This window comes from Musca vetustissima, unplaced genomic scaffold (genome assembly GCF_032173495.1).
Source record: "Musca vetustissima isolate MV318-11 ecotype Yass unplaced genomic scaffold, APGP_CSIRO_Mvet_v1 utg19304, whole genome shotgun sequence".
Classification (NCBI taxonomy): Eukaryota; Metazoa; Arthropoda; class Insecta; order Diptera; family Muscidae; genus Musca; species Musca vetustissima.
The window spans coordinates 19,367-155,697 of NW_026873964.1; the positions used below are offsets into that span (position 1 = coordinate 19,367).

The 136,331-nt window shown below is 33.8% G+C and overlaps 6 protein-coding genes and 1 pseudogene across 6 annotated transcripts; 1 reads left to right on the forward strand and 6 right to left on the reverse strand.

The window, feature by feature from the left end:
- Nucleotides 1-51,825: 51,825 nt before the first annotated feature.
- On the reverse strand, nt 51,826-56,296 carry LOC133329580 (protein lin-54 homolog). The gene is made up of 5 exons (XM_061538055.1): nt 56,290-56,296; nt 53,903-56,213; nt 53,474-53,698; nt 52,322-52,464; nt 51,826-52,247 (listed from the first exon to the last, which is right to left on the reverse strand). Exons 1-5 carry the CDS (start codon nt 56,294-56,296, stop codon nt 51,826-51,828), a joined length of 3,108 nt encoding a protein of 1,035 aa, XP_061394039.1.
- A 1,356-nt stretch (nt 56,297-57,652) lies between these two features.
- LOC133329568 (elongation factor Tu) lies at nt 57,653-59,152 on the reverse strand. Its single transcript, XM_061538045.1, has one exon. It carries the CDS (start codon nt 59,122-59,124, stop codon nt 57,658-57,660), a length of 1,467 nt encoding a protein of 488 aa, XP_061394029.1. The 5' UTR covers nt 59,125-59,152; the 3' UTR covers nt 57,653-57,657.
- A 3,697-nt stretch (nt 59,153-62,849) lies between these two features.
- LOC133329591 (guanylate kinase-associated protein mars) lies at nt 62,850-66,285 on the reverse strand. Its single transcript, XM_061538065.1, has 3 exons — nt 65,716-66,285; nt 63,028-65,653; nt 62,850-62,920 (listed from the first exon to the last, which is right to left on the reverse strand). The coding sequence occupies exons 1-3, from the start codon at nt 66,283-66,285 to the stop codon at nt 62,850-62,852; spliced, it is 3,267 nt and encodes a 1,088-aa protein (XP_061394049.1).
- A 1,639-nt stretch (nt 66,286-67,924) lies between these two features.
- On the reverse strand, nt 67,925-68,337 carry LOC133329630 (cytochrome c oxidase assembly factor 5). The gene is made up of 3 exons (XM_061538109.1): nt 68,213-68,337; nt 68,052-68,147; nt 67,925-67,972 (listed from the first exon to the last, which is right to left on the reverse strand). The coding sequence occupies exons 1-3, from the start codon at nt 68,315-68,317 to the stop codon at nt 67,931-67,933; spliced, it is 243 nt and encodes an 80-aa protein (XP_061394093.1). The 5' UTR covers nt 68,318-68,337; the 3' UTR covers nt 67,925-67,930.
- A 388-nt stretch (nt 68,338-68,725) lies between these two features.
- On the forward strand, nt 68,726-74,049 carry LOC133329600 (cysteine--tRNA ligase, mitochondrial). Its single transcript, XM_061538075.1, has 5 exons — nt 68,726-70,319; nt 72,074-72,358; nt 72,419-72,654; nt 72,714-73,272; nt 73,813-74,049. The coding sequence occupies exons 1-5, from the start codon at nt 68,763-68,765 to the stop codon at nt 74,047-74,049; spliced, it is 2,874 nt and encodes a 957-aa protein (XP_061394059.1). The 5' UTR covers nt 68,726-68,762.
- A 223-nt stretch (nt 74,050-74,272) lies between these two features.
- Nucleotides 74,273-80,575, reverse strand: LOC133329610 (sodium-dependent nutrient amino acid transporter 1-like; annotated as a pseudogene).
- Nucleotides 80,576-89,903: 9,328 nt separating this feature from the next.
- Nucleotides 89,904-117,628, reverse strand: LOC133329621 (low-density lipoprotein receptor-related protein 6). The gene is made up of 7 exons (XM_061538098.1): nt 117,529-117,628; nt 117,281-117,384; nt 92,260-95,241; nt 92,040-92,200; nt 91,513-91,782; nt 90,812-91,442; nt 89,904-90,742 (listed from the first exon to the last, which is right to left on the reverse strand). Exons 1-7 carry the CDS (start codon nt 117,626-117,628, stop codon nt 89,933-89,935), a joined length of 5,058 nt encoding a protein of 1,685 aa, XP_061394082.1. The 3' UTR covers nt 89,904-89,932.
- Between the last annotated feature and the right edge of the window lie 18,703 nt (nt 117,629-136,331).

Sequence of the window (136,331 nt, forward strand, 5' to 3'; positions counted from 1 at the left end):
TTTTTTCAGAGAGTATGGATTGTTAAATCGCTATTACTTTCATACCGACCAATAGGCGTATAATATATGACATTAATGATACTCTAGGTGTTCATGAAAGGAATACTCATACTCTGTCTTCTATCCAGCATAATTATTGGGATGGAACAGATTGGTGATGGAACAAAGGGTAGTACCGTGTCTAGGTATTTTATGACATTATCACTAAATATTTCTGAATTTTTAGAAACGAAAAAAATATATCAACTTAGTTCAAGCGGAAATAAGTTCCTACAGTTTGTGAGGATTTACTTTGTTAAAATCTAAAATTTTGCACTTCATTTCCTCGTCATATACTAAAAAACAAAATGGTGGTAATTTAACTCCAAATTCAATTGAGGATTCATATGAAATAGTTGGCGTATGGTGTACGACAACACGTATACGTAAAGTGCTATCGTCGATATTGGTGGGCTCGAAGTACACTTCGAACAATAATTCTCACCGTGTAATGATAAATTAGATCAGGCGATGTATGATATTACTTATACGCAAAGTGATCGTGGATTAACTTAGATAAGATATTAGGCGTATGATATACAATATCACGTATACACAAAGTGTTCTTGAAGATATCAGTGGCCCAAACACACTGTAAAACAGGTCTTCAAAATTTCTATTGAAAGTACAATGTTTTTTTTTTTAGAAAAATGGTGGAGCATGAAAATTATTTCGTCATCAACTAGACAATCATTGGTTGATATAAATGCATATTTATATACAATTCGGACAATTTAATTCTTAATTAGATTAGTGGACGTATGATGTATGGCATTACTTATACGCAAAGTGTTAATGGATTGCCGACAGTGGCCTTAAAGTATGTTTTTTTTTCAACTGAACTGTGAATATGTTTTTTAATATTCCAAAATGCGGTGAAATAAATAATTTCCATGTCTAACTCTTCATTGAAGTCGTCATTTGGACTTTTTCTTAAACATTTCCTTTCATTATAAGCAATTTTTATTGGAATAATTCTATTTTTAAAACTTTAAAAATCAATCATTCAATCAAATTTGTATAATGATAATTAGAGATTCTTCTACTGATCATTATAAAAAATGTTTAACCATAATTGGTTAACTAGAAAAACTATCGCTAATCTGAAAGTGTTGGAGATTTACAATAGAGGTGGCGTATGATGACTGACATTACTTATATGTTAAAGTTTTGAAAATTGCCTAAAAATATGCTATATTTTTAAATTAATTTTTATAACACAAAATAACACTGAGTTTGTGTAAAAGTCCCGGGAGCAAGGGCGTCCATTAACACACAAGATGTCTACATTTTATTGTCTTTTTATTACATGAAGCATGATGCTGTATAACTTTTCTTGACATTAGGATAATACATTATAGTCTTAAGGATTACTTTATATTGTTTTTAATTCTAATCTTATTGATAAAAAAAAGACTCAATAAAATATAACTTATAACTTATAACACTGAGTTTGTATTCCTGTATACAAAAATTTGCTAAACGTATCAAATTTATAAAGGAAAATAAAAAAAATCATTCTTGCAGGTCCTGGAACAGAATAACTATAAACACGATACACAATTTTTGCAATACTCCATGAAGAATTAAGTTTGGGACTATCTTGTCTAATACATTTAGCACTTCAGTAAGTATTTTTGAACCCCTATTCACATCCTTACATAAAAAATGGAATTTATTTTATTTTTATAAAGTTTGAATATTTTTTGTCTTCAAAATGTCTGAGAGTTTTAATGAAGTGTGAAACCCTTTTTATAATCACTTAATAATTGTAGTAAAGTTGTAGAGTATCATCGCCAAATATATTCACTTTTTAATTGTTGTTTTTTGTTTGCATTGTTTTCATAGCTGAATTACATTAAATGACGTGTTACGATAATTGAGTGTAAACAAAATTAAATATTCTTATCGTCAACATTAAATTAGTAAACAACAAATAAACAAAAAAACTACATACATCGTAGTCTATAAGTCTGTTTGACATCTCGACGAGATGGGAAAAATTTCCCCCAAAACACGTGAATGCTGAAAACAATGTTGTAAATTCTTGTTTTTTTCGTACTCTCCATTAAAACATATGTTATAAAAAATGCTGCAATTATATTTATACAACTTACTGGAAAAAAGTGAGAAAAAAATAAATTTTTACAGATTTTTATAACTAATAACTGGTTTTGGAATAAACAGTAATTCAAGGAAACGAACTTGAAGGACAAACTAAGGAAAACAACATTCGGAAAACAACATTCGTATATTTGATAGGCTTAAAAAGATGCGGGACTCATAAAATTCGTTTTCCACAGACCAGGAAATTATTTTTAAATAATTCACATTTTTTAAAGACATAATTATAAATACGCTTAAATGTATGATTTTTGAAGTTCCATTTACATTTCCTCTATTTTTTTAATTTTTAAGGTTATTAAAAATATATGTTATTGCATATTTATATATTTTATTAATAACGTTGTTTTATTTAATAATTTTTTAACATCTTCTAAGCAATCTTCTTTTTTCTATTTTCATTAATGGGACTCACAATTTTATTACTTTTCAAAAAAAAAAAAAATATCACGCCTGATCCGCAAATACCGTTTGCACTTAGTTCCGCGTAAATATAAACAACACTAGAAATATGAAACATTTCTATTGAATGACAGCAGGTCTAAAAAAAATACACACAAAATGTCAATATTTGTAGTTTTGTTCTTCTTGATTTGTGGACATTTTTTTACTGATCTGCAAAATTTTTATCATTTGAGTTGACAAAACAAAAATTAAGTGATATATTTACCTATTGGATATATGAGGTATATATGAGAATTATTGGCTGATCGACGGGATTTGAGAAGAAATAATATTAAAATTTGTGTATACTTTCTCAAATTATTTACATGTATCTCCAAACAACTAGAATATTTTTCCTACGGACCATATGGCGTATGACTTATGTCATTACTTATACGTTAAGTGTTCTGAAATACGTCAAAGACGTAAGAAACATTTCTGAGGGGAAATATACAAAGATTTCTATAATTGTAGAAGAAGGCATTAAATGTATATGCAGAATATATTAGGTTGGGGAAAATTAAATCCATTATTTTTATACCCTACACAACTATGTTGTCAGGGTATTATAGCTTTGTGCAGCGCCGCGAAATATTGGTCCTAGACCCACCTTTAAGTATACCGATCGTCATATCTCGACTAGCTGAGTCGATCTAGACATGTGTGTCCGTCTGTCCATTATAATTTGTAAACCCGATACAGGCCACAGTTATGGACCAATCTTCACGAAATTTTGCATGTAGGATGGGTTCGGCCCAATGAAGACCCCTATTGTTTTTGGTAAATATCGGTTAATATTTAGGGGATGAAATGGAATTTTGAAATTTTTTCGGTTTTTCTGGTCGATCCAGAGGCCGCAATTATTGCCCAAACATCGCGAATTTTTACATGGAGAAGGGGATTGGGTCAATATTTAGAGGGTCAAATGGACCCTGAAAAATGAAAAAAATTGTATTCTCTAGCGTATATATTTACTCCTGAAGGACATAGGGCCGAGAAAATGATAGTATATCCAAGAGGAGTGGTTGGACTTTAAATTGATACCAATTATATTGTCGTATGTACTCGGATGTGGGAGTTAAACTTAAATATTTACAGGTGCTTACGTATTCATACCACACTAGGTTCCAGTTATGGTCAAGTACAACGCCTATAATTTTCGGTGATGATCAGATAATAATTTTGGGATAAAGTGGACCGAAAACTTATTTTTTGTGTCTTTTCGATTCGATCTATAGGCCACATTGAAAGCCGAACATCACTACACAACACACTGCCTGACTGAAATTTTCGATGACCGGCCTAACTGTGGTGCATCTTTAACATCAAAAAATCCTGAACGGAAGGTTAACAAAATGAATATTTTATTATTCGAAATTAATTTCGATTTCCTCAGTATAAATTTGAAAAGTTTTGCCACTTTTTGGGTACAGAAACGTAATATTAATGAATTACAAAACTTTATTATATGGAAGACAGGTGACGTATATGTTTTGACATAACTTATAGGACAATGGGGAACAGGAGGCGTATACGTTTTGTCATAACTCATACAACAATAGGTTCTATTGAAATTTAGAATACTATAAAATCGAACATTAGTGCCATTCTTTATTTTATTATACCACCCTCGTGTCTTCAATTGTTGTTTATATTACCGCACATTGTTTGGCATTGTATTAGATTGTTTTGTTGTTGTTTATTACGTGTCATGCCACTTGAATTTTTCTCAGATCTTTAAAGAAAATAAAAAACTAAGTGAAAATATATATTTTTTTTTTTTTTTTTGTATATAAATTTCAGATATACCTCTCTCTCTAAATGAGATACTATAATTAGTTTCCATAATCCTCAGTTTATTTTTTTCAATAGGAAAATGGTCACGTTTCTATTGAAAATTTGTTGGTGAGTATTTTCCCATGAGAGAATTAAAAAGTCTATCAGTTCTCAAAAAAATGTTGAGCGACATTTTCTCAATACCTTTTGACAAGCCTTTTTTGTGACGTGACAATTTTTTTCTTTTAGATATTCGTATACATGGGATATGATCAATTTGTTGTTCTTTGCGGAACAAATATCCACAATTGATTGATAAATGTGTATGGATCTACATCAGTTTGTTATACGGAAATGATTGATTGATTTAGCATCTCTAGTATCTATTTTTCCCTGTAATTGATAACAAAAAATTATCAATTCAAAATCAAGGTTAGTTACATTATTTAATTTTGAAAATAACGAGTCGAAATTAAATTGTCTATGCTGGCGTATGAGTTATGACACAACGTATTCGTCGGAGATTTTTCTCAAAGGTAATAAGAACTATAATTTTGTCTTTTAAAGGTATGCGAATCTGCACAATGTATACCTTACAAGTTACCTCTTTCTCTTCTATAGTGAATTTGTCATATTTATTTCGAAAGTGTATAGATGGAAAATAAGAATGAGCAAAATAAATCATATTTTGTGTCCCCTTAAGAAAATATGGGTCAATGATGCTTTGACTTATAAATGTGCAAAATTTAAAATTTTTTTTCCATAAGGGGAACTCAATCTGATTGTTATTATTATTCAATTTTTTTTTTCAAAAGGTTTCATATCATTAAAATATAAGACCACAGTTCTGATTATCTTCGATATAATATTAAAAAAATCCGTGACGTATACGTTGTGTCATAACTCATACGACACTATAGCCTATATGATTTTCCCTCATATTTGTATGACCTTAATTATTAAGACTATCCTTTTTATAGTCGCAGAAGAGTATACCTATTTGCTTTTATAAAATTATTAATACAGAAATAATTTTCAAAAAAAAAAATAATAATAATATTAAAACCACAGCTGGAAATTTTTAAAGAAGTACCTCATTTATTTATTTTGAACACTGCTGTTACATTGTTTCTCAAACATAAACATTGTAAGCTGTCTAGTTCAATTTGTAAAAAAAATTATTATTAACATTAATTGGTGTCCACCACCACCGACATCATCGTCATCAACAACCCCAGTAATCGCCTGAGCTTATAACTTATGAAAAAAACTAACTCTTCTTATCATTTGCCTTAATCAAATGTACATCTTAATCGTCGTCGAATCTCTCTCGCGGTACTAATCACAGTAAATATTATCCGCATTCATTAGTTCGGTTGGATGCGCGGTTGATCTTCTTGTGTTATTGTCTCGGTCATTGTGCACATAAATATGTGTAGTATGACACGCTCAGCGGATGACTTGCTGAGTCGAGTGACGACTACCTAGTTGAATGATCGTTGACAATTCATTTGTTCGACAAATTAAAACTTAAACTTGACACTGTACACACGACAAGTGTAAACAAATTAAACAAGACACACAGATGTACACAAAGTAAATTTGCTTTGTTGTTGACAAGATGAAGCGGGGGCAAATACAAAAAAAAAATTAAAAATATTTAAAGAGGTATTATTTTCAGTTCTTTGGGGAAATAAAAAAATCTGAATTTTTTATATTTAGAAAATAAATGTTCAATACATAAACAAAAATGTTATTGCCTTGGTAACGTATACGTTATGTTATAAGTTATACGCCACCCAAGCCAAAAATATTTTAATATTACAATATTTTAAAACTGAACTAATTATATTCTTGTTCAAAATCATAAATTTCTATATTCCAATATTTCAGTTCCTATTTTCTTTTAACTAACAGTGAAATATCGGTGACGTATACGCTGTGTCACAAATCATACGACTCTATTTTCTTAAATAACGTATAGTTTAGTTACTAGAAAAAATGTTACAATCCTGTAGAAATGTGTTCGATAAAAGTCATTGGAAATGATGAAACACAATAAAAGATCTAAGAATTCTACAAAAAATATTAAGGTCAAGCCAATTTTTTTTTATATTTAATATTAAAGGGAAACATTTGTGGCGTATACGTTGTGTCATAAATCATACGACACCCTAGCATATTGAAAATACTTTAAGTTCCAATTGTTTTAAATATTTACAAACAATTTGAATATACCTCAGGTGAGCCTTAAACAAATTACTCAAAATATACTTCAAAAAATTACTCAAACTACAGTTTTTATTGGTTTAAAATACAAGACTATAGCTATTTTTATTTTCGATATTACAGGTTAAAATCCTTGACGCATACATTGTGCTACTAATTATAAATTATGAACAGATCGTATACCAAACTGATTTTCTCCCTGACAAACAAGCGATATATTTTTTTAAATATCTTAACTCTAAAATATCTTCTTAAAAAACCCCAATAAACTTCAAAAATACTCTACTCTCTCTTTCTAAAATCATGAGAAGATTTTTTTAAATCTTCAATTATTACCAGGAGAAATTTTATTTAAAAATTAAGCATCCTAACTTTGCATTTCACGATTAAGGCTCAGGAAGTATTCTCGAAAAATATTCCAGAAAACGTTTACAAATTATTTTTTAAGCAATTCACGATTTTATTTCAGGAAATCCTTCAAAGTTTTTATACGCTACACAACTACGTTGTCTAGGTATTATAACTTTGTGCAGCCCCAAGAGTTCGTAACGCCGCGAAATATTGGTCCTAGACCCACCTTTAAGTATCTAGACATGTGTGTCCGTCCGTCTGTCCATTATAATTTGTAAACACGATACAGGCCACAGTTATGGACCAATCTTCACGAAATTTTGCATGTAGGATGGGTTCTGGCCTATGAAGACCTGAAATGGACCAAAAACTTATTTTTGTCTTATTTTCTGGTCGATCCAGAGGCCGCAATTATGGTCCAAACATCACGAATTTTTACATAGAGCAGGGGTTTTGATAAAGATCGGACAATATTTAGGGGGTCAAATGGGCCCTGACTTTTGTGTGAAAAATGAAAAAAATTGTATTCTGTAGCATATATATTTACCCCTGAAGGACATAGACCCGAGTTGTTGGTAGTATATTCAAGAGGAGTAGTTGAACTAGGATAAAACCAATCGGTGAAGATCTTCCTTATTTTTCCCTTAAAATACATGAATGTAAAACAGCAAACCCTTTAAGAGATCTTCTTTAAAAATTCACGAATATAGACTCTACTGAAGTTTCTCTGTCCCTGATTATAATTCAGAAAGTCTTATTTTTTGCAATGTTTTTAAAAAAATCTTCTTAATTTTTTTTATTTATTTATTTGAAAATCTCCCTTTAAAATATATTAATAATATATATTTTTTAATATTATTCAACTACTACTTACTTAAAATTATAATAAAAAACTGGTATTTAATTATCCTTGCAAGGATATGATTTTTGGTACAGCTGTTTTTTTTTTTTTTTGGGATCCACTTAGGTATTATCACAAAAATAGTAGTCTTAAAAACTACAAATCTCATCAAGGAAATACCCCCTTATATTTTTAATAAATATTTTGATTTGATATTATTTATTTATTTCCTCATATATCCTTATCTACAACACAAATTACAAAATTATTAACACTTCTATATTTTATTTTATTTTTTTCGGAATTATTTTTTTTATCTTCACAACTTTCTTTTAAACCGTAATTAAATTAGCCTTTCAATTAATCTGGTGTTTAAAACACGATTTTTTGTTTCGTTTTTGTTGTATTTTTTATTATTTTTGTTAATTAAAGTTTCACAACGCGATTATTTTTAAAAAATCTGGATGATGCTGTTCGTGTCAAGTATTTGTAGTGTTTTTATTTGGCGAGTGCTGGTTGTGATAGTCGTTGTTGCTCGGAAAGTGACAGCTTAAACGCAACTGAAAAGATTTCATTACAATTCTGCAGTTAATAAATGAGAAAATGAAACAAAAACAACAGCAGCAACAACAACAACATCGACGAGCGGAACAAATCTAACTTACTAACTAACTGTGATTGTGGTAGTTGTGGTGTACACTCACACCACAAACACTCTCAGGCTCTCCACCTCAAGTTAGGCACACGTTTCAACACTTTTTTTGCACAATTCGATTTAGATTTATATTTAAAATAGAAAATTTTTTAAAATGGTTTTTTTTTTTTTTTTTTTTTTTTTGTGTTACTATTCCCAACTCCCAACAGATGTTGAGTATGACTTTTTCTTTTCCCCAGATATAGTTTTTTTTATTTCATTTCAGGGCCATTAATATTAAAATAAGGGGTTATTTGTTTTCTCTCTCCGCTGTTCTTAATTTTAATGTGCTAATGAGAAATATGGACTTTTTTCCATTAGCCTTAATTTCCTTGATTTGTAATTCCGATTAGTTTTTTTTTTAATGTCTCAGTCTGCCATTTTTTCTTCTAATTATTTATTAATTATTCCATGATTATTGTATTTTAATATTTATTTATTTATATTTATTGTGAATTCCCATCTATCCCGTTTCTATTATGGGAATGTGATTCTGATTAGATTCTCGCTTGATGGTGTTATGAGATTATTGTTACAGTTTTGTGGAGACCAATTTTTTGTGGATCCGCATAATAAAAATTAAGACGTAATAGAAACATTGTAGGAAAATTACAATTTAATATTTTAATTATTTTTTTAGTTTGGGAAAACTGTGAAATTGTGTGTCACTAAAAAAATATTGAAGTCCCAGGAAAAATTACGATAAATAAGCACCATATTAAAAAAATAATCTAAATTCACGATTATGCCAAGGACAACCCTAATTTTTTTTTAATAAATCCAGGATTATAGTCGGGTATCCTCTAAGGTTTATAGCGGGCGAAGTATAGTTTAAAAATCGACGATTACATTTTTTTTTGGAGTATATTTGAAAATCTACGCTAATAGATCGGGAGGTCTTCTTACAAATATACGATTTTAGCTCAGGATTTTTTTTTCTTTTTTATTTCACGATATATATGAGCTATATCAAAATCTAAACCGATTAACACACATCATTCTAGACTTAATTTAGTACGCCATGCCAAATTTCGTGAAAATCGAAGAATATATAGGGTCTTTGGTGCACTATTTACATAAAATCGGACGAATATATATATGGGAGCTATATCTGAATCTGAACCGATTTTCACGAAACATAACATATGTAATTCTAGACTCAATTCAATGCGCTGTACCAAATTTCGTGCAAATCGAAAGATACATGGGGACTTTGGTGGCCCATTTTCCTTAAATCGGACGAAAATATATAGGTGAGTTATATCTAAATCTGACTCGATTTTCTCGAGACTTAACGCATATCATTCCAGGCCTAAATTAGAACGACATGCTAAATTTCGTGCAAATCGAAAGATATATACGGACTTTGGTGCACCATTTGCATAAAATTGGACGAAAATATATATGGGAGCTATATCTATATCTGAACCGATTTTCACGAAATGTAGCACACATCATTCTGTACCTAATTCAGTACCCTATGTAAAATTTCGTATACATCAAAAGATATATAGGGGCTTTAGTGCCTACATCGGTCGAAAATATATATGGGAGCTATATCTAAATATGAACCGATTTTTTTGACTTGTGCCAAATTTCATCTAAATCGGATCACAAATGCGACCTGTACTTTGTTTAAAATTCAACATCTACAGACGGACGGACGGACATGCATAAATCGACTCAGAAAGTGATTCTATGCATATTCTCAAAAGGAACCATGTGTCTATCTCGTTTCCTTTTGCCTGTTACAAGCATATGCACAAAGACATAATACCCTGTAACACAATATCGTGAAGGGTATAAAAATCCTATAAAATCCTCTAAGAAATCTGGAATTTCAGAATTCATAAATGAAGCGACGCACTTAGATTTAATCTATACATCTTTTTTTTTTAATTTTGGAACTATTTTCAACAGTATAACAGTTGTATGACAGTTTAAAAAAATTTCTTCAAATTCAATGAAAATTCCGAACATGACATTTTTCATTATTTTTTAATATATTTTATGGGGTATAACAGTTGAATAACAATTTCAAAAAACTGTTATACTCGGAAAAAATTTTTTGCATTTTAATGAGAACACCGAATATAAAATATTAAATTAAAAAAATATTAATTTTTTATTCAATTTACATGTTTTATAAATATTTCAAAACTGTTATAATTCAGCATTGACCCGATTTTTTCCTTCAGAAAAACAAAGTCCCATTGCATTTTTATAATTTGTCCGTAATTTTCACAATTTATCTTCCAATTGCTTAACAAAATTCATTTTGGGTTCAATCAGCTGTTTATCTGTCTTTGTAATTCGATAATGAAACAAACTGAATTGTCACACCTACAGATCCCTAATTTCAGTTATTTTAATCAGCTGATTTGATCTTAAAACCACATTAACACAATTTTCATGCATATAAATGTTTCAAAACTGTTCCAATTCAACATTGATCCGATTTTTTCTCCATAACAGAAACAAATCTAATAACGTTGTATATTTGAAATTATTCAACTTATATTTCCCTCTATAACCTTGACCCCACAATGCAAATCAACTTTTATATATTTATTTGCTTCTATTGTTCCCCAGTGTAATTATGTAATAAATATTACAACAAACTATATTGCATGCTACCCAATTATCCCACCGCAATTGCTATTCATTCAATATTTGTATCAATGATAAATTTATAAAAAAAAAAACAAAGTGTAAAATTATATATTTTTGCACGTGGTTTTACTTCGTCACTTAGCTTCGGCTTCCCAATTGAAGTCGTTGCAATATTCAATTAGCGCCGTGGACGCTTAGAAGGCAACATTTTAAAATAATTAGAATTGTCTATCTCTGTATATACATAGGGTTATTAAATGGTAATTAAGAAAAATGCTTTATTAGCAGCGTAATTAGTTGTTAATGTATTAGTTTTTACTTTATTATTAAATTGTTATTGCGAGAAAAACGTGTGGTGATTTCTTTAAAAAATATTACAGAAGGTGTTTTTTGGGATGTATTTGGAAAAGTCTGAGGAAATTGGAGAGCTATTGTGGATTCAAGGGAAATTAAGGGAAATAGTCATGGGAACCCATTCACTCTGAATGTTCCTCTTTACAAATACACAATTCAAAATCCATGATTATACCTCTGGAAATACTCTAAGATATAGTCCAGGAAATACTCTTTAAGAATCCGCGATTATAGCTCAGAAAGTCTTCTATTTAAAAAATCCACGATTATAGCCATAGAAATCCACTAAATTTTGTTTAATAAATTCAGGATTATAGTCCAAGGAACTCCTCTTTGAAAATTCACGATTGTAGCTCAAAAAGTCTACTTAAAAAATCCATGATTATAACTGAGGACATACTCTTAAAATATCCAAGAATGCCCACGATTATGACTCAGAAATTTTCTTTAAAATATACACGATAAGATTTTCTCTTTAAATATCCGGAATTATAGCACTCAAAGTCTCTAAATTCATTCTTATAATTTTTCCTACATACTACAATTCATTTTCCAATTCCTCCAAATGTTATTATTGCTTCAATCAGCTGTTCATTACAAAGTAATTTATAAATAGGTAGTTCATTTAGCCCAGCTGACGTTTCTATTAACTGTCAAAGTAGGTAATTTCTACTTGAATTCAATGTGCAATGTTGCCAATTATGTGAAATATTATAAGGAGAAATTTGACAGATGGTCGAGACAAAACAAAGGTTTTGATCAAAAATTCCTTAGGACAATGACTGATGCCAACTGTCCAATGTTGTCTAGTAATATTTCTCACGGTTGGCAACATTACATGTCAAATTCAAGTACAAAAATATACACTTTGACAGTTAATCGGATAATCAGCTGCACTAAATGGAGCATGGCACATTAAAAAGTTAGTTCATTTAGCGCAGCTGATGTCTCAATGAACTGTCAAAGTGAGTAATTTCTACTTGAATTCGTTGGGCAATTTTGCCAACCATGTGAAATATTATAAAGAAAAATTTGACAAATAGTCGAGACAAAAACAAATGTTTTTGTTTTGATACATCACCATATTATTGCATCATGTTCCATGGGAGTGCCCATGATGCAATAATAAGGTAATGTATCAAAACAAAAACCTTTTTTTGTCTCGACCCTCTGTCAAATTTGTTCCATAAAAATTTTCACATGGTTGGCAACATTGCACATCGAATTCTAGTAGATATTACCTATTTTGACAGTTAATCGAGACATCAGCTACTCTAAATGGACTACCTATTCACTGTGCCATGGAAGTACCTAAGAATTGTGCCATGGCTATGAATTAGGCTGAATTTTAACACCTATCGATCCCTAATTTTAGTTATTTTAATCAGCTGATTGGGAAATCTTACAAAACATTCAATTGAAATTTAAAAGAATTTTATCCCATAAAATCTTTAAAATCTGATATTAACTCTGTAATTCTATGTTAGTATATACAATATAAGCTCTTTAAATAGTTTATTTTAAATATTTTATCAAATTATCCCTGAGTTCTCCTCAATACTTTACCGCACAGCAAATACAAAACATCTGTTTGCTTAACCTATAATAGAGTCATTACAATATTTATACCAATGTAACAATTTAATTATGTCCGACTTTGAGTTATGGGAATTGGAATAGGTATTTATAACATACCCACAAACAACAGTAGCAACAACAACATCGACAACCCTCAGAACATTTAACTACATTTTAAAACCGTTTCATATTGAAAACACAAACTTGATTGAGTTTAAAAAAATTAATTACAAATAACCTCTCTTCGCAACACAACAGACAGATGTTCGTTGGGAATATAAAGTAATAACAATTAGAAGGTAATATAATTTTCGATTACAGTGGGATTCTGGATTCAAGATCAATGTAAAAAAAATTAATTCAACATTAATTAAAATAATAATAATAATGAGGAATAAATTAATTAATTACTCATGTTGCTGCATTAACTGAGTATGATCGCTGCATGTTAGCTGCAATCTTCATTTTTTTGGAACACTGATCAGCTGTAAAAAAATAATATGCTGTTGTTTGGAATTCATATTAACATCGCTCATGTTGAGATTTAAATATAATTAAATAGTATAGAATTTTATTTTGTTGATTTGGTAGTTCATATCTCAATCTGCCATAACATGCGAATACAAAACATAATGTATATTTTTTAATTAATGAATGATAGCGTGACAAGTATTGCATTTTTTTAGTTCGCTCACTTTTTTATTCGAAGTAATAAATTGCTTTAATATAGAAGATTTATAATTATTAACACCGAGTACTGAGATCGAAAGATGCTTTCGTGATAAGCAAGAAAGTTTAAAAGTATAACACAGAATTCGAAAAATATGTCAAAATTATTATTGAGATTGGAAACCTACCCTTTACTTATATGTAATAAATATGACATATTTTGTATATCCAATACAAATTACATGTTTTAACTTATTTGATGTAAACGAAGCTTTATTGACATCTTGACATCACTGCAATTTATTTATAATTCCTGAATTAAGGCAGTATAAAATGCCTACTAAATCGACTCAATTTCTAAATAAATTTTTCAAATACTAGCTGTTTAGACTAGTATTAAAATTATATAAAGCCAATCAGCTGATATTTGTTTACATGTATACATACACATTTCCATGGTACAATAAATAGATACCCTATTTGGCGCAGCTGACTATCCCATTAACTGTAAAAGTAAATAGCTTCTACTTCAAATCGACGAGCAATGTTGCCAACCATAAGAAATATTACAAGTTGACAGATGGTCGAATAAAAGCCAGCTGATCAGTATTTTTCTTTAATTCTAATAGGTGAAATTGTTGTTTTAAACTTTTTATAATATTCATAATATTTTTTAACAAATATTATGGATTTAAAAAGAAATTTTCATTTATTGAACCCCAAAAATAGTCATGGGAACCTCTCACTCTTAATGCATTCTTATTATTATTGTTTCAATCAGCTGTTCATCACAAAGTAATTTAGATTTCTATTCATGATTCAATAATAAGGTAATGTATCACAACAAAAACCTTTGTTTTTGTCCCGACCAACTGTCAAATTTTTCCTTATCATAATTCACATGGTTGGCAACATTGTACATTGAATTCAAGTAGAAATTATGCACTTTGACAGTAAATCGAGTCATCAGCTGCGCTAAATGAACTACCTATTTATTGTGCCATGGATAGAACTATAAGGAAAAATATGTAAAAAATAAATACAGTACAAATGACATTAGCATCTAGAGATCCCTATTCTATGTGGCTTTGATCAGCTGATTTAACATAAAACGGTTGAATTGTTTTGAAGATTAGAATTATATTTAATAAAATCGTGTAACAATAAATTATGTTAATTGTTTCCTTAATTATACGTGAACTAAATAAAGATGTTTTGTAAATGGAGTGATTTACTAGGTTTACATCAGAAAAAGCCTGAAATATGATCATAGAGATTTAAGAAAAAACTACAATTGGGAAAATCGGATTGAATCTTCGGATTGTAAAGAAAAAGAAATATTGGTGAACACTGAAATGGCGGTATAGGACTTTTTCAGATAAATATCAAATTTACAGACATTCAAGTTGGCTAATCTCGTTCCTGAAGCGGTTCGATGCAATTCAGTTCGCAACGTAAAGGAAAATTGGTCACTCATTTTAGTGCAATGGATTCATTGGCACATGACACTTAATTCAGTCATGAAAAACTATAAGAACGAGAGCAAAAATATACGATTGTAGCAAAATGAATTAGATGAACGAAGGAACGGGAACTAATACCGATCGTTCCTTTTGCAGAATTGTTCCTTTGAACTAGTTTGTTCCGGAATTACCCATGAAATGCTAAAATTAATTGCATCAGTGGTGAAATGATGATTGATGTTTAAAATTCTATTGCATCTAAGATTATTTGGTAAAGTTGGAAAATATCGTTCCTGATGCCGTTCAATTTTAATTTTTTTTGCTCCGCAAAAGGATCTCGGTCTTTAATTTAGTTCCATAGCTCGTTTTAGTGCAATCGTTCATTGGTTTAGTCAATGAACGAAACGATATATATGAACGATTGGATCTAGATGAACTAGGTGAACGAACACAAAAAAGAACGACTGGAGCAAAAAGAACTAGCCGAAACTAGTTCCAATCGTTGCTTTTAAGGAACAGAAAAATGATTTGGAGGAGACAGGAAAAGGTGTAAATAGTGATGTCATATTTGGAACCCCGTAGAATATAGGACATTAATTTAGTTCCATAGTTCCTTTTCAGTTCATTTGTTTTGTCAGTTAAATCGGTCAATGAACTGAACGATTATATTAAAATAAACTAATTGAACGAAAACAAAAAGGATTTACTGGTGTAAAAATAAAGAGCCGAACATAGTGCCGAGAAGCTGTAAATAGTTATACAAACTTTAGAACCCTGTCGACTAGTCATGAAGTTCAACGTTTGCTAGAAGATGTGAAAAAATAGGTTCTGATATACCATATGAGGTGTATGATCCAAAAGTTAAAAGAAATCTCGAAAAACACAACTTAGCCAATGATCGGGGAGAAGAGAACATTTAAGTTTAGGAGGAAACAAGGCGGTCCAGCATTATCAAATCACCCTTTTATCTTTTTTAGCCGATGGCTATTTTATTAATTCTAATCTTACATTTAATACAGATGGCAATATAGTTGATACTATTAGAGAATATGTTAGGGTTCATTGGTGCTGCGTTCACTGTAGAAAACTTTCTGCCGATTTTTATAATTTTGTAAAAGACTTGCAATCGGAGCTTGTATCCATTAAGAAGACCTTGATAATGATGTATCAAGTAGTTTTGACATTTTTTCCAATCTGTTTGATAAGTACCAGCAACTCGATTAACTTATATCGTCGCCGTCCGTTTCTGGGCAGAAACGAAAGAGGTCTTCGAAGATGACACCAACTAAAACGATGCCTATTCGTACAGCCTCTGTTTCTGCTGGGAATACTGCGACACGAACATCGCCAGATAATATTGATAAAACTGATGATGTTAATGATCAGACTTATGCCAGTGTCGCGTCTCATGCAACCACGGAAGGGAGCAAGGATTTAATGGAAGTGCTAATACCTCATAACGCTATGAGTATTGATAAACATAGTCTGGAGAAGACCACTAAATCTACTCATAGTACACAGGAGTTATCAATTCATTTATCTGGTACGTCTACCTACCCAAAGACTATATCAATGGCCCCTGCCATGAAAATGGTCTTTGTGGCTAGGTTTGCGCCTGATGATATAAATTACTATATCAAATAAATAGTAAGCTACAAGCTTCGATCGTCATACTGTGAAAGAGATCATCATTTAAAATATTAGTTCATGATGATATATTTCTAAGTTTGATATCGAAAGATTTTTGGTGTGCTATTTTAGATAATTTAGCTGATTTACCTCAGAGATCTGAACCAGTATCAAAAAACTATATAACCTATTTACCATTTGATATCAGAATGTAAGGAAGTTAAACACTAAATTACTTTAAATTATTTTCCCCAAATTAAATTCCGACTTCCAAACTCTACGTACCAGGAAGCAGAAAAATATATTTTCCACATTCTTCACACAACACATGTCACAAAAATTAATTAAAAAATATATCTCCCACCACCTACTCCATAACATCCATATAAATACTTAACGAAAATATATGAATTAATTGCTATCCTTATAAAAAAATCTCCTCCTTCATCTCGTTCCTAGATTTAAATGAATTTTAATGATTTCAATAATAATTGTCAGACACCTGTTGCCTCACACAAAAAAGTATTCTTTCCCCAAAAAGAAAAACTCCACTTATCCAAATATTTTATTTTACACCAAGGACCACGACAGATGATAGCAAGGATTTTTTCCTTCCTTACATTGTGATTCCTGTCTGTAATTCCCATGGGCGAATGTGGTATTTACAATTGCATGTACGACAAATCAAATGGATATTAAGAGACTTGACGAGAGATAGTCCGACCGACAGACAGACAGCCTGACAATTTAAAGGTAAATATGTATAGAGTCTGGGAATCGTATTTCCCACCTTGGTGACTTACCTTGTTTGAGATGTTGTTGATTTCGTGTTCGTTGCTTTGGCCTTGGATGGTTGGTTTCACTGTTCAATATTGGCTTAAGGATGTGAAAGTCAGACAAGCACGAAAATAATTCCTGGCGCCTGATGATGAAAATGATGATGATGCGGGGCTATTGAGGTATGTACGGGTGGATAGGTGTGTGTTTCAGAATAAAGAAGATGTGAATATGCTTGACAAATATGCTGGAATGCTGGAAAACGTTTAAGGTTTGCTGCTGTCTGAATTGTGTCTGCGAAGAAAAATTGTTGAAGTCTGCCGTGCAGTTTTTGTTGTTGTTGTTAATGGTTATTGGAGCAAAAAATCCTCAAGGATATTCAACTGGTCCCTTTGGTTTTTCTGGTTGTTGCTTGTCTCTGCGGTATTATTTGTGGTTATGGTTAAGGAATTTTTTTATTTTTGTATTTATTGTTGTGGCTGCTGTGCTGTTGTTGTTACTATTGCTTGTTGTATTTTATTGAGTGCAATATTTCAATCAGTGAATTCCTGTGGGAGATTATCACCAAAGGGATAAAAATGGAGAAAAAGAAAAGTAGATTGTTATTAGTATGACCCACCACAACTGAGGAGATGCTTGAGGTTTATAATTTGTTAATGAATGTAAATGATAAATGGTTGTGAATTATAGAAAATAATTATGAAAGGATTATCTGGATAATATCCTTATGAAAGAATTAAGAAATTAAAAATTTGTGGAGAGATTAAAAATTAAGTCATTTCAAAGGGGGCGAAAAGGATGACACCACCAGTAATAAGAAGCTCAATGGACCCAGCCAACAATATTTGTAATTAATTGTTTCAAATTAAAAAATTACAATAGCAATTAGGTGGAAAGGGCTCAAGAATTTTTGGATTTTTTTGTCCTTGATATGAACCGATTTTAATTTCCCAAAAAGCTATGGACTGCCAAAGTAAAAGAAAATGTGCTATATGCAATGAAGATCGCCATCAGTAGCTTATGATAAACAAAACACCGTGATCGTCTCAATTAAAAAAATACTACAGCAATTTGGATGTAAGGGCTCAATAATTATAAGATATTTTCTGGAATGTACGATTTTAAGTATCCCACCATTCTAAGGCCTGTCAAAGTAAAAGAAAATGCGTTGTATGCAATTAAGATAACCATATTTTTTATTATGAAAATATCATCGTGGTAGGACCACACAATAATAATCGTCGTCGTCCGCATAATGATTATAGAAACCGTCCGAGACCAAATCCGTATAGTCGTCTGACAAAAAAAGTGTCAAGCACACAATTAAGTCTCTGGTATAAGTCTCATGTCCTTCAGACTGGAATAATTTTATCTCCAACAATGATTATCAAACTGACTCAGCCCGGCCTTCCCAATGCCTTACGGGCGTTATTGGACCGGTTAGTAGGCAGAGTCAGATATTTGCCTGTCGCACTTTTTCATGATGAAAAGAAAACAATAATCGTCGGCGTCGTCCACATAATGATTATAGAAATCGTCCAATACCACATCCGTAAAGTCATCCTTCTGAAAATGTGTCTTAGATGCAACTAGGTTTCTGGTAGGATATATGTGCCTTCAGACTGGAAAAAGTTTATCCCCAAGAATGATTGTCAAACTGGCTTCGTCCGGCCAACTCACTGCCGTAGGGATGATATTAGACCAGTGGAGTAGGAAGAGTCAGATTTGTACCTCTCTGGTTCGTAGTGTAGTCGGCCTCACCAACCTTAGGACTGTCAAAGTAAAAAATGCGCTGTATCCCAGAAGATCGCCAAATAATTGTTTATGATCAAAAGAAAGTAATAATCTTCGGCGTCGTCCACATAATGATTATAGAAACCGTCTGAAACCAATTCCGTATAGTCGTCGGATTAAAAATATGTTTTCCACATAGCTAGGCTTTATGGCTCTTCAGGCTGAAATCATTTTATCCCTGATCATGTTTGACAAACTGGCATAGTCCGGTTAACGCACTGTCGTGCGGGTGATATTGGTCCGGTGTAATAGGCAGAGCCATATTTGTACCTCTCTGGCTCGTAGTCTAGTCGTTTCCACCAATGTAAGGACTGTCAAAGTTAAAGAATGGAAAATGTTAGTCCCCGACAATAACTGTCAAACTGCCTTCGTCCCGCCGTCCCACTGTCGTACGTGCTGTATTGGACCAGTGTAATAGACAGAGTCAGATATATACCTCTCTGGTTCGTAGTCTTGTCAGCTCCACCAACCTAAGGAAAATCATACTCTTATTCATGATGAAAAGAAAACAATAATCGCCGGTGTCGTCTGCATATTGATTATAGAAATTGTCCGAAACCAAGTCCGTATAATTATCAGTCTGAAAATGTGTCTGGCACACAACAAGATCTGGTAGCCTTCATGTTCTTTCAGTCTGGAATAAGTTTTCACCCGATAATGATTGTCAAACTGGCTTCTTCAGGGCGTTCCACTGTCATACGGGCAAGGGATAAGTAAAACGACTTTCGATTAAAGTCGACTTTTCAAGATCGACTTTTGCTTTTCTCTATAAAAACTTTGTTTATTATCACAAAACCCAAATTGCCTCAAAAATTACACATTCCAGAACTTAATTTTATCTATTGACAACAATTCATATAAAAAATTAAATTTTTTAGTCGATTTTGCATCAATCGTTAAAAGTCAAAAATTGGTTTCGAACTGTTTTGACAAAATCTAAAGCATGGCCCAATATACAGGTCGTTATAGGCAATTGTGGATTAAAATCCCCCAAGCTGTCAAATTTTTTATTCAGGTCTTTATATGATTAAGTCAAAATTGAAAGCATTTTGGGTGAAATCATCTGGCCTTATCGGACGACTTTATAATTGGGCCATGATCTAAAGATCGAAAAGTCAACATTTTTGTCAAGGCCAAAAATCGAAAAGTCTAAAGATCGATTTTTTTGGTCAGGGGCAAGAATCGAAAAGTCTAAAAGTCGACTTTTACGCTCGACTATTTACCTCTAGTACGGGGACATTTTACCAGTTTAGTAGGCAGACTCAGATATGTATCTCTGTGGTTCAAAGTCTTCGGCTCCTTACTAATGGTTTCTTGAAATGTGACGCTCTAATATTTCCAACACAGAACTTTTTGTCTTATATAAAAAAATCTATTAACTCCCTTCTATGAAACCATTCATTTACATTTCTCTTGGTCTTATCTTTTATTACCATTTTTTCAAAACTTAATTTTTATCCCAACCACCTTCTTTCTGACCACTTCGAACACATCCACATAAACCAACTGTCAAACACATACACCCATCATAACTACATTTTGATTAACATATTCATAATCTAGCCTTTATATCTTCACCACCATAACCAAATCCCCTTCCCATTCCCCTTTTGTCAAAAATAAAGCAATGAATAAGTGCTTAACTTGTCTACGGAATCTGGTCAATGCATAGACCAAAGTGATAATGACCAATGACCACCAAAGACACATGTACACACTCCCATTGTTTGTGTGGTTTGTTGTCCACCAACAAGTACTCTCCACAAGTACGAACGACAACATCACTGTCAGCAGCAGTTAAAACACTTCAAATCAGATAGCAAAGGGTATAAAACAAAATTTTGAAATTTCCAACCAACCTCCCCCCACACCATCAAAAATACACACACACACACCATATGTATTGGCTCAATATCAAAATCATTTAAATATTGAAATAAAAGAAAACCCCCTTGTTAAACAAACATGTCCACTTTGGAGGTCATTACAAAAAAGCTAACCCCCTATTCATTGTCTCTCCATGTGTGAGTGTATGTTTATGAAATAACAATAATAACAACAATTAATTTAATTGTTTTTTTTTCTAATTGGAGCCACGGTAAATATGGGCTGGTGTTACAAGTTTGCAATGTCAAATTGTGGATGGGTTATTAGTTTCAAATAATTACCCACCAAAGGATTGCCGTTTTACGAGATATAGCAGCTCTGTTCCACATGTGCTGCATATTGTTCAGATAATTTGGTATTTAAAAGGTGGTTATTTATTTATAATTGTTTAAATAATGAATTATTTTAATTATGGCATATCAGCAATGTCTTTAAATAGAACACATTATTTAAATTGAGTAAATACATTATGCGCCTAAAATTAGGCAATACTTTTTGTCGTTAAGGCTCTTTGCTGCAATGTGAGTAGACATTGGATCAAATCAATGGGAATTTCTATTTTATTATAAAATAGATTATTAAAGAGACTTTTATTATTATAATTACATAATAATTATATAAAGGACAACATTATGGCATATATATTTAATATAATTGTTTATTTTGATTGTAGCAAAGAGGGAATAGAATAAGAAACTAGCCTATTGTAATTAAAAGAATACCAGCAGGAAAAGAACGATAAAATAAATAGTTCGTATAACGATATATTAAATTAATACGTTTTTCTATTATCCTTTTAAATCGTAAAGATTTTTTGTATGTTGTCCTTATTGAAAACCAATAAGCATTCTTTAAAAATATCAGTAGGACCTCTTACAGAATATCTTATGGAAAATGTGTACGTCGAATCAAAGATACTTATAGATATCTTCTCGTAGAAACTCAATATTTCTTCTAATAAAAATCAGAAATTCTTCACATGGCAGTAAATTTTATCCTGAAAGGTAGGTGTTCTCCAAAAAGCATTATCATATTTTTTCTTACATTTTTGCTTCTAGAAGATCGATAGACTTCTAGCAGAAAATATATGAAATATTAAAAAGGTCATCTGAAAAAAAATAAGTCCTCTGATAAATATAAATATAATAATAAATGAGTTCTTGAAGAAATTTTTATGCAAAATTAAATTATTTTTTCATCGAACACCGATTGTTCTTCCTTTAAAATCCCAATAGGACTTTTCACTGAAAACTAGAAGATCTTTCCATAGAAGCCTGAATTTCTTCTTGAAACTAGTAAATTTTATCTGAACAGTAGTCTAGAATGGACAGTAGGTCTTCCCACAGAAAATAGTATTTGATTTTTTTTACAAAAAAGTTAGGGAAATCGTACGAAATTATTCAAAGATTTTACAAAAAATATGTCTTGCTTCGGAATTCTTGAAAGTATAATCAATGACCTACAGTTAAGTAACATTTTCACGGCAAGGAGTCTTTATTATAAAATGTCTATTGGAAAGTAGCGGATAATTTCGGGTTCTATAGGAAAATTATTTGTTTTGTTATGATTTCCTAATACAAAGTATTTTGTGGTCCTCACTTTTTATAAACAAAATAATTGAATTTCCACTAAGTCTCACAGAATAATATTTTAATTGTTGGTATATTGGGTCGTATAACTACTATCGTTACTTATACGCTCTTGGTGGCGATAAGAAGGATTAACTAATTTAAATTGGCTAATATTAAACATCACTTCCCAGAAAGTTTTTTTATTCCATTTTGACTTTGGAGTTCGTTAAGAAGGAATAAAATAAAAAATTAATTCCTTAAGCTACCCTATATATTTTCTTCAAAAAGATCCACCTTTTGTTGATTTTATTATTTTCGTCGTATAATTGTTGTCGTTACGTATAGGTCCTGCAATAGACAAATTTAGGTCTCGTTATGGAAAATGTCAACGTTAATATTCTAAAAAATGAATTCTTAAAAGAAAAACCATTCGAAAAATCTTCCTCTTCCTTAATAGTATAGATAGAAATAATAAATTTTCAAATATTCCTATATTAAAATTAACAAAAAAAATTAAGTCTAAATATTTCAGAGAATAATTTTATTTTTACTTATACATTGATACGCTCTACAAAAAATGTCAGATAGTTAATTTTTGTAAAATATTCATTAGCTTTATTTCTCATCCTTTGATTTTGGAATTTTATCCGAAGGTTTAAAAAAAGTATGATATATTCCAGAGCCTACAAGAAACAACTATTTTACAAAATTTCTTTTATAAATATGAATAACTGGGCCTGTTTTTTTTTTTTAATTTTAAATTTCTCGAATTTTCATACTTTTGATTTTCAACATATTCGAAGACCAATTGTATGAAAATTCTCCTTAGAACTCTATGAACTTTTTAAATACACCTTTTCCAATATCCTTTGAAAAAATTTGCATATTTCTTAAAGATTTTTTCGTTGAAATGTTTTAAGATACCACACGTTGAGATTAGTCTAAGTAAGATTGGTTTAAGTAGTTCTTAAGGAATCCGAGTTGAAATAGCAAGTGAAGCAAAAGAAGGACTCTACACCTCTAAAATTTGTCGGACAAATTAAACCAATTCTAAATATTGTATATGTCTATATGATAGTTGTAGTACTTCTATATATTATTCTGTATTTTTATAAGATCTTCTGCATTTTTAATATCCTGCTTAATTTTTAAATTTTTTATAGAAACAGTTCCCTTTTAAACTATTATTAAGTGATTTTTCTATTTATCAAAGCATTGTGGCGTATTATTGTTGACGTTATGTATACGTCACCCTGTTGTTTAAAAAATACGGTGTGTTTGAGAATAGGCCAAGTAAAGTTGGTTTAAGTAGTTCTTAAGGAATCCGAATTGAAATAGCAAGCGAAGCAAAAGAAGGACTACACCACTATAATTTGGACTTGTTTGATATGATAATAGTCCTTTCTTTAAATTTTCATATAAAAATATAATTTCTGTTAAGCAAATGTATTTTTACGCCTTTTTTAGACAAAATAAATCAATTCAAGGGTAAAAATTGCTATAAGGCAGATGTAAGGACGTCTATATATTATTCTGAATTTTTTGAAGACATAACTCTAAATTAAAAAAACTCCTGCTTTTATTCAATTTTTTTTTAATTAAACAGAATTTGTTTTCTCTATAGAAAACGTTCCCCTTAATCTTTATTTGACTCTATATTTATCAGAGCATCGTAGCGTATTACAGTTGACGTTATTTATACGACACACTGTTGCATGAATTGTTATTCATATAATTATTGTTCGAATATTGTGGGGCGTACACATGTTGGCAAATTTATTTTGAAATTTCATTATTTTGTAAATAATGAAAATCGCTGGGCTTTTAAAATGTAGTGAAAAATTATCAATATAGTTGAAAATGTTCATAAAGCCCGATTTTATATATGTACAAAACGTTTAGCCAAACTACTATCAAGAAATGTCCCCGAAATTTTATAACTCTGCTTCAGAACCTTAAAAAAATCTTCTAAAATTTTACTTCTATACATTTTCTATTTTTTTATAGAAATTACTTTTTTCTATATCAATCAATACACATACTTCATTTATATTTAAAAAAATAAATTTAATATGAATATGACCGAGGGGTAAAAATTTACACCCTCCGCCAAAATTAGAGGTTAATCGATTTGTATCGAACTTGATTTTAAATTTACATCAAATATTTAATAAAAATTTAACTTACACCCTTTTATTTCCTCCTTATATTTTGGCTGATCACATAATTTTTGTAGATTTTTAATTTCGATTTTTTTTTTAATTTTCGTTTCGTTACTTTGGATTCGTTTACACGTCGTTGGTCTCACAAATTATAAAAGAGTCGACAAAATATTTACAAAATATTAAAAAAAAATATTTTTCACTATATATTTAACACAGACAAAAAAGTTAATTCACTACAATATATGTTCAAAATTAATTATCAACACTACAAGAAGAAGAAAAACACGACTATTAAATTTCGTTTGAGTTTATTTGATATTTTGTATTAAATCAAAAAAATTATTTGTTGGTTTATTTTTTCAAATTCTAAATTCTGTTTTATTTTTTCTAAGAGTTCGGTTCGGATTTAGTTTTTTTTATTTTCGGTTTTGATTTTTGTTTTAAAGAAGAGAAATTAGAAAACACTACCAACAGCAACGAGATCTCGTCTCGCACTGAATTCACCAAATGATTAATTCCTGCTGCTGCTTGCTTTGCGACAAAGGATGTTCAAAAGTCTAGAGAGGCTGAAACAAGCAACGCCGTGGAAGCAGTGGCTGGCTGACACTAATACCAATGCAGTTTGGAGATGCCACTTGTTAGAGTCACAAACGAAAACACCACTGCCACCACCACCATCATCATCACGGACGATGATGACAACAACAACAATATCACATTTCCACGAAGTTGACTTCACCCCCATAGGCCGGTCCAACACATGAGAGTAGCAGAACCAGAAAATGTGTTCGTGTGCATGTGTGTGTGATTGTGCCATTGGGCTTCGTGTCAACTTCGTCGACGAAAGGACAAACTCTAGCCATTATGTTGTATTGGTGTTTGTGTGTGAGTGTGTAGACCAACTTCCGCATTCGTTTTTGTTCGTATGAAACCTCCTGTTGCTACACATTCCACATCCACGACAGCCTGTTGCTGCAGTTTCCATCAAAAGGAAAAACTTTGAGCGAAATTGATTTTTTATACTCCTTCATCCTCAATCTCTTCTTTTTGATGGAGTGTGAAACTTGTTGGAGCCTGTGTATTATTGTTGTGTGTTATTTCTTATCTGTCAAAATTGTGGTTGGTGGTTTGAGTGGATTTGACTTTGGGGATTTTTTGGAAACAATCTTTGTTTTTAGAAGTTAATTTTTTGATCTATTTAAATACTCTATTTTTGTTTTAATTTCAAATTTCGGGATCAATATTTCTTGATTGTTTGAAATTGTCACCTTGTAGGATCAGCTGATTCCCATGTTTGCTGTCAAAATGCCTTATTGTGAATTCAATTCAAAATATTAAAACGTAAACAACCAAGCGGGACATCAAACGTATTTTTAAAGCTACATGGCAAAATAAATAGGTAATCTATTAAGCGCAGCTTACTATCTGATTAACTGCCAAAGTGCATTGCTTCTACTTGAATTCGACGTGTAATGTTGCCGACCATGAGAAAGGTTACTAGAAAAAATTTGACAGATGTTGGAATAAAAAACAGATGTTTTGTCTTGATACATCAACTTATTATTGCATCATCCTTGATCGTTTGAAATTGCCAGCCAATAGGATCAACTGATCAGCTGATTCACATATTTGCTGTCAAAATGCCTTATTGTGAATTAAAATCACAATATGAAAACGTAAACAACCAAGCGGGACGTCAAACGCATTTGGACAGCTCCAAAAAATATCAACCGAGGCAGGTTTAACAAAGTATACACATTTGGAGGTTATTTAATTTTTTTCAAAATAGCGTGTCAAGTCACAATAACGAATTTTGAAAAGCAACTGATTGATTGGCATCATCTGTTTCACATGTTTGTTCTCAAAATGCGTTATTGTGAATTAAATAAATTTACAACATGAAAACGTAAACTACCAAGCAGCAAGTCAAACGCATTTGAATAAAGAGTGATTTGTTAAGAGCTTGATAACTTAAAAAAAAAACGCATAAAATTTGCAAAATCTCATCGGTTCTTTATTTGAAACGTTAGATTGGTCCATGGCATTTACTTTTTGAAGATAATTTCATTAAAATGTTGACCGCGGCTGCGCCTTAGGTGGTCCATTCGGAAAGTCCAATTTTGGGCAACTTTTTCGAGCATTTCGGCCGGAATAGCCCGAATTTCTTCGGAAATGTTGTCTTCCAAAGCTGGAATAGTTGCTGGCTTATTTCTGTAGACTTTATACTTGACGTAGCCCTACAAAAAATAGTCTAAAGGCGTCAAATCGCATGATCTTGGTGGCCAACTTACCGGTCCATTTCTTGAGATAAATTGTTCTCCGAAGTTTTCCCTCAAAATGGCCATAGAATCGCGAGCTGTGTGGCATGTAGCGCCATCTTGTTGAAACCACATGTCAACCAAGTTCAGTTCTTCCATTTTTGGCAAAAAAAAGTTTGTTAGCATCGAACGATAGCGATCGCCATTCACCGTAACGTTGCGTCCAACAGCATCTTTGAAAAAATACGGTCCAATGATTCCACCAGCGTACAAACCACACCAAACAGTGCATTTTGGGCAGTTCTTGAACGGCTTCTGGTTGCTCTTCACTCCAAATGCGGCAATTTTGCTTATTTACGTAGCCATTCAGCCAGAAATGAGCCTCATCGCTGAACAAAATTTTTCGATAAAAAAGCGGATTTTCTGCCAACTTTTCTAGGGCCCATTCACTGAAAATTCGACGTTGTGGCAGATCGTTCGGCTTCAGTTCTTGCACGAGCTGTATTTTATACGGTTTTACACCCAGATCTTTGCGTAAAATCTTCCATGTGGTCGAATAACACAAACCCAATTGCTGCGACCGGCGACGAATCGACATTTCACGGTCTTCAGCAACACTCTCAGAAACAGACGCAATATTCTCTTCTGTACGCACTGTACGCATTCGTGTGGTTGGTTTAATGTCCAATAAAGTAAACTGAGTGCGAAACTTGGTCACAATCGCATTAATTGTTTGCTCACTTGGTCGATTATGTAGACCATAAACGGACGTAAAGCGCGAAACACATTTCGAACCGAACACTGATTTTGGTAATAAAATTCAATGATTTGCAAGCGTTGCTCGTTAGTAAGTCTATTCATGATGAAATGTCAAAGCATACTGAGCATCTTTCTCTTTGACACCATGTCTGAAATTCCACGTGATCTGTCAAATACTAATGCATGAAAATCCTAACCTCAAAAAATCAGCTCCAAAAATTATAAGCCGAGGTATAAACACATGGAGGTTTTTTATATTTTCAAGATGTCATATCAAGTCACAATATTGATTTTTGACAGAAAAAATGAGAAACAGCTGATTGACAGCTGATCATCCTGGGTCATCTGATCACCAAGATCAGCAGGAATTGTGTCAATACCCTTGAATTAATGTTTAATATCTGACGAATTTTCGCAAAAAGTGTACTTTAGATAACAGGCGTTTTAATTACATTAACAACTTCACAGCTCAACATTTCCATAATAAATAGAACATTATATTTGCCTTGCCATCATCGATTTCATCTTTCTAATCACTTTTTATTTAATTATTTATTTTTATTTGTATTTAATTACAAACAAAAATTACCACAAATTAGTCAAAACAAGTTGACACACAAAATTTATTATTACCTATCCCATTTTGTAGATTGACAAGCCCGTTTAAGTACAATTAAAAAAAATATATTTCACATTAAATATGACCATGAACTTGCTGTCAAGATTCTCCAAACAAAAACTGAACTTCCAACCGGTTTTTTGCTACAAACGTTAACCTATGTTCTATAAATGCGAACTGATTGGTTTTAATATTTTTGTTAAGTCATTGAACTTGTTATAAATTATAAAAAATGTATTATTATTCAAATAAAAAATATATATAAAAAATTGCAAGACAATATGTGTGATATACTCTTCTTGGTAATTATATTACAAATATTATATTTTTGTATTTTTTAACTCTAATAATGAGTGTCTTTTAAAGTAACTCAAATGATAGATAATAGTCAAGCAACTTGTTGCTGCTCTAGCATACATTGAGCAAAGCAAATGAATAATGCGAATGGGAATTGAAGTAAGAATTTAACAAATAAAAACCCCTATAAATGGAGTTAGTTGCAAATACAACACTGATTTGTACCAAAACTTCAACTAAATGTGGCAACTCTTTCTGTTTGTCATGTGTTTACTTTAAAATTCAAACTAACAAACAACAGCTGACTGCCAACTTGATATCATTTAAATACTAGTCTAAACAACTAGGATTTAGTGCTGCGATTCGATTGAGTCGATTTTCAAAACATAGTCAGTCCATGGCGCAATAATAAGGTGAAAACAAAAACATTTTTATTCGGCCCGATCTGCCAATTTTTTTTCTAGTAATATTTCTTATGGTTGGCAACATTGTACGTCGAATTCAAGTATTTCAAGTAGAAATTACGCACTTTGACAGTTAATCGAGACATCAGCCGCGCTAAATGGACTACCTATTTATTATACCCTGCTAGGCACTTTGATAGTTAATCGCATGGCACAATAAATTCACAATAATTTATTTTGACAGCAATCTTGAGAAGCAGCTGATCCTTCTTGGTGTCCTTTTTAAAAGGCCTTGAGTGGAAACATGTTTTTTCTTGTAAAAAAGTGTTGAATAAAGGAAAATAATTTTTTGATGTCTTTCTTTGCTGTTTACCATTTCATACTATGGATTTAATTTACAATAGTACAATTTGACAGCAAAAATGAGAATCAGCTGATTTGTCAATAAAGGCCTATTAATAAAGTCATCACGGGAGTCCAGCTGTTTCTCAAATGCATTATTGTGAATTTACATCCATTATGAAAACGTAAACCAAGTCCAAATTTTTTACATTAGACTTAAGAAAAAACAGCTGACTTTCGCTTGCTGGATGACATTATCAATAGATCTTGCCTTTAATCAAAGATGAAAGCATTTACTATGAAATATTGGAAATTTCATTGCATAGTCTTCGTTCTATATTTCTGAGCCGGATTAAAGGCAGAATAGAATTATTTTAAGAAATAAAGTTCTATGTTCGTCCTTCAGCTTCTAATATATGATATAGAGTTTTGGATTTGACACATACTTCTTATAGAATATTTTCTACTATTCTATTTTCCCGACCAAGGTATCTGTATTATTGCATTACCTGTATAAATAACATCTTAGAAAACGTTTCTATATAAGTTTATTAAAGGGAACCTGTTCTCGATTTTTATTTTTCAAGATTTTCAATGGGCTGGTAAATCAATACCAATGCCTGTTAATGTTTATAACTTTGAACATTTGAAGATTTAAAAGAGAAGAAAAATAATTTACAAACAAATTTGGTTATTGTTTTGTTGTTGTTTTTGTAATTAAAGAAAAGTCCTTATTTTTGATGGCGGGCATGATAACTCCCACTCCCACATCGGAATCCGAAAATTCCAACGGTGTTAGAAATAGCACATGTCTGTCTCTCGTATGAACTAGGATTATTGACTTCGCTCTAAAATTAACAAAATGGCGCCGATTTTTTTTACCAAAAACCAAGTTAAGAAATAAGGAAGATCTTCACCGATTGGCTTTATCCTAGTTCATACGATAGCTATACACTCACAGAGAAACCTGCAAAAATTTGGAATCGATTGGGTTATTAGTTTTTGAGTTATCGTGCCCGCCATTCACAAAAGAGAAAAACGCGTTTAAAGTTTGAGAAGCCCTATAACCGTCATCTCTTGAAATTTTGTAGGGGCATTCGTGAATTAGTGTAGATTCGAATTAAATCAAAAAAAAATTTGACCCCGAGAATGGGGGGTCCCCTTAATGCAGATTATCTCGGGATATTGGGATTTCTGAATCAGTTGGCACAGCACTAATTATTGTTTTTTTTTTTATTCACAGAAGTAGCTAAAATATTGTGTTTCGGATTCTCGGAGAGTGAAGGACTTCTTTGCAGAAAAATTTCAATAATTATTTTGTAAGGTGAATAGTATAAAAATTGATGTACGATGGAACTTGTTTTAATACATAAGGCCTGCACAACAGTATTCTGTTGAGACATATTAGAAATGGATCTATCACGGGATTGTGATATCACGATATTTTGATACACTGTTCTCAAACTGGACACACACCTAACTTTAAAGATGTTAACATTTTAACACGCGAGGCAAACTATAAAAGAAGATTTATGTTAGAAATGTTACACATAATAAATGTACCTGCCAAAAACCGTATGAATTTTAAGACAGATACAGAACATTGTGCACAAATTTACAGGAGCATCATTGAAAAAAGCGCCAACAAAAAAAGAGTTAGTTGATCTAGTCAATTCAATGAGAGTGGAAGTTAATAAAAAGTTAATAAAAATAAAATGTAACTAAAAACCAATTTTGTAATTTTTTTAATATATTTATGTAATTATGTTTTATTGTTTTTTAAAGTCAATCCCTGATGATGATCATCGACGACGATCGAAATATTGGAAAAATAAAAATAAATTAAAAAAGAAACCAAAAATCTTTTTAATTTTCAATGACCTCAAGCCGGGAAAAAATAATAAATAAAAAAGAAATTTCTGAATAAGCTGACACTTCACTCCTGTTTTTTTTTTTAATTCAAGGCACAAAACTGTCTCTTCTTTCAAAAAAACTTAAATCGCCTGTTTATTTTGCTTCCACTTTTTCTTTAATGGCCACACAGATTGTTTGGATGTTTATCTCTCTTGAGTTATTTCTGTTTTATTTGTATCTTTCTTTGATTTGTTCTTTTGCACTTTTCGAACGTGAACTTTATACAAATTGTGGCAATTTTAGGTTGTAGTATTCCAAGACGATTTTTTCACTTCTTAAAGAATTGTTTCAATTTAATTTATATTCACTTTATGGTATATTTTATTATATTTATTTTTGTTTTATTTATTTAAATATAGCTGTCATGTTTTTCTGTATGGCAAACAATCACAAATATAATTTTTATTTTGTTTTAAGTTTAATTTGTTAATATTTTTAATTTAATTTTTAAATATTAGTATACTTTTTAAATTCTATTTTTTTAATTTTATTTTTCTTCCATCTCCCGCTTTGATACGTTCGATTCTATCCACCTTTGATATTGAAATAAAATTTCAAATTCTTTTTCTACAATTTGTTCGGTCAAAATATGCGTTAGAAGACAACACAAACAATCTTATTTAAATCTTATGCCTGAGGGGGGAAGGGGTTTTAAGGGGAATCACTTAAGCCTTCACATGCTTATGGCCCCATGTTAATTCGTGTGATAGGTGCTGTAACAGCCAGCCATGGCTTAAAAGCTTAACACATGCCATTATGCCCGAAGATGATCAGTTAAACAAAACGTGTAGACGACTTAATTTTTTTGTATTTAAATTTGAATATTTAATGGCCAGCGTTTTTTGTGTTTTGGTGTTTTGTTTTGAATTACAATTCAATGTACATTCATTCATACTTCGAGAAGTTGACAAAAAAAAAAACAAATGCCAAAAAAGTGTTCATAAAAATTGAAAGTAATTAATGATCGATCTGTCACTTGTTGATGATTTCGAAAAGAAGAGAATTTTTATATTAAAAATTATAAAAAAAAAAAAAATAAATTCAATAATTTTTAAGTATTATTATTAAATTTTTTAATATGAAATAAAATTAGAAAAAAATTATATATTTTTAGAAATTTGCTGGAACACAGCACATGCATTCAATTCACAATAATGCATTTTGACATTAAACAGCTGAATTTCCTAGATGACCTCATTGATAGGTTATTGAATGTATTTATTGAAAAATTTTAGATCTATGAAAAATTTAAAGTAATTAATGATCTGTCAATTGTTGATATTTTGAAAAATGAGAATTTTTATATTAAAAAAATAAAACATATATATATATATATATATATATATTGTATATATATATATATATATTTTTTTTTGATATTATTAAATTTTTTAATATGAAATAATATTAGACAATTTTTTTTTAGAAACTTGCGGGAACACAACACATGCATACAATTCACAATAAGGCATTTTGACAGTAAACAGCTGATTTTACTCATGGTGTAATAAATAGGTCATGGCCTATAAATAAGGTCACCAAGGGAGACCAGCTGATTATCGATACCTCTCAAGTTTGCTGTCAAAATGCATTATTGTGAATTGACTTCCATTATGAAAACGTAAACAAAGTCGAAATTTTTGACATTAGACTTGAGAAAAAACAGATGTTTTCCGATTTCCATTGCTATCTTGGTGACCTTATTTATAGGCCATGAAATAGGTAGTCCTTTTAGCGCAGCTGATGACTCGATTAACTGTTTAAGTGCGTAATTTATACTTGAATTCGATGTGCAATGTTGTCAACTATGAGAAATATTATAAGGAACAATTTGACCGATGGTCCATTTAGTGCAGCTGATGACTCGATTAACTGTCAAAGTGCGTAATTTCTACATTAATTCGATATGCAATGTTGCCAACCATGTGAAATATTATAAGGAAAAAATTGACAAATGGTCGAGACAAAAACAAAGGTTTTTGTTTTGACACATCACCTTGTTAATGCATCATGATTTTACTGAATGGCCTCATTAATAGGTCATTGAATGTATTTATTGATACATTACAATATCTATTAATATGGACATCCAGCAGGCGAACGTCAGCTGGTTTTTTCTCAAGTATAATGTCAAAAATGTGGACTTTGTTTACGTTTTCATAATGGATGTCAATTCACAATAATGGATTTTGACAGCAAACTTGAGAAACAGCTGGTCTCCCTGGATGACATTATTAATAGACCTTGATACGTCATTTAAATTATCATTTCGTTTGTATATATGTCAAATAAACAAGTTCAGTGTAAATGTAGCCTTATACACTTAAGGTAAGGGGCGTTTATGAAGATTTAGATAAAAAAATTTTAAAAAGGGTAATTTTAATAATGTAAACATAGTTTCCCACTATTGTAATTTTTACTTAGTTTCTTTCAATATCAAAATTTTCTGAATATCTAAAATTTAAAATTTAAAAATAAATAATTTAAATTTAAAAATAAGTGAACAAAGTCTAAAATAAAATTATTTATTTCAGTTCATATTTTGATCATTCATGCGTAACAAATATGAAGAGTCATTTCATAACCTGTTATTTTGTTTTTTTTTTTTTTTGGTATCAGGCAGAATTAATTATGCAAAGACTCTAGACGTAATTTCAATAGCTTTTTAGAGGGGTATCGATGAAACTTCATAAACCCAAAGAAAAAAACAAGAAACTTCATTGTCAATGCCATATGAAGAAGAAGAATAATATTATTATTGTTATTAGGTTAATGATCTATAAATGATGACAGAGATTCCCAAACAAGTTTTTAAAATTAAATATGAAAAATATAACAATAAAAATATGGGAAGGTTTAAGAATTCGAAGTAATGTTTTATGAAATTATGTATGGAATATATTTCCATTTGATACCATATCCATAAAATGAAAACTTATGGGAAATTTTGGCACAAACCCCAAAAAAGTATAAAATCGGGCAAAGATATTTTTTTATGACCGATATTGGTACTGATATTTTATACATAAATATTATCGCCACCGATTTCATTTGTTCGCTGACCCATAGTGAAATTTTGTGGAGAATTTTTACTAATTGTCATCAAGTCTCTATATTGAAATATTAATGGAAAAAGTTGTACTTTTTCGTAATGCTACCAAAATAAGTTAAAAATAATGAAAAAATTTTTTGGATATACCACCAAATTAATTTCTATTTTTAATCGATGTAGAGCTTATCTACAGATTTCATTTGTTCGGTGACCTATAGTAAAATTTTGTAGAGAATTTTGTAGAGAATATATTTCCCTTTAACACCAAACCCCTAAAATCAAAAATAATGGGAAATATTGGTACAATCGACCAAAAAATTGTTTTTTGATTTTATGACCAAAACTGGTATTGATATTTTATACATAAATACTATCGCCACAGGTTTCACTTGTTCGGTGACCCTTAGTGAAATTTTATACAAAAATATTTTCCTCATTGCCATTAAGTCTCTATATTGAAATATAAACAGAAAAATTGGTACTTTTTCGTAATGCTACCAAAAATTGTTGAAAAAATTGTTTTTTGTCTATACCACCTATTTAATCTCTATTTTTAATCGATGTATAGCATATTTACAGAACAAAAATTAAAGGAAAATTTTTTGCACATATTCCAAAATGTACAAAATCGAGCTAAAATAATATTGTTCATGACCAAAATTGATACCGATATTTTATACATAAATATTATCGCCACAGGTTTCACTTGTTCGATGACCCTTAGTGAAATATTGTGAAGAATATTTTTCTCATTGACATCAAGCCTCTATATTGAAATATTAACTGAAATATTGGTACTTATTCATAATGCTACCAAAATAACCGCAAAAATTTTGAAAACATAGTTTATTGTTTATATCTCCAAAATAATTGCTATTTTTAATCGATGTATAGCTTACATACAGGTTTCATTTGTCCGAAGACCTATAGTGAAATTTTGTGGAGAATCTATTTCCCTTCGACACCATTTCTCTAAAATGAAAAATTATGCGAAATTTTGGCACATATTTCAAAAAAGTCAAAATTGACCAAAAATATTTTTTTTTAGTTTTATTACGCTAATTGGTACTGACATTTTTCACATATGAACTATATTTACAGATGTCATTTATTTGGAGACTTATAGTGAAATTTTGTGTAGAATAATTCTTCCATACATACTATATGGAATAAATAACGGCCAAATTGTTTATCGGTAAAGCTACTAAATAAAATTCTTTAAAACATAAAAAAATAAAATACGCCCAAATGAATCGTTATTTTTAAAAGATATTTTGCTTATTTACAGTTTTTATTTATTTGGTATCTTATAGTGAAATTTTGTGAAGAATATTTCTTCCATTGATACCATCTCCCTAAAATGAAAAATTATGGGAAATTTTGGTACAAACCCAAAAAAAGTATAAAAGCGACCAAAAATATTTTTTTTTTATTTTATGACCACAATTGATATTGATATTTCATATATAAATACTCTCGCCACAGCTTTCATGTGTTCGATGACCCCTAGTCAAATATGATGTAGAATATTTTTTCCATTAACACCGAAATTCTATATTAAGTTATTAACGGAAAATTTGGTACTTATTCGCAGTGCTACCGAAATACCCTAAAAACACAATCTTATGGTTATACCCACAAATTGATCGCTATTTTTTAACGATATATAGCCTATTTACAGATTTCATTTATTTGATGACCCCTAGTGAAATTTTCCTGGGAATACATTTCCCTTTGGTACATTTTCCTTAAAATGGAAAATGTGGGAAATTTTGAAACACATTTAAAAATTTTATTTTATGACCAAAATTTATTATGTTGATATTTTTTTTATATTTTATATGTAAATACTATCGCCACAGATTGCATTTGTTCGGTGACCCTTAGTAAATTTTTGTGGAGAATAAATTTCCCTTTAACACCATTTCCCAAAAATGAAAAAGAGTGGAAAATTTTGTCAAAAATTCCAAACAACTACAAAATTGACCAAAAAGTATTTATAGGTTTTTTGACCAAAATTGGTACATACATTTTTATGATAAATATTAGGTCTAGCAGTTTGTGTTCCACGGTGACCCCAAGTGAAATTTGTTGTAAAATATTTCTTACCTTGAAGGCTTTCCGGTAAAATCCCGTTATGGGGTTCAAATTGGTACCAAATGGAAAAAGTGGGAAATTGGAGATATTTTTAAACATAATTGCTTTGTGGCTTTTGGCCAAAATTGCTGGTTACATTTTGCTGATAAATATTAGGTCTAGCGGTTTGTGTTCCAAGGTGACCCAAAGTGAAATTTGTTGTAGAATATTTCTTTCCTTGAAAGCTTTCCTCTAAAATGGCGTTGTGGGGTTCAAACTGGTACCAAATCGAAACCGCGGGAAATTGGGGATTTTATGTATTTTAAACCTTTTTGACCAAATTTGGTAGATACATTTTTATAACAAATATTATGTTTAGCGATTTGTGTTCCAAGGTGACCCCATGTGAAATTTGATGTAGAATATTTCTCTCCTTGAAAGTTTACTGCTAAAATGTTGTTGAGGGGTTTAAATTGGAACCAAAACGAAATAGTGGGAAATTGGAGATATTTTTAAACATAATTGCTTTGTGGCCTTTTTGACCTAAATTGGTAGATTTTTTTTATGATAAGTATTAGATCTAGCGGTTTGTGTTCCAAAGTGACCCCAAGTGAAATTTGTTGTAGAAGATATCTCTCCTTGAAAGCTTTCCGCTAAAATGGCGTTGTGGGGTTGAAATTGCTATCAAGTCGAAATAGTGGATAATTGAAAATTTTTCGTATTTTAAACCTTATTGACCAAAATTGCTATATAGATTTTTATGATAAATATTAGATGTAGCGGTTTGTGTTCCAAAGCGACCCCAAGTGAAATTTGTTGTAGAATATTTCTTCCATTAACCCCTTGCCTCTAAAATTATATATAGGGGGTCAAATTGGTACCAATTCGAAATAATGGTAATATGCACCCCAAAATGAGAGACTTAAAATTTTTAGCAATGTTTTGCTATTAAAATATTGAATTTCTATTTATCTATATTTAAATTAATATAAAATATATTCAAATATTGATATTCCTTTTATCTATTTTTAAATTTATATCCTGTCTTCAAATGTCCTTCACGGAACAATTGCTGGCCACATGACCTTTAATCGTATTTTTTTGTCTTCAATTTATTCTTCGTTCACATTTCATTCCCATTATTAAGCAAATCCCATCTTTCTCTCTGCCATTATTATTTGCAAAAATATTTCCGTTATCATAAATTCCTAACGCCAGCACGCTGACATCTTCCTTTTAGATTAACACCAATAATGAAGACAATGCCAAAGGAATTTACTAATGAATTTTTTCTGGCTTCTGGATGGAAGGATTTTTCAAATGGCACCCAACCACACAGGCAAAGGCAGAGGGTACATCAATGGTTTTTATTTAACCACAGCACGACAAATAAATGAATGAACAATGCAAAAAAGAAGAAAAACGTGCAAGAATCTCAAAGATTTGTACCAACTTAAATGAACAACACCGAGCAACGAAGGGAAAGGACAAGGGAGCCAAAATGGGGTAAGTACATTTGCACTATAAGGTAGTCGAGCAAATAAGGCATCAATTGATGTTCTTTAAAGTCAATTTGTTGCTTCGTTCTATTTTTTAGAGAAAAAAACTCGAATTTTATTTTTCCTACTTTTAACTTCCTTTCCCCCTTTTTCCTCTCGGCACTTTCATTGAGAAACCATGACAAATGTAATTTTAAACTGAATTTGTCGTGGTTAAGTGCTTTGGCGTATTTTAACCTCTTAACCCACAATTTGGTGACAATTTCGAAAATGTAGAAAAAATCACACACACAGGGGAGGAAAAAAAGCATAAAGGCAACTGAAATAAAAATTGGGTAAATAGCACAATCACACACACAAATCCTGTCTAAGTGTTTCTGTTTCTTGAATTGGAAAGAAGTTGCCTTTTTTCAAAGGCCATTGTCTGAAGCTATTTAGGAAATAAAATGAAATAAAGGATATTTTGACAATCACAAGACACGAACACACATAAGTGTGTATGTGGACAACATACATAAGGCTGTGTATTTGTATAGGCTCATGCATATGTATATATAGGAGGATTTTTTATTTTTATTAGTATTGGCTATTATATGTGGCGATTCGGTGGATGTCCTTTCTTTGGAAAGTACTGGTCGAGGGGTTGGGGAAGATTTTTTTCCACACCATTAAACATAGCTTTGATTTTATTGTTTGTCCACATAAATATATGCTGACCTTTAATGGTGTTTTGTTAATTTGTGAAAAATACCTAAAATGCTCATTATACCCTACACAACTATGTTGTCAGGGTATTATAGCTCTGTGCAGCCCCAAGAGTTTGTAACGCTGCGAAATATTGGTCTTAGACACACCTTTAAGTATACCGATCATATCATATCGATAGTCATATCTCGACTAGTTGAGTCGATCTAGACATGTGTGTCTGTCCGTCCGTCTGTCCATTATAATGTGTAAACACGATACTGGGCACAGTTATGGACCAATCTTCACGAAATTTTGCATGTAGGATGGGTTCTGGCCAATGAAGACCCCCTATTGGGTCTTCATATTAATATTTGGAGGATGAATGGACCAAAAACCAAATTTTTGTCCGTTTTTCTGGTCGCTCCAGAGGCCGTAATTATGGCCCGAACATCGCGAAATTTTACATGAATTAGTTGATCGAGCCAAAGAATGAGCATGCATGTTTTGATAAAAATCGGCCATTATTTAGCGGGACAAATGGAGCCTGACTTTTGTGTGAAAAATTACACAATTTGCATTATATGGCGTATATATTTACTCCTGAAGGACGTAGACCCGAAGGACATATATCCAAGAGGTGTGGTTGACCTTTAAATTTATACCAATTATATTGTCGCATGTACTCGGATGTGGGAGTTGCACGTAAATATTTATAGGTGCTTAAGTGTTCAGCATGATGCAATAATAAGGTGATGTATCACAGCATAAACATTTGTTTTTGTCTCGATCTTCTGTAAAATTTTTCCATATAATTTTTCACATGGTTGGCAACACTGCACATCGAATTCAAGTAGAAATTACGCACTTTGACAGTTGATCGAGACATCAGCAGCGCTAAATGGACTACCTATTTATTGTGCCGTGGTGTTCAGATATTATTTAGTAACCCATTATCACACTAGGGGGCGGAAATATAGCTTTGATCGCTTTGCATTTTTCCATGAGGATCCAGGTATGGTCAAGGACAGCGCCTATAATTTTCGGTGATGATCTGAGCTAAATGGACTACCTATTTATTGTGCCGTGGTGTTCAGATATTATTTAGTAACGCATTACCACACTAAGGGGCGGAAATATAGCTCTGATCGCTTTGCATTTTTCCATGAGGATCCAGGTATGATCAAGTACAACGCCTATAATTTTCGGTAATGATCAATATTGGGCTAAAGTGGACCGAAAACTTAATTTTTCGTGTTTATTCGAGTTGATCTATAGGCCACAATTGAAAGCCGAACATTTCAGCCGAAAAAGGGATGTACTGAATATTAGTAATATTTGTTGACCTCTAGTCGGTCAAGAGGGTGCAAATATCGCAAAATATTGCCCATGCTCAGAATATAGAACCACAGATTTTCGTGGAAGTTGTGTAGGGTATCATATGGTGGGCCCCGTCCGACTATACTGCTCCGATAACTGGTTTAGAAATATTTTTAAGGTTCTAAAAATAGCCTTGGATTTGTTTAAAAATATTTTTAAAGACCTCGAAAATAGCTTGGAGTTTTTAAAAATATTTCTAAAGGCCTCGAAACATGTTTGGATTTTTTTTAACATATTTCTAAGGCCTTAAAATAGGCTTGGAGTTTTTAAAAATAATTTTAAGGGCCTAGAAATAGCCTTGGATTTAAAAAAAATTAAAGGCCTAAACATAGGCTTGTATTTATTAAACATATGTTTACAGGATTGAATTTTTTAAAAATATTTTTCAAGGACCCACAATCATCCTGTTTTTTTTTTTAAACAGCTGCGATCCTAAAAAATGATTTTTTTTCTCCTTCTATTCTTGTAAATCAACGTTCGAATAAATTTCTCTTCTGCCTTGGGTTTCCATGCTTTTCTACCACTTACCTAAAATGCCGGATATTTTATGTTTTGAACTGATATTACAGCCTCCTCAAGGAATTGTAATATTTCTTCCCAAAATCTTTTTTAGACGGCCTTATTCCTCAGCCGTTCCTCGGACCAACACTTCTTTTCAGTCTCTTCATCCTTTACCTTTAAATCTCGTTGTAAGGAAGCGTTGAATGACTGCAATCTTTCATCTAGGATAACTTTCGTATCTCCCAATTGCTTCAAGGAACCTTCCACATTGGGCGGTCAATTTAATCAACTGTGATCCTAAGGAATTATTTTTTTTCCTCGATTCTTGTAATTCAACATTCGAATAAATGATTCGGTGTTACAAAATAGATCTTCGAATAGTTTAAAGTCATTCGGGTATTTTCGTTTTTTTTTTTATCCTTAAAAATTAAAATGTTCTACATGAAATCCTTACATGTCGGTCCAAAGCAGAGTATATGACTAGCATCGAGAGATTTCACACACACACACACATATTTAATGCCACATAACACCAAATATCGAATGGATATGGGCCACTACATATATATTTTTCGTGATGCAACAATTGGAACTTCTGGAGGACCTTCAAAATTCAAACTAAGATCTCCAATATTAATTTCAAAAATAACCTTAAAATTTTATTATACCCTTCACCACACTGTGGTACAGGGTATTATGTCTTTGTGCATATGTTTGTAACAGGCAAAAATAATCGAGATAGACCCATGGTTCCTTTTGAGAATATGCATAGAATCACTTTCTGAGTCGATTTATGCATGTCCGTGTGTCCGTCTGTCCGTCCGTCCGTCCATGTATTTTTGTTAACAAAGTACAGGTCGCATTTATGATCCGATTTGGATGAAATTTGGCACAGGTCACTTAATTGACCCATTTCCAACCCTATTGAAATTGGAGAAAATCGGTCCACGTTTAGGCATAGCTCCCATATAAGGGTACCCCAAAATTTTCGGTATTTTGAGGTTCTTGAGCGCGTTTTTTAACTGAATTCGCTGAAATTTGGTACTTTGAGTTCTTATTGGGTAGCAAATCTCTCTACCAAAAATTATAAATAAAGGTCCATTTTTTCGGATAGCCCCCATATAAGATTACCCCCAATTTTCGGTATTTTGGGGGTTTTGATCGCATTTTCCGACCGAATTCGCTGAAATTTGGTACTTTGTGTTCTTATTGGGTAGCAAATCTCCCTACCAAAAACTATAAATAACGGTCCATTTTTCCGCATAGCCCCCATATAAGGGTACCCCCAAATTTTCGGTATTTTGAGGTTCTTGAGCGGGTTTTTTAACTGAATTCGCTGAAATTTTGTACATTGAGTTCTTATTGGGTAGCAAATCTCCCTACCAAAAATTATAAATAAAGGTCCATTTTTTCGGATAGCCCCCATATAAGATTACCCCCAATTTTCGGTATTTTGGGGGTTTTGATCGCATTTTTCGACCGAATTCACTGAAATTTGGTACTTTGTGTTCTTATTGGGTAGCAAATCTCGCTACCAAACATTATAAATAAAGGTCCATTTTTTCGGAAAGCCCCCATATTAGGGCACCCCCAATTTTCGGTATTTTCGGGTTTTTGGGCTCGTTTTATAACTAAATTCGCTGAAATTTTGTACATTGGGTTCTTATTGGGTACCAAATTACTCCACTAAAAATTATAAATATAGGTCCAGTTTTTCTGGTAGTACACATATAACGGTACCCCAAAATTTTTGGTATTTTGGGGGTTCTGATCGGATTTTTCGACCAAATTGACTGTAATTTAGTACGTCGAGTTCTTATTAGGTAGCACATCTCTCCACTATAAATTATAAATATTGGTCAATTTTTTCTGGTAGCCCCCAGGTTTTGAGGTTCTTGAACCAAATTCTTTTTTCTGGTACAGGGTATTATGTTTTTATGCAAAAATAATCGAGATAGACCCATGGCTCCTTTTGAGAATATGCATAGAATCACTTTCTGAGTCGATTTAAGCACGAACTTTGGCACAGCGTAGCAAATTAGGTCTAGAATGATGTGTGTAAAGTTGCCTGAAAATCGGTTCAGATTTATATATAGCTCCCACATATACTTTCGTCAGATTTAATGTAAATGGTGCATCAAAGTCCCTATATATCTTTCGATTGGCACGAAATTTGGCACAGCGTAACAAATTAGGTCTAGAATGATGTGTGTTAAGTTTCCTGAAATCGGTTCAGATTTAGATATAGCTTCTATATCTGACCAAATGAACAATTTAGTATCGGTTGCAGAATGACGTGTTTATGGTTCCAATTTCATTTTACTGGTCCTTTAAAAATGCGACTTCTGTTAGGATTCATCTGTTGAATATACTCAAAGTGGTGAAGGGTATCATATAGTCGGCCCCGTCCGACTTTACTACTTTCCTAACTGGTTTTTTATGTGTCATAACCTCTAATAAATAATAATAAAAAAATGGAAAATCCATATGTAGACCTCCATTTTGAACTTCGATATCAATATCTCTAGTCTCATTTGATTGTGGTCATTTTAATACCCCCAACACATACACAAATATTTTAAAATACACATTTTTCATATTTTCCACGTTCTGCAAATGACACTCACTTGAAAAATCTTCACACACACACTCGCAAACGGAAATGACCAGAAGTTGGGGAGACAAGGAAGTCTAGCGAAAAAATCTCTGGTATACCAATATTTTATTTGAAAAAAAAAAACCAACTGAGGCTAGATCATGGTTTTAGAACTTTACAATTGTCTTTGATAATGTCGTCAAGCGTGAATGTCATATTCTCAAAAAGGACTCGTGTGCATGTCTTGTGTCCTCTTTTTTTCTGTGTACATGGCTGTCGTCTTTGGTCTTCTTCCTCTACAAATTTCAATTGTTCTATCTTGCTGTGGAAAATATGTTCATATCATTCCATCAATTCCGAGTTTTTTTATTTTACACACATACACGCACGCCCTGGCATAAAATATGACAAATTGCTGTGGCTGATGGTATGCTCTATTAAATTCTGCTGCAGCATTTTAAGTGAATTCTAATGACGGGAATGCCAGGGATGGGAGTTTTCAACGGGAGCCTAAGAAAGTAATGTATAAGAACCCAATGCCTATTAATAACGTCATCCAGGGAGACCAGCTGGATCATGATGCAATATCACAACAAAAACCTTTGTTTTTGTCTCGACCATGGCACAATGAATAGGTAGTCTCGATTATCTGTCAAATTTTTCCATATAATATTTCAAATGTTTGGCAACACTGCACATCGAATTCAAGTAGAAATTACCCACGTTGACAATTAATCAAGACATCAGCTGTGCTAAATGGACTACCTATTCATTGTGCCATGGTCTCGACCTTCTGTCAAATTTTTTCATATAATATTTCACATGGTTGGCAACATTGCACATCGAATGCAAGTAGATATTACGCACTTTGACAGTTAATCGAGACATCAGCTGCGGTAAATGGACTACTTATTAATTGTGCCGTGAGCTGGATATCAGCTGCTTCTCTAGTTTGTTGTCAAAATCCATTATTGTAAATTGAAAAAAATTGAATGAATGAAAATCGAAACAAAGTCAAAATTTTTGACATTAAACTTGAGAAAAAACATCTGACTGGGTGACTTTATATGATCTTGACGGGATTTCTCAGAAAATTCGTTTATATTTCAATCTTAAATCAGGACTAGGACACTTTAGTCCTTCGGGTTTTTTTTTTATATTTAAAGCTAAGGAATTTACATATATCAGTATACAATTGGGCGCCATTCATAGCCAAAGATGTTTTTTACATTTCAATTTAAAAACCATTAACACTTTCCATCCCTGTTTTAAAAATCCCCCTACTTACTCCCCTCTTCACTTCACCCTGTTATGATTTACAGAGTGTAAACTCCTTGGTCCTTGGTTTTCTTCTATTGTATTTGTGGTGACATATTGTTGTTGTTCGTATGTATGTATGTCCGTACGTGTGTCACTGGAAAGGCGTGTGGTTATGTTTAAATGTCAAAACTGTGGAATATTCATCTATTAAGGGTTTATTTCTTACTCTTCTTCTTCTTCGTCCTACCACTACTATTGCTGCTGCCCGTTTTTTTTAACATCTTGGCTTTTATTGTTTTGATGGTTCGATGATGGTACGGGTCCATGCTTTACAATTTGATTTCTAATGTTTGTCGTATTGTCGAATGCCATATCAGTTGGGTGAGGGGTGTCATTATCAATTATATTTCGTCCTTGTTGATGTTGTTGTTTCGTTTTCTTGTGTTAATGGAATTTTGAAAATTTAATAAACTGACTCCGAATTAGGGCATTTGTACGCATTTGCCCCTTGGCCGAAATACCAAAATGCCGTATGTGTGGAATTGGTGGATGTGCATAAAAATAGAGCCATATTTACATGCTACGTGATAATTTGCTTGAGGCGGATTTGTAAAAATAGAATTGTTAATTTGGGGATTAAATTAATAATAATAATAATAAATGAGATGACAATTAAATGAAGCTTATAAGGGATTTATGTGATAGGCTTTAGTAGAAAAAAATTAACTTAAGGATTTGATAAACTGTTTTATTAAATGTCAAACAAATTAAAGAGACCCCTTTTTCCCCACAAATATCTGTTCTGAATTTTGATATTTAGAAGAGATAAAAAATGGTAGCAAGATCTAATAATAAGGTCATCCAGCAAGCGAAAGTCCGGTGGTTTTTCTCAAGTCTAATGTCTAATGTCCAATGGGGATTATAAGGGATTTATGTGATACGCTTTAGTAGAAAAAAATTAACTTAAGGGTGTTATAAAACTGTTTTATTAAATGTCAAACAAATTAAAGAGACCCTTTTTTCCCCAAAAATATCTGTGCTGAATTTTGATATTTGGAAGAGATGAACAATGGTAGCAAGATCTAATAATAAGATCCGATGGTTTTTCTCAAGTCTAATGTCTAATGTCCAATGGGGACTTTGTTAACGTTTTCATAAGAGAATTCACAATAATGGATTTTGACAGCAAATACCCAGCTGGTCTCCTGGATGACCTCTTTAATAGGCAATGTATGGTAGCAAGATCTATTGACCAGGCCACCCAGCTAGCAAAATTCAGCTGTTTTTTCTCAAGTCTAATGTCAAAAGTGTGGCTATTGTTTACGTTTTTATAATGGAAGTTAATTCACAATAATGTATTTTGACAGCAAACTTAAGAGGCAGCTGAAATCCAGCTGGTCTCCCTGGACGACCTTATTTATAGGCCTTGTATGCATCAATAAGGGAAAACCAAAACCTTTTAATAAGGACTAAGCAGTTGTCCAAGTTCATTGTCAAAGTACATTACTGTGAATTAACAGCTGTTTTTAGTCTCCATTATTGTGAATTAAATTGAACAGCTGTTTTTAGTCTCCATCATTGTGAATTGATAGTAGACTTCAAAAAAAAATTATTGTTTAAAAAATCCAAGGAATTCTAACTTTCGGCTGATGCTTATTCTGATCCTGAGCAATATTTCATGATAGTTGCACCCTCTTGATCGGCTAGAGCTCAACAAATATTACTGATATTCAGTACAGCCCTTCTAATTACTTGTCCAGATTCCCATCACCGTGGGTTGTGTTGGGATGTTCGGCTTTCAATTGTGGCCCATATATCGACTAGAAAAAAAATACAAAAATATGAAGTTTTCGGTCCATTCTATCCCAAAATTATTATCTGATAATCAACGAAAATTAAAGGTGTTGTTCTTGACCACAACTGGAATCTCATGGCAAATTTCAAAGCCACCAGCACTATATTTCCGCCCTCTAGTGTGGTAATCGGTTACTAAATAATATCTGAACACGTAAGCACCTGTAAATATTTATGTGTAAACTCCCACATCTGAGTACATACGACCATATAATTGGTATCAATTTAAAGGTCAACCACTACGCTTGAGTATAATATCAACTTCTCGGGACTATGTCCTTCAGGGGCAAATATATATGCCATAGAATACAAATTTTGCAAATTTTTAACACAAAAGTCGTCAGGGTCCATTTGACCGCTAAATATTAAAGATCGATCAATATTTAGCGGGTCAAATGGACCCTGACTTTTGTGTGAAAAATTTTAAAATTTGTATTCTATGGCATATAACAGGCATGCTTATTCTTTGGCCCGATCCCCTTCTCCTTGTAAAAATTCGCGATGTTTGGACCATAATTCTCTGGAGCGACCAGAAAATCAGACAAAAATAAAGCTTTTGGTCAATTTCATCCCCTAAATATTAACCGATTTTTACCAAAAACAATAGGGGTCTTCATTGACCAGAACCCATCCTACATGCAAAATTTCGTGAAGATTGGTCCATAACTGTAGCCTGTATCGGGTTTACAAATTATAGTGGACAGACGGACGGACACGCATGTCTAGATCGACTCAGCTAGTCGAGATATGACGATCGGTATACTTAAAGGTGGGTCTAGGACCAATATTTCGCGGCGTTACAAACTTTTGGGGCTGCACAAAGCTATAATACCCTTACAACATAGTTGTGTAGGGTATAAAAATCCCCGCCTAGGACTACCCGGTAAAAAATATTTTTTTGGAAATCCACTCCTAGGACTACCACTTGAAAAAAAGTAATTTCAAAAAATCCATGCCTTAAAAAATATTTAAAAAACACAAACCTTGAAAAAATATTTAAAAAAAAATTCTTCTCCTAGGACTACCCATTGAAAAAAATATTTAAAAAACATTTTTTTTCCTATGTCTACCCCTTGAAAAAATATTTTTAAAAAATCCACGCCTAGGACTACCATTTGAAAAAAGTGCTTTCAAAAAATCCAGGCCTTGAAAAAAGGACCTTCAAAAAATCCAGGCCTTAAAAAAGGACTTTCAAAAAATCAATGCCTTGAAAAATATTTTAAAATACTACTCCTTGAAAAATATATTTAAAAAAAGAACCTAAGCCTAGGTCTACACATTGAAAAAATATTTAAAAAAAAAATCTCTTAGAACTACCCCTTGAAAAAATATTTTTAAAAAATCCACGCCTTGGACTACCACTTAAAAAAGGTACTTTCAAAAAATCCACGCTTTGAAAAATATTTAAAAAACCCCATCTTGAAAAATATATTTTAAAAAAAGGACCTAGGCCTAGGACTACCCATTGAAAAAATATTAAAAAAAATCTTCTCCTAGGACTACCCCTTAAAAAAGTTAAAAAAATGCACGTCGAGAAATATATTAAGAAAGCCTTCTGGGTTTTAAGTTGTCACACTTTTATCCGTGAAACCATATTTTTCTTATTTTAATCAAATAAAACTATATAAAAAATCAACAACTAATCAAGCTTTTCTATTATATTTTACTAATTCAATTTCGGTTCTATTTAAAATAATATTCTATATTTTAGAAAAAATGAAATTTCCCAGTGAATTAAATTTTCAAACCACAAAATTTATTTCTACGATCCTTTTTTTTTTTGTTCTAACAAAAAATAAATTATTTTATTGTTTTTACAATAAAGTTGAAAATATAATTTTCTGGAGCTTTTTCGAGTTTGCGCATTTCCGATCGGACTTATATCATGGGCGTTTCCCATTACAAACCGCACCCTCTTAATATCCAACCAATCATCATTCGGGGATAAAAATTGATGCAGGGTGTCAATAGATTTTGTGTGCGTGTGTGTGTCCGGACATTGTTCTAGGATGCTGACGGGTATATATAAAACACGCTGTTAGACATTTAAGGGATAACTGCTATACGCACATAAGACAATAAAAATAATAATAATGACAACGACAACAAAAGGAAGGAATCGCAATGTAACACTTGTTGCCTTCATGGTTAAAAGGACTGTCGGTTGGTTAGTCTGGGAGTTTGGTATGGGAAGCGAAATAAATATCTTGGCATTTTAGCCATGATTAGCATTAACTTCATTGAAATGCTTTTATTCCCATCTATTTTTTTTCTCCATTTTCCTTTGTCCAATTGTTTTTTTTTTTTTTTTTTTTTTTTGCTACACTTGCTGATTTAATGTTAATGCCTTGGCAATAACAATGGCAATGTTGTAAAATCAAAGTTAAGGTAAAATTTTATTGTCTATATACAACTTGGAGGCAAGGAACACCATTTCCACGGGAGCCTCTGGAGAAAAGAAAATGACTTAAAGAGGAAAAACAGTTGAATATATTTTTTCTATTCGCCTTTGATTTATTACCATCACTTATGTGTTATATCTAAATGTATCCTCTCGTAATCTCTACACTCATATCCTTCTTCTTATATATTAAGGAGGATTAAATCATAACGAATGTTTATATTTTTTTCCCGTATCCAACGAGTGTGGAAAAATGTTAGGTTATAATACTTGAATATTCGAGTGTGTGTGTATGTGTGTCTATGTCCAAATGGGGTGTCTAAAGTGGTTATTAGTGTTAAGTGTCGCTTATAAATCAACTTAACTTTGGCAGATGTATAAAACAATATTCGATTCAATTTTTTTTTTTTTTTTTTTTTGTAGCAAAAAATCTAAGAGAAAATGAAGAAATTTGTGGTAATGAAAAGAAGAACTTTAGAGGACCAAAAGGTCTGGTCATAGGAGACCGAAAGGACTTCTAATAGAGGACCGAAAGATCTTCCAATAGAGGACCCAAAGGTCTTTCCATAGAGGACCGAAAGGTCTGCTCATAGAGGACCGAAACATCTTCTAGTAGAGAACCGAAAGATGTTCTAATAGAGAACCGAAAGGTACTCTAATAGAGAACCGAAAGGTATTCTAATAGAGGACCGAAAGGTATTCTAATAGAGTACCGAAAGATCTTCCAATAGTGGACTAAAATTTCTTCTCATAGAGGACCGAAAGGTCTGCTCATAAAGGACCGAAACATCTTATAATAGAGAACCGAAAGGTCTTTTAATAGGTCTAATAGTGGACTGAAGGGGCTTCCCGTAGAGGACCCAAAGGTATTCTCATAGAGGACCGAAAATCCACGCTTTGAATATGTATTTAAAAAAAATCCAGGCCTTGAAAAAATATTTTTAAAAAATGCACGCCTAAAAAAATATTTCTAAACAAATCCTTGAAAAATATTTTTTAAATTAAAAAAATATTTTTTAAATAATCCACGCCTTGAAAAAATATTTTTAAAAAAATCCCCGCTTTGAAAAATATTAAAAAAAAAATCCACGCCTTGAAAAAAATTTTTTAAAAAAATCCCCGCCTTAAAAAATATTAAAAAAAAATCCACGCATTGAAAAACTATTTTTAAAAAATCCACGCCTTGAAAAAATATTTTTAAAAATCCACGCCTTGAAAAAATATTTTTAAAAAATCCACGACTTGAAAAAATATTTTTAAAAAATCCACGCCTTGAAAAAATATTTTTAAAAATCCACGCCTTGAAAAAATATTTTTAAAAAATCCACGCCTTGAAAAAATACATTTAAAAATCCACGCCTTGAAAAAATATTTTTAAAAAATCCACGCCTTGAAAAAATATTTTTAAAAAATCCACTCCTTGAAAAAATATTTTTAAAAAAATGCACGCCTAAAAAAATATTTCTAAACAAATCCTTGAAAAATATTTTTTAAATAAAAAAAAGTATTTTTAAAAAATCCACGCCTTGAAAAAATATTTTTAAAAAATCCACGCCTTGAAAAAATATTTTTAAAAAAATGCACGCCTAAAAAAATATTTCTAAACAAATCCTTGAAAAATATTTTTTAAATAAAAAAAAATATTTTTAAAAAATCCACGCCTTGAAAAAATATTTTTAAAAAATCCACGCCTTGAAATTTTTTTTTAAATCCACGCCTTTTAAAAAATATTTTTAAAAAATCCACGCCTTGAAATTTTTTTTTTTAAATCCACGCCTTTTAAAAAATATTCTTTAAAAAATCCACGCCTTTTATGGATTGGTGCCCTAGAAAAATATTCTTTAAAAAATCCACGACTTGAAAATTTTTTTTTTAAATCCACGCCTTTTAAAAAATATTTTTAAAAAATCCACGCCTTTTAAAAAATATTTTTAAAAAATCCACGCCTTTTAAAAAATATTTTTAAAAAATCCACGCCTTGATTTTTTTTTTAAATCCACGCCTTTTAAAAAATATTTTTAAAAAATCCACGCCTTGAAAATTTTTTTTTTAAATCCACGCCTTGAAAATTTTTTTTTTAAATCCACGCCTTTTAAAAAATATTTTTAAAAAATCCACGCCTTATAAAAAATATTTTTAAAAAATCCACGCCTTGAAATTTTTTTTTTTTTTTTAAATCCACGCCTTTTAAAAAATATTTTTAAAAAATCCACGCCTTATAAAAAATATTTTTAAAAAATCCACGCCTTGAAAAAATATTTTTTTTTTAAATTCCAAGCCTGTGATATATTTTAAATGATGAAAATACCCTTACAAAATTTTATTTTTTATACACGATTTATTGATGCGACTATATGCCTATATTTTTTGTATAACTTATATACACTTAAAAACTATTTTATAAGCAATATTACATTTGAATTATATATCAACTATGTATAACAACTGATGCAATTATATTAAAGTAAAAAAAGATAAAAAGAAAAAAGGTCAAAAACATAAATCTTGATCAAAAATAAGAACTTATAAATATTTGGTAAAGGGGATAAAACAATGAATCGAAATAGTTTTTTTTAGTAATTTATAACGAAAAAAAAAATTGAATGAAGGAAAAAACTACAAAATAAATTCTTATAGAATACAGTGTTTTGAAAAACTTTCAAAAAGTTTTGCCTGACTTTGCAATCGAATCTTTTGTGTTTTAAAAGAAAATCTTTTTTTTAGAAGTTAAAACTATTATGTACATGTAATTATTTTTCTGTTAGGTTATCATAAGTTTCATTTAAAAATCCTATTACTAAGAATTATGTAGACTACTTTAAAATACAATTTTATTTTGTATTTCCAAAAATAAAGTATGGTGTTTTTTATTATTAAAAATAATTTAACAAATTTTCAAACTTGGTCAATTCATGTGAGATAACGTATTATTTAATCTTGAGTATAACTGGTGTCTGTATTGCGTATGGAGAAATCGATAATTTCCACTAGACAGCGACCCAACTCCTCCATAACCATTTTTTCCATTTGATATGCGGGAAGGCCATTCTTTTCACATTCATCTGCCTGGGTGACCATACATTGGATGGTGGCATCAACAACTTCTTGGGTAATGAAATTACATTGTTGTTTTTCCGGTGGTGCCAAATCACTATTCAGTTCGGCACCATATTCCTGTTTCACACTATCTCTGCCATATTTTTCTGTCTTGACGTTGCCATATGAATCCCGTTTATCGTAAGACCGTTTTTGACTTGTGGAGGCGTTGCCGCTGGCATTTGCTATTGTTGCCATAACTTTGGGATCAACCGGATCCATATCCAAATCGGGACGATCTTCAACATTGCGACATCCTGCAACAATATAGATAAGTAAAAATTGTTATTGAAGTTTGGGTTCAAAATTCTGTTATTTCGTTGTTACTTACCCACACATTTACAATTCGAACTACACGGAATCTTGGCCTCATAGCATTCACAGTAGTTCTTAAGGCATCCCGAACGTTTGCAATTGCAACCTTTGTTGTGTAGACGCATATCTCCTAAATCACTGGATGATGTTATCTTTGGTCTGCAGAAAGAAAGAATAGAGAATGGTGTTAAATGTCATGCAATGCCATAGAAGTTTGAATTCACGGCCTCCTGTGTTACAAATTTCAAAATTGTTTTCAAAATTGTCAGTTAAAAATGTGAGGTTCACATGTTTCCGTTTCTTGTTTTACATTTGTACTGTACAGACAAAATGGTCACAGGAGGGTTCACACAATAGGATATGAATGTCATTTTAAATTTAAATGTCATTTAAATACCAAGTGCCTTGAAAAAATATTTAAAAAAATCCAAGCTTTGAAAAAAATATTTTTAAAAAATCCACGCTTTGAAAAACATATTTTTAAAAAAATTCACGCTTTGAAAAAATATTTTAAAAAAATCCAGGCTTTGAAAAAAATATTTTTAAAAAATCCACGGGTTGCTTTTAAAAAAATATTTTTAAAAAATTAACGCTTTGAAAAAAAATATTTTTAAAAAATTAACGCTTTGAAAAAAATATTTTTAAAAAATCCACGCTTGAAACAATATTTTTATAAAATCCACGTCTTGAAAAAATATTTTTAAAAAATCCACGCCTTGAAAACATATTTTTAAAAAATCCACGCCTTGAAAAAAATATTTTTAAAAAATTAAAGCTTTGAAAAAAAATATTTTTAAAAAATCCACGCTTGAAACAATATTTTTTATAAAATCCACGCCTTGAAAAAAATATTTTTTAAATCCACGCCTTGAAAAAAATATTTTTAAAAAATTCACGCCTTGAAAAAAATATTTTTAAAAAATCCACGCTTTGAAAAAAAAATATTTTTAAAAAATCCACGCCTTGAAAAAAAACATTTTTTAAAAAATCCACGCCTCGAAAAAAATATTTTTAAAAAATCCACGCCTTGAAACAAATAATTTTTAAAAATCCACGCTCTAAAAATATATTATTTTCAAATTCACGCCTGTCCTTATATTTTTTTTTCAAAATCATCGCGATATCTATCCCAAAAAAAATATTTTAAAAAAAAATCCCTGCTACTCACTTAAATGCACTGGGATTCCTTTCCAAGCAGCTGCGTATGGCCCGTTGACGTTCATCTTCATTCTGCAGATTGTTGCAACAATCTTTGCATGTACAATCCTGACAAAATTCACCATTGGCAAAACAATCACAATAGAGTTTCAGGCACTGAGATTTACTGCAATTGCAGTGTTTGCGTCGCACAGCTCCGACCAAATCGATTTTATTCGGATCCTCTTTAATGTCTGTGGCAGAGATTGAGGGTAAAGGAGGAGGAAGAGGTTGCAATAATGCAGCGGTCGCCGCCGCAGCAGCTGCATTTGATGATGATGAAGCTGATGGTGGTGCCATGTTAGATGATGATGACGACGATGATGATGCTGTTGTGGGCTTGTAATGAAGTTTAATTTCTTGGGCGACTGTGGTGGAGGAGTTGGAACTTTCATAAAATTCTAATGGTTCTTCTTTAATTTTGATCGAACTAAAGTTCGAGGATGTTAATGTGGCCAGATTGGTGGAGGATGATGATGATGATGACGGTGCTGCTGCTGATGAGGATGATTTGAGTTTGGGTTGCAATTGTTTTAAACTGAAAACGGTTTGTTGCTGATGCTGATGCTGCTGCTGGTGTTGTTGTTTCTCTTGCTTTACAAGTGACTGCTGATTGAGCAGGAGTTTTTGTGTGGCTGCCGGAGCTGTAAAAGTTGGTTGTGTTGTTGTGGTCGTGGTTAAAACTTGACTTGCCTTTAAAACACTATAAACCTTGGGTGGATTCTGCTGTCCCGAGGATGGTTTGAGAAGGGTATACATTTTATCACCCGCAGCTATTCTCGTCCGGGATGTAGATGCAGCAGCAGCTGGATTTGTATTATTACTTGCTAGCCGGGTGCCCTGCACCTGCACATTATTATTACCACTGGAGGGATTTGCAACAACACGTCCAGCAATTTGTTGCTGTACACCACTGTTGAGAATTGTGGGAGCATTGCTGGCTATAACCACCACCCGACTATTGGGAGTGGGTTTTTTAACTTCCGGTGGTCCATTGTCTTCTGTCTCGGAGGCTGTTATTCTTTTCAGTTCGGTGTTTATTTCCGAAATTTTATGTTTACGAATTATTGTTTGATTGCCAAGAGAATTGGCTGCAGCGGGGGATTTTTCTTGTTGTTTGCCCCCATCCTCCGTGGTAGCCTTTGTTGTGGGCATAGCGACAATGGTTTTTTGTACTTTCGATGCAATTGGTGTAAATTCCACACCATTGGCATCCTTTTTCTGGGTAACCACAACTTTTGTGGAACCACCTTTTTGTACCACCGTGAATTTTTGTGGTAGATTATTTAGAATTTTAACAGGAGCCGATGTGGTTAGGGTTTTGGTAGCCGATGTTGATGTGGTGGTGGAGGTGTTTAGGGATTTGGCCAGAGAAGATGTTGATGCTGCCACCGAGGTCATTGTCATTAGTTTTCCTTGTCCAGAGGCCAACGATGTTGTGGTTGTTGTTGCGGATTTCGATTGAGGTACAACACGAACATATTGCACACCTGATTTACCGGGAATTTGTACAGCTTGCAGATGCTGGCCACCTGAATTGTTGTTGGTTGTTGAGGTGAGAGTGGTGGTGTTACTTACTCCAGAGCCTGTTGTCGCCGGTTTGGGAGAGAGTTTTACCAAATTTTGATTGGTAACCAAAATCTTGCCATTATTACTTTGTACCACAAAGGTTTTGGGTTTTCCCATGGCATCTCCGCCACTACCCGCAACCGCACCACTTGTTCCAGAATTTTGTACCACAATTGTTTTGGGTTTTGCAGCATCCCCAGTAGCTGTTGTCACACTCGTAGTACCTTGCTTAACTACCATGGTTTTTATGGCTGGGTTAGATGTGGAAACCATACCCGAGGTGCTGGTGGTTTTTATCAATACCTTGCCGCCGGTGGAGGAAATTATTTTCTTACCCGCCAAACTGGCAGTGGGTGACAAAGTCAAAGTGGTATTTTTGCCATTGGGCCCAGTTGAAGTTTTTATTGGCACCAAATTGCCATCGGCATTACGCATAACCTGTATGGTAACAGGTTTATTACCTCCTGCGACGGTGGTGGCGACATTCTGTTGTGTTTTTACCACTGTGGAGGTATTTGCCAATTTGGTTACAGCTCCCGTTGTTGTTGTTGTGTTATTAGGAGTTGTGGTCTTTTGTATATATAACAATTGTCCAGATGCTGTTCGTACAGCGGTCTTGCCTCCAATTGACAGAAACGATGAAGATGTGCCAGATGGCGTTGATGTTGTCGATGATGTTACTCCACCACCACTGCCAGCCGTCGTTGATGATACAGTTTTGGGAGTTAATTTAATCGAATGGTTGGTTATTTGAGCAGCCATTTTAGGCAGCACATTTTTCGTATTCAAAAGTATGGGAGCCGAAGTTGATGGTGATGATGAAGTATTACCTGCTCCAGAATTTTTTGTATATGCTGTCATTTGATTGCTAGTAGCCGTCTTAACCAGATTTGTACGTATCGGTACTGGTTTATTGCTTACAAAACTATTCGTCGTAATGGTTTTTGTTGTTGTTGGGACCATGCGTGTTTTCTTCGGTACTGGTGTATTGAGGGTATCATCTTTGGGGGTTGGCTCTTCACTTTCATATTCCATAGAATCTTCGTCGATAATTTGGGGTTTACCATTTTTCTTTGTCGGTGGTGTGTCGAGGAGGTCATCGAAACTTAATTCCGGCAGTGATGAGGAATCATCAAGGCTGTCTATAAATATGGAGAGAAGATAAAAAGATTAATAATGAAATGCATATTAAAGGATACAATATGATTTAAGATTTGCCTTGCATATGGACTACCTCTTGATCAAGCGGACAAAAGTTTGGTCTTTGGTGAAATTTCAATCGGACGAAATTATGTATGGGAGCTATATCGAAATCTAAAGCGATTTCAATCAAATTTAGCACACGTTATTTTTCTAGACTCAATTCATTATCCTATGCAAAATTCGTGTCAATCGGACAAACTTAGGGTCCTATTTTCAGGAAATCAGAAAAAACTTACATATGGGAGCTAGGACAAAATCGGAACCGATTTAAATGAAACTTCGCATGCGTGATACTAGATTAAATTAGGTACTACATGCCAAATTTTGTATCAATCCGACAAACATCGGGTCTTTAGTGCACCATAAATCTGAATTCGGACCAAATTTTGTATGGTAGCTATATAGAAATCTGAAATGATTTGAATCAAACTTAGCACACGACATTATATTCTCAAATCGGTACCTCATGCAAAATATCATGTCCATCGGACAAACTTAGGGTCCTATTTTCAGGAAATCGGAAGAACATATATATATGGGAGCTTATCAAAATCTGAACCGATTTAAAATAAACTTAAGATACGTCTCTCTAGTCTCAATTCAGTTCCCCATACAAAGTTTCGTGCCAATCGGACGTTCGTAGCTTATTCCATGCAATATTTACATGAAATCGGACGGAATTATGTGCGGAAACTAGATCTAGATTCCCAACTTATTTCGGTGGCCCTTGCAAAATTTCATGTCGATCGGACACAATTATATATAGGACCTAGAACCGAATCTTAACCGATATAAAGCAAATTTAACGCACTTCACTCTAGTCCAAATATTTTCAATCCAATCCAATTCTCATCCGTTCTCAATAAATACTCCCTTTCAATTGGATGAGAAATACAACCTGTAATTTATTTTCATATATAGGTAAAAAGAGGGTCGGCCGGATGGACTTGTTTAAATCGACCTTTAAACTTGATTATAAATATATCCTTAATCAATCCTGTTTCCTTCCTATACACAAAGTCATAATATCCCAGTGTGGTGTAGGGTATAAAAAAACACACACAGAAATGATTTTTCTTTTTTTATTTATTTTCAAATATTTTTCACACAAATATCTATTGAAGAAATTTTCCATTTCCAGTTTTTAAAACTTTTAACAGGGAACCTTTTAAAACATTTCACGAAAAAGAAATGTTTTATTTTCCAAAACAATATGTGCTTTATTTTAATTAACAATTTTCAACCAATTCGGCAGTTATACAAATGGAGAAACACAATCGCATTTTTTCTTTAAGAAAAATCGAAAAAAATATGTTCTTTTTTAACAATAAGGTATAGGTATAGTAAAATAACTTATCCATAATCATTACAAACTATAAAAATTTACTTTTTATCGGCCATTTTCTTCTCACGAGCCTTCTTGCCCTCTGTCAACGATAGACGTTCGTTTTCACTCAATGGGGGCAAGACTTTAGTTACAACACCGGTACCCAAAGTCAAATTACCATCACGCAATGTGAAACGTTGGCCCTGTTCCAAGACCATAGGGCGAATTAAACGCAAAATCAATTTGGTATCTTCACCGGGCATAACCATTTCCTTGTCGGGAATTTGCACTTGCACAGCACAATCCCAGGTACGTGAGAACATTTGCAATTGAATGAAAGACATGAAGGGTTTGGAACGACCACCTTCTTCCTTGGCGAGAATGTATACTTGGGCTTCCAACTGATCCAAGGCCTTAACACTGCCAGGTTTGCACATAACCATACCACGTTTGATTTCATCACGCTTAACACCACGTACCAAGGCACCCAATTGATCACCGGCCTGGGCTTCATCCAAGATTTGATGGAACATTTCAATGCCGGTAACGGTGGATTTGATCACCTTATTATAACCGACAAATTCACATTCGAAACCCTTCTTAACAATACCACGTTCCAGGCGACCAGTTACAACGGTGCCACGTCCAGGAATGGAGTAGACATTTTCAACGGGCAAAAGGAATGGTTTGTCCAATTCACGTACTGGAGTGGGAATGAAGTTATCGACCTCGTTGAGCAGCTTCAAGATGGCTTCCTTGCCAATTTCGGGACTCTTGTCCTCCAAGGCACACAAAGCGGAACCCTTAATCACGGGAATGTTGTCACCATCATAACCCATTTCACTAAGCAATTCACGGATTTCCATCTCAACCAAATCAACCATTTCCTGATCGGCAGCATCGACCTTGTTGATGAAGACCACAATGTGGTTAATACCGATTTGTTTGGCCAGCAACAAATGTTCACGGGTTTGGGGCATAGCACCGTCGGTGGCGGCTACAACCAAAATGGCACCATCCATCTGGGCAGTACCGGTGATCATGTTCTTAATGTAATCAGCATGGCCGGGACAATCGGTGTGACCATAATGGCGATTTTCGGTTTGGTACTCAACGTGGGCAACATTGATGGTGATTCCACGGGCCTTTTCTTCGGGGGCATTATCGATTTCATTGTATTTCTTACTTTCGGCCAATTGTTTGTCGGCCAAGACCTTGGTAATGGCAGCAGTCAATGTGGTTTTACCATGATCAACATGACCAATGGTACCAACATTGCAATGGGGCTTGGTACGTTCGAACACCTTCTTTTCGGAGGCATAATCACGAACAAATTGTTGGAATCCGGCGGAGTAGGATGCCATGGGAGACAAGTATTTGTTCAAATGCATCAGGGCAGAGGGAGCACCCTTGGCCGTACGTACCAAACGTGCCGTGCTAAGGCAACGTCTTACGGCTGTGCATCTTGATAAAACCGAAGAGGTCACACCGGTAACATGACGGGCGGCATATAAGGCGGACATGTTGACAAAAATTCCAATTAAAACTGGAAAACAATTAAAGATTTGGGTAAATTGCCTTCACTTTTAGTGATTTCCTCTTACCTTTTCTGTAATTACAAGAGTTTCAGGGGAAAATTCTGCAGATCTTTTCGTTTCGATTTTTCTCAATTGCAGGCAATTGCGTAAAACTAACCCCCAAAATGTGCCAATATGAAATGTCAAAAGCAAAAAAGAACCACACACAAAAATATCCCAACATATGATAGCGGGGAGAAAATATGGCCACATTGTTTGAAATTATACAACAAAACGCACACAAAAAGGGAAATTATACAAAATGGTAACTACGAAAGGCTCACCAAACTAGATGGTAACTCTTGAATAATCATGAACGAAAAAAAATTTGAGGCAACAATATGATAAAAAAAACAAAAATATTTGTCATACAAATACCATAATTTATGAACATTTGCTTAATTAAATGTAGCTACCAATGAATAATCCCCACCGCAGATCCCCTTTTGTGGGGATTCTCTAACGTTTCTTTGGGGTTTCAAGAGAATCCCGTTAACAAACAAACGGCAGCGGCCGTTGGCCGAGCATGATGGAACAATTTGCCACGATTTTATTGAATATGAAAACACTCGCAGCACATTTTTGGAAAATTCAACAACAATAAAAACAAAATCGAAGAATTACAACAATTTTACACAATAATTTAATTATTTCGTGACATTTAATTACCATTAAGTAAATAATCACAACACTATCATTTGGCTCTTCGAGTCTGCCATGGCTGTTGTGATTGGTACAGGCAACAGCAACAACAATTACGCACAACCAACCATCAATTGAAAATTCAATTTGAAATGCAAAGACAAATCTTTTTTCAAAACAATTCCGCACTTAATCTACAAAACTTACCCATATTGTTGATGATATCCTTTAAATTTCAATCAAGCACATTAATTTCACTCGTCAGTTTCGAAATCCGAACACTTTTCTGGCCATAAAATCCCCTTCAAACACAAAAATATTTCAACAAAACACTGGAATATACTACGTGATTTCGTTCACTACTAGTGGCTACGACTATAACAAAACCCCACCGTAATGAAATCTTGGCAAGCAAATTAGCGCGTTTTTCCTTGCCCTCACCAATGGCTGAATTACACTTTTCACTTAACGACTAAACACTGCTACGCTTTCAATTGTTTATTGGCATTTTACGCGTATGAATTTTAAATAAATTTTCAAAATTTAATATGATTATTTTGAAGATATTTGCTTGTATTTTTATCGTGTATAAAAGGAAATTTTCTATGAATGTGTTTTGCGTTGACATTCGTGTTGGTTGAAAGGGAGAACGAAAAAAGAATAGCAAACAGGGTTGTATGTGGTCGACAATAAATATAAGAAGAAAGGGTTGGTTGGCAGCACTGTTTGAAAATGAAATTAAATTAATTTAGTAGATAAATTAAATTAATACACAATATATGAAAAAATTATACAATATTTTAATATGTATTTATTTTTACTATAATTAATAATATTTATTATAAAACAAAACGAACATGTTGAAAGAGTTATATGACAACTGTCATTGTTGTTCATACAACAGCAGTTGTTGTACGATAAATTGATGGGTTGAAGAGTCAAGCAAATGACAGTCATATTGCACAGAAGAATTGAAATAAAGAAAAATTAAACATTTTAAATGGTTTTAAAATTAAATTTAAATGTGTGTTACATTCAATAAATATACTATATATTATTAAAAGTTTTAATTTTTGTCGCCTTATTGTATATTTATTGTATATAAAATTGCATCCTAAATGTGACGTCATATATTTATAAGAAAGAAACTTACATGTGACTCAATTCTTGTTCTTGGAAAAATGAAATTGAAAATACCACAATGAAAAATGTCTGGAATGTTCAAGGACTAAAAGAAAGGTAGTATTTTTAATATATTTTTTAATAAAAAAGTAAAGTCCCTTAATAATCTTGGGTTTTTTACAATTATTTAATCAAGTATTATTATCTTTTACAATGTTTTATTTAAAACTTCAATAAATTTCGATTGTTTAAAAAACCGTGAATTTCTAAAAAGAACATAAGAGCCTGGATTTATTAATAGAATTTATTATTTAGATTAAAGGGGTGTAGAATTTTTAAACATATTTTGTAATGACCCTCAGGAAGTGAGTAGTCAACGAAACAAGTATAGGCGGGGATTTGTTAAATTTTTTTTTTCAAGGGCCAACAATGTGTGAATTAAAAAAAAATATTTATCCATACAATAAGTGGGGATTTTTTAAGGGGCACCCTCCGGAATATAGGAATGGATTTATTAAGGCCCTGCAATTAGTGTGGATTTTTAAAAAATATATTAAATAACCCTCAAGAAGCGTTCTTTTTTTAATGAGCGTGGATTTTTTAAAAATATGTTGTATTCCCTTAAGGTTTAAATATTTTGAATGGTCTTCAAGAAGCATATTTTTTACAAATATTTTTCAAATGACCAGCAAAAAATAATCAAAAACCGTGTTTTTCAATATTCTGCAAAATGTGTGAAATTTTTATAAAACTCTTTTCGATTTTTTAAGAAGCAAATTTTAGGTTTTTCCAAGAACCTAAAATTTGCTGTGATAATTTAAAAAAATTAAGGACTAACAATAAACATGACCCATTTGTAGTGGCTGGTTTAATGGGTTTCTTGGCCTTCATTGGATTTGCTGTGATAATTTAAAAAAATTAAGGACTAACAATAAACATGACCCATTTGTAGTGGCTGGTTTAATGGGTTTCTTGGCCTTCATTGGATGTGTTAGACGATCATTCTTTTGGGGTTGCTGTGGTGATTTTTTATTCAGATTATGTCGGGACGCCGTTTCGGTGGCTTTGAGAACCTAGATTTGGCACCAACTGTGGTTACTTTTATGGCGGGTATAGTACTTTTCCTCACAACGTAACCAGAAGCTGAAGATGTCGCTGTTTGTCCGGGTTTTTTGTGATATACTTGAGGGAGATGGCATTTTAAGTTGCCTTGGTTTGAGTGCTGTATTCTCTAGGGTTTTTAATTTTGACGCTGATGATAATTAAAAATTAAGTCAAGAAACTATGAGGCTTGATTTAAAAAAAAAAGAAATTAAGGACTAAAAATAAGCATGGACCAAGAAAATCTCTTACTTAAATTAATGAGAATCCGTTCAGATTTACATATAGCTCCCACATATATTTCCGTCCGATTTCATGCAAACGGTAAACCAAGGACCCCTAAAATTGTGCATAGCGTAACGCATTGAACTTACCGAATAATGTCTAGAAAGGAGAACTATTCAAATGGGTAGTGAAAAAAATAATAAGTATATTAACTTTATTGTTGTGATTGTTTTTTATTATAAAAACCAAAAGATACATATTTTATTTTTAATAAATATAAAATCAATAGAGATTGAGGGTGGGTTGGGTAAACAATAACTACTACCATTATTTTCAAACAGACAAAAATAGCACTAAATGAAACCAAAAATAAAATGGTGTGTGGTATACATGGTGGTCAGATATGAGGCAACATATTATTATTATTAATACAATAAAACATTTCAAAAAAATACCAATTTAGCACAAAGAAAGGCAAACATTAAAATACTAATAATGTAATGGGAACAAAATAATAAAAAAAAACAAAAATGTAAATATATAGACGATGAATAAGTAATACAAAAAATATTATGCTATATCTATTTGGGTATAACAATTTCACATGATGGACGTAAACGAACTTTACGATTTCTCAGTGAATAAGTACCGAGTTTGGGTCCATCCTGAGTTTCTTCATCATCAGAGTCTGCAAGTAAAAAAACAAAATGAATAAATTCCAAACTTATTAATTGATAAAAAGAATATTCCTACCTTTATTTTTATCCATTAGCTCTTCGTTCGATTTATTGCATTGATCATCATCAACCACATTGCCATCTTCATCATTTACAATGAAATTGAATTTTTTAACTCTCAACTTTTCATTGAATACCACATTTCGTAATTTACTTCTAGCCGTGCCGGGTGTTTTCAATATCGATTTACGTGACTTTACTACAGGTGACATATAAGCGGCAGCGTTTTCCTCATTTATTTTACCATTCACCGAAGAATTGCTCTTTGTCCCGCAAGAGTTTTCCTCATCATCAACGTTCGATTCACGAAATTCCATTATGGGATTCTTTTGCATCATCAACGATACTCTACGATTGGGAGTGTCTTGTGAATTTTTACGTGCATTCATTAGTGACATTCGGCGAGGAGAATCTTGAGAATTTTTACGACCCAACAAAGACATTCGACGATTGGGAGAGCTGCCGCCACCACCACAGCCACCCTCAGCTGCATTTTCGGCCAACAAAATCGATAATCGGCGATTGGAGGCTGGTATGGCCACAACAGTGGCGGCGGGTGAGAAATATTTACGATCTCTAACCTTGGAGGGTGTAAGGACAACATCATCCGTATTTACTAACAAATTATTGGCCTTTTTATTGCGCATATCGGCTTGCATTTTCCGCAACATTTGTTGCAAGGCTGAATTGGGTCGGGCCTTCGTTGCTGCTGGCCCGGCCTTTTTAACTTTTGTTAAGTTTTTGGGTTTCGCCTTGGCCTTGGGTTTTACCTCATCCGGGTCTTGCCAATCATTGGCTTTCCAACGCTCCAAATTCTCAAACCGTTTTTCTAGATTATCAACCTGCAAACCCAACATTGACCAGAAACCTTCCAAATCCACAGCATCGACATTTTTCGTTTTTTCACTGCCATCATCGGGTACATCATTAATGCCAGTTGCCCGAGCCTCACAACGATCTATCAGGCCTTTGAATTGCATAAATTTCTTACTGGTCAGCAATTTAGTTTGACCAATTGTGACATCGATCATATCATCGCCATTGACCGCCTGTAATTTTTCCAAATTACCATTTTTATATTCTTCCCAGACATCACATTTGGCATGTAGACGATCTATTTCATCCTGTAACTGTTTACGGAAATAGCGTACAGCCTCTAGTGTTCGCATAACTTCAGCAGAGTATTGTGGTGATTTTGGTTCCTCGGTTGGTATTTTCTGTCCCAATGGACTTGTAGGTTGCAGTGACAGACGTTTCGAGTTGTTAAGTTCATCTTCAATGCGGTTGACCATATAAATGCTACTACGTCTTTCTTTTTCCTTTTTTAAGCTAACCTTGCCACGGCTAACACTGACAAATGGACTTAAATAATTGACCGGTTTATCTTCAGTTAATAATTTTGTGGGAGTTTTCTCAGCGGGTGTCGAGGGTGCTTCCAGTGTAATTGTATTATTTAGATTTTGTTTGGGGGATTCATTAGGGATTTCTTTTGCGACCTTTTCAGGTGACAATTTGTCCTCATCTTCAACTTCCTTTTTATGATTTTCTTCTTCTTTCTCTTTGTTTTCTTCTGAAGGATTATCATTAAAACTAACATTAACTTCGGAATATCGTATGAAATTAAATCTCTTGCTGGGATTTACATTTGATAATGGCCGCACCTCTTCATCTTCTGTTAAATGATTATTGGCCGAAGTCGCTGTTGCCATTTTATTGGTGGTGGCATCCTTAAGCAAATTTCTCTTGGCTGCAGAATGTCCTGACGTTCGTTTCGATAACATTTCTATGGGACTTACACCATCAACATCATCCAATGTGGAATTGGAATTCTTCACCTTAGTCGAGGTGACAAACTCATCAAAATGATTTGAATTGGAGAAATCTCTGGGTGTTTGTACTACCATATCGGAGACCATTTCATTAGCCTGTGATACCATTAATGATAGCAATTTGTTGGTGGTATTTGTGGTGGCTGGTTTAATGGGTTTCTTGGCCTTCATTGTCTGTGTTAGACGAGCATTCTTTTGGGGTTGTTGTGGTGATTTTTTATTCAGATGATGTCGGGACGCCGTTTCTGTGGGTTTTCTTGCGCCCGTATTTGAGAACCTAGATTTGGCACCAACTGTGGTTACTTTTATGGCGGGTATAGTACTTTTCCTCACAACGTTACCGGAAGCTGAAGATGTCGCTGTTTGTCCGGGTTTTTTCGGTGGTATACTTGAGGGAGGTGGCATTTTAAGTTGCCTTGGTTTGAGTGCTGTATTCGTTTGAGTTTTGAATTTCGACGCCGATGATGATGATGACGATGCGGAATTTAGACCATTCTTATTGGTTTGGGAAGTTTTAATTAAATTATTATTTGTTGGTTTAGTTGTGGATGAGGGTTTTGTGGACGACCCAGAGGAAAATGTTGTGGGTTTCGTTTTAATGCCTCCGCCACCACTGTTCATTACATTTTTATTTCCCACTTCCGTGCGCTGTGGCGTTTTATTGCTCAATTTTGTTTTCACTGCATTGGCACTGAAATTCGTCACCAAAACCTTTTTGGCAAGAGGCACCACTTTTTTACCCGTTGTTTCGGGTTTCTTTTTGGGTGGTGTTGGTACCACTGTATATATGGATTGTCTACTTTTTGCTTTATCCTTTACCTAGTGTTAAATTATTGTTAATATTATTTAATTGAAATAAATATTTTATGCACACTACTCACAATATCGCCGGGATCCTTTAGGCCAGGTGGTGGTTCGAAATTTGCCTGATATCCTTTGGGCACAAAACTTGCCTGATGATTTGTTGTCGCTGATGTATTATTATTTGGCGCCAAACTCATTGGGCCTGCATTGCAACCACCACCATGACCAAATCCTGCATGTTTACCAACAGCTGACACGAAGGGTTTCTTTTTCATAGCTTCGGCCTTTCTTTTCTCCATCAACGATTTCTTCTTATCTCTCCAATCGAGAAATCTCAATATGAAAGCCTCTTGTTTCTTGATTTTCGCTGGATCGCGGGCTGTGCAAATAAGTTTTGCGGTACGCGAACCATTTGCCACCACCTCCACAACATTGTTAGTCTCATTTCCATCGTGGATATTTTCTTTCTCTGATAGCAGACGCTTCTTTGGCGTTGGACTAACCGATATTTGACGGGACAATTGAAATTGTTCATTCCTTTGTTTGTTACGATTGGCTTCTTGTAGCTGCCGATTAAGCCGATTGTGTTTTTGTGGCGTAAATGCTTGTTTAAGTTCCTTATATAAACTTCTCCGATATTCACTCATGTTTTTGTTTTATATATTTTATAAATAATTATTTTTTTATTAATAATATTTGTTTATATTTATAAGAAAAAGGATACTATTTGCCTCCAAGTCAGACTGTGTTGCGGCTGGCTTTGAAAGATAAATTAAAAATGGCTGGCTGGCACAAATGGCGCTTTTATTTTTTGACACTTTTCAATTTGAAATTTCCCTTTAACTGATGTAAAGGAATTTTTCTGAAGGCTTGTCAGAGTGTTGCCACTTGATGGGAAAAAGTAAACATTTGCAAGATGTCAGTCATGTCACAACAACAAAGAGTAAATATAGGGATGCCAATTGTTGTAAGAAAATGGGGTGAATAGTCATTGGTTAGGTTAGGAAGGGAAATTCATAAAAAATATGTGGAAAATAAGGAAATACAGGGTTTTCGGATAAGAGGTGTCATTTTGCATTTCTAAGAAATTTGTTGATATAACGATCGTTGTTTATATCATAATAAAGCGAAGTATACATTGCACTTTTGCAGAGCTAAACAATTATCTTCTGTTTTCTAAATGTTCTTCGATTTTCACCATTTTTTGAGTACAGGACTATCCTCGCAAATTTTATCTTTAAGGTTTATAATCGGCTTCAGAGTTGACCTTATATATCATCATTTTTATATTTTTACCATTTTTTGAGTGAATGACCATTCTCACAAATTCTATATTTAGGTTTATAATCGACGTCAGTGGCCAGTTGCGACGACTTCTTCGAAAGACAATCCGGAAAAATATAATAATAACAACTGCTGATCCTATCTATTTTTAAAAACTAAGATTTATTTACCCCGTCCATTTGTTTGTTCAACCACATTTTCCACAAAGGGGAGATCAATGACATCGACGGATATGAAAGCGCGTCAATTATTAACAATTTTAGAATTGAAATGTTTTTTGTAGCAATAATTCTTGGAAATTCTAGATCATTTCAATAAACAAATTTGAAGCCTGAAAAGCGCAATTTTTATATTGTTCCCAGACATAACATTTGCCATGCAAACTATCTATTTCTTCCTGTAATCGTTTACGCAAATAGCGCACATCCTTTACAGTCCGCATAACATCAACAGAGTATTGTGGTGATTTTAGATCTTCTCGGGGACGAATAATTGACCGGTTTATCATCAGTTAATAGTTTGTAGGAGTTTCTTCAACAGCGTCGATTGACTTCGGAATACCTTATGGAATTAAATTTTTCGGTGGGGTTTCCAATGTGATAATAGCTTTATTATTTTATATTCGTTTCCTTTACATAAATGTGGAATACTCATAATGGAATTTTTTAATTTAATTCGGATGTATTTTCCAATCATTGTGTTAAATAAAATATATTTCTTACTTATTCATTTGCTTTACATAATTCTCAAATCAAAATTTTTTTGTCAAAATGGAATGGAAATATATTCAAATTTAATAGAAATATATTTAAATTTAATTGAAATGAAAACCACAACACAACTTTTTATTTCCTTATTACCCCCTTATAAACTAAAATTCTTGAGTTGGCATCCCTACAACACATCTGTATTTTTTAAATAACAAAACTTTATTTTATATATCTATTTAAATTATACAAATAACTAAAAACAATGTGCCGTAAACCACATTGACGAACGGATCCCAACTCAGTAGCCTTTATGTCCTCTGAAACGCATTCGGTTGTCAAGCTAAAAGAAAAAATAAATATATTCAATATGTAATCAAGGCATTCATGAAATGCATTCCAACAGACTACTGACTACTCACCAATGATCTTTTGCATTCAAAGAATGTGTTGCGAAGCATTTGACATTCCTCGGGTACCAAATTGGCTTGTAGACATTCACGCGGTGTTTTCTTGTCCTGGAGAAAAAATCAAAAATAACACTTCTAGTACAATCTGCAAGGTACACCGGCGAATAACTTACCTTTTTACAACAATCACTTTCCAGGAGACACATTTTCAAGTCCGCCCGGACACCAGCACAGGCCGAAGTGTCTGCAAGTTTTTCATTTTCCTCATAGCGCATCATTTTGGAGGCTTAGTTTTTATTAATAGTTTATCTTTTTCTAATAAAAATCTAATAAATTTCTTCTGAAAACAATTACCAAATATCAGCTGATTGCATGTGAACGACGGTACAAATAATGACGTTGCCATATGTTGTTTACATACAAATGTCACAAATTTCCCTTGCATAAACATCTGTTATTCAAAGAGAGAGCGAGAGAGAGGAAAGCGTAATTGTTTATCGATGTTATTTTGGTTATTTTGTATTGTTTGCAAAAACTGAAAGAAACTTGAAAAAAGTACGAATAAAAAGCCGGTCAAAATGTTAAAAATAGGGTGAGTAACTATCCCTAAATTACATATTTAAAGTTTTTTATGTTTATCTTTCATTAACATTGTAATTTGCATTTTATTTTGTTAGCCGTGTTTTGCCTTTTGCTCCTGCGGTATTTAACCCCTTGCGTACCATGTGTACCCAACATCATTGGTTCAAACCGGATGGTGTAGATACGGGTATACGTATTTACAATTGCGCTGCTAGGCGTCAAGTTCCTTTGATATTGCCCAGAGAGAACTTTTTAACCTGGTATACTTGTGGTCCCACCGTCTATGATTCCTGTCATTTGGGTCATGCCAGCTGTTATGTAAAATTAGATATTATACAACGCATACTAAAACATCATTTCAATTTGAATGTAGTAACGGCCATGAACATTACCGATATCGATGATAAAATCATTAGAAAAAGTCAGGAGAGTGGTGAAAATTGGCGTGATATTTCGCGACATTATGAAGCTGAATTTTGGTCAGATTTAAGAAAGCTGAATGTACCAGAACCTAATATTAAGCTACGTGTTACGGAACATATACCACAAATTATATCATATATTGATGATATAATCATTAAGAAGTGTGCCTATGTGGGTCAAGATTCCTCGGTGTATTTTGATGTGAAACAATTTCCGATTTATGGTAAACTGCAAAATTTGAACTTAAACGAAAGTAATCCTTTAGCCAAACCTGAGGAACAACACCAAAAGCTTTCTGCCTTGGATTTTGCTTTGTGGAAGGCCCGCAAAACGGAAAACGAACCAGCATGGACATCACCCTGGGGTCTGGGACGTCCCGGTTGGCATATTGAGTGCAGTACTCTGGCCAATATGGTCTTTGGCAAAAGTGTTGATGTCCACGCTGGTGGTTTGGATTTGAAATTTCCCCATCATGAAAATGAGGAGGCCCAAAGTTGTGTCTATCACAATACACGGCAATGGGTAAACTATTGGCTACACACTGGGTATTTAAACATCAAAGGACAAAATGAGAAAATGTCCAAATCCTTGAAGAACACAATTTCCATTGATGAAATGCTACAGCATTACACGGCAGACGAATTTCGCATGGCTTGCGTGCTCTCGAACTACCGAAATTCTATGGAATATTCCACAGAAATGATGGATACCGCCAAGAATACTCTCAACAAATTCCATAGTTTCAAAACCGACTGTCTGGCCTATTTGAGTGGCAAGAAGGTGGGTTCCAACGTCATTTCCTCAACCATATTACAAAATCTCAACTACTGTAAATCGAACATAGAATCATGTATTCGAGATGATTTTGATACGGCTCGTTGCATTAGTATTTTACTAGATCAAATTTCAAGTATTAGTAGATGCATTAATTCCACAAGGAGTCATGGTGAAGAGGATACTGGTTTAATTACCGCATCCTGTTTGGATGCTGTTGCTGCCGTCAACAATTATGTGGATAGTGTTTTGCACCAATTTGGTTTTTCCGAAACCTCTGCAACTAATCGTGTTTTGAGCGATGGAAATCATTTGGATTTTAATGCTCTATTAGATGATATTTTGGATACACGTAAACTGATACGAGATCGTGCTGTCGCGAATAAAAATAAGGTACTATTTGAGGTTTGCGATGAATTGCGCAATTGTTTGCGTCAACATGGCATTGAGATAAAGGATCATGCTCAGGGCAGTTCATGGAATCTAATTAGAAATAAGAATTAAAAAAAAATGTTTGATTTTTTTTTTTGGTTTTAATGTTGAATTTTGGTTTTGTTTTTAATTGATGAAAAAATGTGTTTTGTCTAAATTTCGTTTGGTACATCACAAAATTCTATTTAATAAAAAAGATTTAAAATTTGTTGTATTTTATTTAAATAATTAATAAGGAAAATTGATAATAAAAATATTTTCAAATTTTAAAAAATATATATATTTTTTAAAAGAATTATGGAGGGATTGTTGAAAGATTATTTTACGGTCTAATGGAGAATCTTTGAAAAATATATTTTGAGATATAAATGATAAACAAAATTAAGGGTCCGTAAAAATATTCATTGAAGAGTATTATAGGATTTAAAAATAGATTTTTCATGAAATTTTAAATATTTTTAATTGTGGAATATTTTAGGTTGATTTTTTTAAGGAATATTTCCAGGTCTAAAATGTGGATTTTGTAAAGAATATTTCAAGATCTAAAACGTGTATTTTTTTAATGAATATTTCCAAGTCAAAAACGTGGACTTTTTAAAGAATATTTCCAGGTTTAAAACTTGGATTTTGTATAGAATATTTCTAGGTCGAAAACGCGAATTTTTTATAATGAATATTTCCAGGTTTAAAACTTGAATTTTTTATAGAATATTTCTAGGTCTAAAACGCGGATTTTTTAAAGAATATTTCCAGGTCAAAAACGAGGATTTTTTAAAGAATATTTCCAGGCCTAAAACGTGGATTTTAAAAGTGTATTCTTCAACATTTTTTTAGGATCCCTAAAGTCATTAATCGTCTCTTAAAGTTATTGTTGGTATCTTAAAGTTACTGTTTAATAAATTCCATTTAATATTTCTTCCATTTATCGCCTTAATTTTAGTATGCTGCTACAATTTATTATAATTGAGACTTTCAAATTGGAAATCCTACGATTTACACGACTACTATGGATTTATGATCTACCATTACTGCCCCTTGTACAACCTTTGGCTTCTTAATTTAATTTTTTAAAGAATATTTTATAGCCTAAAACAAGATTTTTTATAGAAATCATTAGGTATTATTATTTAAAACATTATGGAGCTTCAAAAAGAATTATTTTAGCATTTTTATTTTTTTTTCAATTTCATTGTAGGCATTTAAAGTTACTTAAAATCCAAGTTTTAGACCCTAATATATTATTAAATAAACGATTTTAAAATTCCCAAAATATTCCACATTTTCATAGAATATGTTTAAAGAAATCATCGGTTTAGATCATAGAATATTATAAAAAAACAACATTTTTAGAGACTAAAATATACCTTAAAAATTCCTGATCTTAGAACCTATATTCTTTATAAAATCCACGCGTTAGTCCCTAAAATATGTACTCTATAAAAAATCCACGTTTTAGTATCTAATATATTATTCACAATATCAACGTTTCGTATTCTATACTATTTTAATATTCATCAAAAATCATAATTTTAAATTATAAAATATTTAAATATTCATAAATACAAATTTCCCCATCATGTTTATTTAATAAATCATCAACATGGCTACTCTCCCTCTCTTTCTTTTCTCCCTTCTCACATATGTCAGGTATTTATAGTGACGTTTTTGTCTTCTCATCATGTAAACAATCATCTCTGAACAGCTGTTTAATGTTTTCAACTGATAATAAGAAAAAAACATGAAATTTGGCGTCGTGGGTTGTCCTTAAGCTACTGTCCCCCCGTCATTGTGGAAGATCAACGGAAATAACTCCTGCTTTATAGAATAGCCATTACACACCGCACCACCACTTAACAATGCGAGAGAATCGTGAGAGTAATAAAGATGATGAAGCCAATGGGGCTGCAGCAGTGCAGCAACAACAGCCAAACAATATACCAGCACCAAATATGCCCAAACATATACCATTCCCAGATCCTGCATCAGCATCGGAGATATTAAATGAACTAATCATGTTCTTGTTTGTCACCTGTGTTAGTTCAATGCAGTTTATAAATATTTATCGCACCAATTGGTGGCTACCCAAGGTGGCAATTAGTAATACAGTAGTAAGTATTCCAAAATTGATTTTTTTAAAATATGAAATAATTGTAATGTTTTCATTGTAGAATCTCTCACACATTGACCCATATTTGATCTTGCTGATCATTGTCATGAACATAAGACGTTTGATATATTGCCTATGTCTCAAGGGTTTGGATTTCTTGTTGCCAGCAAATTTACAACGTATGCATCGAATATTTAAATATGTTTTAGAAATAATGGTCTTGGCCTTGCCAGTTTCCTGCATAGTTATGATGTATCATAATCGTAACTACTTGACAATATTTTTGCTGATTTATCCGTAAGTTTTCGGTATAATTTTTAATGGATTTTTATTTCAATGGAAATCATTTTTTCTAGATTTATAGTTTACTTTTTGGCCTTTGGTTTTGCTTTGGAACCATTCCTGCGTTTCAACTACGAAATCAAGGGAGCCTATTTTAATGGTTTCCCTCTACACTGCTGTTCGGCTAATCCCAATTGTATTCGATTTGAAATCGATGTACTGCGTAATGATTTCAATTGTAGATTTAAACAAGTCATATTTACTTCGCTGCTGAATACCTATTATTCTGCATTTCTGCCCTGCTATTTTGCCCATAATGTCAACTACAATGTTTTGTGGGCTGCCCAACATATTGTTTTGGTATTTTTAAGTGTTTTTACAATGTGTACCGTATTTAGTTTTCCCTCGAAATATAGTGATATTTTACATCGTGCCGCACTGCATTTGGGCTATTGGCTGAAATTGGATTTAAGACCGGGTGCAGATTGTGTTGTGGGAGCCTCAGCTGCGAATTGGTTGAAAACAACGCTATGGGGTCCTAGTACGGTGGTGAAATTTACCGGAGATTTATATCGCAGTGTGGGACCCGTTACCGTGGCCATACCCGGTAATGTGACACATGAAAGGTTTTATGTGAGTAACGTCTTTTTTATTTTAAATTAAATTATTGAATTATTTTGTACAATTTTTATTATTTAGGACCCTATCATAATTTAGAAGAACATCCGGGCTTTAGACCCATTGATTAATAACTTCGAGTCAGAGACCACAAATTAAAAATTTAAATGTAAAAATTTTCTTTACAAAAATCCATGTTTTAGACCAAAAATTATTCTTTAAAAAATATACGTTTAGACCACAGGCTATTCTTTACAAAAAGCCATTTTCAGACATAAAAATATTGATTAAAAAAAATCACGCTTTAGACCTCAGAATATTCTTCGAAAATTAAAGTTTTAGACCACATTTTAGACCTCACAATATTCATTTAAAAATCCATGTTTTAGACCTCAGATAGATTCTTTAAAAATCCAGGTTTTAGACCTCAAAATACTCTTTAAAAATCCAGATTTTATTCCATAAAAAATCAAAATACTTTTTCTATTTTCTCTTTTATTTATAAGAATTTAAATTTATGTTCTATTTATTCATATTTCCTTTTTCCCTTTTCAGAAACTTTTTCACAATCCCTCCATGATCTATGGCAGTCTGACAATGATCCAGGCCTGTATGGTTATATCGGGCATAACCCTATTATATTATGCCATTGAATGGCATTTCATATTATCTTTAAGTTTTATAACATTAACAAATCAATTTACATTTTTCAAATTGATGCGTGATTATTTGATAACCAAACGGGTTTATTTGGCCGAATCGTCAATAGGCGATGCAAAATTAATGGATTAATGATAAGCACGCTTTATTTTCTTTTTGTATTGTAAATGTTTTCAAAAATTGTTTCACTTTTTTCCACGATCAATAAAATAAAAGACTGTTTATATAGATATATAAAATAGAAGCACTGATATATTTTATTTAATATTTTTTTTTTATTAAAAATGTAATTATTTTTATAATTAAAATTTTCTAAAAATTATATATTTTGTATTGTAAATTGTATCTCTTAAATTTAACCAAACAAATTGTCAAATGCTTTGCCAAAAATACTCCTATGGCCATGTGATTTAATAATCCCCAAATGTTTGCGATAGTTTTGATATTCCTCCTTGATATTTGGATTTTGTGGACCCCATTCTGGGGAGGGTTTAAATATGGCACAGAATTTCTAAAACGAAAAAATGGAGCAATAAAAAATATCTGTTTCAAAAATAATAAAAAGGAACCCCTACCTTTTTGAAATTAAAATGATTTGGTTGATGCATAAATTCATACACAGCCCAGCCCGGAAGTTGTAGAAGGCCCAAGCCAGCCAAACACCAACCAAAAACTAGAAAATATTCAAAACAAAATTAAAAAAACAAGAGCCATTTAAATGAAAAATAAAAAAATAATTATTTAAATACCCCAACCTTACCATGTGCTATGGTTGGATAATCCACATTTTTATATGTCAATGGCTCCAAATTCAGCAGAGTATAGATTAGCACAGCCAACATAAGGCCTGGGGTAATCAGACCCCAACACAAACGCCAGTAGATGCCGGTACGAATGCCCACCATAAATTTGATGTCCTCACAGAAACGTTTGACACCTAGAAAATAATAATAAATATTTTTAAAAATATTTTAAATAGATGTATCCCCAAAACTCACCATACACCCAACCCACAGCCAACAATTCTCCAATGGCCAAAATCAAAGCCGTAAAGGAGACCCCGTAAAAATCCACCAAATTCAAAATGAATTGACCCCCCGGACACATATACAATATGCTTATGCTGAAACCCACAACGGCCAATATCAAAGCCACTGGCCAATTTGCCATACGATGAAAACGATCTCACCCTAATTATACAACTACCCATGCCGACAGTACTGCCAATACCTAAGACAAATAACATTAAAAAGAAAAGAACCGCAAATGCCTTTTAGGTAGTTTTGTTTTAAAGCATCCAAGTGGCTCCCGTAAGCCTCAATAGCTTACCTGTGGTATAAAATCAAATTTAGCTATAGCATCGGGGTAGGAGATAAATGCCAGACCAGCACCACCCTTAACCACTTTGGCAATATCGGTGTTGCCCGTTTGATAGGCCAAGTTGCCCAAAATGCCAAAGGTAATACAACCGGCAATAATGGAGGAACAGGAATCCATGGTGGTTATGATGACAATGTCGCTGTAATGGTATGGAGGGGGAGAAGGGTGTATATGAGTATTAAAGAGGGGTAGGGGATTCAATCCAGCAGACATACTTATAAACATTCCGAGAGAAGTTATTGTAGGATGCATATGTTATTAGGGTACCAAAACATATGGCCAAACTGAAAAATACTTGGGTCACCGCAGCATACCAAACCTAAGGGTGAAAGAAAAGATGTAGGAACAATTAAGGGGAAATTAAATTTAAATAATTTTAAAATATCCACTAAAAAAATTATTCTTGAGTAAAATTTTCTCTCGAACCTAACCTCAAAAAATTTTCGGAGGTTAGGTTTTTTTGGGGAATATAATATACTAAATATGACGATATTTATACCCTCAGCCTTCTGGCCAATAAGGATACATACACATCGTAAAAATTCTTTCAAGCATAAATCAAGTTCGAAGATGAGACCCATCGGTCCGATGCTTCGGGTACTTCTCCCACACAATGTAATAGTCCACTCATTATGAAAACATTAGTTATGTGTCAAGCCGTCCGTCTACTTTTAAAGTGATCTATTATGTATGTGGGGTTTAGCCAAGGCTAGTCAAATCGGCTATACAGCTTTGTTTACATTTAACAAGAAAAAAAGTCGACATTTCGATATATCTTTGAACTTTTACATAATGCTAATTTTCTCTTATATAACATAAGTTTTTATATGTATTTTCAATATGGAATAAATCTTTAGAATTTCCCCGAACCATTGGTGCAAAATTTATGAAAATCGGTTAAGTAGTCTCCGAGTTATTTGCATTTGAAGTCAACGATGTTCCGAAATAACCTTACTGTTTGATTCTGGGCTCCTATTATCTGAAAATGAAAAACTACACAAAAATGCATTTTTCATAAACGGCATTTTCTCCTTTCTGGCTGCTGGTTTGTTAAGAAAATCAGAGCATACTTTTAGGCCAAACACAGTGTCTGTATGTAGTCCGATTTTTAAATTGATAGGTGAGTGTATTTATGCACCAAATCTAATGTAACATAACTCTACTACACACATACACAGTGGCCCGTATGTGTAAGAAAAAATTGGCCGTTTTTAAAAATGCATTTTTGTGGGGTTTTTCATTTTCAGGTAATAGGCGCACAGCATCGAACAGTAGGTATGTTTCGGAACATCGTTGAATTCAAATGCTAATATCTCCGAGACTACTTAACCGATTTTCATAAAATTTGCACGCATGGTACGGAGAAGTTCTAAAGTTTTATTATATATTGGCAATATATATAAAAACACGTGTTATATAAGAGAAAATTGCCATTATGTGAAAGTCTAAAGATATATCGAAATATCGACTATTTTTTGTTGAATGTGAACAAAGTAGCACTGTATTAATTCCAATTACACGAAACATCTCTTGTATATACCCCGAAGTACTATAGGGTATCATATAATCGACTCGTTCAAACTTATCTCCTTTCCTTATGGGCCCTCTTCAGAATTGTCTTCCACTGGCTGTAACTTTTTGACCAACTGGCCGATTAACACAAATAAGGTGTCATATTAAAGGGGAGATATTTTTCTTTATTATAGATATGACAATTTTGATACTTTGAACTTCTTTCATATGGCAATTTCGAAACATTTCTTTCTAAGTAATTTTTCACACACAACATTTCGTATTTTAAAGAATACTAATGTATTTCGAAATAGCCAGACGTCTTAGCTTTCATTAGACACCAATTTTATTAAAATACGTCGAGTTGTTCAAAAGTTATGCCACAAATAGCAGATCAGTAAATTTTTCGCTTTCGCCAGTTCAACCCACTGCATCAATAGATGGCGTCCCAGTCGCAAAATTGACAGGTCGTAAGGGAAAATCAAGGCATTCGTAAAATTGGCATAACTTTTGAACGAACTGTGATTTCGGGGAGATTTAAACGGTTATATGAAGCTTAGAACTCATAGATTATCTGTGTGCTACAAGAAATTTCAAATCTCTATCAGAAATAGGTAAACTATGCTTTAAAATAATATCAAGCGTTAATTCGAAACTTTGTATGAAATTTTTTAAAACAAACAAATTTCGTAGCTATAGAGAACACTTGAAGCTTTAAATAACCGTTGGATTTGTTAAAATATCTCAAGTCATTCGAAAGTTATTCAAATTTTACCATCGCCTTGATTTTCCCTTACGACCTGTCAATTTTGCGACTGGGGCGCCATCTATTGATGCAGTGGGTTGAACTGGTGAAAATGAAAAAATTTAATGTTTTGGTATTTGTCGCATAACTTTTGAACTACTGGTGGTATTTTAATAAAATTGGTATCACATGAAAGCTAAGAACTCTAGCTATTTCGATAGCTGTTCATAATTTACAAAATATGAAATGTTGTAGACAAAAAATTCTTTTAAAGTATACTATTAAAAATTACAATCTTTAATAAGGGTTTAATATAAAATTTGTCCATACTATATTAAAGACAACATGTTACCCTTTAATATGACAGCTTATTTGTGTTAATCGGTCAGTTGGTTAAGAAGTTACAGACAATTTTTATGAATTACAGATCTCTGCTACATCCAGCCAGTGTTTGGCCTATAAGTATGCTACAATTTCCTTCATAAACCAGCAATCATAAAAGAAAAACTCGCATTATTAAAAATTGAATTTTTGTGTGGTTTTTAATTTTCAGGTAATAGGCGCCCAGCACCGATCAGTAGGGTGTATTTCGGAACATGGTTAAATTCAAATGCTAATAACTCGGCGACTATTTAACCGATTTTTATCAAATTTGCACCAATGTTTAGAGGGAACTTTAAAGTTTTATTCCATATTGACAATAAATACATAAACTTGTGTTATATAATAGAAAATCAGCATCCTTCAGAATTATCTTCCACTAGCTGTAACTTCTTAACCAACTGACCGATTAACACAAATAAGGTGTCATATTAAAGGGGAGATATTTTTCTGTATTGTAAAAAGTTTAGTTATTTTGAATAAATATATAAATAAGCTGAGAAAAATTAATGAATTTTTTCCTAACAAAAAAAAATATTATTATTAATTGCAGTGGCCTTTCCTACTTACCAATGGATTCAATAACTCTGCCCATTGAGGCTTAAAGAAATAAATAATTCCCTCCAATGCTCCGGGTAGGGTAACAGCTCTTACGAGTAAAACGATGAGTACCACATAGGGAAAAACCCCAAGAAAATAGGCTGCCTTACCGGAACTTTTGACACCTATGAAGAGAATACATTACTAAAGAGTTATAGAATGAATTGAAATATTTGAAAAATAAATAAAGGATCCCGAAAAAATATTTTAACAAATCCACGCCTTTAAAGGATCCCGAAACAAATATTTTTACAAATCCACGCCTTTAAAGGATCTAGAAAAAATATTTTTACAAATCCACGCCTTTAAAGGATCCAGAAAAAATATTTTTACAAATTCACGCCTTTAAAGGATCCAGAAAAAAATATTTTTACAAATCCACGCCCTTAAAGGATCCTGAAAAAAATATTTTTACAAATCCACGCCTTTAAAGGATCGCGAAAAAAATATTTTTACAAATCCACGCCCTTAAAGGATCCTGAAAAAAATATTTTTACAAATCCACGCCTTTAAAGGATCCCGGAAAAATATTTTTACAAACCCATGCCTTTAAAGGATCCCGAAAAAATATTTTTACAAATCCACGCCTTTAAAGGATCCTCTATAAAGAGAAGAGTTATAGAATGAATTGAAATATTTAAAAAATAAATAAAGGATCCCGAAAAAATATTTTTACAAATCCACGCCTTTAAAGGATCCCGAAAAAATATTTTTACAAATCCACGCCTTTAAAGGATCCCGAAAAAAATATTTTTACAAATCCACGCCTTTAAAGGATCCCGAAAAAAATATTTTTACAAATCCACGCCTTTAAAGGATTCCGAAAAAATATTTTTACAAATCCACGCCTTTAAAGGATCCCGAAAAAAATATTTTTACAAATCCACGCCTTTAAAGGATCCCGAAAAAAATATTTTTACAAATCCACGCCTTTAAATGATCCTGAAAAAAATATTTTTACAAATCCACGCCTTTAAAGGATCCCGGAAAAATATTTTTACAAATCCATGCCTTTAAAGAATCCCGAAAAAATATTAAAAAAAATTCCACGCCTATGAAGGGTGCCGAAAAAAATATTTAAAAAAATCCAGACTTATGAAGGGTCCCAAAAAATATATTTAAAAAAATACACGCCTATCGTTATTATATTTTTTTTTTAATTACTCTGATCCTCGATTATTATTTTAATTAATTTTTTAAGATTATATCTTACCCCTTATCAAAACTCCCCCGATAATAATCCATGATACGGCCAAACAACCCACCAATTGCCAATTTGGTAGACCAATGCCATTATCAATGTTCTCATATTCATGTAAAATTTCTTTTCTAAAGAAAAATGAAATAAAATTAAAAAAAATATTTCATTCTAACCACAACATTTTCCAACTTACTCAAAATATAATTCTGCAGGTGACATTGTGCCGGTCATATTCCCGCTGCTCGTAGTATTCTCCCCCTGCTGTAAATATTCCAAACATTCTGGACCCCATTCTTCCTTACATTCGCTCCATGGCAATGTGGAGGAAAAAGAGGCAATCAAATAGCGCAAAGTCAAAGCCATAATACTGGAATAATAGGTTATGGAAGCTGTGGTGGCCAAAACCTGACCAGCAGCAACACCTGAGGTAAGTTCAGGGATATATATATATATATTTTTTTTTATAAAACTTAATTAAACATTATTTTTTGTTTTTGTTTTTAGATATTACCCTTCATAACCGGTGCCATTTCAAATGCCTTTATACACCCACGGCCACAAAATTGCCCCACCAACACTTCCAAATAATAAACGGGACGTCCAATAATTAACAGCACAATAAGATAGGGTATAACAAATGTACCGCCTCCATTCTGAAAAGCAATATATGGAAAACGCCATATATTACCCAAACCCACGGACAGGGAAATACAGGAGAATAAAAATTCGATATCATTGCCCCAGGTTTCGGTGGGTTTCGATGTTTCCGATTTATTTTTATTTCTCGTTTTTTGTGCATTTTGTCTCAATAAATCTCCCTCTAATTCCAAATCTGCCATAATTGTTTTTTTTTCGCTTTAAATTTGTAAATTAGATGCTACTCTTAGGGTGTTTAATTCAATACTGACTGCTCGCATCCACATCCGTGGTTACTTGGAAGAGCGTAATCTTATTTTTTTATTTTCTTCATAAATTGAGGTGATGTTTATGACAGCGAGATAAAACACAATTCTCAAACTGTATATCAAAATCGCTTTATTATTGTGGTCGTTTTATTGTGCTAATGATATCAGATTTGTTGCAGCGATTTTGTTAAATTTTTTCCTGGCTTTTTTTTTGTGGTTAAATTAGAAAATTGTGGTCTGCGGTCATTGACAATGTCAACGCTAACAAAATTTATAACGGAATGTTAATGGATGCGAAGTGCGAATAGACGAGTTTAATTAGCACGAACTGAAGCTGGATATTTAACAGAAAAAAAGAAAATTATTTTTATAAAATCAACACCTATATTAGATTCTGGAAAAAATATTAAAAAAAATCCATAACTTAGGGTAGATCATGAAAAAGTATTTTTAAAAAAAATATTAGTCATAAGGCTGAGGGTATAAAAACATGGTCAATCAAGATTAGCTACGTCGTTCTAGACTCAATTCAATATGCTATGCTTAATTTAGTATAAATCGTATTTACAATTAACAAGAAAAATTTTCGATATTTCGATATATCTTTGAACTTTTACATTATGCTAATATTTCACTTATATAACATATTTCTATGTATACATCGTTAATGTGTTACAAATCTTTAAAATTCCCTTAAACCATTCGTGCAAAAATTATGAAAATCGGTTGAGTATTCGCTGAGTTATTTGCATTTGAATTCAACCATGTTCCGAAATACACCCTACTGTTCGATGCTGGGCGCCTATTACCTGGAAAAGAAAAAAACTACACAAAATACATTTTTTAAAAACGCAAATTTTTCGTTCATGATTGTCATGCTTGCTGGTTTGTTACGAAAATTATAGCATACTTTTAGGCCCTTTGTTGGATTTTCTTTAGAATTGTCTTCTACTGCCCGAAACTTTTTAACCAACTGTCCGATTAACACAAATAAGGGGTCATATTAAAGGTCAACATGTTGTCTTTATTAAGGTATTTAATTTAATTTAAAAACCTATTTAAAATTTAAATTTTTAAAGGTATAGTGTAAAACAATTTTTCGCTTAAATCTTTTAATATTAATAATTTTATGGGTTTATTTCGAAATAGTTAGTCTTCTTAGCTTTCATATAATAGCAATTTTATTTCGCTGCTCCAAATAATTCAAAAGTTATTGAACATTGAAGAAAAACTTATTTTTTTTTTGTTTTTACCTGTTTGCTGTACTGCATCAATAGATGGCGCCCCCGTCGCAAATTGACAGGTTGCAAGCGGAAAATCAAGGCGATGGTAAAATTTAAATAACTTTCGAATGACTTGAGATATTTTAACAAATCCAACGGTTATTTAAAGCTGCAAGTGTTTTCTTTCGGTATAAAATTTATTTGTTGAAGAAAAATACATACAAAGTTTCGAATTAACACTTGATATTATTTTAAAGCATAGTTTATCTATTTCTGATAGAGATTTGAGATTTCTTGTAGCACACAGACAATCAATGAGTTCTAAGCTTCATATAACCGTTTAAATCTTCCCGAAATCAAAATTCGTTCTAAAGTTATGCCAATTGTATGAATGCCTTGATTTTCCCTTACGACCTGTCAATTTGGCGACCGCAACGCCATCTATTGATGCAGTGGGTTGAACTGGCGAAAGCGAAAAATTTATTGATCTGCTATTTGTGGCATAACTTTTGAACTACTCGACGTATTGTAATCAAATTGGTGTCATATGAAAGCTAAGACGTCTGGCTATTTCGAAATATATTCGTATTCTTTTAAATACGAAATGTTGTGTGTGAAAAATTACATAGAAAGATACGTTTTGAAATTGCCATTTAAATTAAGTTCAAAATATTAAAATTGTCATTTCTACAATAAAAACAATAATCTTCCCTTTAATATGACACCATATTTGTGTTAATTGGGCAGTTGGTTAAAAAGTTATAGCCAGTGGAGGACAATTCTGAAGGGGACCCATAAGGAAAGGAGATAAGTTTGGCCGAGTAGATTATATGATACCCTATTAGCACTTTGGGGTATATACAAGAGATGTTTCGTGTAAATGAAATAAATACAGTGTCTACTGTGTTTATATTCGACAAAAAGTAGTCGATATTTCGATATATATTTAGACTTTCACATAATGATTATTTTCTTATATATAACACGTGTTTTTATATGTATTGCCAATATGTAATAAAACTTTAAATTTTCCCCAAACCATTCGTGCAAAAATTATGAAAATCGGTTAAGTACGTGCTGAGTTATTTGCATTTTAATTCAACGATGTTCCGCAAAACACCTACTGTTCGGTACGGGGCACCTATTACCTGAAAATGAAAAACCCCACAAAAATGCATTTTTAAAAACGGCCATTTTTTCTTACACATACGGGCCACTGTGTATGTGTGTAGTAGAGTTATGTTACATTAAATGTGGTACATAAAAGCAAACACCTATCCGTTTTAAATATCGGACTACATACAGACACTGTGTTTGGCCTAAAAGTATGCTATAATTTTCGTAACAAACCAGCAGCCTGAATGGAGAAATTGCCGTTTATGAAAAATGCATTTTTGTGGAGTTTTTTATTTTCAGGTAATAGGAGCCCAGAAGCGAACAGTAAGGTGTATTTCGGAACATCATTAAATTCAAATGCAAATATCTCCGAGACTACTTAACCGATTTTCATAAATTTTGCACGTATTGTTCGAGGTATTTCTAAAGTTTTATTGCATAAGGACAATACATATACAAACCTATGTTATATAAGATGTTATTAGCATTTTGTGAAAGTTGAAAGATATTTCACACATCGATTATTTTTTTGTTTAATGTAAATATAGAAGTGTTGCCGATTTGGGCACCCTGTACTATGCCCCACACACATAATATATTACTTGAAAAGTCGACGGCGGGCTTGACACATAACTGATGGTTTTTTTTTTATAAATTATGCGATATTGCAATGATTGGAAGAGGAACCCAAATGAGTGAACTGATGGGTATCATCTTTGAATTTGATTTAAGTTTGAAAGAATTATTACGATGTGTATGTATCCTCATTGACCAGAAGGCTGAGGATATAAATATCACCATATGTAGTTAATTATATTCCCCGAAAAAAAACATAACATCCAAAATTTTTTTGAGGTTCGGTTCTAAAGTAATTTTTTTCAATAATAATTTTTTTAAAAGAATATTTGAAGGCTAATTAAAAATTTTGTTATTTAAATTTAATGATTTTATTATTTAAATTTAATTTTTCCCTTAATGTATTCCCCTTCTTTTACTTCCTCATTAGGTTTGTTATGCTGCAGTGACCCAAGTATTTTTCAGTTTGACCATATGCTTTGGTACCCTTATAACATATGCGTCCTACAATAACTTCTCCCGGAATGTTTATAAGTATGACTGCTGGATTGACGCCCCTACGCCCCTTTAATATTCACATAATAATTCCCTTCACCCCTCCATTCTTTTCATTCCAGTGACATTGTCATCATAACCACCATGGATTCCTGGTCCTGCATTATGCCGGTTGCATTACCTTAGGCATATTGGACAACTTAGCCTATCAAACGGGCAATACAGATATTGCCAAAGTGGTTAAGGGTGGTGCTGGTCTGGCATTTATCTCCTATCCTGATGTCACAGCTAAATTTGATTTTATACCATAGGTAATCTATTGAGGGAGCCACTAGGATGGTTTAAAACAAAACTACCTAAAAGGCATTTGCGGTTCTTTTCTCTTTAATGTTATTTGTCTTAGGTATTGGCAGTACTGTCGGCATGGGTAGTTGTATAATAAGGGTGGTACGTGATCGTTTTGATCGTGTGGCAAATTGGCCATTGACTTTAATATTGGCCTTTTATAAGGACTTGTAAAAATAGTTTTTAAAAATTCACGCCTTTTATAAGACCTTGAAAAATTTCTTTAAAGAATTTAAAGAATCCACGCCTTTTATAAGGCCTTGAAAACATATTTTTAAAAAATCCACGCTTTTTATTTAAAAAATCCTAGCCTTAAAATTTAAACTTTTCCACCTCCATTCAAATACATTTTTTTATTTTTTTAATACAATTTTATTTTCTTTATTTCAATTTTTGTTTTGTTATTTGACTTTTATTATTTATTCATTTCAGTATGTGAAAAAAATTATATTTGCACTAACATTAACTAATCAGGAAAAACACTTAAAATGTATAATAACATACAAATATTGTTATAATTTTCTTGTGTTGTTTTTGTTGTTGTAACTTTGTTTTATTATTTCGTTTATTTATATTTGTTGTTCTTGTTGTATATGTACGGTTGATTGTTATTACACGGGGTTTTTGTATTTGTTTTATTTTTATTTTTATTATTTATATTAAAAAATAATTTTTCGTTTTTATTAAAATAAAAATTAATATTAAAGATTATATTTTTTTAATTTTATAAACTTTGAGGGTTGATTAGTTATAGGATTAGGTTGGGAGAGTGAGTGAGAGAAAAATATACAAAAAAAGGAAAATTAGGGTTTTGCTTTAAATAATTAACACATTGATTAATTGAGGCACTTTTTGGCGTTTATATGTTTATGTTGCTTTCATATTTTTTGTTTGTTTGTTTTAACTATAAAACTATAAAAAAATAGTATTGTAATGACATTATAGGCTATAATTTAAACTAATTAATGCATTTTGATACAAAGGAATTTAAACAAATGACACAATGGAGTTCTTACTTCTCAAAAAATAAAATTTAAACAAATAATTGGGTGGGTTTGAAATAAAAATGGCAATTGTTTTTTTTATCATAAAATTAAAGTAGTAAAAATTATATATACACAGATATGAAAGGGATTTATTCGATTTTTACTTAAATCTTTTCATTTAAACCATAATTTTCACATTTTATAAAATGTATAAATATTATTTTGTGTGTGTATTTTTTTTTAAATCCTGTTTATTTATTTTTTTAGAATATAAATTTCATTAATTTTGTTGTTTATTTGATTTTTCTTTTCTTTGTGGTTTACTTAAATTTGGCACAATATTTAAATTTGAACTTTTTTACTTTTTAAGATACAATATTTATATATATGATGATATTATATTTTATTTTTTTTTTATATTTTTATTTTTTTTTTTAATTATTTATATAAGATATCAAGTTCTTAAATAAACAAAATTTGGGAGTAATTGAAGGGAAATCAATTAAATTGTGAATGAATGATATAAACCAACAATATTCTTAAATCGGCGACCTTTAGCATTATCTGAATACACAATAAGGGCGCTAAGCAACGGCGTAGCCACTGATTTTTTTCAATTTGTATTAGTTGGCCCCCCGAAATGAAATCCTGCATACTTTGCTGGCCCTAAGGAACCATAAGAATTCACGAATTGAGATCTTTAAAAAATCCTCAATATTTTGCGAATGAATCAGAAAATTTTTAAAATCTAAGACCATAAGATATCTTTAATGATTCAGGAATCTAAGAAACCAAAAAAAAAAAATACCAAAAATTAAAAACATTCTTCAGTAAATCCAACATTCAAGTATTTAAGTGCTTTGTTAAAAAAAAAAAACAAACATTGGGGATTTTTCTGCAAAATTTAATATTTTATGTTCCAAAAATCCATACATTGAAATTCCAAATATTCTTTAAAATGTCTATGGTCTGAAACATAATAATATAGTCAATAAATCATGTTTTAAAAGCCCGAATATACCAGTAATGTTTTTTTTTTGTATTTAGATCAGACTTAAGGACCTTAAAAATTATTAGATTTTTGCTTCGGGAAATAATAAAATTTCGACATCTATTTATTCTATTATTTTTTCTTAGAAAATTATTCAAGAAATTATAATTATTCTTTAAAAAACACACGAATTAAAACCTAAACTGATTGCTCAATAAAGGCAACACCCCGCTTTTTTTAATTTAAATCAGATGTATAACTACTCAATAATGTCACTTAAAACTTTCAAAGTGAGAATGTGGAGGGTCTCCTTAAAGAAGCCTAAAAAACTATTTCCAAATTGCATGTTGTAAGACCTTTGACAATTACAGCATTAAGGATCATGAAAATCATTCGAAAAATTCACGATTGGAACATAAAGGAAAAGTATGTTTGGCAAATCAAAACCAGTAAGGAATGGTCAAAAGTCGGACGGGGCCGACTATATGATACCCTTCACCACATTGGGTACAACATACATGAGATTTTAATATCTAGAATATCCTATAAATCGAATAGTCATAGAATATTTGGAGGATTGAGATGGAATCGGGCAAATTTAAATATGCTATCTAGATAAATATTTAAACCAATTGAAGACCCTTTGGTGCACAATTTACATAAAATGGAACGAATATATATATAAGACGTATATCAAAATCTGAACCGATTTCAACAAACCTTATCACACATAATTTTTTCCTCAATTGCATTTGCAAAATTTTGTTCAATCGGACAAATATTGGGAGTTTGGTGTATCATTCACAAAAAAATCGGAGGAAACTATATATGGGAGCTATTTGTAAATTTGAACCGATTTTAACAAAAAATCGCAGACATCTGTCTGGACCTAATTCAGTACTCTGTGCAAAATTTTATCCCAGTCGGGCAAATATTGGGAGTTTGGTGCATCATTCACATAAAATCGGACGAAACTACATATGGGAGCTATATCTAAATCTCAACCGATTCCAACAAAACTTCGCATACATAAGTATGGACCTGATTCAGTGCGCTATGCAAAATTTTGTCCCAACCGGACAAATATTGGAAGTTTTGTTCATCATTTACATAAAATGGGACGAAACTATATATGGGAGCTATATCTAAATCTGAAGTGATTTTTTCCAAGTTCAATGGGGTTCGTCCTTGGGCCAAGTAGATGAGCTGTGACAAATTTCATCCAAATCGCATCATAAATGGTACAGGTCCCATTTATGATCCGATTTGGATGAAATTTTTACAATTTAACATGGACAGACGGACATTCATAAATCGATTCAGATAGTCATTCTATGCATACTCTCAAAAGGAGCCATACGTCTATCTCGTTTCCTTTTGCCTGTTACAAACATATGCAAAAAAGACATAATAACCTGTACCACAGTGTGGTGAAGGCTATAAAAATGATCGAATCGGACCATTAATAAGTTTTAAAATCCATGACTTTAAGGCGTATATGAAAAGCGTGAAAAGTCTTGTATTTTATGTTTTGAGAACCTCTTGAAAATCAGGTATAAAATCCTTAAAAATCCGAGGTTAATTAAAAGTCATTTAAGATTTAAATTTTCATTTTTTTTTAAATTTAGGGAATACAAGAAAATCAAAAATCCTTAAAATATTTCAGGTCTTCAAAAGTTCATAAGCAAAACTTTATAAGTCAAAGAATTAAAATTTCTGAAAAGAGGAAACTAAACGTCTGAGGAACCTAAACAATCCATGTTTTAAGTCTTTTGGGGATCTTTAATTTCTATAAGACCTTCACAGACTCATTGACCAAATTTTGAACGATAACAAATTGCTTAAGGACACCTGCCCCATTCTCGATTTTAAATTTTCAAGATTTTCATTGGGCTGGTAAATGTTGAGTATTTAAAGGATATTTAAAGGAGAAGAAAAAAAATTTGGAAAATTTGGTTGTTGCTGTTTTGTTGTTGTTTTTGGTGATTAAAGAAAAGTCCTTATTTTTATGGCTGGCATGATAACTCCTCACTGGAACATCGGAATCCGGAAATTCCAAGGGTGTTAGAAATAGTACATGACTGGCTCTCGTATGAACTAGGATTATTGACGTCGCTCTTAAATTAACAAAATGGGGGATTTTTGAAAAAATATTTTTTTTGGAAAATCGCCGATTTTTTACCACAAACCAAGTTAAAAAATAAGGAATAAGGAATTATTGACCGATTGGATTTATCCCAGTTCATTCGATAGCTATACACTCACAGAGAGACGTCCTAAAATTTGGAATCGATCGGATTATTAGTTTTTGAGTTATCGTGCCCGCCATTCGCAAAAACGTTGTTTGGAGAAAAACGCGTTTAAAGTTTTAGAAGCCCTCTTGCCGTCAGAATAAATCGGTTATATATTCAAGAGTTGTTGAGATTTTCACTTGAAATTTCATAGGTACATTCTTGAATTACTGTAGATTCGAATTCAATCAAAATACAAAATTAAATTTTTTGAAACCGAGAAGGGGGAGGTCCCCTTAAGGACATTACCAACAATGAGGGCCTTGGCGAAATTCTATGACATTATAATGCTATTAAAGGCTACATTAAAATCGTTCCTATGTAGGGAGCTATGAAAAGGGTTCTTTATTCCCGATTTTATAATTAAAAAGGTCATTAAAATTTATTAAAAATTATGTAAGGAACCGTATTTTTTTCTACATGACATGGCATGAAAAGTTTTCATTAATGTTCAACGATTGAATTTATAGTCACGAATTCGGAAAAATAACCTGCTAAATGGGCCCTTACAACTCAGGAAGTTATTAAAATTAAAAATGTAGATTTTGTGCTTTAAGGAATTCTAAAAAATCTTGTAAAAGATATTCGAATTAAGGACATAATCAACAATTAGGGCCTTGAAGAAATTCCAGATTCTTAACGGAAAATGATGGCATTATAATGTCTTGAGGAACTCATTAAAATCTTCACCATGTTGGGACAAGTTTTTTATAACCGATTTGGAAATATAAAAAGTTTTTTAAAAGTATTAAACTTCCTCAAAGGAACCGTATCTCTTTTCTATGTGATTTGTTTTGTTTGTTTTTCAATTCCCAATTCATATCATGTCAATTGATTTACAAAAAAGATTTTATTATTATATTTTAAAGTTAGTTTAAAAATATTTTTTAATAAGCTATCATTAGTTAAGGGGTGAGACTTAGTCCGAATGCTTATAAAAGGGGATATGTTTAAAGAGAGTCTCTGTTCAATTTGTGAGTGTGTATATGTTTTCTATTGCAATTCGTTTTTATACAATTATTAAATCTTAACTTATTTACAACTTATAACAATATGCTAATACTTGTCATTATTGTGTGAGGGTGTGTATAAATGTATCTCTATAAGATTTTTGTTTTGTATCAAATATGGCTTAAAAATTAATATTTATTTAGGTAAGGAGAACTATATACAAAAATAAAAAAATATATAAAATTTTCGGAAGCCTGGTTGTATTAAAAATTTCTTAACAAAAAAAGAGGAAAAAATTACATAAAAATTTCGAAATGTTACGTGAACCCCCTACTCGGTGACTGTACCGGTGAGGGTGGTGGTGGCAGCGGTGAAAAATATGTTGAGGAACGTGAACTAGGCGAGGGTGGACATGACGATTCGGGCAATATCCGTACATCACTGTGATAGTGGGAGCGTGGTGTGGGCGGCGGAGGATATGGTTCACTATCATAACCATATTGACAAGAGTTGGCATTTGCCGAGGATGAGGATAATTTGGTATTACCATTACTATTATTACTATTCGATTTACTGGTATAATTTGAGTCCGATTCATCGCAAATGTCTGTGGAACAGGGTGTAGGGGGTGGTGGTTGATTGATGATTTTATAATGGCGATATGGTCGACGAGATCTGGTGGCCGGTGATGGTGGTGGATTAATGGGATAGGCAACCATGCTGGAACCATTTGTGGTGGAACTTGAGGCCCCGGTGATATGATTGCGATCATAAGAATTCATACTTGTCCTTGAATTCAATGTGGACATGCGTACAGCATCGGCCACAGAGGCAATTTTCGAAACCCTTTGGGATTTACTCAATGTTGATGGGGATAATGGATCTGAGGCCTGATCATCTTTGGGTTCATTGCGATTTTTACCAATCCGGGTACGGCAAAATTGCAAAAGATAAACAATGGAGAAGATGGTAATCATGGTGGCCACAATCAGTATCATAAAAGCCTTTTTATCCGAAGAGGGGGCCATGCGCCGGGTATTGGCTTGAGAACAAATATCAGCAGATTCATCTGCACCATCGGCACATTGTTCCCAGCCATCACACAACAAGGCCGCTGAAATGCAGAGCTGAAAAAACACACACAAAGAAAATTAATACCTTGATATAAAATCCGAAGCGAACTTCAATAACCCTACCTTATTAATGGGACACTGAAACTCTCCAGGCCGCTTACAACAATCAGCCTCATCGTGGCCATTGGCACAATTGGTGGTGCCATCACAAACCAAGGCCTTGTCAATACATTCCCCAGACTGGCAACTAAACTGATCCGGCCGACATGAGGGACAGCCGACCTCATCCGATTTATCAGGACAATCATTTTGTCCATCACAACGCCACGAAGCGGGTATACAATCTTTATTCATATCAGTGTTGGCTCCACTACCTCCCGCCACAGGTGCAGCACAGGTGAAATGATCGGGGCCACATGCCGGCAAGGCACCACAACTTTGTTCATCTTCGAGTAACATTAAATTCTTCGGACAGGAACATATCTCCCGACTTCGACCCTCCGAGGAGGCTATGCAAATGTGTGAGCACTTCGTGCGGGCATGTAGGCAAGTGTGATTTCTAAACAACTTCGATTCAGGAGTCCACACCGCCACAATATCTGTGATTTGGGGCATTCGCTGCATTTCCGCTCGCCGGCCATCACCGTTAATGGTGATTCTCTCAACTCCCGTTTTGTCATCCAGCCAATAGACAAAACCCTGCAGGGCAGCAATGGAAATCACCTGACTTATGTGAGTGGAAACTAAGATTTTTCTGGAAAAGAAAAAAACCACGATAATTAAAAAAGGTCCTGGGATCTGAGCCGTTAAATTTTGATACTCACTTATTTTTCCCATTAATATCCATGGAATCAATCCGCTTGCCATGAGCATAATAAATCATATCCGTCTGTTGATCCACAGCCAGGGCTGTAACACCCTCCAGTTTAAAAGCCAATACCACACGTTCGGCGCCATCTACTCTGGCCCTAATAATGGCCTGTTGACTGCCAACATCTGTCCAGAACAACAAACGTCTCATAGAGTGAACGGCGATGTTGCGGGGCTTCTCCGAATCACCGGTATCAATTACGCCAATGGCATCTCCGGTAAAGCTGATATGGGTAGAAGGAAGAGATTAATAGCAGAATAAAATAAAATCCACGCCTAGGGTTAGAACTGGAAAAAAATTGCATTAAAAATCCACACTTATGGGTAGAAAAAAATCCACGCCTATATATAGGCAATGAAAATCCACGCCTATTGTGGGTCCTTAAGGCTTAAGTAGAAGCTTTTTAAATAAGGTCTATATGGCGTATACGTCACGTTAGTAGTCATACGCCACATGACCCGAATTTCCATTTTTACTCACCTCGTTACATTAATACTGTTGGAATGAGAACAGGTCCAGAAAAGTAAACGGCCAATAACATCAATGGCAATGTCAAAGGGTTGAGAACCAGAACCCACCAGCACCGAGGCTCGGGTGCCATTTACCAAGGCCCTTTTAATGCTGTGGCTACGGCCTTCCACCTGCAAAGGAGAACAACTTTAAAATTCCCATTCTCTCTCCCCAAAACCTCCGAACTTACCCAATAAACAAAATGTGTGATGGGATCATATTCCACAGCGCGAATATTTTTCCCCGTCACTGGCAGCGGAACATTCGGACAATCTGTGGTATTCGGCATGAGACGTCCAAAACTATTACGTTGACTAAAGATAATATAATTTTTGGGTGGAATACATGAGGCCTCATCCTTGGCCAGGGTGTAATGGGTGGGACAGGCACATGTCATACCTCGCCTACCCGGTAGAGGTAAACATAGATGCGAACAACCACCATTATTAAACATACAGGGATTCGAGCCCGATTGCCGCTGACCATAGAACACCACCAAGGAACTTATGTAGGTCATACCACTGTGTATGAGACTTCGATTTTGCCCAGTGATTTTGTGCACTCGCTCTATATCTCCCGTGTTCCAATCACTCCAGTAGACATAGTCTTGATAGAGGGAGACCGCATAAGGTTCATCAATATCCGTGCTGACGAGGACTTGTCGCTTTTTACCATCCCAATCGGCTGATTCAATTTTGGTGGGCCTTGATTGTGTGGCCCAATAGAGACGGCGAGTCTCTGAGTCCAGTGTCAAACCGGTGGCATGATTGGCCCCTGAAATAATTGTCTGTAATTCCGAACCATCCATGGCTGCCCGCCGTATAGAATCTGAGGGAGATTCTGTCCAATACATATACCCTTTACGGGGTTCCAACACCAAGGAGCGCGGTTCCTCCACACCTTTCCACAGCAATACTCTTCGACTGCTGCCATCTAGACGTGCCACTTCTATGCGTCTCGCCTCCGAATCTGTCCAGAAGATGTTGTGGGCCAACCAGTCCACCGCAATACCTTCCGGGCGTATTATACCCGCATCGACAATCCTTTGGACATAGGACCCGTTGAGAAAGGCTCGATAAATACATTTCGATTTCTGATCCGTCCAATAGATCCGTTTATCGGCCACATCAACATCCAAGGAGTGGGCATAGCGAACATCCTTGAAGGGTATTTTCTCATCATTATGGTTCCCCTCATTATTCTCAATGGAAATCCGTCCGATATATTCCTGCTTCGAGAATAGTAAATACGCCTCGGGTATCACACAGGTCTTCTTATCATTCGCCAATTCATATTCAATGGAACAACGACAGACATAATCACTGGGACGATTCAGGCAAAGGTGGGAACAGCCACCATTCCTCACGGCACAGGCATTGGTGCCCTTCACCTCTCGCAGGCGTGTTACCTTCAACCCCATGAGGTCAGGATATTGATCCACCACGACGATACGATTATTCCCTGTGATTTTATGGGCCCTATCAATGGATCTCCTTTGCCAATCGGTCCAATACAAATAATCATCGAGGAGGCTGAGGCCAAATAAATGTTTTAAATTATCACTGATAACCACTCGGCGATCGGAGCCATCCATATTGGCCACCTCAATTTTATCCGTTTTACCATCACACCAATAAATCGTTTTGGCCTCAATATCCAGGGCAATGCCATTAGGCCACACGAGATTGTCGGATACTAACACCACCCGCTCAGAACCATCGAGAGAGGCCCTCTCCACTTTCGGTTTCTTTTCATTCCAATCGCTCCAAAACATCCACCCTAAAGTGGGAGCCAATGCAATTGCCCTGGGTTCTTCGAGGTACTCATAAATCAATACCTTGCGGGCAGAACCATCCAATCGACATACCTCAATACGATCGGTTACCGTATCAGTCCAATAGAGATTCCTTGCCAACCAATCCACAGCCAACCCATCTGCATGCCTCACCTCGGAGGTAACAAAATCCGAGATACCCGTACCATCAGGATGAGCTCGCTTTATGGTATAGGCCTCCACATCAGACCAATAAATATACTCATCCACCGGATCATAATCTATGGCAATGGCATATTTCACCTTACCCAGGGGCAGGGGAAAAATTGTAAAATCCGGTGAGTCCAAGGAGATCTTGGAAATTTGCCCTCGCTGGACAATGAACAACATTTCCTGGGAACCATTGGCACAGGTGTTGTGGGATATCAGTTTCACACCCGTCGGACAGGCACAGCTATAACCCTGGGCATTGGTACTGAGCAGGCACAAATGGCTGCAGTTGCCATTATTATGGGCACAAGGGTTGTCTTCATACGGCTGCAGTGAAGGATGCCATGTCCTAACCGAGTTCGGGGCCTCAGGCGTGTCAATTAGTTCCTTCATTTCCCATGAAATCAAATCGTACACATTCAAAGACCCCTGAGACCAATCTGTCCAATACAAACGATTGTCGAAGAAGGTTATGCTATAGGGGTACTTCAGGTTGTTGACCACCGTCCTCCGATTACTGCCATCCAATTTCATGACATCGATAAATTTCAAATGACCATCGGCCCAATATATCAAATCATTTTTCAAATCCACAGTTACCCCGTTGGGCCAAAAGATATTATCCTTGACCAGGGTCATACGCGATGTCGGATCACCATCCATACTGGCTCGCTCGATTTTCGGATATTCACCCCAATCGGTCCAAATGAGAAATTTCTTACTCGGCACCAGGGCTATGGCACGCGGTTGATCGAGATCTGTCCAAAACAGAACCTTTTGATATTTTCCATTCAGTGTTGCCACTTCGATGCGATTCTTTTCACCATCAGTCCAATAGATTTTATCCGTAAACCAATCAATGGCCAAGCCTTCAGGTTTATCCAGTCCCGTTGATATCACAGTTTGTTTGGGAGCCTTCAATATGGGGCCCGTTGTATTTGTATTGACACATTCGATCGTTTCGCGGCCACAATCGGTCCAGCATACCAAATTTTTGGCATAGAAAAAATCGATGGCCATTGTTTCGGTTAAATCTTTGACCAAGACATCGACTTGTGGTGCACCGGTGGGTTTGGTAATATTCGCCACCTGGATATCGTGATAGGTGGTGAATAGAAGTGTGGCGGGTGTATTGAAAAAGGTTGCTGACGGTGAGGATGGTGTGAGACTGTTGTGAACTGGAAGAGAGAGAGAGAGAAATAGAGAAGACGAAAATTAATAAAATTTAATTAATAATAAAAATTAATACAAATTAGGTCTATGAGGATCCATATGGCGTATGACTGCTGTCAGCATGTATACGCCTTAGATTGCCAAGTTTAAAAATCATACATATATAATAGGATTACAGTTTGAAAAATTAATTTAAAAATTAATAATAGATTAATTTGAAAAATTAATTTTAAAAAGAAATCCTCGCCTAGGGTTAATGCTTGAAAAAATTATTTAAAAAAATCCTCCTTGTTATAGGTCCTATAAAATTATTTTTAAAAATTCCACTCCCTGTGTTAGACCTTTAAAAATAGGGTTAATGCTTGAAAAATTTATTTTAAAAAAATCCTCCTTGTGATAGGTCCTATAAAAATATTTTTAAAAATTCCACTCCCTGTGTTAGACATTTAAAAAATATTTTTAAAAGTTCTACGTTTAATTTTAGCCTGAAAAAATTTAATCTTCCTTAGTGCTATGCTGCGTATGATTACTGTCGTTACTTATACGTCTTCATTTAAATTGAGAAATTTCCCCAAATATTATTTAAAGCTAGCTTTTTTAAAGTGTTAACGGTCCTATGGTGTTGACTAAGTTTATAATTATTTCCCTTCCAAAACAAAAACCAACTGAAGCGGTTACTTCTTCCTCCTACGTAAATTATCCTTTCGGTCTACAGGAAAAAGTAAAAACAGGAAATAACCCAATTTCATGGTTTTGGGTAAAGAAGTGGATCATGGGGAACATTATTTTTTTTTGCTGTTTTGTAGAACAATTGTGGTCCCTATTATTTATTGTACTCCCTAACACTGTGCAATTAAAATGTTATTATATACACAATATTATATATATTTACTCTATATATAAATATATATGTAGGTATGTATTTCTATGAAGGGAAAATGTATATAAGAATGCAATGAATTGTGTGTAATATTGTTGTGTGTGTGTGTTTGTATTTATGTCGAAAATTTCACATATATATCATTGGTATGTACATAACATTTACATAATGTCTTACTTTAAATATGCAGGCATTGGAACACTGAGGAAAAATTTTGGTTGTGGGAATTGAAAAAAATAGGAAACGATAAAAAATATTATATTTTATGGACCCGCAATGAGTGCTGATTGTGTAAATATTTTTTAAAGCGTGGAATATTTTAAATAATACAAAAATATTTAGAAATCTCTATTAATAATAAATTGGTCTACTAGTGCGTATTAGTATTGTCGTTACTTATACGCCCTGAAGTCGCATGGAATTTAAAGTATTATATTCTATTTATCGTATTACTCATTATTTTATTTACTCATTTTTACATTAAAATTTATATTTTTTCTTAGTGCATTTCACATCTACGACATAATATTCCATATTGAAAATAAAGAAAATATTGAAATTTGTATCCTAAAGACGTTACGAAAGATAATCGCAATTACTGGGTTGAATTAATAAAATGTGACAAGAAGTGGATCCATACTGCTATGTTAAAAATTATACTTTTTTCTTAATTTTTAAATTACAAATTCGAAACAATTTCATGTTTTTACAACTTCAGGATTCCTAAAAATTTACTAAAACTAATTTCTCTTTAAAAAAAAATATTGTTATCCTTTATCTTCTTTTGCGAACTGTAATTTTTCCTAATGTAAATATTTACACCTATGCTGTATTACAACACCAATAGATAGACAGATGTTCTCTCATTCTCTCAAAAAAATTTTTTCTTTAAACTTCATCAACCAGAAAGTAAATAGGCAAGGTAAACACAGCATTTTGAAATAACAACAAACCCTTATAATTTATCCTTAAATAGGGATGAAGATATTGGTAATGATATTTTAGCGTATTTAAAAAAAGGTAAGCAAAACTCTTAATTTTATTCTAAGCACTCATATATGAAACTGTGCTATGAGGCGTATAACTATTGGCAAAACGTATACGCCAAAAACCCTTTTATGTACATTTTTAAAATTTTATATATTTTAAGGTATATAAAATCGGCAATGGACTGAAATTACTACAAACTCTTATACCTATTCTTAGATAGGATTGAAGATATCGACATATTTCCTATGCGAAAAAATGAGAGTGTGCTATAGGGCGTATAACTATTGTCATCACATATACGCCATGAGGACCTCTTATCAATATTTTTAATTTTCTATACAAAAGGAATTTAAGGACTAGATTTTTTAGGCATTTTTAATATATTCAATTTTTAAAAATTATTCTGAAGGATTTTTTGTAAGCGTAGATTTTTCAATAAAACATTTTAGGATTTTTAATTTTCTAAACATTAAAGTTTCTTTACAATTTTTAAAGAGAACAAGACAATTTGTTTTTGGAACCTTTTTTTGTACGGCCAGCTCCAGGCCAAGCTTTTTAAATACGTTTTAAGTTGAAGTTTTGGAAAAAATATTTTTGAAATTAACCCTAAATCTTGATATTAAAAAAATGATTTAAAAGCAGTTCTAGGCCCTGAATTATTTATAAATGTTTTTGTAACTTTGTAGGGCTATTTTTGGTCTGGATGTTTGAAAAATATTTTTGTAATGAAAATTTTATGACTGGATTATTTAAAAAAATCCCATTTAATGGTCAACAATAGGCCAGTATTTTTTACAATTTTTTTTTTTAGGAAAACCAACCTGGTCAGAATTTTTTAAAATATTTTCAGAAAATAGCTATAGGACTGGATTTTTCAAAAAATATATTTGTAATTCAACCTTTAGTAAAAATTTTAGCCAGAATTTAAAAAAAATCTTAGGTATTTAAACATATTTTCGTAAAACATCTTTATGAGTGAATTTAAATGTAGGTAAGATAATCCAGGATTTTCAAAAAATATATTTCTTAAGTCAACCACATGCGTTGAATAATTTGTTAGAATTTGAGGATGCTATGGAATGGGAAGTCATAAGTATTTTGCATAAAAAGTACCAAAAATATTTTTTGAAAACCTGGAGCGTATGCATAGTGACAACAATCATACGCTATATGGTCATATGGTCCATGTGGCGTATAACTGCTATCAACATGTATATGCCCCCTATATCATCCCTAAGCGAACAACTCATACAAATCTAAATTCAAAAAATTCTCTCGTCTATTTATAGGTGTAGATTTTAAAAAAAAAAAATTAGGGACTATCAAAAGGAGTGGATTTTTTAAAAATATTTTTTAGAGACTATCAACAGGCCTGGCTTTAAAAAAAATATGTTTTCATAGGCCAACCTTTCGGTCTGATTTTTTTTTTTGTAAGACCAACCTTACACCCGGATTTTTTAGACCGATTTTCATGAGGCAACTTTAAGCGTGTATTTTAAAAAAAAAATACATATTTTTAAGACCTACCAAAATCGTCTGTTATTTTAATATTTTAGGTCCGAATTTTTAAAAATATTTTTTCATGAAGCAACCTTTGGTCTTGAATTTAAAAAAATATATATATTTTTGTCCTAGATTTTTTTTATAATATGCGTGTAAGACCTATCTTAGACCTGATTTTTTTTTTAAATATTTACATAAGGCCAATTTCAGGTCTCGATTGTTAAACAAATATATTTTTGTAAGCTCACCCATAAGTCAGGATATTTTAATACAATTTCTAAGTTAAGACCTACCAGAAACGTCTGTTATTTTAATATTTTAGGTCAGAATTTTTAAAAATATTTTTTCAAATATTTTTTTCAGCAACCTTTGGTTTTGAATTTGAAAAAGAAAATATTTTGTCCTAGATTTTTTTTATAATATGCGTGTAAGATCCATCTTAGACCTGATTTTTTTTTTAAATATTTACATAAGGCCAATTTTAGGTCTCGATTGTTAAACAAATATATTTTTGTAAGCTCACCCATAAGTCAGGATATTTTAATACAATTTTTAAGACCTACTTTTAGACTAAGGTTTTATAAATAAATTTTTATAAATAATTTTTAGGCGTGGATTTTTGACAATATTTTTTTATGTTTGAAAATGGTATTTCCCATTTTGCTTTTTTTAATAAAAAAAATCTACTTACGACCCTTAAAACTATTTTCTAGTAGCCCAGGTTCATTGAAATCTGTAGGGGGTCCATTGCTATACAATTATAATACAAAGTCGTTTTTTCATATATAAACCTCATGTTATTTCAACCCTATTTGGTAGGGTTTTCTTCTTTGCTCTCCCATCATGTTTATGCAAGAATTTAAATTATAAGAAATCTCTTTACAAGCTAAGTACTTAACAATACCTACTTGGCAGTTAACAACCTACAAAATATGATCCCTCAGCAACGAGCTAAAATGTTTCCCTACTTTTGTTTGGCGTTGTTGATATTGTTGTTGTTGCTTGGCACTGCATTGTAAAATGCAAAAAAAATCGACGCAGTGTGTTTTTTTTTGTAATATGTGCAAGTATTGCATGCGTGTTAAGCAGGCAGGTCTCTTCTTTCAACCACCCTCCGAGACGCATCCATGCAGCCAAGCCTGCAATTGGTTTGGCAGTAATGTAAACAAAGGGTAAAGTGGGGTTGGAGCTGGCTGTTACACTGATTACACAAAAATGAAATGGATACGCACTAAAAACAACAACAATAATAACAAACAACAACAGCAGCAACAACTCCAACAACAACAGAAAAACACGTCAGCATCATTTGCAAAAGTTACGCATAGGCACGTCGTAAACAAAAAATAATAATAAACAAAAAATAACAACAATATCAAGTAGTCACCACCCTACCCTACTGCCCACCACTCTCCTTTTTTTCAGAGCTGGGTCCATGGATTTTTCCTTGGAAATATTTGTTTTTTTATCCGTTAGCCAAGGTAGTAACAACAACATTTTTGTAACCTCTTTCGAACCTCTTTGGAAAAAAATATTGTTCAGCATGTGAATGATTATCCTTATCCCCTATAGTGGAAGATGGGAGGGAGGTGCATATTATAATGCTACATCATGCATGCCAGGTCGAAGAGGGTAGATGTTAGCCAAGGATGGTAGGTGAAGTGCCTGTAATGCAAGCAACTGCTGTTGCTGCCTCCAACCAATTGAGTGGGTTCTAGTGCTAGCCAAGTATCCTGTTAAAAAAATAATGCGTATAATAATATTTATATGTGGGTGTCATAACTGCAATGGATGTCCTTCTCCTCCACCATCAGCTTCAGCTTCCTCTTCTTCGTCACGTTATTTCAAACTTTCGTTGAAAATAATAAAATTATTCCTTGCACTTTTTCCTCACCCCCTACGGAATACATCTATCATAGCAACAATATGTTATGTGAATTGCCGGGTGGGGTTGAAGCAAACGGAACCCAGAGAGTCACGACGATGCTTGTCGTCTACCCTCCCTAAGTAACAAAACACATCCACACAAGAGCCCTATAATCTTCTTCTAACTATGAATTATATGTCATAATCTAGTCAAGAGTCACAACTGCTGCTTGTTGTTGCTACTACTGTTTGTTGTTGTTGTTGCTAGTAATGTGAACAAGCACTTGAGTAGATAAAACATGCTGAGCTTGTGCCAAGTAATATCGTAAAAGAGATCCTTGTAACAGTAATTTCTAGGAATCAAATCATGTAGCATGTAGTTGTGTGTGTTGAGCCTTTTCATTTTAAGTGGCATAACATCATGAAGAAACAAGTAAATAAGTAATAATATTCAATAGTTTGGATTTGAAAAGGATAATTTGCTGGGATTTGAGAGAAATGAGATCATTTGGTATTAGAAATTCCAAAGAGTTTGCATTAAAATTGGGAAAAATAAATTTTGAGAACCTAATGCGTATACATAGTGACAACAATCATACGCCATATAGGGTCCAGGTGGCGTATGACTGATATCAGTATGTATACGCCCTAGATCACACCTAAATCGAAATTCAAATAATTGCTGTAATCAGGGATTATTTTAAAATAATTTTCTAAGGACTCGCAACACATGAGGTCTTTTTAAAAATATTTTTTCGTCTATTTATAGGTTTGGATTTTTTAGAAATATGTTTCGGAATTATCAACTGACCAATAAATGTTGGTAAAGAATTTATCGCCATAAATTCATTCGCAAAATGAGCACAAAACGAAAAGAATGTATTTTGAATCATTTGCGAGCGAATTTTGGCGCACCCTTCTCATAGGCGTGGATTTAAAAATCCAAGACTAATCATAGGCATGGATTTAAAAAAATCCAAAATTACTCTTAGGCGGGATTTTTTTAAAAAAAATTGTTGAAGGCTATACCAAGCGAGGATTTTATTCTAAGGAGAGGATTTCTAAAAATATGTTTTGAAATCCGCCTAAAGCGTGGATTTTTTTAAATATATGTTTTGAAGCCTATCTCAAGGCGTGGATTTTTTAGAAAATATTTTATGGAGCCTATCCCAAGGCGTGCATTTTTTAGAAAATATTTTGAATTTTTTTAGAAAATATTTTATGAAGCCTATCCCAAGGCGTGGATTTTTTAAAGATATGTTTTAAAGCCTTTCCCAAGGCGTGGATTTTTCTAAAGATATTTTTTGAAACCTATCCCAAGGCGTGGATTTTTCTAAAGATATTTTTTGAAGCCTATCCCAAGGCGTGGATTTTTCTAAAGATATTTTTTGAAGCCTATCACAAGGCGTGGATTTTTTTAAACATATTTTTTGAAGTCTATCCCAAGGCGTGGATTTTTTTAAACATATTTTTTGAAGCCTATCCCAAGGCGTGGATTTTTTAAAGATATTTTTTGAAGTCTATCCCAAGGCGTGGATTTTTTAAAGATATTTTTTGAAGCCTATCCCAAGGCGTGGATTTTCTAGAAAATATTTTATGAAGCCTATCCCAAAGCGTGGATTTTTTAAAGATATGTTTTGAAGCCTATCCCAAGGCGTGGATTTTTTTAAAGATATTTTTTGAAGCCTATCCCAAGGCGTGAATTTTTTAAAGATGTGTTTTGAAGCCTATCCCAAGGCGTGGATTTTTTAAACATATTTTTTGAAGCCTATCCCTAAGCGTGGATTTTTAAAGATATTTTTTGAAGCCTATCCCTAGGCGTGGATTTTTTACAGATATTTTTTGAAGCCTATCCCAAGGCGTGGATTTTTTTAAAGATATTTTATGAAGCCTATAGCAAGGCGTGGATTTTTTAAACATATGTTTTGAAGCCTATCCCAAGGCGTGGATTTTTCTAAAGATATGTTTTGAAGCCTATCCCAAGGCGTGGATTTTTTAAACATATGTTTTAAAGCCTATCCCAAGGCGTAGAGTTTTTCAAGATATGTTTTGAAGCCTATCCCAAGGCGTGGATTTTTTAAACATATGTTTTGAAGCCTATCCCAAGGCGTGGATTTTTTAAACATATGTTTTGAAGCCTATCCCAAGGCGTGGATTTTTTAAACATATGTTTTGAAGCCTACCCCAAGGCGTGGATTTTTCAAAAGATATTTTTTGAAGCCTATCCCAAGGCGTGGATTTTTTAAAGATATGTTTTGAAGCCTATCCCAAGGCGTGGATATTTTTTAAACATATTTTTTGAAGCCTATCCCAAGGCGTGGATTTTTTAATGATATTTTTTGAAGTCCATATTAAGGCTTGGATTTTTTTAAAGTTTTTTTGAAGCCTATCCCAAGGCGTGGATTTTTTAAAGATATGTTTTAAAGCCTATCCCAAGGCGTGGATTTTTTTAAACATATTTTTTGAAGCCTATCCCAAGGCGTGGATTTTTTAAACATATTTTTTGAAGCCTATCCCAAGGCGTGGATTTTTCTAAAATTATTTTTTGAAGCCTATCCCAATGCGTGGATTTTTTACAGATATTTTTTGAAGCCTATCTCAAGGCGTAGATTTTTTAAAGATATGTTTTGAAGCCTATTCCAAGGCGTGCATTTTTTAAAGATATTTTTTGAAGCCTATCCCAAGGCGTGGATTTTTAAGTTATTTTTTGAAGCCTATCCCAAGGCGTGGATATTTTAAAGATATTTTTTGAAGCCTATCCCAAGGCGTGGATTTTTTATATTTGAAGCCTATCCCAAGGCGTGGATTTTTTTAAAGTTATTTTTTGAAGCCTATCAAAGGGCGTGGATTTTTTATATTTTTTCAAGCTCCAAATATGGACGGAATTGTTTAAATTTTTTGAGGAAAGTTATTTTCAACATTTAATTCTCTCTTCCTTTAAAATGTCCTTTAAAACAAATCCACCTTCCTCCCGCTCAAATTAAAAATTCACCCAGAATGCAGAAAATTGTATTACACTGCCGTAGAATTCTTGATAAAAATGTCGGTATTGAAGTAGAAATGATTACAGGCTGGCAGTCAGCATTGAGTGACTAGACGACGCCAGCAACGTCAGCACATCTATTGCACTTAGCTGCATAAATATTTATCACAAGTTTGCCGAGGCAGGCAGGGTACGGGAATTTAATAAAAATTTGATGATGAAATATCACATTTTTAATTTAGTTTCCAAAGCAAAAAAAAAAAAAAAATTATTAGGATCGTAATTAAAAAATGGAAATTGGAAATTTTTCGGATATAAAAAATATTGTTTTCGATGTGAGTATAGGAATTTTATGTGGATGATATTCATGCCCTGATAATTATTTGTGTAAGGGCCACAGTAATTGCAACACTGTCTTTACCAGTAAAATATTTACTTGCACTGCCAGTCAGCAGAGTGGCAGTATCGCCATCATCATCAGCAGCAAGAACGACAAAATTAACATAAACATTAATCGGGAGGAAGGAGGAGGGGTTGTGAAGGCAAGGCAAGGAAATAAGAACGAAAGCATGAACGCAAAAAGTGGGGTAAAATACAGATGAGGTGGTATCTCCATACCCAGAGCAAGGTCTGCCTGCATACCTCCTTATACTGTGTTTATAGTTGACTATTTAACAAATAACCAAAAAACAACAACAACAAGAACAACAACAGCCGAAGCAGTATCTGTATTCCGAAACAAAAACACAAAATAAAAACAGAAACAAAAACAAAAAAACAACGACAATAATGATGCCATAGCATACAACAGCTCCGAATCAGAATAAACAACATCATGGGCTGTAGCAAAGACATAGCCGCCTCGCCATCGTTGTTGCTCGAAGTAGAGTTTGCTGTTCAGGACAGCAAAGGTATAAAAACGGATTACGAATGCAACGCAGGAATATTTTTAATTATTAATGTATACACATGAACAAGTGAAAAAGCCATCATCGGTAACATCATCACTGCAATCATCGGGCCGCATTGGCATCGACATCATCTGCCGCAGCAACAGCAGCAGTAGAAGTAGAAACTTCATCATTCTCATTGCTTTCCTTGCCCAGGTCCGCCAGCAATGCGAAATGCATTTTTACCCCCAAAATGTAATGCTGATTTTTAGGGTTTTATTATTCATGAGATGCTGTACACTCGAGGAAAAAATGAGGCGTGGATTTTTGAAAAATATTTTTTCATGATCTAATTCCAATACTTACATACTTAGCTGGCTTGTGACAGAACTTTTGTTCCATAAACCGAGCTTTAAAAAGCTTTCCAGGCGCTTCGGTCATTTGCACAGTTTTTCAAATTTGAAAGACCATATTCGGTAATGTTTTCTTCCACTTCGCGGCCTTTCCCTTCTGCGTAAACCATCAGCAGGCTCGCTTTTATATGCCTTCTGGGCTGGGGCATTGCCATCCATTCTCACAACATGACCTAGCTGCAGCTCAATACGTCTAACAATGTCGATGTCCGTGAATATCTGGTACAACTCATGGTTCATTCGACGGCGATATTCACCGTCAACGCAATCGGCCCATAGATCTTTCAGAGAACTTTTCTCTCAAACAATCTCCAAGAGCTGCCTTATCTGCTTGCGCAAGTACCCATGCTTCAGATCCATATAACAGCCCGGGTAGCACCAGCGTCTTGTAGAGTGTGAGTTTGGTCTGGCAGGAGGTGGCCTTGCTTTTGAGTTGTTTGCTCAGACCATAGTAGCACCGGTTGGCCATCACTATCCTTCTCCGAATTTCAAAACTGATGTCATTCGTTTTGTTTATGGCGGTACCAAGGTATAGCTGTAGTTCTCAAGTTCCACAGTTAGTCCGAGTCTACTGGACGTCTTGCGCGTTGGTCTTCTCGCCGTTTACTGCCAGACCCACTTTGGCATACTCCTTCTCAATTTGTTCAAATGTGGCTGTTACCGCTCTCAATGTTCGACCCATTATGTCGATGTCATCGGCGTAGGCGAGTAACATGTGTTGTTTGGTGTACAGAGTGCCATTTCTGTTCACTTTTGCCTCCCGTATGACCTTATCCAGCAGGATGTTAAAAAGGTCACACGACAAACAACAAGGTAACAACCTTGTCTGAATCCTCGTTCGTTATTAAAGAGCTGCGAGATGTTCTATCCGACTTCGACTGCTAATCTTGTGCCAGTTAAAGTTATCCTGCATAGCCGTATTAATTTTGTAGGAATGCCAAACCGCAGACATGGCTTTATACACATCTCTGAACGGATAGGGCTGCGGCGAATGCGGCTTTATAGTCGACGAATAGGTGAAATGTGTCGATGTGTTTTTCGTGGGTTTTTACCAGGATTTGGCGCAGAATGAAAATCTGTCCAATGGTGGATTTGCCAGGTCTGAAGCCGCATTGATATGATCCAATAATGTCATTGACCCATTGGCTTCAGTCGTTCACACAGTACGCTGGATAGCACTTTATATGCGATGGGAAGGAGATTTATTCCTCTATAGTTGGCACATATCGTCTTGTCGCCTTTTTTGTGCACGGGACACAGGATGCTGAGGTTCCATTCATTGGGCATGCATTCTTCTAGCCAAATTGTACTAATCAGCTGGTGCATGCTCCTTACCAGCATCTGACCACCAGTCTTGAATAGTTCGGCTTGTAACCCATCGACACCTGCTTTATTGTTCTTGAGCCGATTGATTGATATTCTGACTTCAGCTTGGCTAGGTGGTATACACTCCATACCGTCACCTATTATTGGTACTGGGGTATCCTCTTCACCGCTACTATTTGATACCAGATGTTTTTCAAAATGTTCCTTCCAGATCCTCAGCACGCTATCTGTATCTGTCACTAGGTTTCTTTCTTCATTTCTACAGGAAGATGTACCTGCACCAAAGCCTTCGGTTTGGTGTTTTACCCGTTGGTATAATTTTCGGACTTCATTCTGACTCCTGCACATCTCGATTTGCTCACGCTCACTGGGCATGCATTCCTCTAACCAAATTGTACTAATCAGCTGGTGCATGCTCTATACGAGCATCTGACCTCCAGTCTTGAATTGTTCGGCTTGTAACCCATCGGCACCTGCTGCTTTATTATTCTTCAGTCGATTGATTGCTATTCTGACTTCATCTTCGCTAGGTGGTATACACTCTATACCGTCATCTATTATTGGTTCTGGGATATCCTCTTCACCGCTACTATTTGATACCAGAAGTTTCCTTCCAGATCCTCAGCACGCTGTCTGTATCTGTCACCAGGTTTCGTTCTTCATTTCTACAGGAAGATGTGCCTGCACTAAAGCCTTCTCCTTTCCCCTTGATAGTTCTCCATCGCATTACGTGTTGCTACTGTCCGCAAGGGTTGCCCTATACGCTGCGTTTTTCATATCTGTAGCATTACGACACTCCTGATCGTACCACGGATTTCTTGATGGTGGTCTTTGGTACCCAAGTGTTGCTTTTGTTGCAGTTTGTAGGGGGTGGGCAATTCTCTGCCATTTTATTATCGGGACAAGGGGTGCTTTCAAATTTCCGTGTTACATTAGATCGCACCTTTGCTGCTACATTAAGACGGGTGCGTACCTTGGCTGCCTCAAGGTAATGGTGCGACTCGATATTCGCTCCCCAGATCAATCGGACTTCTAAAACACTGGATGAATGCCTTCCGTCTATCACAACATGATCGATTTGATTTCTCGTTGTTCGATCGGGAGAAATCCATGTGGCCTTGTGTGCTTGAATCTGGTGCTGCTAACTGCCATGCTTTTTGCTGCCGCGAAGACAATCAACCGAATACCGTTGTCTGATGTTTCTTCATGTAGGCTGAATTTCCCGACGGTGGGGCCAAAGATATTTACTTCCAATAGGCGTGGATTTTTTAAAATCACTTTTTCATGAACCTCCAATAGTCGTGGATTTTTTTTTAAATATTTTTTTAAGACTAGCCTTAGTTGGAATTTTTTGAAAAATATTTTTTCAAAGACTACCCTTAGTTGGGATTTTTTTAAAAAATATTTTTTCAAGAACTTTTTAAAAAATATTGGTTTTGAGCTCCAAATTTTTCCCTCGAGTTTAAATACAACAGCCACATTTTTGTAACGATGTCCTCAGTTTTAAATAAATACAACAGCAATGCCCAGCAACAACAACAACTACGACAACAAGAATAACAACAGCAGCAACAACAACAATACCCTGCATATAATGAGAGCTTTAAAATAATGCTGCAGTACAGCATTGCAATGTAATACATTGTGTAATCATCACCCCATCCTTAGGCATGGGGGGGTTCTTCGAGGAGGGGGGAAGGCAGAATAGGAGGTGATGGTTTGCATGGTGGCTTCGTTGGTGCATTGAGAATAATGATGGCAATGGCTGACTGGGTTGACTGGTGCTGAAAACTGTGATAGAAATTAAAAACAAGCCAGAAAACCCATTAAGATAAGAGACGCAAGCTTCTGCAGGAACAACAACAATAACAACAGCAACAACAACCTCGGTGGCAAGGCAATGAGGAAGGATGCCAGCCAGGGAAAGATTTACACACAAAAAAAGAGAAATTTTGCTGGCGAAAAAAATAGGGGAGATAGGAGAGGTATCTTGGATGGCATCCTGGTTTCTTGGAGAGGGTTCAGAGGTGTGAGGAGGGTAGGGAAAGAAAGCAAGTAAGCAAATGAAGACGCTGCAGCAAATGATGGTTATCGTAAATGGCATAGTTCAAATGACCGAGTCAACATTTCACCTTGTTATCAACTGTGACAAAAAATAAGCAAGACAAGATAGGATAAAAACAACAACAACGAAAACATAAACTTCATCAAGATCCTGAATAATTTCAAGGGGGTGTAAATGACATTAAATTTGAAATAATGTTAAAGGAATGTTTAAATTTAAGTAAAAATTAGTTATTCTTAGGCGAGGATTTTTTAAAATTATTTTTTTAAGACTACCCTTATTCAAGACTGGTGGTCAGATGCTGGTCAGGAGCATTCGCCAGCTGATTAGTACAATTTGGCTAGAAGAATGCATGCCCAATTATTGGAACCTCAGCATCCTGTGCCCCGTGTACAAAAATGGAGATAAGACGATATGTGCCAACTATGGAGGAATAAGTCTCCTTCCCATCGCATATAAAGTGCTATCCAGTGTGCTGTGTGAACGACAGAAGCCAATGGTCAATGACATTATTGGACCATACCAATGAGGCTTCAGACCTGGCAAATCCTGGAAAAAACCCACGAAAAACACATCGACACATTTCACCTATTCATCGACTATAAAGCCGCATTCGACAGCCCTACCCGTTCAGAGCTGTATAAAGCCATATCTGCGTTTGGTATTCTTGCAAAATTAATTAGGCTCGGAGCCCTTTAATACCAAACGAGGATTCAGACAAGGTGAGTATTTGTTGTGTGAGAGGCAAAAATTAATAGAAATGACACTCTGTACACCAACCAACACATGTTACTCGCCTACGCCGATGACATCGACATAATGGGTCGAACACTGAGAGCGGTAACAGCCACCTTTGAACAAATTGAGAAGGAGTATGCCAAAGTGGGTCTGGCAGTAAACGGCGAGAAGACCAACGCGCAAGACGTCCAGTAGACTCGGACCAACTGTGGAACTTGAGAACTACAGCTTCGAGGTAGTCAAAGATTTTATATACCTTGGTACCGCCATAAACAAAACGAATGACATCAGTTTTGAAATTCGGAGAAGGATAGTGATGGCCAACCGATGCTACTTTTGTCTCAAAAGCAAGGCCACCTCAAGCCAGACCAAACTTACACTCTACAAGACGCTGATACTACCCGTGCTGTTATACGGATCTGAAGCATGGGTACTTACGCAAGCAGCTGAGGCAGCTCTTGGAGTGTTTGAGAGAAAAATTCTCCGAAAGATCTATGGGCCAATCTGCGTTGACGGTTATTATCGCCGTCGAATGAACCATGAGTTGTACCAGCTATTCTCCGACATCGACATTGTTAGACGTATTGAGCTGCAGCGACTACATTGGCTAGGTTGATGGTTCGCGCAGGAGGGGAAGGCTAAGAATACGTTGGAAAGATCAAGTGGAAGACAACATCGCCGAAAATTGGAAAAACTGCGCAAAAGACCGACGCGCCTGGAGATCTTTTCTAAGCTCGGCTTATGGAACTAAAGTTCTGTCACAAGCCAGCTAAGTAAGTAATTTTTAAAGACTACCTTAAGCGAGGATTTTTGAATTTTTTGAAGACTATCCTTAGGCGTGGATTTTTTAAACCTACTTTTAAAGGATCTCTTAGGTCAGTAGGCATGGATTTTTTAAACATATTTTTTGAAGACTACCCTTAGGCGTGGATTCTCTAAACATATTTTTTTGAAGACTACCCTTAGGCGTGGATTTTTTAAACCTGTTTTTTGAAGACTACCCTTAGGCGTGGATTTTTTAAACCTGTTTTTTGAAGACTACCCTTAGGCGTGGATTTTTTAAACATATTTTTCTCTTCCCCTTTTAAATAACCCCTAAATCTGTTATTACTATTACCAGGTCATTTGCCGCATATCACACAAGGTTGTTAAGAAGAAAGCAACGTGAAAGATAGAGAAGGGAGTGGAGCAAATCTACCATCCTCCGCAAGCTGTCATGATTAAACTCTTCACAGCGGAAAACCAAACTATGTGGAGAGGACCCCTCCTGGCCAATTTGTTGAGTAGTGTGTGCGAAGGTTTTGGAATTTTTGCCAGATCCCCATTTACCTTGTCGTTGCTGTTGTTTTTGTTGTTAGAAGCCTATGTTGTTTTCGACCACCAAGCGACCGGGGTTCAGGATATCCCTTTTCTATTGTTGAAATACCACTTAGTTTTTTGCAGATTTTTTTTTACTCCGTAACACTACAAAACCAAAAACCAACAACAACAAGCAATCTTACTTTCATTTCAGAGGAAGGCAATGGGGGAGAGAGAAAAAACTACAACAACGAAATCCTACGGAAAACGGAAGAACGACGTGGAGTGTTGACTGCTGGATGAAGGGTCCTGTGCATATATTTTGTTGGTCGCCATTGCCAGTCATATAAAAATAAACACTGCAGTAGTAGTTTTGCCAACAGTGGTATCCTCTCAGGTTCCCCCTATCTCCCCCTATCCTCCCCCACTCCCCACTTACACACAACACGAAATGAAAAATATGAACAACACTTAAAGGCTTAATGGGCGAAAATGGACTCAAGTTTTTTGTGTGTATTTTTTGCTGTTGTGCCGTTGTAGTGGTAGCTGGGCTATGTCATGCAAGCGGAAAAAAACTGTTCTCCATCTTTTCCGTTAGGCAGCACAACACCAACTCGGATCGTAGGCATGTGAACAGCGAAAAAATGGGGCTATAAACTGCTGTTGTGCCATCTACGGCTCCAGCTACTGGATTTGGTGTCGTTGTTGTTGTTGCTGCTGCTGTTTACAGAGTGTAAGTTGATGTGCGAGAATTGTTTCCTTCATCAGGACTTTAAGTGAGCATGCACTGGCATGTTGACTCCGGCAAAATACTATCAAAATACAAGATTGCCCCCCAGGCGTGTTGTGAGGGGGAGGCAAGATAAGAAGGAAGAGGGGGTAGGGTATAGGGAGAACTTCGGATTCCTAGAAATTGCACAGCAACTTTAATATTAAAGTGTGCGACGACATTTTGAATGGCTGCAGGAGGGTACTTTTTCTGTGGAAGAGGGTAGGTTCAGAAATTTGGACAATTATCTAATTTTTAAATTAGATAATTTAAAAATTTTATTACAAAATATGAAGAAATTAATGTTACAGATCTATTAGATAACCTGGTTTCCTTAGATAACATTCAGATAACGTAGATAAATTATTTATGGCATTTAGATAACATAGATAAGTTGTCAATATATTCCAAATAATATAGATGAATTACCTATGTCATTAAATAACATACACCTACATATATACATTCAGATAACATTTAGATAACGTAGATAAATGATCCATGGCATATAGATAATGTAGATCGGCTATTAGATAACATAGATAACATTATTTAGGTCACGTAGATAAATTATCTAGGTTACTTTGATAATGTAGATAAATTATCTAAGTTTCATTGATAACGTAAATAAATTATCTAATTTTTTTTGATAATGTAGATAAATTATCTAGATTTTTTTGATAATGTAGATAAATTATCTAAATTTTTTTGATAATGTAGATAAATTATCTACATTATTTAGATAACGTATATAAATTTTATACATAATTTAGGGACCGTAGATAAATTATCGCCATTATTTAGATAACATAGATAAATTATCTGAATTTTTTAGATAATGTAGATAAATTATTTATATTATATAAATAAAGTTGATAAATTATATATTATTTAGATAATGTAGATAAATTATCTACAATATTTAGATAACGTAGATAAAATATCTACTTTATTTAGATAACGTAGATAAATTATTCATTATTTAAGGACCAAAGATAAATATATCTACATATTTAAATAAATAAATTATCTACATTTTTTAGATAACGTAGATAAATTTTCTACATTATTTAGATAAGGTGAAGAAATATTCTACATTGTATAAATAAGTAGATAAATTATCTAAAGTTGTATATAAAGTAGATATATTATATACATTAGACAACGTAGATAAATTATCTGCATTATTTGGATAACATAGATAACTTATAGATACTCTATTAATATTATCTACACAGTATAAATACATTACCTACGTTATTAAAATGATGTATATACATTATCTACGTTATATAGGTAACATGGATAATTTATCTGCGTTATCTATATAGTGTAGATACATTATACTCGTTGTCTAGACGAAATATATACCTTATTCACGTTATCTAGATATCATCGATAAATTATCTAGATCATTTAGATAACAAAGATAAATTATCTACATTATCTAGATAACGTAAAAACAAATTTATCACATTTAGACAACGAAATTAAACATTACAGCTTATCTGGTTGATACCCAGAATATAGAAATAAATTAGATAACATAGATAAACTATCTACGTTATCTAGATAACGAAAATACACCTTTACCTTAAAATTATTTTTAAGGCCATACACAAACATTATTTCGTCAAATTCACACTGTTATCTAGATAACGAAGATACATTATCTACGTTATCTACATAACTTAGATAAATTATCCAGATGATTTACATTACATGGATATGTCATCTTCCTCGTTTATACAATGAAAGTACATTTTCCGCCTTTTCTGGAAATCATAGATAATTATTTTGGTTATCTATATAACATAGATAAATTGTCTACGTTATCTAGATAACGAAAATACACCTGTACTTTAAAATGGTTTTAAATCCATCCACAAAAATTCTTTCGGGAAATCTCATATTGTTATCTAGATAACGAAGATACATTATCAGCTTTATCTACATAGCTTAGATAAATTATACAGACGCTTTACATTGACATTGGATGTGTTGTCTTCCACATTTACACAATGAAAATACATTTTCCTTATTATCTCTATATCATAGATAATTTTTTTAGATTATCTAGATAACATAGATAAATTATCTACGTTATGTAGATAACGAAAATACACATTTCCCATAAATTCCACGGATATCCTTCGAATTCCTACATCAATCTCCAATTTCCTTCACACCAATAACCTGTTTACACTACACCCTCGCCGATTTTCTGCTTTGCACCCTGCTGCTTCCTCTTCTTCTTCTTCTGCATGTTCGTTCGCTTACTCATCTCCTTAACTACTTACAAGTGTGTACACTTGTAGTCATAAAATTACAGGAAGTTTAAGCTACTTGTGAATGTTTGGTTTGGTGCAACATTTTGGGGTGCTGTTTAAGTTCTCCAGCACCCCCTCCTCCTCTTCTGCACCCTCGTCCATCCTCCATGGGGTGTTTGGGTGGTGTGTGTGTGCGTGTTTTATTACAACACTCAACGAAGGACGACTAGCAAATTTCTAGCAATTCATATTTCAACGATGACGACGGATGCAAAAATTCTGCAATGACATACATCCTTGGTTAGGGTGGAAGGGATGGAGGGAGGGGCAGGAGAGGCTGGCTGGCAGTCATGCATTGAAGGGTTATAACATATTTATATGCAGGTCGGTCCTACCAGCGCCAGTATGCATCATCATCATTGTAATGGTGTTTGTCCCTCCCCCTCTCTCGGGCTACAGAATCTTAATAACCAAGTGCATAGTTTTTCATTCTCCTCTGCTCCTCGCTTCCTCCTCCCTTTCCCCACCCTGCCTCATTTTGAAGTGGATATATTTTTCAACTTTTCAAGTGGTTGAATATTGCCAAACAGTCATGCAAGCAGAAAGAGTCAATCATGTGTATATGTTTGCATAGAATGTGAATGCGATTCGAGGAGGGCAGGTTACCGAGGGTGTGTGTGTGTGAGAATGTGCGTGGGTGACTATGTACGTGTGTGTTAGTTAGTAGTTTACTTGGCTCCATACAATAATGGTGTATAATTAATTTTGGTCATGAATAAATTTTAATTTATCATAATAACCCAAGAGTAGAGTCGTTACAACAAAACCGAACAACCAAACAACCCAACAAACCTATGAGGACAGCCATCGAACGAACCAGGCATTCAAACCCGGCTCTTCAAACTGTAGTCAGGCATTCGAAGAAGAAAAAAAAATCCCCAGTAGTAACAAAATGTTAATATAGAAAATATTGTCGCAATCAAGTGTGTGGCCCTTAACGACATTCCCTGCAGCCTTTCCCACCACCACTCAGTTTCGTCCTGATCCTCCTGGTCCCTATCTTGCTACTCCTCCTCCCTCCCACTTCATGTTACACAAATTGTTGCAGGCATTTTAATAAATACGCAGAGGGCTCCTGTTCCTGTCAATGGGTTGCGTTGCACATCATCTTCGGAAATAAAGGGGTCCAACGGTTGTTTAGGTTAATATACTTTTGTATCAATACAACAAATATGCAACAACAACAAGGAACGAATGGAGCCACTGCAGGATAACGGATGATACTTGAGCGCTTGGAACAACAACAAAAATTCTATTCATGGGAAATACAACAAAATTTATTCATGGTGGGGTTTGAAGTAGGTCATTGCTCCAGATAAGGGTGTGTGTGAAAGTGCATATTTTGGGGGAATAGATTATTTTAATGGGATGAATAATGTATCTTATGTTTAGATAATTTATCTATGTTATCTGGAGGAGAAAAATTACATGTCCATATCATTAAAATAATATAGGAAAAGTTATATAAATAAATTCGGAAAATAAATAATATATATGTATATTGAATGTAATTTATGTTATCTAGATAAGAAAGCGAATTTATCTAAATTATCTAAAAAAAATGCACAAAAAGTAAAATAGAAGGCTTAATAAATATATATGTCTTCTAAATGGTCCAGATAAATTATCTAAAGTTACCTGTAAGGCTTGGATAAGGTCAACAGATTCTGTAGATAACGTCGATAAAGTGTAAATTTTGTCGAGGGAAATCAATAAATAATTTATCTGTATTATGTAGATGATATTTAAAAGTTGGTATATATTATAGATAACAATGATAATTTATCCAAACGTCGTGGAGAAATTATCTACGTTATCTGCATAACGTGGATAAATTATATAGGGTATCTAGGCAACATGAAAAAGGTATCTACGTTATATTATGGATAAATTGTCTACGTTATGTAGATCACAAGCGAAAAGTATCTACGTTATCTAGATGATGTGGATGAAGTATCTACATTATCTAGATGACGTGGACAAGGTATCTACGTCATCTAAAATATGTAGATATCTAGATGACGTGGATAAACTGTCTAGGTTATGTAAATGACGTGCGAGAAGTATCTACATCATCTAGATTATGTGGATAAATTATCTACATGATGTGGACAAAGTACCTACATTATCTAGATGATGTGGATAAAGTATTTACATTATCTGGATGATGCGGATAAAGTATTTACTTTAACTAGATTTTGCGGATAAAGTATCTACATTATCTAGATGACGTGGATAATATATATACGTTATCTAGATAATATTGTTAAGTATCTACGTCATGTAGATGACGTGTGAGAAGTACCTACGTTATTTAGATGATGTGGATAAGCATATAATTTATCTAGATGACGTGGATAAAGTATCTACATTATCTAGACAATATGGATATAATATCTAAATTATCTACATGATGAAAATAATCTATCTAAGTTATCTAGAAGACGTGAAAAAAACTATTTACGTTATCTAAATGACGTGAATAAAATATCTAATAGATAATTTATCTACGGCATTTTATTTGTATAGAGAATGTGTAAAACCTAGATAATTTACCTACGGCATTTTAAAGGAATAGACAGAATGTGTTAAGGCTAGATAATTTATCTATGAGCTTTCAAAGACATATATAATTACGTATATAATTTATCTATTATTTAAAACATAGATAATTTATCTACTGTATTTTAAAGTCATATAACAATTTATTTAATGTGTAGATAATTTATCTATGGTATTTTAAAGGCATAGAACATGTATTTAAACCCTACATAATTTATCTAGATTATTTTAGAGGCACAGAAAATGTATTAAAATCCTAGATAATTTATCTACTACATTTTTAAAGGTATTGAAATATTATTTAAAGTGTAAATAATTTATCCAACGGATTCTGAATGCGTTTATAATTCATTTATAGGGTAAATAATTTATCTACGTGGTTAAAAAGACATATAAAACTTATTTGAGGCGTAGATAATTTATCTATGGATTTTTAAAGGCAAAATTAATGACATCAAGGTGTGGATAATTTATCTATGGAATTTCAATGGCATAAATAATTACTTTAAGGCGTAGATAATTTATCTAGGAGATTTTAAAAGCATACACAAATTATTTATAGTCTAGATAATTTATCTATCAGATTCTGATCGCTTATATAACTCGTTTGCGGGATTTAGAGGCATTGATAATTTATATGGAAGGATTTTAAAGTATATTTATCTACTTCATTTTTAATGGCATAGAAAAAAAGTAAAGACCTAGATAATTTATCTATTGGACTCTGAAGGCGTATATAAACGGTTTGCGGGATTTATAGACTTAGATAATTAATTTAAGGGGGTTTAAAATTGTATTATATTTCTTTAAAGGCGGAGATAATTTTTCTACGTAGGATTTGAAGGTATAGATAAATTATCTAAGATTATTTAAAACCATATATAATTGATCTAATGGCATATATAATTTATCTAGAGACTTTTAAAGGCAACAATAATTTATCTAGGGACTTTTATGGTTATAGATAATTTATCTAGGGACTTTTAATTGCATTGATAATTCATTCAAGTTCTATATTATTTATCTAGGACTATTTAAAAGCATATCATTTATCTGGGAGATTTTTTAAGGGTATAGATAATGTATCTAGGGTCGTCAAGGAGCATAGATAATTTATCTGGGAGATTTTAAGGGCATATATAATTTATCTAGGACTTTAAGGGTGTAGATAATACATTTAAGAACTTTTATGGGCATAGATAATTTAGAGGCCTACATTATTTATATACCGATTGTTGAGGATATAACTAATTAAAGTTAATCGTATATAAAATTATCTGCTGGAATACAAACAGATAAACATTTATCTACATTATCTAAATAGGATAAAAAATTATCTACATTATCTGAGTTAGTCAGAATTACACTTGAATATTTTTTCAAAAATATTTCCATCATTTCCGAACTGACTGTTATCCCCCTCACCAGTATGTAACCTACCACATCACTGCCTTGCCACATATGGCCCAGAAAATGTTCATGCAAATTAACAGCAACTTTTTGTTGCTGTTGTTGTCGTCGTTGTTGCACATTAAATTTCATTACTTTAATTTGGTTTATATATGTATACATTTTTTAATTAAATTGAAAAGGGAGAATGAATTAAAAAAAAATAAGAGAAAAAAATCAGCAGTAGCAGGAGTAGCATTCAGAATACAACAACAGCATGCCACAGCAAGTACACTCACACACATACACTTGCACACAAAATTGTTCACCCTCTTGAAATATTTTTTTATGCTCCTCATCCTCATCGTCGTTGTTGTTGTTGTTACGTAGTTTCAGCATAGTTAAGCTAGGAGGGATGGCTGGTCATGGGGTGGATGTAAGGATGTTGTGTAAAAAAATTGAAAACAAAAAAAATGTTATAGGGGCCATCATCAGGAGCTTACAACACAGTTGCTGAGCTAAGAAAAATTGTTGAACTACAAGAATGTATTCAAACCTACTTGCACCAATTACATTTCCATACATTCCAAACCAAGCGACGGACCAGCCAACCAACCAGTCAGTCAGTCAGCCAGCCATTCAGCCAACCAACCAAGTTGCCATTCATGGTTGGGCCAGTCAGCCATCATTCTGGGGTATTCAATGTAAATAGAGGGAGGTTGGAGGGAAGCAGGGTTGGTAGGAGCGGGTATGTGTGGGAGCACTTCAGGTGGTATAACATCACTGTTGACTTGTGGACTAGAACACAGTATCCTGCTCATCATCATCGTCATCATCTATGGGTTTAGTATAGACATCAGCCATCCGAGCTCAACCTGGCTGATGATGCTGCTGCTGTTGTTGTTGTTACTGCTGATAATGATGATTCAGTAAAGCAGTGAGACGAGATTGTTGAATGCTGATGATGCCACTTGACAAAATGAATGAATGCAACATTTTCTATACGCCTCCACCTCGAAACACATCATCGTCGCCCTCCTTTCCGATTTCCCTGCTCAATAACTTCCAGGTTAGTTAAATGAAGCAGTGATATCTGCTGTAGGTGCGAACCAGTGTGGGGGCCATGGAGACCCCTTTTGAGGTAGGTTTTTTGTTTCGATGTGTTTTTTTTTATCATGAGGCCTGCCTCGACTAGTTCTCCAAAGTGTTGTAATGGCGTGGGCATTCCTATCCATGCATCATCAACAAAATTTTCTATGTTCGTTGGAACGGCTTGTTTCCGAACTTATTGTATAAAACCCCAACGCAATGTTGAACAGAAAAAAGGCGAACAAAAACCAAACAACAACAACAACAACTTTCATATCAACACAAATCTAAACTTGAAGGTAATGACTAGAATCCAATGTTGTTGTTGTTAATGGTGGTGGTGTTGTTGTTTTTGTTATTCGTGTTCTTGTTCTTGTTGTCATTAGGTAGCTACTTTTTTTGTTTTAGTAGTTTTGTTTTCAGTTTTCTATTGAATTGGCCATAATGGATGAGGAGCATGAGAACGAGGAGGCTGTAGAGGGAGGAGGAGTAGGGGAGGACCACGAGAAGAGTGTTGGCGATATGCTGCCAACGATCCGCTGTTATGCCTGCAAAGCCTGGGGGGAAACTACCATGGCATTCTTGCGGAAACTGTAATAGTCAGGTAGGCAGCTAGGTAGGCCGAGAGTAACCACTTAATGGCTTAGAAGGAGGACGATACTTATATTTCCACACAACAGCACAGTACACAATGTGTGGATGTTGTTAGTGTTCAGTGTTCGCTGTTCTTGTTGTTGTTTTGTATTATTTTCAAAAAAAATTGCATCCTACCCTTCAATAATAATTGCCAAGTTAGGCATGATTAATTAATGTAGTCTCCTTGAACAGCAAGCAGCAACAACAACAACAACAACCAGAAGAAGAAACTTTTTTTCGGGGAGGCCAAACTCCACTTGATAAAAGTTAAAATAGTGGTGGCAGAACCTGTATAGGATTTTTTTTTTTATTATTGGTATAACTTGTTTTCCATAGCCTCTGGGCCATTACTGGAAACTTTGCCCTGCGATCCACTGCTCATTTTTTGTTTCTACACAACACAATTAATTCAAGCATAAATTGACAAGATGTTCATATCATTATGAAAACGTGTTTTCTAATTAAATCTAAAATTTAAAAAAAAATAGAATAATATACTTAGGGAGAAAAAGACGGGTCCTTGAGCAGGCAATGCTGCAGGTAAATGTTATTTAAATCATGAGGGTGAATGTGCTAAATTTTAAATGAAATATAAAAATATAGGGAGACACGATTGCGTATAAGTATTATTAATAGCAAAAATAGTGTGGCGTATGATTTATAAACACACGTATACGCCTCAATATCCCGATGTTAATAAGAAGAGCTTTAAAATAAAAATAAATAAAAATTAAAAAATATACGCCTTATTCTAGGCCTTGAAAAACTATTTTTAAACCAGTGAGCGGAGCAGTATTGTCGGACGCGGTCGACCATACGATATACTACACAACTACCACATAACTTTATCTTTCTGCTGATTTTTTATTCCGAGCCTGAGTAATATTTCGTGAAAGTTGCCACCTCTTGCCCGATTAGAGGTCAACAGCATCTCTTCCTTACACTGACATATTTTTCCGAATTCGCAAAAATATATCAGTGTAAGGAAGAGATGATGTTGACCTCTAAGCAGGCAAGAGGGTGCAACTTTCACGAAATATTACCCAGGCTCGGAATAGAAAACTTGTCCATATTCCCTTTACTGTGGGTTGTGTTGTGATGTTCCGCTTATAATTGTTTTCGGTCCACTTCATCCGAAAATTATTATCTAATCATCAGCGAAAATTACAGGCATTGTACTTGACCATAACTGGAACCTCATGGAACATTTCAAAGCGATCAGCGCTATATTTCCGTCCTCTAGTGTGGTAAAAATATTTCTTCAAAGCCTACAAAAATAAGCGTATATCGTATGGTCGGCCCCTACTCAACTACTACGAACTCTAACTTTCTAAGGATTTTTATTCCGAGCCTGGGCAATATTTCTTGATAATTGCACCATCTTGTCCGATTAGAGTTTAACAGCACATCTTGCTTGCAATGACATATTTTCCGAATATTACTAATATTCAGTACAGCCGCCCCTCTAATTACTTGTCCAGATTCCCTTCACCGTGGGTGGTGTGTTGTGATGTTCGGTTTATAATTGTGGCCTATAGGTCGTCTCGAAAAAAAAAAACAAACAAACAAAAGTTTTCGGCACACTTCATGCCAATATTATTATTTGATCATCACCGAAAATTATAGGCGTTGTCATTGACCATACCTGGATCCTCATGGAAATTTTCAAAACGATCAGCGCTATATTTCCGCCATCTAGTGTGGTAATGGGTTACTAAATAATATATGAATACGCAAGCACCTATAAGTATGTAAGTGTAACTCCCACATCCGAGTACATACGACAATATAATTGGTATCAATTTAAAGGGTATCCACTCCTCTTGTATATACTATCAAATTTTCGGCTCTATGTCCTTCAGGAGTAAATATATACGCCATAGAATACACATCTTGTAGTTTTTTCACAAAAAGTCAGGGTCCATTTGAACCGCTAAATATTGACCGATCTTTATCAAAACAGGCATGCTTATTCTTTGGCCCTATCCCCTTTTCCATGCAAAATTTCAGGATGTTTGGGCTATAATTGCAACCTCTGGAGCCGCCAGAAAAACCGACAAAAATAAAGTTTTTGGTCCATTTCACCCCCTAAATATTATCCGATCTTTACCAAAAACAATAGGGGTCTTCATTGACCAGAACCCATTCCACATGCAAAATTTCGTGAAGATTGGTACATAACTGTGGCCTGTATTGTGTTCACAAATTATAATGGACAGACGGACGGACGGACACACATGTCTAGATCGACTCTGCTAGTCGAGATATGACGATCGGTATACTTAAAGGTGGGTCTAGGACGAATATTTCGCAGTGTTACCAACTCTTGGGGCTGCACAAAGCTATAATACCCTGACAACATAGTTGTGTCGGGTATACAAATCTACGCCTTGGATAGGTCAGGAAAAAATATTTTAAAAAATCAACGCCTTGGGTATCACATTAAAACTTATTTTTGAAAAAATCCTCGCCTTGATTACCTGATGAAAAAATATTTTCAAAAAAAACCACGCCATGTGTAGCTCATAAAAATATATTTCAAAAAAATCTACGCCTTGTATATTATTTGAAAAAAGGATATTCCTTGAAAAAAATATTTTAAAAAAATCCAAGCCTATAGCTATACCAAGTAAAATTATCGTAAAATTCGCGCTTGAAATATTTTAAAAAATATTTCGCAAGACCTAGGGTGCGTATTAGTATTTTTAATTGCAATGCCCATGGGTGCGTATAAGTGCTACCACACTTATACGTCTACATATTCACACAAAATAATTTACATTACCTTCAAATATTTCCAGTATTTCCATTTTACTTTAAATTCATTATCCTTAATGGAAAAATGGAACTCCCATTGAAGATCCTTTAATTACGAAAAGTTATTTTCCGAATTTTCTTAATAATAAAACTCTATCGAAAAATAATTGCTAGTAATTTAATTTTTGTTACTTCTACAACAAATCCTTACATCGTATCCTTTGCACAAGGATAAATTTTCTTCCAAACTTAGTTATATTATAACATATATTGAAAATATGTTCCTAAAACTGGGAGGAAGGGGGAAATGAAATGGAGTCAACAAGGTTTCAATATGCATAACTAAGTAAGTGCTGAGATGATGATGTACGAAATTTGCATAACAGGTTGTAGAGATATCCTGGAGTCATTGCCTTAATACAGCAGGTTCATGCATATTCATGTCAGCTAGGCATAAACACATGAGGGAACATTTTTGTTGAGGAAAAGAAAACCAGGTAAGGTCCTTGGGAGAAGAAAAATATAACAACATTATGATTTCACTCTCCCCGCTCCCCCTTTTTGGGATATGTATTTTCTTACAGGTCTTACCAGTATCAGCATATTTCGGTCAGTATGGAAACTTCGATTTCATTTCCTTCGAACTTGATGAAAGGAATATCCTTTAACCCCCATATGTCATATACATTAAGAGTAAAAATTCTACATGCATACATACATTTGTATATTTAGGCATGGAAGTTTTGTACCCCTCCTGCCAGCCAGCCTGTCTTTTCCCTCTCCCTCACCACCCCTTCGTTGTTTGTTTATCTTTTCCTTATTTGGTTTTGAATATAGTATTTGTATTTGCTAGCATGTGGTTGCTTTTGTTGTTGTTATTTCACGATTTGTATTCAAGCATGTTTTGTCTACTCTCTTCAACACAAACAAACGTAAACACACACACTCACATACTCACACTCCACACATCCTCCATGGCTGGCTTTTACATATTTTATTTAAATTACCATCACGCATCTTAACGAAGCAAAGATGTACACAAAATGTATCCACTTAACTTCAACTTAACACATATGCTCTGTTGCTTTTTGTCTTCCTCGTGTATGTCTGTCTGTCTCTTCGCTCGTTCGCTCGTCCGTCTGTCTATAGGTTTTGCTGTCCTTCCTTCTGTCTGTCCGTCCGGTTAGCAAGTCCATTCTCAGGCTCGTTATCCAACCTCCTGAGTCTTGAGGCTATTCGTTTGGTTTTTTTGTGAGTTTTGTTTTTGGCTTGTTGTTGTTGTTGTTGTTTTTGTTATTGTTGCCAAAGTTGATGAAGATGATGATGATGACGAGGACGACGACGTAGATGATACTCTCTGTTGATACTGTGGCCTGTTGTCTGGTTGTCTTGTTTTGTTGCAAACAATTTTTTTGTAAATTGAACACCAGCCAAAAAAGGACATTTTTTGGCACAGTGGGTCAAAAGGCCGAGATTTTTACAAAATATTTTTCATGGCATATTTATAGGCAAGGAATAGTATAAGGTGTGTATTTTTTAAATACTTTTAAAGCATATTCTTAGGCGTAGATTTATTAAAAATATTTTTTTCTACCTATACCTATAGGAGTGGATTTTATGACAATATTTTTAACAACCTATCTATAATTTTATTTTTTCGAAGCCAAAAAATAGGCTTAGATTTTCGAGGATTAGATAGATTTTTAGAAATATTTTTCATGGCCTTTGAATTTAATTTAAAACAATTTTACAATTTAACAACAATTAAATTTTTAATTTTAAACAATTCTATAGCCTACATTTAGGCGTGAATTAAAAAACAATTTTATAGCCTACATTTAGGCGTGCATTTTTGCATTTTTTCTTTTTCAAGGCCTATTTTTAGGGTATTTTTTACGAGTGGATTTTGAAAAAAAAATTTAAGGCCTACATTGAGGCGTGGACTTTTTTAAATTTAATTTTCAAGGCCTATTTTTAGGCGCGATTTTTTAATTTAATTTTTTTATTTGTATTTTTAAAATTAATTTTTTGAAAGACCTGATTTTTGCAATTCATTTCCGAAGCCTCTCCTCAGGCGCGGATTTTTATACCCTACACAACTATATTGTCAGGGTATTATAGCTTTGTGCAGCCCCAACAGTTTGCAACGCCACGAAATATTGGTCCTAGACCCACCTTTAAGTATACCGATCGTCATATCTCGACTAGCTGAGTCGATCTAGACATGTGTGTCCGTCCGTCTGTTCATTATAATTTGTAAAAACGATATTGGCCACAGTTATGGACCAATCTTCACGAAATTTTCCATGTAGGATGGGTTCGGGCCAATGAAGACCCCCATTGTTTTTGGTAAAGATCGGTTAACATTTAGGGGGTGAGATGGACCAAAAACTTTATTTTTGTCTGATTTTCTAATCTTCTGGCCCAACCATCGCGAATTTTTACATGGAGATGGGGATCAGGCCAAAGAATAAGCATGCCAGTTTTGATAAAGATCTGTCAATATTTAGCGGGTCAAATGGCGTATTCTATGGCGTATATATTTACCCCTGAATGACATAGACCCAAGAAGTGGACAATATATCCGAGAGGAGTGGTTGGCCTACAAATTGATACCAATTACATTGTCGTATGTACTCGGATGCGGGACTTACACTTAAATATTTACAGGTGCTTACGTACTCATATATTATTTAGTAACCCATTACCACACTAGAGGGCTGAAATATAGCGCTGATCGCTTTGAAATTTTCCATGAGGATACAGGTATGGTCAAGGACAACGCCTATAATTTTCGATAATGATCAGATAATAACATTGGGATGAACTGGGCCGAATACTTAATTTTTTGTGGTTTTTTCGAGTCGATCTATAGGCCACAATTGAAAGCCGAACATCACAACACAACCCATGGTGAAGATCAGATAATAACATTAGGAAGAGATGTACTGAATATTATAATTTTTTGTGACTTTTTTTTTTCAAGAGGGTGCGATCTATATGCCAAAATTGAAAGACGTACATCACAACACAAGCCACGGTGAAGGGACTCTGGACAAGTAATTAGAAGAGCTGTACTGAATATTCACTGGTTTAAAATACTTTTTAGGCCTATTTTTAGGAGCGGTTTTTTGATTTAAATTTTTAATTTGGACCTCCCTAGTCGGTCAAGAAATAATATCCAAGTTCAGAATGTATTTCCACATAAAGTTAGATTCTTGTGGAAGCTGTGTAGGGTTATCATATGGTCGGCCCCTATACTGCTCCGCTCACTGGTTTTAAATTAATTTTCAAGGCCTAACCTCAGGTTTGATTTTTTTAAATTTATTTCCAAGGCCTAATCTCAGGTGTGAAATTTTTTAAAATTAATTTTCAAGGCCTAACCTCAGGCGTGAATTTTTTTAAATTAATTTTCAAGGCCTAACCTCAGGCGTGAATTTTTTTAAATTAATTTTCAAGGCCTAACCTCAGGCGTGAATTTTTTTAAATTAATTTTCCAAGGCCTAACCTCAGGCGTGATTTTTTTTTTTAAATTAATTTTCAAGGCCTAACCTCAGGCTTGATTTTTTTTTTAAATTAATTTCCATGGCCTAACCGCAGGCGTGAAGTTTTTTAAATTAATTTCCAAGGCCTAACCTCTGGCGTGATTTTTTTTAAAATTAATTTTCCAAGGCCTAACCTCAGGCTTGATTTTTTTAATACTTCACTGTGATTTTTTTTTTCTTTCTTACTATATCCTGCTGCTGCTCCACTCTGAAGTGTTCTCGTGGCCCAATAGTTACTGTTATCATATTTTCCTTTTTCCACACTCTTCAAGAAGAAGCACTTCATAGCATATTCGTGATATTTTTGTGCTTTTTGCCCTGCTTTCCATATTCGTTTTTCTCCGATTTTTTGGTCATGAGACGACATGGTCGTGTCGTCTTCCCAGTGTCTAGGTTTCAATCTTCTTCCACTTACAGCACAAACATTATATTACATTCTCAACATCGGCAGCCTCGTCCTCATCAGCAGATCACATTCAATGTGTGGTACGTGAAGTGGAGTCTTGACAAAAAAAAAAAAAAAAAAAAAAAAAAAACCAAAACCCCAACATACATTGTATTACTTTGTACAAGTACACACATACTCGCACACAATCGCACACACATATGTGGAACACATGTATACATTACTCTTAAGAGTTTCTTCTCAATTTTTCATGAATATGCTGATGTTGTTCATGATGATGCCTTGTTATGGCATCGGTGTGTCCTAGTGTCTGGATGGTTGGCTGACTGGCTGTTAATGCTTAAGCTTGTCTTGCTAACATTGTGTCATGGAACCACAACAGCAACAACAACAAGAACAATAATAATAACCATAGCACCACTTAGCAGCATCCAGCCATATATCCCATCCATGTGGCTGCTCTCCCCTCTCCTCCGCTCTCGCCAATAAAAATAACCAACCAAACAAAACCATTTGGAACCAAACCAGCAACAGCCACCAGAAAGTCGACCAAGCATTCAGCCACATGCAATTTTATCTTGCCACGAATAATTTTACTTCTTGTTCTTGCCTCACACACACACACACACACACACATACATGCACACACTCACGGACACACATACTCGGCCCATTGTATTGGGGCCATAGAATTGTGGCATGTTGTGTTGGTTGGTTGTGTCGTTTGCAGTTTGATATGGAACACAGGCAGGCAATGTGTTTTGTTGTTGTTGCTTCTTTATTTTTTCTGTTATGAGAAGGACAACAAACTGTTGTTGTTGGATTTGTTGCTGTTGTTCCCTGTTATGCCATTGCAGGAAATTCATCATGAATTTTTTAAATTGTAAATCTGTTCAGTTCGTCCATATTTGAATTGTAAATTAGTTGTGTTGTTAGTTTGGAAAGCAAGCAGGCCGACTGGATGGCTGGTTGGCAAACACAAAACTCCAACAACAACAACAAAAATCTACCAAACACAAAAAAAGGTTAGCCAAGGACCTTTACACCGAACAAAAACATGGTTGGTTGCACAATTTTTGTACACAAAAATTCATGACTTGTTGTTGCTGTTGTTATTTGGCTGTTGTCTATCTGTCATGGCCCATGTAATCATGTTTGAGCCCCCACACATACACAACCAACCGAACAGAGCCAAACCAACCATCCATCCAGCCAGTCATCATCATCATCAGCAGAGGATGGATGATGAAAAGTGCCAGGAAGTCGGGGAATTACGAGCATAATCCGCAATTACGTTGGTTGACTGGTGAATACAAATGATGATATCGGAAATTTTGACATTCTACCGGCATGACTCCCCCACTCCCTTTCGCCGAAACCGAATTTAGCAGAGATGTTGGGTTACAGTTTTAGGCGTTACTAATTGTGTACTTCGTTTAATAAAAGGTGGGAATATATTTTTATATGCTAATTTGTTTGGCAGCAGCTTAGGAAATGAGCCTCAAAATGAGTGCGGGAGGAGGAGGAGGGACTTGGAATTGTGGGTTTTCGGGGAAGTTGTGATAATGTGAAAAATGTTCAATGATAAACAGGCGAATATTTTTTCAAGTACTTAATAGAGGCGTGGATTTTTTAAACGTATTTTTATGGCCTATATTCAGACTTGAATATTCTATAAAGACAAAGACGACCAATAGATGTGGGGTTTAAAAAAAAGTATTTTTAGGAGCTATCTACAAGTGTGGTAGGCGTGGATTTTTAAAAACTATTTTTCATGGCCTATATATAGAGTGGATTTTAAAAAAATTTTTCATGGCCTATATATAGAGTGGATTTTTTTAAAAACTATTTTTCATGGCCTATATATAGGCGCAGAATAAAAAATATCATGGCCTATATATAGGCGCAGAATAAAAAAAAATATCATGGCCTATATGTAGGCGTGGATTTTTAAAAATTATTTTTCATGGCCTATATATAGGCCCAGAATAAAAAAAATATCATAGCCTATATATAGGCGTGGATTTTTAAAAACTATTTTTCATGGCCTATATATAGGCGCAGAATAAAAAAAAATATCATGGCCTATATGTAGGCGTGAATTTTAAAAACTATTTTTCATGGCCTATATTCAGGAGTGGATTTTGAAGAATATTTTTTTGAGGCCTATACCCAGGAGTGGATTTTTTTTAAAAATATGTTTTCATGGCCTATATTCAGGAGAGGATTTTGAAGAATATTTTTAATAGCCTATATTCAGGCGTGGATTTTTTAAAAATAAGTTTTCATGGCCTATATTCAGGAGTGGATTTTGAAGAATATTTTTTTGAGGCCTATACTCAGACGTGGATTTTTTAAAAATTTGTTTTCATGGCCTATATTCAGGAGTGGATTTTGAAGAATGTTTTTTTTTGAGGCCTATACTCAGGCGTGGATTTTTTAAAAATAAGTTTTCATGGCCTATATTCAGGCGTAGATTTTTAAGAATATTTTTTTCGAGGCCTATACTCAGGCCTGGATTTTTTAAACATATATTTTCATGGCCTATATTCAGTAGTGGATTTTGAAGAATATTTTTGAGGCCTATACTCAGGCGTGGATTTTTTAAAAATAAGTTTTCATGGCCTATATTCAGGCGTAGATTTTTAAGAATATTTTTTTCGAGGCCTATGCCCAGGCGTGGATTTTTTAAAAATATGTTTTCTTGGCCTATATTCAGGAGTGGATTTTGAAGAATATTTTTTTCATAGCCTATATTCAGGCGTGGATTTTTTAAAAATATTTTTTCATTGCCTACATTCAAGCATGGATTCTTCAAGTAAGGAATTTATGAATGTCCAGGGTTTCTTCATACAACAAGTATATTTATGCTCTTCACCCAGTTGAAGAAGAAGAAAAAAATCCTCCCAGTAATTATTATACAGTTTATGTTAATTATAGTACTTGTCGAAAATTTCCAACCAGCAACAGCAACAACGATAATGCCATTTGTAAGACTTCACAAGTTTTTCATACACTCCCTCTTTATGTTGTAGTCGTTTGTAGTGGCTGTTGTTGTTGTTGGTGTTGGTATGACCAGTTAACAACAAAGTTCAAATTATCCTTCAGATCATCCTGGTTGTTTTTTTTTGGGAAATTATGTTGATGGGCATTGTTATTATCAAGTTTGTTGCATTGTTGTACAACTACAATGGCAACTGCCACTCGTATGCCTGTATCGCGATGTGTATCGGCGAATGTGTTCGTCTGCATGTTTCGAAAACAACTTATTCATCGTTTCGTCAATCAGGCGATGACATGCAAGTACCGCCTTAATATCTTCAAAAAATATATAACGCTTCAACCAACAAAAAACTACCACAACATCGGGTATGACGTTGTGAACTGCATCGGGGAGAATAACCACTCTGCAAAACCACAGAGTCTTCATTTCATCCAAAAAAAGCCTGCCTGCCGGCTAGGTATTTTGTTCGAAGTGAAAACAACAGCAACAACATAAACCCTTAAAAGCCCAAAGATAACTGCCCGGCAAAAAATGGCCAAGTGTGGTAGAAGATCTTCACTTAGGCTGTCAGTCTTCCTGTAGTGGTTGTTTTTTTTTTCTCGTGCAAGCCAAGCAGTCAGTCATTTGTTGAAGTATTTATTTTTCCATTTCATGTCAGAGTTTTTTTCAGTATTTTTTTTTTTGGAAGAAGAAAATTGACCCCAAAGAATAAGTAATTTTGGCAGGAGAGTTATGCCGAATATGTTGTTAACACAACGTTTACTTGATCATCATGGTGGTGGTCGGTCGGCTGGCCGTTCGTCACCCAACTACATTGCAGATAATGGCCATTGACCATTTGCGGTTTTGGCGGGGCAATGTGAAACTTGATAATGATACTCTTTTGGACTGTAATAACGAAAAAAGAAGGCTGGGAAAAAATTAAGTGAACAGAGGGAAAATCGATGGGTGATGGTGGTAGGAAATTGTGAGACACCACACAATCCAGGCGATGAAAAATATTTGTAAAAACTCCACACCTATTGATAGATCATGAAACTAATTTTTATCCACGCATAAGGGTAGAAAATGAAAAATATGTTTAAAAAAATCCACGCCTAAAGATAGGCCAAGAAAAATATGTTTAAGAAAATCCTCGCCTAAAGATAGGCTAAGAAAAAATATGTTTAAAAAAATCCACGCTTAAGGATATGCCAAGAAAAATATGTTTAAAAAAATCCACGCCTAAAGATAGGCCAAGAAAAATATGTTAAAAAATCCACGCCTAAAGATAGGCCAAGAAAAATATGTTTAAAAAAATCCACGCCTAAAGATAGGCCAAGAAAAATATGTTAAAAAATCCACGCCTAAATATAGGCCAAGAAAAAATATGTTTAAAAAAAATTCAAGCCTAAAGATGGGCCAAGAAAAATATGTTTAAAAAATCCACGCCTAAAGATAGGCCAAGAAAAAATATGTTTAAAAAATCCACGCCTAAATATAGGCCATGAAAAATATGTTAAAAAATCAACGCCTAAAGATAGGCCAAGAAAAATATGTTTAAAAAATCTACGCCTAAAGATAGGCCAAGATAAAAATTGTTTAAAAAATCCACGCCTAAAGATAGGCCAAGAAAAAATATGTTTAAAAAAATCCACGCCCAAAGATAGGCCAAGAAAACATATGTTTAAAAAATCCACGCCTAAAGATAGGCCAAGAAAAATATGTTTAAAAAAATCCACGCCTAAAGATAGGCCAAGAAAAAATATGTTTAAAAAATCTACGCCTAAAGATAGGCCAAGATAAAAATTGTTTAAAAAATCCACGCCTAAAGATAGGCCAAGAAAAAATATGTTTAAAAAAATCCACGCCCAAAGATAGGCCAAGAAAACATATGTTTAAACCAGTGAGCGGAGCAGTATAGTCGGACGGGGCCGACCATATGATACCCTACACAACTTCTATGGGCCTCTAGATCGACTCGAAAAAACCACAAAAAATTAAGTATTCGACCCACTTCGTCCCAATATTATTATCTGATCATCATCGTAAATAATAGGCGTTGTCATTGACCATGCCTGGATCCTCATGGAAAATTTCTAAGCCATCAGCGCTATATTTCCGCCCTCTAGTATGGTAATGGGTTATTAAATAATATCTAAATACGTAAGCACCTATAAATATTTATGTGTAACTCCCACATTCGAGTACAATAATAAAATCGAGTACGACAATATAATTGGTATCAATTTAGAGGTCAACCACTCCTCTTGGATATACTATCAACTTCTCGGGTCTAGGTCTTTCGGGGGTAAATATATACGCTGTAGAATACAAATTTTGTAATTTTTCACACAAAAGTCAGGGCCCATTTGACCCGCTATATATTGACCGATCTTCAACAGAGCAAGCATGCTTCTCCATGTAAAAATTCGCGATGCTTGGAACAAAATTGCGGCCTCTGGAGCGACCAGAAAAAAAACCACAAAATATAAATATTTGGTCAATTTCATCCCCAAGATCGTGTTTACAAATTATAATGGACAGACGGACTGACACACGGACACACACATGTCTAGATCGACTCAGCTAGTCGAGATATGACGATCGGTATACTTAAAGGTGGGTCTAGGACCAACATTTCGCGGCGTTACAAACTCGTGGGGCTGTAGGGTCTATATGTGTATACTTAGAGCCCAAGAAAAATTTATATGTGAAGGTTTAAAAATTAGTAATACACTTTATTAATCTATTGAGGTCTTCCTCTTCAAATAGTCCATTCCTACCCTTGTTACCCTCATCCTATCTCCTAGGTTAGCTAAATTTGAAATGTGCATATAAAGTAATTGGCTTCGCTATGTTATTTTATCGCTCATAGCCAATCAGCTGAATGGTGGGCAATTGGGAACTGAAGTGTTTTTTTTAATTTTTTTCTTTTTTCCAAAAAAAGAGAGGCATTCTCCTTATCGAAAGGATTTACATTATAATTCAAGCAGAAAGCTGTGTGCCATGATGATTAAATATACACCTTCATGGTTACTGGCATCTTGGAGACGACAAGACAAGGCAGGACGGACTAACCCAAACAAGCTCTTCAAAACATAATGACCAGCCATTCTGGCCGCCGCCGTCGGAGGTATTTTGTTTATTTAGATTTGCATCAAAAGCATTGGCAAGTTGATTTCTTTCGACTATTTGCATTTTAGCTTGGCTTGTTAAGGTAAACACCTTTTGTCTTACTGGTCCACCCTACTCCCTGCCCTCCTCCGATACTCCACCAGGAGAGCCACTATCAATGTTTTCTGTTTTTGTGTGTGCTCGGCTATCTGCCATGGCACTTAACCGTGAATTTGCGTAGCATCTTAGCCAGCAAAGATCTTGAAAGGCGGACAGACGGACACACAGACAGAACAGCTACATTAGCATTATATGGCCCAAGAAGCGACAGAGCATTCAATTGCTACTCTTCATCTTGGCTACTTCTTAAGTTGTTCTTCTTGGCCTGGTCTGGTCATTTTTTTTTGTTTCTGATATCTTGTTGCTGTTTTTTTTTTTGCTTTTTCTTGCTCCTTGAGCCATACTAAATGCTAATGATGTTGGTCGTGGTGGTTGTTGTTGTTCGTCCAGCATCAGACGCTACTTAAACTATCTCCCCAAACGACGACGAGTATCTGCGAACAACCGACCATGAATGACAATGACGAAGCAGCAGACGACAACAAGACAGATTTGTAAAGGCCGATAACAAACTTTTACTTCGAAAGGAGAGTCGTCGCAAAAAAAAAAAAAAAAAACTGCAGAACCAGACTCTTGGCCGTTACTTAGCCTGGATCCCAATTTCCTAACATTGACTACTACACCCCTTTCTCTTCCCACTGCATCCCCTCTCGATGTTATGTTTATGCTAACTGCTACTTTAATGTTTATGTTTAATGCACTCATGTCCTCCTCCTCTCCCATAATGGTCATTAAGATGCACATGCTGATGTGGATGCGAATGCGTCTCCTCTGAATCTGCGTCGTCTTGTTATTCCTGTTGATATCATCTGGATGTTAATGTGAATGCTGCTGCCGATTCTGATTTGGGACAGACGACGACGACGATGATGATGGTGACGTTTATAACAAGGTTGTTGTTGTGATTTTAACATGTTTATGGTGGATAATAGCCATCGTAGTGAATGGCTGGTTGGCTGTTGTTGGAATGGCTGTCTGATTGCCTTGGCTGAATAAGAATGATTTTATGGCGGGATACCAAAAAAAAAAAAGCTCCTCGTTAGCTAATATTATTTAAATATGTTGTACATTTAAACTGGACAATGATGATGGGGAGCGGAATAAATAATATCAACTTGCAACCTGGAAGGATTTTTTTTAGAATATTTTTTGAAGACCTCACGGCAGGCCTTGATTACTCAAAAAAAAAAAAAAATATATATATATATATAAATTTTTTTTAAATCCGGTTAAAATAGAAAGACTTCGAAGACCCGGTATTCGAGAAACACAGAGCCTCAAAAATAACTTATCAAAATCCGCGCCTATATTCAGAGCCTCAAAAATAACATTTAAAAATTCGCGCCTATATTCAGAGCCTCAAAAAGAACTTTTAAAAATCCGCGCCTATATTCAGAGCCTCAAAAATAACTTTTAAAACTCCGCGCCAATATTCAGAGTTCCAAAAATAACTTTTAAAAATCCGCGCCTTTATTCAGAGCCTTAAAAATAACTTTTAAAAATCCGCGCCTATATTCAGAGCCTCAAAAATAAGTTATAAAAATTTGCGACTATATTCAGAGCCTCAAAAATAACTTTTAAAAATCCGCGCCTATATTCAGAGTTCCAAAAATAACTTTTAAAAATCCGCGCCTATATTCAGAGCCTCAAAAATAACTTTTAAAAATTCGCGCCTATATTCAGAGCTTCAAAAATAACTTTTAAACATCAGCGCCTATATTTAGAGCCTCAAAAATAACTTTTAAAAATTCGCGCCTACATTCAGAGCCTCAAAAATAACTTTTAAAAATTCGCGCCTATATTCAGAGCCTCAAAAATAACTTTTTAACATCCGCGCCTACATTCAGAGCCTCAAAAATAACTTTTAAAAATCCGCGCCTATATTCAGAGCCTCAAAAATAACTTTTAAAAATTTGCGCCTATATTCAGAGCCTATAAAATAACTTTTAAAAATCCGCGCCTATATTCAGAGCCTCAAAAATAACTTTTAAAAATTTGCGCCTATATTCAGAGCCTCAAAAATAAGTTATAAAAATCCGCGCCTATATTCAGAGCCTCAAAAATAACTTTTAAAAATCCGCGACTACATTAAGAGCCTCAAAAATAACTTTTAAAAATTCGCGCCTATATTTAGAGCCTCAAAAAATAACTTTTAAACATCAGCGCCTATATTTAGAGCCTCAAAAATAACGTTTAGCCTGTGAGCGGAGCAGTATAGTCGGACGGGGCCGACCATATGATACCCTACACAACTTCCACGAAAATCTAACTTTCTGTGGTTGTATATTCTCAGCTTGGGCAATATTTCGCGATATTTGCACCCTCTTGACTGACTAGATGTCAACAAATATTTGTAATATTCAGTAGACTGTACTTGTCCAAATTCTCTTCACCGGGGGTTGTGTTGCGATGATCGGCTTTCAATTGTGGCCTATAGATCGACTCGAAAAAAAAAAATACAAACAGTTCATCCCAAAATTATTATCTGATCATCACCGAAAATTATAGGTGTTGTCCTTGACCATACAAAGATCCTCATGGAAAATTTCAAAGCGATCAATGCTATATTTCCGCCCTCTAGTGTTGTAATGGGTTACTAAATAATATATGAATACGTAAGCACCTATGAGTATGTACGTGTAACTCCCACATACGCGTACATACAGCAATGTAATTGGTATCAATTTAAAGGTAAACCACTCCTCTTGGATATACTTCGCAGGTCTATGTCCTTCAGGGAGTAAATATATTCGCCATAGAAAACAATTTTTGTAATTTTTCACACAAAAGTCAGGGTCCATTTGACCCGCTAAATATTGACAGATCTTTATCGAAACAGGCATGCTCATTCTTTGGCCCAATCCCCTACTCCATGTAAAATTTTTCGATGCTCGGGTCATAATTGCGACCAGAACCAGTAAGGAAAGTAGTAAAGTCGGACGGGGCCGACTATATGATACCCTTCACCAATTTGAGCATAGTCAACAGATGAAATAGAAGCAATATCTAAATCTGAACCGATTTCAACGATTTCAGGAAACTTAACACACATCATTCCAGACCTCATCCATAACGCAGTGCCAAATTTCGTGCAAATCGAAAGATATATAGGGACTTTGGTAGACCATTTACATTAAATCGGACGAAAATATATATAGGAGCTATATCTAAATCTGAACAGATTTTCAGGAATCTTAACACACATCATTCTATAACTCATTTATTACGCTGTGCCAACTTTGGTGCAAATCGAAAGATATATAGGGACATTGGTGCACCATTCAGATTAAATCGGATGAAAATATATATGGGAGCTATATCTAAATCACCGATTTTCAGGAAACTTAACACACACCATTATATTCCTAATTGATTACGATGTGCCAACTTTCGTGCAAATCGAAAGATATATAGGGACTTTGGTGCACCATTTAAATTAAATCGGACGAAAATATATATGGGAGCTATATCCAAATCTGAACCGATTTTCAGGAAACTTAACACACATCATTCTATACCTAATTCAGTACGCTATGCCAAATTTCGTGCAAATCGAAAGATATATAGGTACTTTGGTGCCACGTTTACCTTAAATCGGACGAAAATATATATGGGAGCTATATCTAAATCTGAACCGATTTTCACGAAACTCATCACACACCATTATGGACCTAATTCAGTACACTATGCCAAATTTCGTGCAAATCAATGATATATAGGTACTTTGGTGCACTATCGTGAAAATATATATACTATCAATCTGAACCGATTTTTCCCAATTTCAATAGGGTTTCCTTGGGCCAAATAAGTGACCTATACCATATATACCAAATCGGATCATAAATGCGACCTGTACTTTGTTCACACAAAATACAGGGACCATACGGACGGACAGACGGACATGCGTAAATCAAAACAGAAAGTGATTCTATGCATATTCTCAAAAGGAACCATGTGCCTACGTTTCCTTTTGCCTGTTACAAACATTGCACAAAGACATAATACCCTGTACCATAGTGTGGTGAAGGGAAAAACCGAAAAAAATTAATTTTTGGTCCATTTCATCCCCTAAATATTAACCGATATTTACCAAAAACAATAGGGGTCTTCATTGGCCAGAAGCCATCCTACATGCAAAACTTCGTGAAGATAGGTCCATAACTGTGGCCTGTATCGTGTTTACAAATTATAATAGACAGACGAACAGACGCACACACATGTCTAGATCGACTCAGCTAATCGAGGCATCGGTATACTTGAAGGTGGGTCTAGGACCAATATTCCGCAGCGTTACAAACTCTTGGGGCTGCACAAAGCTATAATACCCTGACAACATAGTTGTGTAGGGTATAAAAATCCACGACTTGAAAAAATTCCAGACCTTGAAAAAATATTTTTTCGAAGACATATTTTTAAAAAATCCATGCCTAAGGATAGTTTTTGAAAAAT

Bases quoted from the DNA above. Each gene is read 5' to 3' on its own strand.
- LOC133329580 (XM_061538055.1), bottom strand. The intron at 53,699-53,902 runs ATTTTATGAAAG...AATCTCTGCCAC, and splicing joins ATTAAAGAAGAACCATTAGA to AGACATTAAAGAGGATCCGA. The intron at 52,465-53,473 runs GTGAGTAGCAGG...TTCTTTCTGCAG, and splicing joins AGGAATCCCAGTGCATTTAA to ACCAAAGATAACATCATCCA.
- LOC133329568 (XM_061538045.1), bottom strand. From the start codon at position 59,124: ATGTCCGCCTTATATGCCGCCCGTCATGTTACCGGTGTGACCTCTTCG.
- LOC133329591 (XM_061538065.1), bottom strand. From the start codon at position 66,285: ATGAGTGAATATCGGAGAAGTTTATATAAGGAACTTAAACAAGCATTT. The intron at 65,654-65,715 runs GTGAGTAGTGTG...ATTTAACACTAG, and splicing joins TAAAGGATCCCGGCGATATT to GTAAAGGATAAAGCAAAAAG. The intron at 62,921-63,027 runs ATAAAGGTAGGA...ATGGACCCAAAC, and splicing joins CGAAGAGCTAATGGATAAAA to TCGGTACTTATTCACTGAGA.
- LOC133329630 (XM_061538109.1), bottom strand. From the start codon at position 68,317: ATGATGCGCTATGAGGAAAATGAAAAACTTGCAGACACTTCGGCCTGT. The intron at 68,148-68,212 runs GTAAGTTATTCG...TTTTTTCTCCAG, and splicing joins AAAGTGATTGTTGTAAAAAG to GACAAGAAAACACCGCGTGA. The intron at 67,973-68,051 runs GTGAGTAGTCAG...TTTTTCTTTTAG, and splicing joins TTGAATGCAAAAGATCATTG to CTTGACAACCGAATGCGTTT.
- LOC133329600 (XM_061538075.1), top strand. From the start codon at position 68,763: ATGTGTACCCAACATCATTGGTTCAAACCGGATGGTGTAGATACGGGT. The intron at 72,655-72,713 runs GTAAGTTTTCGG...CATTTTTTCTAG, and splicing joins ATATTTTTGCTGATTTATCC to ATTTATAGTTTACTTTTTGG. The intron at 73,273-73,812 runs GTGAGTAACGTC...TTCCCTTTTCAG, and splicing joins TGACACATGAAAGGTTTTAT to AAACTTTTTCACAATCCCTC.
- LOC133329621 (XM_061538098.1), bottom strand. From the start codon at position 117,628: ATGCTGAAACTACGTAACAACAACAACAACGACGATGAGGATGAGGAG. The intron at 117,385-117,528 runs GTGAGTGTACTT...ACCAAATTAAAG, and splicing joins TTGTGTGCAAGTGTATGTGT to TAATGAAATTTAATGTGCAA. The intron at 90,743-90,811 runs GTAGGGTTATTG...GTGTTTTTTCAG, and splicing joins TTCAGTGTCCCATTAATAAG to CTCTGCATTTCAGCGGCCTT.